The sequence below is a fragment of the Ostrinia furnacalis genome, unplaced genomic scaffold (genome assembly GCF_004193835.3).
Source record: "Ostrinia furnacalis isolate ACB-3 unplaced genomic scaffold, ASM419383v2 OfSCF2576, whole genome shotgun sequence".
Classification (NCBI taxonomy): Eukaryota; Metazoa; Arthropoda; class Insecta; order Lepidoptera; family Crambidae; genus Ostrinia; species Ostrinia furnacalis.
Window position 1 is genome coordinate 193,764 of NW_021132815.1, and position 114,248 is coordinate 308,011.

At 38.4% G+C, this 114,248-nt stretch overlaps 9 protein-coding genes across 10 annotated transcripts; 4 read left to right on the forward strand and 5 right to left on the reverse strand.

Moving 5' to 3' along the window:
• Positions 1-6,503: 6,503 nt before the first annotated feature.
• Positions 6,504-17,494, reverse strand: LOC114355933 (zinc finger protein 836). The gene is made up of 14 exons (XM_028308984.1): positions 17,376-17,494; positions 15,293-15,465; positions 15,096-15,170; positions 14,854-14,925; positions 14,600-14,775; positions 14,342-14,429; positions 12,830-13,043; positions 11,878-11,957; positions 10,242-10,457; positions 9,277-9,424; positions 8,324-8,480; positions 7,527-7,661; positions 6,641-6,714; positions 6,504-6,532 (listed from the first exon to the last, which is right to left on the reverse strand). The coding sequence occupies exons 3-14, from the start codon at positions 15,144-15,146 to the stop codon at positions 6,504-6,506; spliced, it is 1,440 nt and encodes a 479-aa protein (XP_028164785.1). The 5' UTR covers positions 15,147-15,170; positions 15,293-15,465; positions 17,376-17,494.
• Positions 17,495-18,044: 550 nt separating this feature from the next.
• Positions 18,045-21,600, forward strand: Cog8 (conserved oligomeric Golgi complex subunit 8). The gene is made up of 7 exons (XM_028308975.1): positions 18,045-18,200; positions 18,275-18,581; positions 18,774-18,939; positions 19,046-19,141; positions 19,248-19,437; positions 19,776-19,939; positions 20,022-21,600. The coding sequence occupies exons 1-7, from the start codon at positions 18,146-18,148 to the stop codon at positions 20,700-20,702; spliced, it is 1,659 nt and encodes a 552-aa protein (XP_028164776.1). The 5' UTR covers positions 18,045-18,145; the 3' UTR covers positions 20,703-21,600.
• Positions 21,601-21,689: 89 nt separating this feature from the next.
• rad50 (DNA repair protein rad50) lies at positions 21,690-28,077 on the reverse strand. Its single transcript, XM_028308963.1, has 17 exons — positions 27,712-28,077; positions 27,238-27,421; positions 26,945-27,130; positions 26,550-26,763; positions 26,202-26,293; positions 25,084-26,123; positions 24,892-25,005; positions 24,616-24,813; positions 24,389-24,535; positions 23,907-24,122; positions 23,675-23,835; positions 23,353-23,587; positions 23,030-23,236; positions 22,727-22,923; positions 22,495-22,599; positions 22,292-22,408; positions 21,690-22,112 (listed from the first exon to the last, which is right to left on the reverse strand). The coding sequence occupies exons 1-17, from the start codon at positions 27,964-27,966 to the stop codon at positions 21,866-21,868; spliced, it is 3,915 nt and encodes a 1,304-aa protein (XP_028164764.1). The 5' UTR covers positions 27,967-28,077; the 3' UTR covers positions 21,690-21,865.
• Positions 28,078-36,413: 8,336 nt separating this feature from the next.
• Positions 36,414-57,043, forward strand: LOC114355913 (transmembrane protein 47). 2 transcript variants are annotated; one of them, XM_028308959.1, is made up of 8 exons: positions 36,414-36,645; positions 37,374-37,434; positions 48,298-48,494; positions 49,226-49,365; positions 51,534-51,596; positions 52,359-52,489; positions 54,349-54,519; positions 54,954-57,043. In XM_028308959.1, exons 2-7 carry the CDS (start codon positions 37,384-37,386, stop codon positions 54,379-54,381), a joined length of 615 nt encoding a protein of 204 aa, XP_028164760.1. In that variant the 5' UTR covers positions 36,414-36,645; positions 37,374-37,383; the 3' UTR covers positions 54,382-54,519; positions 54,954-57,043. The 2 variants fall into 2 exon arrangements, with proteins under 2 accessions (XP_028164760.1, XP_028164761.1); XM_028308960.1 differs by lacking the exons at positions 36,414-36,645; positions 37,374-37,434 and adding exons at positions 40,051-40,272; positions 43,656-43,946.
• On the forward strand, positions 38,378-39,986 carry LOC114355912 (uncharacterized). The gene has a single exon (XM_028308958.1). The coding sequence runs from the start codon at positions 39,092-39,094 to the stop codon at positions 39,803-39,805; it is 714 nt and encodes a 237-aa protein (XP_028164759.1). The 5' UTR covers positions 38,378-39,091; the 3' UTR covers positions 39,806-39,986.
• A 760-nt stretch (positions 57,044-57,803) lies between the features above and the next one.
• RpA-70 (replication protein A 70) lies at positions 57,804-72,440 on the reverse strand. The gene is made up of 12 exons (XM_028308957.1): positions 72,242-72,440; positions 71,741-71,988; positions 71,400-71,666; positions 71,072-71,234; positions 70,632-70,836; positions 65,175-65,287; positions 65,017-65,088; positions 64,217-64,371; positions 61,648-61,773; positions 58,936-59,068; positions 58,269-58,463; positions 57,804-57,917 (listed from the first exon to the last, which is right to left on the reverse strand). The coding sequence occupies exons 1-12, from the start codon at positions 72,272-72,274 to the stop codon at positions 57,807-57,809; spliced, it is 1,821 nt and encodes a 606-aa protein (XP_028164758.1). The 5' UTR covers positions 72,275-72,440; the 3' UTR covers positions 57,804-57,806.
• Positions 72,441-73,761: 1,321 nt separating this feature from the next.
• LOC114355934 (glutathione hydrolase 1 proenzyme) lies at positions 73,762-86,450 on the reverse strand. Its single transcript, XM_028308985.1, has 10 exons — positions 86,286-86,450; positions 84,152-84,366; positions 82,447-82,639; positions 77,612-77,879; positions 76,827-77,017; positions 76,683-76,785; positions 76,484-76,623; positions 75,678-75,918; positions 75,411-75,524; positions 73,762-74,420 (listed from the first exon to the last, which is right to left on the reverse strand). The coding sequence occupies exons 2-10, from the start codon at positions 84,282-84,284 to the stop codon at positions 74,265-74,267; spliced, it is 1,539 nt and encodes a 512-aa protein (XP_028164786.1). The 5' UTR covers positions 84,285-84,366; positions 86,286-86,450; the 3' UTR covers positions 73,762-74,264.
• A 3,436-nt stretch (positions 86,451-89,886) lies between these two features.
• Positions 89,887-90,765, forward strand: LOC114355935 (uncharacterized). Its single transcript, XM_028308987.1, has one exon. The coding sequence runs from the start codon at positions 89,887-89,889 to the stop codon at positions 90,763-90,765; it is 879 nt and encodes a 292-aa protein (XP_028164788.1).
• Positions 90,766-107,299: 16,534 nt separating this feature from the next.
• LOC114355919 (gastrula zinc finger protein XlCGF26.1-like) lies at positions 107,300-109,841 on the reverse strand. The gene is made up of 2 exons (XM_028308967.1): positions 108,968-109,841; positions 107,300-108,680 (listed from the first exon to the last, which is right to left on the reverse strand). Exons 1-2 carry the CDS (start codon positions 109,738-109,740, stop codon positions 107,783-107,785), a joined length of 1,671 nt encoding a protein of 556 aa, XP_028164768.1. The 5' UTR covers positions 109,741-109,841; the 3' UTR covers positions 107,300-107,782.
• Positions 109,842-114,248: the final 4,407 nt, after the last annotated feature.

A 114,248-nucleotide genomic window follows, 5' to 3' on the forward strand; every position in this document is an offset into this window, starting at 1 on the left:
ACTTTGACACCACATCTTACATTGGTCCTTCGAGAGTTTGATCTATCGCGCGAGGAGTTCAAATTCGGGACATTTCGGCGATAGAATACTTTGCTGAACTTTGCGTTACGGGAGTGACTCGTGTACGTGGCTTAGTAAAGTATACCAGTGACACGTGTACTATACAGTGCATTTGACAATTTGACATTTTGAGTGTGCAATCCTTCGGGAGAGGGGTTGAATACATCGTGACAAGCAGGGTAGCTTCGCCATCAGTTGCGAGGCGCATGACATTGACATCAGAGCGGCATACCACGTCTGCAGTCGTCGAGCACGTCGACACCACGGGACGGAGCGTGCAACCAGCTACGGTAATCAGCATCGCCAAGGTATCAGCAGCCGCAGTGACAGCAGCATACACAAGTAAGACTGTTCCATATTATTATTTTTAACTGATCATTGACTACAATGGAGGCTATTATCGCCAAACAACAGGAACTTATTACGTTAATTGAAAAAGTTAACTCAAACTTCAAAAAAGATTCAGGTGACAGAAAGACAGCAGAATATATCGCTAAGAGGTTAGAGGCATTAGATGTACATTGGAAAGATTTCCAAAATAATCACGAGTATCTTATGACAGCTGTAGATCAATCCCACGATTATTACACAAAAGGGGTGTTTAATCGAGTACGGGAATATTATCATAGCACTAGAAACTTAATTGCTAACTTTGAGCCAAAAGTTGGTACTTCTGACACAAAATGTTTCACTTCTGAGCAAACTGAATCTACATCTTTGTTGAAAAAACTTATGAGTCAACAAAGAACAAATTTTAAGGCATTTATAAGGCAAATCAACTATTGTGTACTAGATGAATTAGAGGAAAAGTGGGAGATAGAGGACGAATTGAGAAGTATTCAAGCCCGTTGGGAAACTATTGATAAATTACATTGGCAGATTGACAACTTGTTAGAGGAGGCGGATCATGGTTATGAGGAGGAGTATAATGAAAATGACATTAGGTACAGAACTATAAAGCGACAATTGAATCAAAAGTTGTCGTCTAATGCTCATCTTAAGGAATCCACACCAAAGATGGAGATTCCTACATTTACTGGCAATTATACTCAATGGCCTACTTTTTATGACCTTTTTAAGGAAGCCATACACTTCAATAACACCTTAAGCAAGTCACAGAAAATGCAGCACCTGAAGAGCAAGGTGAAAGGTGAAGCTGAGCGTCTTATTCAGCATCTGCATATTTCGGCTGACAATTATGACACAGCTTGGGACATTCTTTGCCTACGCTATAACAATAAACAATTGCTTTTCACTAAACAGATCGAGGTATTCCTAAATCAGCCATCGATTCAAAAGCAAACTTCATATGAGATCAGGAAGTTGCATGACATCAGCAAAGAGTGCTTTCATGCCATTGACAACCTTGGGATTGACACGTACACTTGGGGTCCACTTCTTGCTCACCTGCTATGCAAGAAGCTAGATAGTGATACCTATCGAGACTACCAAGAGTCGAGGAAAAAACCGAGAGAATTAGCAGACTTAGGCGAACTAATGACGTTTTTAGAAACTAAATTTACAGCTTTAGAACCTATAGCTAAACCACAACAACAGAATATGACTAACAAAAATGACAAAACTGACTATAATAAATTAAATAAGTCCTTTTCTAACTCTAAAAAACCTACATTTACAAGGGCATATCATACTAATTTCAAATCATTTAAATGTCCTTTATGTAATTTTGATCATGCGCTATACAATTGCAAAAAATTTATTAGTATGACACCGGATGCAAAACTTGACATTGTTGCGAAATATAACGTATGCAATAACTGCTTATTTAAACACGAATTAGGTATTTGTAAATCAGTGAATCGGTGCAGAAATTGCAACGCTGCACATAACACACTGCTGCACGATGCTATTTGTAACACTAATAAGCCATCGACCTCAACAAATAATATTTCATCATCTCGCCCTACAGGGCAACCACAAAAGAATGCAAATCATGTTGACAGTGAGAGTGATGAAATGTTATTAACAACAGTACAGATAGGGGTGAAGGCTTATGACGGTTCCTATATGACATTAAATGCTCTGTTAGACCAAGGGTCACAAATTACCTTGATCACGGAGAATGCAGTACAACGTTTAGGCTTACGCCGTCAACAAATCAACGCATCCATTTGTGGAGTAGGTATTGCGGCTAAAAAAGGCAGAGGGAAAGTGACATTGGATTGTAAATCTATTTATGACAATTATGAGTTCGTTACAGAGGCCCTCATTATGTCTAAGGTCGTCAATAACTTGCCAAATACATCATTATCGAACATAGAATATTCTTATTTACAAAATATTCAATTAGCCGATCCAAAGTATCACATTTCAAAGCCAATAGACATTTTACTTGACGTCAAAGTTTACTCGGAAATAATCATGAGTGGATTGTTACGAGGTAAACCAAATGAACCTATCGCCCAGCAAACCAAGTTGGGATGGATATTGTCTGGAAACGTATCTTCTACGTTCAATTGTCATGTTGTAACTAATAACGTTGAAGATATGTCCAGATTTTGGGAGATAGAGGAAGTGACAGATAACGTAAGTGGGTTGACAGAACGAGAACAGTGGTGTGAGGACTTTTATGTATCCACCACAAGGAGATTACAGAACGGGCAGTACGAAGTACGGCTGCCTATGACAGATAAGTTTGACGAACGTCTTGGTGCTTCCAAACCAAAAGCCATGGCACAGTTCAGGCAATTGGAGTCCAGACTGTTAAAAAATGAACATTTGAATGACAATTATAAACTGTTTATGCAGGAATATGTGTCTTTGGGGCACATGAAACAATGCATAAATAAAACAGAGCCAAGTTGTTTTTTACCACATCATGACATTCATAAACAAGAATCCACAACGACAAAGTTACGTGTGGTATTCAATGCGTCAGCTAAAACTCAATCAGGATACAGTTTAAATGACCTGATGGAGTGCGGACCTAAATTACATAATGACATTCAGAGCCTGCTTTTAAACTGGAGAACATTCAGATTCGTTTATTCAGCAGACTGTGAAAAGATGTACCGCATGATACTGGTCCATGAAAGTGATCAACATCTTCAAAAGATCGTATGGAGAGATCACCAACAGGATCCCATTAAAGAGTATCAGCTATGTACTTTGACATATGGGACTAAGTCAGCCCCATTCTTAGCATTACGAACTATGAAACAGCTTGCAAATGACGAAGCCGAGAGGTACCCGTTAGCATCACAAGTTTTATTGAACAACGTGTATGTAGACGATCTTTTGGCAGGTCATAACCAACTTGACATAGCAAAGCAAACACAGTTGCAATTGATTGACATGTTACAAGGTGCTGGAATCAACTTACGAAAGTGGTCCAGCAACTCATCAGAGCTACTAGAGCACCTATCTGATGAACAACTAAACCCAAGTGTGGTAAACTTTAAACATGCAGAGTCTACAACAACATTAGGGCTTAGATGGGAACCGACTACGGACTCATTTAAGTTCCGAAGTAAACTTGATTATGACATTGACATGAATGTGACAAAGTACACAAAACGCATGATGCTATCCGATATCTCCAAACTATTTGACCCTTTGGGATGGTTGTCGCCAATCACTATCAAGGCGAAATTACTGTTTCAAGGTGCATGGTCGTCGGGGATTGGTTGGGATGACGTCATAGCGGATGACATACAAATCGAGTGGGGAAAATTGAGAGATGACTTAAAAAACATTGACAAGTTCGAAATACCTAGATGGATTGGAAATACGGAAAGGCCTATTCAATTACATGGGTTTTCGGACGCATCAGAAAAGGCTTTAGCATGTTCAGTATATGTTAAGTCTATAGATGACAATGGTCAAGTGATCATTAGGTTACTTGCCGCCAAAACAAAACTTGCACCAATCAAAAAGCCAGTTAGCTTACCACGTCTAGAACTCTGTGCATCCGTATTGTTGACAAAATTAGTACAGAAAATTATGACATCAATACCTACAAATATTCAATTACAAATATACGGATACACAGACAGCATGGTGGTTATTGGGTGGTTGCAAGGTGACATTACGCGTTGGAAGACGTTTGTTGCCAATCGCGTAAAGCAAATAACTGACGTCATGCCAGCATCTTGCTGGAGACACACAAAGTCCGAGGATAATGCGGCGGACTGTGCCACGAGAGGAATAGCACCTTCCCAGCTTACCAACAACTCATTGTGGTGGGAAGGCCCTGCATGGCTTAAAAATGACATCATGCCGGAGATGAAAATATGTGAAACTCCGAAAATTGACATGAAACGTAAGCAAGCGCAGCATTTCAGCGAGGACATCTTACGACTCAAGGCCAAACAAAACCTTAAGCCAAAGAGTTCTATATTGACATTAAACCCATTTCTGGATGACAATGACATTTTGAGAGTTGGGGGAAGACTACAACAGTCAAAGTTATCATATGACAATAAGCATCCTATACTTATGCCCCATGACTCACACTTGACGCGTCTCATCATCAGCGAAGCCCACAAGGCCACGCTGCATGGTGGTGCATCGCTAACATTAGCCCACTGTCGTAACATGTACTGGATTGTAAGTGGCACCAGAGCGGTAAAAAAGCAAATAAGACAATGCACGAAGTGTCAGCGGTTTAACACACAAGGGCAGCATCAGCTGATGGCCGATCTACCCAAGCCGAGAGTGACACCGTCTAAGCCTTTTACCCACACAGGCGTCGATTTTACAGGCTTTGTCGATGTAAAAGCAAATAAAGGGAGGGGTGTAAAAACACTCAAGGGCTACATAGCCGTCTTTGTTTGCTTTTCCACGAAAGCTGTACATTTAGAGCTCGTCGCTGACTTAAGTTCTGCATCATTCCTTGCAGCATTCAAGCGAATGTGTGCCCGTCGCGGAGTACCTAAACATATGTATTCTGACAANTTGAAGCCGTAAGAAACACGGAAAAACATCTGTTCAAAATGTTGAAAAACCAAACTTCGATACTGGAAGCTGAAAACAATATTTTGAAACGAAATGAAGTCGTCATGAATCAACATTTTTCATACATCAATCAGCTTTTGAAGAATCTGTCCCAAGAAGTGAATGACGTCAAATTAGCTAATGCACATCATCTCAAAATGTTCTACACTATAACTACAGCTTTATCTACTGATGTCATCATTTCCAACCTGAGACGTATTCAAGAAACACTTATTGACACCATAACAAACATCTACCATGGGCAACTTGACATACATCTGATATCACCGAGTCAACTGCAGAATCAGCTGAACATCATATCAGGCCAATTACAAGGGGAATTGGTTATACCTACTGANATAGAGGAAGTGACAGATAACGTAAGTGGGTTGACAGAACGAGAACAGTGGTGTGAGGACTTTTATGTATCCACCACAAGGAGATTACAGAACGGGCAGTACGAAGTACGGCTGCCTATGACAGATAAGTTTGACGAACGTCTTGGTGCTTCCAAACCAAAAGCCATGGCACAGTTCAGGCAATTGGAGTCCAGACTGTTAAAAAATGAACATTTGAATGACAATTATAAACTGTTTATGCAGGAATATGTGTCTTTGGGGCACATGAAACAATGCATAAATAAAACAGAGCCAAGTTGTTTTTTACCACATCATGACATTCATAAACAAGAATCCACAACGACAAAGTTACGTGTGGTATTCAATGCGTCAGCTAAAACTCAATCAGGATACAGTTTAAATGACCTGATGGAGTGCGGACCTAAATTACATAATGACATTCAGAGCCTGCTTTTAAACTGGAGAACATTCAGATTCGTTTATTCAGCAGACTGTGAAAAGATGTACCGCATGATACTGGTCCATGAAAGTGATCAACATCTTCAAAAGATCGTATGGAGAGATCACCAACAGGATCCCATTAAAGAGTATCAGCTATGTACTTTGACATATGGGACTAAGTCAGCCCCATTCTTAGCATTACGAACTATGAAACAGCTTGCAAATGACGAAGCCGAGAGGTACCCGTTAGCATCACAAGTTTTATTGAACANCTACAAGCCCGGACACACTGTATATATAAAAGGAAGTCGTGTTAGTTACTCCACTTATAACTCAAGAACGGCTGAACCGATTTAGCTGAAAATTGTCAGGGAGGTAGTTTAGAGCCAGGAGAAGGACATAGGATACTTTTTATCCCGTTCGAAATTAAAAAAAAAAGTCTGCTTATTTATTGCCATTAAGGCGGAACAAAGTTCGCCGGGTCAGCTAGTGTTTTATAAAAAGCATTGGCTTTAGCAAATTATACCATCTGATTGGCGATAAAAAGTAAATCAGTATAATATAGGTTCAAAACAAAATTAATAGTTATAGTCACGTTAGGATTATATTGGTGATCTAAAGCCTAGTTCAGACACGGCGGAATCTGCGCGGTTGCTGGACAGTTTGCATCGAGCCATAACCGCACGGTTACCGCCTCAGTGCCTCGCCAATAAAAACTACCAACAAACCGCGTGTGTATGAACAAGGCTTAAGATCTCTATGAAGCAGAATGTTTCGAAGAGGTTGTATTAAAATATTTCCGTCAAATAAATTATAATACTTACCACATTCTCTACATGGGAATTGTCTTGAACTACTTGAAGACACGTTATTTCGACCTCGAGACTGCTTTTTTAATCTGTAACAATGTTTCTTGGATTAGCAGTTTTCAAATCAATCATCATAATCATCTTGTTAGATTTCGACGAAAGATAGATTTTAAAACATCAACGGCTACGGCAGGCCTCCGTCACTCGCGCGCATGAAGGAGCAATAGCGATCACTGCGTGTGCATAGATCGCCACCAGGCATACAACTAGGCAACGTATTCGTGCAGGAGGATACAAGGAAGAGGGGCAGCCACATTAGGTAACACAGAGTCATTCAGGAGAGTGCCAGGGAGAGGTGCAGCAACCGCAGTTAAGGAACGGCTGGGACGAACAAGGATAAGCGAATCCAACTTGTGAGCCTTGACAGGGATACGCTGGTTAAGGCGACCCTTTACAAGGCTTGGGAGCCTACGGGTGACGAGCTATTGGACGTGGAGACGGTCATTAAATATACACATATTTTCTACTTTGTCGAACATTTGCACGAGAACGGTTTGTCCAAAACATATGAATTTGGTCTTATTTAATGCAGGATTAAATGCCCTTCAATCGTCAGGAAGACCACTTTTCGATAGGGTAAGTCCTTTACGCGGTATAACCGGAAAACCTAAAAAGCGCCCCTTTCGGGGGCCCCCACCACTTAAGCACAACTCCGTCGAAGTCGAAAACCTAGGAGAGTCTTAATGGGCAACCAATGAAGCCATTAAAGCAATAAAATCTTTTGTAGTTTAAAATCTAGTAGATTTAAAATCTAATTCTACTGGACTATTAGTAATCTGTGGTTGGGGGTTATTTTTAGTACAATATTTTTTCTTGACGTCAATGAGCAGCTGAATCTGACCTGGGAGTGGTGTGGTGGCGCTCGGCGTGGCCTTCCGCGTGCGCCAGGAGTTGCAGCGCGTCAGTACAGCTCTCGCCACACACGTCGCACGTGTGCTCGCCCCACGCGCTGCTCGTGCTATCGTGGCGTTTGTAGCTACACAAATGATAATGTTTAGATATTTTGGAAAATTTAAACAATTTCCGATCTGAATCCGTGTGAAAATACGAATCTAGGAAACTACTACAGAAATTGAACGAAGGAAATTTGCTCTAGCGCGTAAAATGCAACATACAAGCTCTAGAACTACTCCGGACCGAGTGCCAGCGCTAAACCTTGCGGATTTTCGCCCCGGTCTTCCATCGCGGGTATATGTGTACGCCTATTTATTGGACACCCGCAACATTAGCTTGCCTATCTTGGCGTCACGCGTGCGCGCGCTTGCGCGAGTTTTAAAGCAGGCCCTTCTTAGGATTGGATTCTGAACGTGTAATGCGAAACCGCTCTAAGCAATCAAAAGACGTTTTCAACATCGACTTAGGCTGATTGCTTGATTTGCGCCATCTAACTTTAACTTTATCAATCGTCAAAAATCTGTCAAACTCCATACAAAAACAGCGGTCATTATTAAAGTTACTGTGAAAGTAAGTTGGTGTAACTCAGCCTTATGCCCGTTTTCTTTGCAAACAAATTTCCTGTTATGTGTTACCATAGGGGTCACTTAAAAATTAGGGATTGATGGTGAAAACTGGTATTAGACTTTTAGATCCGTATCACCCACAATATCACTTCTCCGCCTGCTTTAAACTGTTTCTTACCTGTGCGCGGCGGCCACGTGGCGGCGCAGCAGGTCGGCGCGCTGGAAGGCCACGCCGCAGTCCTGGCAGAACAGCTCGGGCCCGCGCACCGCCTCGTACACGCGCTCGGCGCTGCCGCTGTGCGCCGCCGGCGACAGCTTGAAGTCCATGTCGTCATCTGGACGGGGATTTATTTATTTAATATAAGAAATAGACACTGAATTCAAGTTCTGCAGAAAGCATCAAAGGGACCTATCTTGTGAGCAATTAGCCTGCCAATAATATTTTTCACAAAATCGATTTTTCCTTGTCGCAACAAGATCGGTGTGATAAAATTGCAGAAACAGATGTATGTTGTATTGAATCAAGCATTATGTCACGTTCATATTTCCAAAGATCACACAAGATATGATGGGCAGACTGTTTATAACTGACTTCAACCGGGCTAGGTTGCGCGCCGTGATGTTTTTGTCGACATCAAAATATATGGGCAAAATTGATAAAATGGCGTGATAACCATAGGTCTCGTTCGTTCGTTCGTTTCAGAACGAAAGACGTCCACTGCTGGACAAAGCCCTCCCCCAAGGATTTCCACAAAGACCGGTCCTGCGCCGCTAGCATCCAGGCACCTCCCGCGACCTTCACCAGATCGTCGGTCCACCTAGTGGGAGTAAACCATAGGTCTACAACAGTGGAACAGTCACAAAAAGGAGACTAAGAACTATTTCTCCGTGAAGTTCGTTGCCTCGTTAGAGTGGGGACTGATGGCGTGATAACCATAGGCCTACAAATACAACAGTGGAACAGTCACAAAAAGGAGACGGGAACTATTTTTTCGTGAAGTTCATCGCCTAGCTAGAATGGAGACTGGACACGTACCCTCGGCTTACAACAGTGGAACAGTCAGAAAAAGGAGACATAACTATTTTTTCGTGAAGTTCATCGCCTAGCTAGAATGGAGACTGGACACGTACCCTCGTCGTCCACCTGGTAGGGCGCGGCGTGGCTGGGCCGCGGCGGCAGGTGCGGGTGACGCGCGGCCGCGTGTGTGGCCAGCGCCTCGCGCGACCAGCACAGCTCGCCGCACTCGCCGCACTCCACCGGCGAGTCGCCTCCGTGCACCTGTTATATCATACATAAGGGATATAATGACAAAAAATGCGTACAAAAACCTTCTCCAGAATGTAACAAATACGTTTCTGGAAGCCACTACAAAATCGATTCACCCAAACGCGGGATAATCGCGTACAAATTCAGGCGCGGTTTCCACCAAGGAGGAGCAGAGCTGAGAAGAAAAGAGATGTGCTGGGCGAATTACTTTTCTGTAGAATTTGACAGCGGCAGCGGCGGTGGCTGCGGATCGGAGTGGACATTTGGAAATAATCTGATTGGCTATTCAAAACACTTAAATTCTCCGCTCCGCCTTGGTGGAAACTGGGTCATACAGGTCAAACTGAGAGCGATCCGCGATATTTTACGGCACGAAGGCAAAACGTCTTTAATTCCTGTATTACTTTAAAGAAAGACTCGCTGATTCTTAAAAAAGTAACATTTTGAGAACAATATTGAACAAGCTTATACTTAGGGCTGATTTTTCAATCTACGGATAAATAACTGACGAATAGGGCTGGGTTGCACCATCTTATTTTACTACAAACGTCAAAAATCTGTCAAACTCCATTGAAAAACACCAGTTATCGTTACAGTTACGGTCAGAGTTAGGAGGTGAAACTCAGCCTAAGTTTGGCATATTGACAGTTAATGGCAACAATAAGTTAATTCTTTAGTCAAAAGGTATCTGACGATTGAAAAATCAGCCCTAATCCGCATCATCAAGCACATACCGCATTGGTGGGACAGGAAAGGGTGCATTTAAATCACACTACATAATATTTTTATCACCGAAAAACCCTTTACCGGGTTAGTACTCAGTACTCACCCTCGCATGCGACTGCAGAGCCTTCTCCCTAGCGAAGCCGATGCCACACTGGCGGCAGACGAAAGGTCGCGCGGGGTCGGCGGGCGGCGGCGGCGGCGAGGGCGGCGACGGCGGCGTGGGCGGCGACGGCGGTGTCGGCGGCGGCTTGGGCGGCGTGCGCGCGCGCCGTGACCACTGCTGCGTCCTAGCCGATGTCATGTTCTCCCACAGGCCGTTCTGTTTGATTGTATTTATTATTTTAACTAGCTATCCGGACAGACGTCCTGTATAATAGTGACTGAGATTCTTGCGCTGCTTCTTCTCAGCACTGGCCCATTTATTGTCCCGAAGCAGTGGTAGGGTTAATATTGGGACGTGTAAAAGCGCTTTTTTAAAACCTATTTGCAAAAATAAATGAATTTTATGAATTTTTAATTTTATGAAAAGTTAATCTATATGTTACGGTCAAAGTGATAAATGTGAAAATTATAAATAATCGCCGGTTATTATGAATAATTACCGCATGATTTGGTAAATGTGATTAATATGAGGTCATTTATGTGTGTATAAAACTAAATAGGCGGCTTAGGGGTGGCCCAAGGGCCACCCCCGCCGCACCTTAACCTATTTTTCACTTTAAATGAAAACATTATGTTATAGGCGTCATGAAAAAGTAATATTACGCAAGAAACATTCCAAACTCATTATGCCAAATTATATTAATATATGATATCAAAACGTTCAAAAGTTTGGCTGTACACGAGCACGTACACAAGATGTTGTTCTCTTTTATGAAATTTGTTAGTAGTAAGGTTGAATTATTAAATAATCACTGTTAAATGTGATTAATTTATCACTTTTACCGCGACTGTCGATAATTATTCATAATAACCGGATATTATTAATAATTTTCAATTTATCACATTAACCGTAACATATATACTAATATTATAAAGCTGACTTTTTTTGTTTGTTTGTTTACTTGAACGCGCTAATCTCCGGAACTACTGGTCCGATTTGAAAAATTCTTTCAGTGTTAGATAGCCCATTTATCGAGGAAGGCTATAGGGTATACAACATCACGCTACGATCAATAGGAGCAGAGCAACAATGAAAAATGTTGCGAAAACGGGTTTTCACGCGTACGAAGTCGCGGGCACAGCTAGTATGGTCATATTAATCACACTTATGTGCTTAATTTTTTTACTGAAACTTCTCGTGACAATAACAACCACAACAAAAAAAGAAACAGAGAAACCAATTCAGGCTATCACGCCGATGCCGTGACCAAGGTAAATAGGGAATAGATTTCAATTTTTCAAGCATAATAATTTAACCGAAACAGCTCACAGAATTTTTAATTTAAGTAGCAGTGGACGACACAGCTCGTACAAACTAATAGTTGTTTGAGAAAAATAGTTCTCGAGTGGCGATTACGGACGGGAAATGTAGGCCACTCGCTAGACTAACGCTTTAATGTACGTCGCGGGAAGCACCTGGATCGAGCGGGCAGTGCTGTTGTGGAAATCCTTAGGGAAAGCCTTTGTCCAGCAGTGGACTTCCCTTGGTTGTAAAGAACAATATTTAACTATGTGATAACTAAATCGATTATAAAACCTGTGAAAAAAGATAACAGCGCAAATAATAATAGCTCTACCTCTACTGGTTCTGGATTCTTTTTCCGTCGTCCTTTTTTCTTCTTTGGTTTAGTAGTAACTTGAGTATCTATAATGTCATCTGTAAACAAGAATTCTATTGTTCATTCCAATATTAATTAGCCTAGATCTAACAAAAAAAGCATGACATGATTACAAAATAATCATTTTCGATATGGTTTACAGTTTGTACATTGGATTATGTGTAGGAAAGTAATGGAATAGTTATTGATATTGCCAACTATAATCCTATATTTTTTTTACATTAGCTACCACAAAAAGCAGAATTCATTTGACAAAACAGAAACAATAAATTAAAATAAATTTATGAACAGGAATTAAGTAATTAACTTTATCAGTAGGCTATGCAGTGCTACCAAATTATTTTCAAGGTAGTTGTCATCACCAACTAATTGACATATTAGTTTTTATGAGCATTTCAATCCTATAANACCTATAAATGTTATATGGCAAAAAGAACCTGAATGACATTGCGATTTAATTATTTTAATCTAAATTGTTATGTTATACATAAAAAAAGAAAAGAAAATAAACTGATTTTGTAGCAAATTAAAAATTAAGGCTGAGTTGCACCACCTTATTTTAACCGTGGCAATAACCGGTGCTTTTTGTATGGAGTTTGACGGATTTTTGACGTTTGTCAAAGTTAAAGTAAGATGGTGCAATTCAGCCTAAGATTTTAAGTTGTGTTTTGGAATTATTGATTCATGGTATCAAGTACCCAAATATAATTTTTATTTAATTTCTTCAAATTACAAGTTTAAGCTAACTTCAAGGTCACACACAGTTAAGTGCCACATACTGAAACTCCAGATCTATCTACTGTACAATAATTAAGTGCAAGAAGTTTAAATAAATAAATAAAAAATATCACACCTGTAATATTATTCATATCGCATCAGCGGGACAGTCCATTAAAAATTGCACACTCACCATAGTCCATGACATCCTGGTTGTCCGGCACAAACGCGTGAACCTTCAAGTGGTTGATGAGGTCACACTTGCGTACGTATCGCACGCCGCACAAGTTGCACGCGTGCGGCCTGTCGTTCTGGTGGGCCACCATGTGGTTCATCAGCGCCGCCTTCTTGCGGAACCGCCGCGAGCAGAAGTCGCACGGCCATGGACGCATCGCTGTGTACTCGTCCTGTGTTATAAGCAGCGTTAGTAACTCGTGGTATTTGTATTATCATCATTAACCTTTAACTATGGACGTCGGGTCTCAGAGGCCCACCCCCCTTTTCGATTTCTCGGTTTAAATACCTTCCCGACACGTGCTGCTCTCGACCATCTCAGTAGCTTCAGTTTTAACTGTGTTAGGACCGAGGAGGCATAAAATCGCGTCTTCCGGCACTTATTACGTGAGTAATAACCATCCAAAATTTTATCGGGGTCTGGGAGACCCGATGACTATAATTTCCATACAAACATACTTGTATGGATGTGACTTGTCAACTATAATTTTTTTATAGTATATCATTATAATATGTTGTAAATTGTTTTAGTTTAAGAATATATAATGGTAGAAAGTATCTGAGTATATCAGCTATATTATTAGCCCAACTATCTAAGTAACATTCCAGAAGTAAGGTTTTACTTGTAGACGATCCTTCTTTTGAGTTTAGATGTCTTAGAAGGTACCATTGCTGCCGATTCCGATTCTGAATGGTGTATATTTTGCCTATCAAAGCTCTCAAAGAAAGATGACACATGCCTGTAGAGATAATTTGTCTTTAGTGTTCTAGGCCACTGTTTATAATTTTTGTAAGTTTAACCCTTGTCAAAATTTTTATTTTATGTCTTTCAGAAATTCTGTTTATGTTTTTATGTTACANCGGGGATAATTCAAAAGTCGAAAAATAAGGACCACCCTAATCAGCGGGTCTAGACAAAGTGCACATTATAATCGCAAACCAGTCGAAAAGTGGTCGAAAGGCCTTTTTTTGTATGGAGTTTTGACGAATTCAATTATTGACTCGATCAAAAAGTGCGAATTGTCTAGGGGGGCAGGTCAATTAGTGTCCATCCTCCACTACAGCACGACCCTCTCTTATATTTCCAAAGCACTGGTGGCATTATTAAAAAAAATATCCTTTACCAGATGCAAATTTATAAAATGGCTTGCACTACCCATATGGATCAGGGAAGACTCATGTTCACATAATGGAATCACATAATCTCATGAATGAAAAAAGTATTTTATGAATAGATTGTTTTTTTTTTTTTCATATTGTGCAGGGTTTCTACTTATTCTAGTGTTTAAGTACCCTAACATTGTGAATGCCTGTAATTCAGGCCATATGCACATCACATGTTAGTTTAGTTAAAATGATTTTGAACAATGTGATTATGTGACTGTGCATCATAATCAGGCATTATCATGTTATTTACTGTAATATATTATTAGTAATAACGATCTATTAGAAAACATCCAAAAAGTATTACCTGGTCAGTAGGGAGTGGAACGTCAACATCATTTTCTTCTTTGGCGTCTGAAACTGGATTAGTTAAATGATCCAAAGGAACTTCCACTCTGAAAAAACATAAAAGGTCACTACTAAACATTATGGTTAAGAAACAAACTGACCCTGATTATTTTTGGTGATTTCACTGCAGATACATCCAGCCACAATAATATACCAGTGATAACAGTAAAAACACAGTCTGACTGTATTTTGTTACAAAGATCTGTTAGGAACCTACCTCTCTTGCCCACCAGGTATGACCCAGTCATCAGTGATGACTTCTTCCGTTACACACTCTACATTTGGATCGTCAGCCAGTTCCGCTGTCTCTGTGTAGTTCACTACATCTTGAGATAAATACATCAAGTTCTCTGCAGCCATCTGATCATTTTCTTCTATTATGTCTCCTGGACCCTGTGATAATCAAAAGTTTTAATAGTTATAATTTTTTTCAATTACAAAGTAAACCATTTATAATAAAAAAACATTTACCGCATTTGAATATGATGTGTCATGGCTTGTGAGGCCGCATATCACTTCTTCTTCGACTTCAACAATGCCATGCTATAATTAAAAACAAAACATAATTATACATATTGTTTACAATCTTCTCTTATCACACCAGGTAAGTGAGATAATAAATTAAAGATAATTAATAGAAAAGCTAGTATGAAATACAATGTTTCTAGCTTGAGCTGTAGTAATAAAATTAATTGTAAGATAAATATAATTACCTTAACTTCAACCTCCTCCCAATGGAGGTTGAATTCTTCTCCCTCCATCATTTTATTTCATATTATCATCCATTACTGTAAAGAGATAACATGCTGAAAAATGATACATAATTTCAGACTTCTCATACCATTTATGCACTCAGAAAGTAATTGATAATAAACAAAAATCTGAAATATTGTTGTAGATGTAAACTAACTTATTTAATGGCAAGTACAGTCAAGTCCATCATAATAAATTTTAGCATTGGCTTTGTATAAATCAGTACACTTTGAAAATTAGCATCCTTTGTCTAAAATACCACTATTTGCACAGTATTTGCTGCAATAAATCAATACCATGGCTCACACTTCTGTCATTGATTACAGTTACCTGTAACATATACCACAACCAAAACATCAACATAACCTTATCACATGTCTTAAAAAATTACTTGCAAATACACCTGAGTGTTATATTACAAAGCGAAATTAAACGTGGCTGAAATCTTCAGGCCAATCGAAGATAGTCTAATAATACAAAGATGAAAGGCACATCAAAAATGGTGTCAAGACAAAAAGCTTAGGTTATCACTTATCCCTGTCAAATGAAAAGGTTAAGGTAAACAAGAACTCTCAACCAAAATTACTAAATCTAGTAATGGTGTATGGTATTTTTATTAGAATCGNCAATTAAACACTGAAAAACGTCTATGTTTTTTAAATTTGCCAAAAAATAATTAAATAATGATTAAAAATTGATTAATTTACTACTAAATCCTTTATTAATAGTTATTAGATATATATCAACTCTTTGATAAATTCAAATTGGTTCAGATATGAAATTATGAAGAATTTTAGATAGGGGTCTGTGAGACCCGACGTCCATGGGAGTGTGATTATTTTTTCACGACTATAGTTAAAGGTTAACAGGTCCACTGCAGGAGCATGACCCTCTCATTCTCAATGACACTTCCATCAGTTCATTTAGTGCCTTCCACTGCAGGAGAATGTTAGTTTCAAAGGACACTGCTGGTATAAGTATCATCATTTAATCATTTTTTCAACACTGCACTCTCTAATTTCATCATCAACAGCCCTTTACAGTCCACTGCTGGACTATGAGCCTCCTCCACTATAGTGGAGGGTTTTGCCATAATCTCCACGCTTGGCAGGCGGGTTGGAGATCGCAGTTTAAAAGATTGATGTTTNGCAAAGAGCTCAGTATAAACACTACCCTCAAAAGGGCAGAACACTGATTTTCAGCTTTTGCTAGAGAACGCATGAAGCGTACAGGTACGGAATGAACCCGCTCGCTATATAAAATATTATGATGAGACAAATAATCTTATGGTATAGTGTGCTTACTTTCTGTGAAAGTGTCCTTTCACAGAAAGAAGCAGTGGAAAGGGGGAGCGAGAGGCCTCAGCCGGCACTCCGGTTATCCGCCGCCGACACCCTGGGCGCAAGAGGACAGCTTATATGGTCTCCAACTGTCTCTTCCTAACAGGCCTCGGTCGCTAGACATGGAGGTGTCTGGTGGCGGCTAAGTACGAATGCTAAAGGCAACAGCCAATGGCGATGTCCCGCGTTCCCTCATATCACTCATATGGATCATGGCAGAAACAGTCAGGTTTTTAGTGGGTGTAGGGGCTACCCACCTTCTGGTAGGAAGAACCCCACATATGACATAACCCACTAGCTGCCCCCGCAGCTGGTGGGTATGAAATGTTTAGCATTTTCCGGATAAAAAAAGAATAGTAAACAGGAAAAGTTTGTTTTGAATGGAACCGATTTGAAAAAATCTCTACCCATTAAAATTAAAAAAAATTCTGCTGAACATAGGCTGTATAAAATATTCTCAAAATAGTAAAAAACCTTTGATAATTTACTATTTGATAAAGAATTTCCGTATTTATTATTGATTAGGACTAATATATACCATTATTTATAATTATAGAGTCGGTGTTGGAAGATTTGAAGATTACATAGTTTCCTTGAGCTGTCACTTGACAGCCTGGCACACTTTTACGATGGTGGATCAAAGTATTTTGGTTTGACTATAGAGCGTGAGAACACGCACACAGTCTTAATTATTTTAGTGTGAATAAAACTAGCATCGAAATTACCTAAACTTGACATGCCACGCTAGACGTAAACGCTCTTAACGATTTTTACAATTAGCGCTACAACATACTATATCTATACGTTTACATGACGCAATCATACAACTTATCAGTAGTTCATGATGGATGAAAACAAAAATATAACCAAAGTGTTACAAAAATCTTAGCAAGTACTGACCGTATAACAATACAATGTGATCGCATTACTTCGTTTTAACTAAATAATCACGCACAAATAGAAATTATTTAATTGTTTGGTTATCGCACAAATGGCTAACTTCCATTTTCCAACCAAAATCCATAGACTAAATAGAAGACTTTTTCATTCAATCGAAGAATAGACTGACCCAAAGATAATGTAAAATAGATAATCACATCCCCCAAACGCCAGGGTTTTATGGTGATTTTTATACGCATCGTCGTATCATCAGTAAAAAACAATTAAAATATTTTTTCGTGAATTTATGAAAATATCAAATTAGCCCGTAATCCTGAATCCTGATACATAAAGTTAGCCTAATAATTTAACACAGGTTACACAGGTACGACTGTACTCAGTGTTGCACTATCAAATGCAATTGACGCTTTTTTTTTTTTTTTTTTTTTTTTTNTAATACAATACGTACACCATAAAGATAAATACTTTCAAAATAATGGATTTGAAAAAATTCTACATTGTACATCAAAAAAACAATAATTCTTTGAAGGTTATGAGGGCCTATGTGTGCGTGAACTGTGTGTATGTATGCGTGGACTTTATGTATGTATGTGTGCGTGTACTATGTGTGTATGTGAGCGTTACGTACAGAGTGGGTTCTCTATTTCCTATGTATTACTTTTCTCTATGGTCAAAACGAATGATTACACGCAAACAAAAAGATACGAAAATAATAATTATCTGAAATAACTACTGTATTTCAATTAATAAAGCGTATAATAATTGTAAAAATGGCACAAGAACTGAAAGAACTTAGTAATTTATTGTTTCCCGACAATGCAGCCGGTGAGTGTTGTGACGGCATTGTTTACCTGTAAAAAAAATTTGACCAAACTAACTTTACCCTTATACTTTTGCAGAGAAAGTGGAATACTTCCATGATATTACGGATTATATAAAAAAATTAGGCTCACATAATTGGGAACATGTACGCAAAGAGCCGGAGAGGTTGACAGAAGAGATGAGGCAACTAACTGAACAAACCCAGGAGCTGGCCTTTACCAACTATAAGACATTTGTAGAGACAGCAGATATATCTCGTACTATCATGAAGGACCTGACCAAGTCTAAAGATTCATTATCATCATTTGTGGATACAACACCAATGTTTATACAGGAATGTGAGAAGTTTTCACAAATGGCTGGCAATATTGTCAAGGAGAAAAGGTAATACAAACTATAAGCAAATTATTACGATAAAAAGAGTTTTGGGCTGACACTGTGTAGGTTTGTTGTCGACACGAAAAGAAGAAGACGATAAAAAGAGTCAGTACTGTTCAATCAAATTAAAATGTTATTAAGCAATGTAATCTATAGGTTGATAAAATAAAATAATGATATTTAGAAAATATTTTACAGCCGATACAGCAGTATTCGTAACCAAAGTGACAAACTACTAGAGTTGCTCGAGCTGCCTTCATTGATGAGAGAGGCCCTCAATGCAGAGGACTATGAGAGTGCTCTAGACATATTCACATTTATCCGCAACTTATCTAAAAGATATTCTGAAATTCCAATTGTGCAGGTAACATGTTTTTTTTAATGTGTGATTTGAATTTTATTCATAATGGCTGTATTTATTCAACACATTAAATCTGTTATTTAAACTAAATCACTGTCTTATTTTGCAGAATACAACTTCAGAAATTATCACATTATGGTTTGAGACTCTCTATCATCTCTTCAATCAACTTCGTTATGACCTCCCTTTGCCCCAATGTTTACAAGTAAGTTTGTGCATTGTGTAAAAAGGGGACTGAGATAATAAGCTCAACAATAGTATTGCCCTGTATACTGTATTCAAATTCTTACATAGATGTTTATGCTTTGCAGATACTTGGATATTTAAGAAGAGCAAACACAGTTTACAAATCAACTGATGATGAACAAGATACTTATCAATTTATTTCTGGCAAGACCAGCAGCAATAATATTGTAATATCAGATGGTCTGCATTTACATTTTCTCAAAGCCAGAAATGCATGGTTTGAAAAAGCACTTGAAGATGCCAAGAATAATGAATGTAAGCCCTATACTTTTTATAATATTATGATTATTTAATTATAGGTAATAAAAGAATAGTTTTGGACTATTCAATATTTTACACACCTTTGCATTGTCTACCTACACTTCTACAGCAAAATGTAACATTATAAAGTAACAAATCATAAACTCAATATGTATTATGTACCCCATTCATTATTACTATCACCACTATGTCCAAATCAAACATTTAAAATGAATTGTGTAAATAACAATTCCAGGGTTGCATAGAAAATGTTGTATCTGTAAATGTGGTTCCAACCAGCCGCGTTTTCTTGTACACCTGATATACTAGTAATACTAGTTATATTGTTTCAGCACCAGAAAAGTTATTAAGAAAAATAGTGGAACTGCACAGAATACATTTGTTCAATGTACTGACCCAACATAAATCCATATTTTTGTCTGACACACAAGAGGCCAAAGTGAAAGATGATGAGCTAAGTGGAACTAATGCTCTGTCTTGCTGGTTGAAGTTAAAGGTAATTAATTTATTAACAGCAGATTTGGTTAAGTAGCTGGAAGTTTTGTGTAAATGTTATCATTATTACTTTTTTGTTTCAGGTTGAAATTCTTGCTCAAATGTTAAATCAAGACCTGCCAAGAGAAGATGAGTCCAGTTTCGAGTCTTTGCTTAACCAGTGCATGTATTTATGTTTGTCATTTGGAAGAGTTGGAGCAGACATGAGATGCGTTTTGACACCATTATTCCGTAACAACATCCTCGCACAATTTCATAGTGGTGTAGAAAAAACTGATAGCCATTTTGATAGCCAAATGCGTTCTTATAAGGTGTCTAGTATAAAGAATGTTCCTAGGCCAGTCAATGAAAGTATGGTGCAAGGTCCACCTGAAAACTTGTTGGATTACTATCCACTAGCAGAGTATTGTAATGGGCTATTAACAGTTTTGAACTGTCTAAGAGTCACAGCTCCTTTAAATATTGTGAAAGAAGTATACAATGAGTTTAGAAAGTCATTTGAGAAGGCTGTGCAAGTCCTACTAGCATTTTATCATAGGGAGCAACAAGGCTTCACAGATATTGAAAGGCAGAACTTTGTATTATTTTGTGTATGCTTCAGTGAGGACTTGGTGCCATATCTTACCAAATGCTTATCACAATCATTTCCGTCAACGCAGATTGCTGAATTATTGGGTGTTACATTGACTGTTCTTCAAGAGAGCAAAATGTTACACATAAATCAAGCGACGATATGCGAGCTCCTCAATACCATAATCAGTTAAAATGAAAATAATATTAGTCTAGACTTTTTTTAACTAGGATTCCCATTGATTGGATTTTTTTAATAAATAAATAGCCTTGGACGTTTTACACTGCGCCTCTAGTCCCAAACTAGATTTGTATTATACCATGCTATACCCATAGGTATTCCGCTATTAATAACTTAAATGAGATCAGCCTTTCCAAGTACCTAACTGAATATGAGCACCATGTCTTTACAATTATCATCATTTCAGCCACAGGACGTCCACTGCTAAACATAGGCTTCCCCCAATGACTTCCACATTGCACGGTTGGTAGCGGCCTGCATCCAGCGCCTTCCCACTACCTTTATCAGGTCGTCGGTCCACCTTGTGGGTGGACGTCCCACGCTGCGTTTTCCGGTACGCGGCCTCCATTCCAGAACCTTGCTGCCCCATCGGCCGTCAGTTCTGCGTACTATGTGCCCTGCCCACTGCCACTTCAGCTTGCTAATCCGCCGGGCTATGTCAGCGACTTTAGTTCGTTTACGGATCTCCTCATTTCTGATTCGATAAAGAAACACGGAGCATAGCCCTCTCTATAGCACGCTGTGCAACTTTGAGCTTCTGTATAAGGCCTATAGTACCACTACCACTATAGGCCACGTTTCCGAGCCATAAGTCATCACAGGTAACACACATTGGTTGTAGACTTTCGTCTTCAGGCACTGAGGTATTTTGGACGAAAAGATGTTGCGTAGTTTCCCGAACGCTGCCCAGCCGAGTTGGATTCGACGATTGACCTCCTTCTCGAAATTGGAGAAGTCCAATTACAATATCAAATGTTATTTCAGTTAAATTATTTATTAGGTATTATTAATTCTTCATAGATATAGGTATGTATGTTGTCTTAACTTAATAAATGAACATTACCAAGTTACCTACTTGTTTTCTTTAAATAATATGTAAATTATACCTGGCAGATAAAAAGATATCCCTTGGTTTTATGAAATAAATAAAACAGCTAAGTGAAATACTGTAGAAAAAAAAACTTTATTCTTATTTTTTACATACAAAATGTAATGATCCGAGAAATTAATTTGTAAGGCACAGCCTTCTTACATCTACTTGAAATATTAATGAATCTGTTAAAAAATTATAAGGAATGGCTATTAATAAAGCATTTTTTAATATAAACACACACTCTACGCAAATCTAATTCTCTTAATTCTAGACTTTCCATGTTCGTTTCTGGACACTTCATAGTAATGGGACACTTTGTCGATGTTTCCGAGAGACTCGATAAACTCCTTGTCGTGTGTTATGATGATAAACATGAAGTTCTTCTGAACCATTCGCTCCTTCACAATTTCTCCAAGAGCCGAACAGAGACTCGTTATATTTTCCTGATCCAGGTTCGTAGTTGGTTCATCCAAAGCCAAAATACCAAATCTGAAAAAGAGTTGTATTTTACTATGTTGTCAAAGGTACGCATTAATTTTAGTGAGAACTAAATATCTTGTTTATGGTGAACAAATATCTCGGATTTCGTTCCGCCAATGTCGATATTATTTGTGCAACACTAGTGTTTCAAATAAATCCGGGACTACAGATTTTTGAATATTAATTACCTGGAGCTGAATGTCTCTGCGAGAGCGAGCCTTATGATAAGGCAAGCTAACACTTTCTGACCAGCACTGCATCTTCCGCGCATGTCAATTTCGACACCATTCTTGCACTGTACCACTCTGTAAATTACAAGATTTATAATAGAACACATCCTAAGCGACACTAATCTCTAAGTTCATATTGATAGAGTCGTTTTGTATTTTACCTGTAATCGTATTTGCGACGGTCTGATTCTGCCGTCATGCCTCCTTCAGTTTTAATTTCGATGTAATCAATATCATTGCCCCTGTAAATCTTTCTCCATAACTCTCTGAAATTAATAATAAACACATTGAAATAAATACAGTCACCATAACAGCACATCGGACAACATGTACACCTCACAAACAATACAACACAATAATTAAAGGTATGTATTATTGTTTAAAATTAATTACCTGATAATTAGGTTTATGCTCTCCATCTTCTCTCTATGGAATTCCATGACGCACTTCTCTAGAGCAATAGAATAGTCTTTGATGTCCTTGTCTATGGCTTTAGTGACATGCAGTTCATAGAACTTTTCCCGGAATCTGTTCTCTATGTCTTTGTTCAAAGTTTTCTTCAATTCTAAGCGACATTGTTTTAATCTATCCTGTAAAATAAGATATATTATTTTGAGTATGCTAATACCAAAATAGTGCAAGGAAATTGAATTCTAATAATATTAGACTCGAAGGCTATCATTATTTGCTACTTGCCTTGAGTTCACTCAAAACTCCTTCATTTTGGGCCTTTTCCCTGAACAGTTTAGTTTGCTGCGTGATTAGGGCAGGCTTTTCAGTTAGCATTTCCATATTGGCGCCATTCATTTTTTCGTTGTTCTCAGTTTCCTCTTTCAAAAGGTTTTCGATTTCTGTTTGTGCTTTGCGCAATTTCATGTTGTCTTCCAAGTCCCTCTTGTAGATCTAAAAAAAGAATTTGTTCACATCAAAATTATGAAGCTTTCAAGTAATTGAATTAAGTCAGAACTGTTATTTATAAGTGTTAGGTACATTATGTATTTTTATTACATGACTCTTACCTCTTGTTTAGCCAACTCATCTTTCAAGGTGTCGATTCTTTTAGTAAGAGCATCCCTATCAGCCATAATCTGCTTTTGCTTCTCCATCAGTTTTTCATTAGCTTCCTTGATTTTATCCATTTCCAAAGGAATGTTCTTATCTTTGTGCTGTTTAATCTCCAGATTAATTTGCTTTACTTTGTCAAATGAACTAGTAACTTTAAGTATGTAACTGTTTTTAGTTTCTGTTACACTCCTGTGAAAAAAATAATAAGCAATTTTAATGTAAACTTAAAAAGAAAGTAAAGAGAGGTATTATTGAAACATAATTATATTTTTTTACCTTAACTTGCTCATTTGCTCACTCTTGGCTGCTTCCTTTTCTTTCACCACTTCTTCCAATGCCGGAATGCCGTCTTGCAGCTCCTTAAGCTCTTGGACAAATTTCTCGCCATCTTCTTCCAATTGCTTCTTTTTCTCTTGAAGATTGAATATTTCTTGAACCTGCGTTATAAGAGTGTTATTAGATTTTGTGTTAAATATCAAATGCAAATATTTTATTGTTTTATACATACCTTCTTTTGCAAATTCAACAACTGTTCCTTCAGCTTATTTTTCTTCTCAGTCATTGTTTGCAGCTTCTTGTTGTGGGCATTGAGTTTCCTTTGAGTAGTTTTGATTTTATTTTTGAGGGAGTTGATTTTTTGTTTCAGATCAGTCTGTTTTGCCAACGCACCATCCAAAGTCATGTCCGTCTCGAAGTCGGCGCACTGCGCTTTAACTGCTTCGAGCTAAAATGTGAAATGTTTCTTTTATTAATTAGCTTTTTTTTAAACCTATAATCAACACCCTTAACTATCTTTAATTAAATAAGTTTCNTCCTTCAAGCTCCGCGAATCTAGACACAATAGATAATAAATTGTTATGACATTAATTAATGCCGTCTGGGACTCAATCGGTTAAAGAAGTTTCAAGACTGTCCAGAGAGTAGAGTTTGAATGCCATAAATATCTGCTACAATCTTGTATCTTTATGTTTATTCACTGATTGAACTTACGTTTTTCGTAATGGTAGCGATCTCCTGCGTGGTGCGGTCGAGCAGCGGCATATCACTGTGGATTTGCTTAGCAGTCTGCATCTTTGTTTCGGGCTCGATCAGCGCCATTGACAACTCTTCTGTTTCTTGAGTCAATGTAGCAATTTGCTAAAAAATATATAAATTAAATGTAACTTGTTTTATTTCGACAGTTATAATAATATGCTAAAAGGTAAACTGCGAATTACCTGCTCAATATCAGTCAACCTCTTTTCAAGTTGAGGGATATCTTTTTCTTTCAATGTAGATATCTTTTCGTTTAAAGACTTCATGCTCAGCAACTCGTCTTTCTTAGCTGAGGCTTTCTGCAGATCTTCTGTGACTTTCTCCAACTTTGCTGGCACATTCATGACTTGAGTAGTCAGTTGCGATATTAAATCTGTTACCTAAAATGCACAATTAAATGTTAAGATTGCATAACAATATGTTCTTCTGTAATTTTATGAGTTGATCAATCCACTTACTTCAGATTCATTATCAAATCCGCGACTACACAAGGGACAGCAGTTATTATCTTGAAGTTGACCTTTATATTTTCCAATGATGAAGATGGATGATTGAAGAACATTTTGTTCATCCTGTAATTATTAAAATCTATTATAGTACAACTATCAAATGAAAATTTATGATATTTGTGAGCTAGTTAGTGCTCTTACCTGCAATTTTTCCACATTAGAGGTAACTTTAGCAAGTGTTGACTCATAAGACTGAGTTCCACAAGCTTTGTACATCTGGTCTTCAGCTTTCGTCAGCTCACTGCGTTTGTCAGTTAGCATTTCCCTAACATGTTTCCTCTCAGTCTGCAGAGCAGTCTGTTGTGTGTGTTTCTCCTTCTGTTTCTTTTTCATTGAGTCCACTTCAGCTCGAATCTCACACTCAAACTTGTTTACAGAAAGTGCAAAGTCCTTTTCAGGCATGCTGCCCAAGATATCTGTGAGTGCTGCTTTATGTTTGTTCCTTAACACAGCTGCCTGCTTCTCTTTAGTTTTTAAAGACTCTTCAACCAGATCTCTTTCCTTTAACTTGGCACTTTGCTTTTGGAGCTTAGTTATCTTTTCAGATAGCTCATCGAGTTCAGTTTCATAAGTCTCCATTACTTTTTCATCCTCAGTGATCTCTTGTTGACACTCTTCAGTATTGAGCTCACTCTGAAGCTGTTTGTATTCTTCCTCTGCAGATTCAATCTTTTTTTCCAAGTTCTCCAATTTCACTTTAGATTCATTGGCATCAGTAATTTCTTTATCAACTTTGGCAATATCCTTTTTGTTTTTTTGGATATCTGATTCCTTGTTGGATATTTTTTGTTTGTGTCGCGAAAGCGCATCTCTGCTTTCGTCAACAGTTAACTGTAATTTGCTTTCATCGGCGTCAACAACCTTTTTATGTTCATTGAGGTCTTTCTTTAGAGCATTAACTTTTTCAGTTATTTTTTCAACACCTTTCTCAGCATCTTCATCTGTTGCAACTTCAGTAACACCTTCTATTTCTGCTATTTGAGCTGTTTCAACAACAAGTTTGTTTCTCTTTTCAATCTTTTCTTGATTCTGACTTTCTAGAAGAATTAACTTGCTGACTTTCATTTCATTTTTAGTTTTTTCATCTGCAATTTTCTCTTCTTCTTTGTTGAAGCCGAAGTTCTTCTTGTATGAGTCGTTAAGTTCCTTTTGTTTAGCCTTTGCAGTAGCTCCATAGTTGCCTAGAAATTTAATATCAACTTAGTAATGTACAAGTACATACATGTAAGGAAACATAATTTTGATAAATGAGTTCATACTTATATTTTCCTGCAGCTCAGCTGTTGTTCCTTCAAAGATGTTTTTAATGGCTTTTTTTAATTCCTCTTCTTGAGTTCGGTTGTGCTCAAGCCTGAAAATGATAACACAAATTATATGTTTATGTAAATAAATATCTTTATCTTTTATCTTTATCATTCATAAACAATGTCACATCAAACTAAACTCTGTGACTTCTTATGTAGTTGAAATATTAATGTGTAGTTGTATAAAATTTAAAATAACTAAAAATTTTACTTTACAATTTATGATTATTTGAAATTATAGTTGTTTCATTTGCCTGTTATCATTTTTAAAAGAAATAATAAACATAGTAAAGTAACACATACTTATTTTTGATTTTCTCCTTCTTTGCTTCAAATGCTACAATATTATTCTCAAGAGTAGTGATTGCAGACAGTTTTTCAGAGATGGGTTTCAATTCTTGTGTTAATTCAGCCACCTTTAGCTCAGCTTCAGATATGCGAGTTTCAGTGTTAATGACATCCAACTTTTTCTTATCCAAGTCTTCCTTCTTCTCAGTCAAGTGAGCCACTTCTTGTTCTGTTCATTTAGTGATACATTATCAGAAACCAATCATAATAATTGTTTTTTTTTTAAATTGCTATAACGTTATCAGAGGTATTACCACAATTTTAGTAGTAAACTAGTTGTACTAAATACATTTAAGTAGATATTACATGTTAAAAATTGTGGTGAGAAAAAGAAAAAAGCTATTACTTACCGAGAAGTTTTAAGTTTTGTGTGTATTCCTTTCTTATCTTTTTGAGACGTTCAAAACAGTCACTGTATCTGTCAGCTTCAAAAATCTCATCAAATCGCTCCTTTACTTTTTTACCTTCATCCAAAGGCCAACTTGAGTCTTCTTGGTGACAGAATATAACTGAATTAAGAATAGCCTTGGATACCCCTGACGAATAAGAAGATTTTTAGTATTCTTCAAATTAACTTATTTTATTATTATATCAGTAAAATCAGCTTTAAGATAAATATCAATAATAACAAATTCTAACATACCAAGTTCTTCATACATGACAAAATCTAAATCAGCACATCTCGATGAAATGTCTTTAGTTTTTCCAGCATCATCAAGCACAGACAGAAATGAATCCAAAGTCTGAAACTTTGTCTTCTTCTTCTGTAGTGCGGTGACACGCATAGACCTAGACACCTCTAGCTGCTTGTCCTTTGCATTGACAATCTATGTAAAACAAATTTATTTAATTTACTTAAAAATGTACAAAAATTATAGAGCAATGAGATATAGTTGGCTATTGCTGCACAGGTCGAAGTTCATAATTAATTGCATTTTGTAATTATCTATCAGATGAAAAATGAGACAATGTAGTTTTATTTAATTTAGTAAATACTGTTTTGATAATTAAAAATTTTATATCATTTTTTTTGTCATGGAAGTTGTATTAATTTCATATCTTAATTTTACACAGTTACAGTAGGTAATTGTCGACATGCCACATAATAAATTCATACCTTCAGTCTGACTTGGGCCAATACTTCGTTGGTTCCATTGACTTTAGCGTCATGAACAAAACACTCATTACGGCTTCCCGGCGGCATTTGCCCGGTGATAGCGTATCGTAAACATTCGATGATAGTTGTTTTACCACAACCATTTTGTCCTAGGATTAATGTTAGTGGTTTTTCGAACGTTATCCTTTGTTCATCGCCGTCCTCTGGACCGAAACTTCTTATGCCCCTGACCGCCAAAGATTTCACCCCGGCCATAGCAAAACTAAAAATTTACAGGATTCCTCAGTAGTATTTTATTAATTGCTTTCGCGCCAATGAATAAGGAATTCCAACAAACAACCACACCGCCCGGCATCAATCGCAATTTTTTGACATTTGAGAAAGAAGCCATAGGGAGGTGCGCATAGTGAGTAACAGTTGTGATTTCATCACTGGTGTAAATATCACATTATTTTATCTTAATATTATAAAAAAATAAAAAATCGTTTAAATGAATACAAAAAAAATGGTTCTAATAAAACTTGGAAGTAGAACTTAGAAATTATGTCATTTACATACGATTCTGTCATGTATGTACATTCCGTCTTATTGATTTGTTCCGAATTCTTGAGTATTTGTGTCCGCCTCAACTTTATTGCACTACCAATAACTCGTTTAAGTCCCCAAAATCCAATCTCTAACCTTTATTTTTTCATTGATTGCTGGTCACTAGCCCATGGGCTGGGATGGGACTAGTGTTCCCGAGGCCTATAGGCTTTTAGGCTTTTTTTTTAAGGCTAGCCTATGAATTAGGGGCTACAGCGGGAAAAAAGCCTAAAAAGTCTTTTAGGCCTTTAGGCTAGGCCTTTTTCATAGCCTTTTTTTTTGTCCACCCGATTACTATAGGCTTTTAGCCTTTTTGTAGGCTAGGCGCATATTTAAAAGGCTTGAAAGGCTAAAAAGCCTATAAAGGTTTTTAGTCCTTTAGGCTAGGTCTATTTTATTTATTTTTAACAGACTTCAAAAAAGGAAGAGGTTATATTCGACTGTATGTATTTTTTTTCTATGTATGTTCACCGATTACTCCGTCAATTTTGTGGACCAATTTTCAAAATTATTTTTTTGTTCGATAGGGTACACTTCGGAGGTGGTCCCATTGTTACCAAGTCAGGATCTGATGATGGGATCCTAGAGAAATCGAGGGCAACCCTCAAATTTTATAGGCACGTATATCGTTTTTCAAACTTTTTAAGTTATTCAAGTATTCGCTCCTGGAATTAATCATGATCTCATAATTATTGATGAGCTGATGATAGAAGGTAAAACTACTTAATGCTCAGGAGTTGGAGGATAATTATTTAAATATTATAGGTACAAATAGACTAATAGTTGTATTCTTTCATGTTTTTAAGGTGGGCTGACGGTTTAAGGTCTTTTTAGGTTGCCGATATGGTAACCTGTATTTTGTAGGGAATATTATTTTACACTAGACATGAAGAATATGGTCTCAATGTACTGCCTACCTTCGGTGGTAACATCAAGGTAATAATTAGTTAACTAAAAAGCAAGAAATAAGTTAAATTTTATTAAAAAAAATATATCAAAAAAGAAATTATACAGGGTGTTAGGTAAATGGGTATATGAGCCGACACTAGCCCATGTTAACATGGTCATATAAATGGTATGGTGAAGTCAGATATTTGATATCATCATTTTAATTTTTTTAACTTTCATACAAAATAAATTTTATAAAATCCGATTTGTATGAAAATTAAAATAATTAAAATGAAGATAACGATTTTCTGACTTCACCATACCATTTATATGACCATGTTTACATGGGCTAGTGTCGGCTCATATACCCATTTACCTAACACCCTGTATATTTTGCATAACGTTTTTATTTAATTAGAAAATAAATGCAATACAAAAATACTTTGTTTCATTCATACGAAGTCATAGCCTGAATAATGGCTATAGCCTTATAATAAGCCTACTACTCGAAAAAGACTTTAGTCGGAAATAAAGCCTAAAATGCTATTTCAGGCCTACGGGTTTTTTTAAAACCTATAGGCTTTTTATGAGTAGCCTTTTAAAAGCCTAGTAGTCTATCATGGCCAAAAAAAGAACTAAATAGGCTTAATTTTAGGCCTAAAAGCCTATAGGCCCCGGGAACACTAGATGGGACCCATGGCCTTATTCATCATCAGTCCATTCAGTCCTAATCGGACAAAGGACTAGGCTGTGGAACTGTGACTACTATAAACTTATTAGGTAATGATACCTAGTACAGTTGGATATCACATGAAATTAATTGTAATTATAACCCCCTATGCCGCCTACCATTAGGACATTGTATCTTGTATCGAATCATACCATTTGCATCATAAGTAAAGAATAAACACCTGAATGTCTCNTTAGTTACAACAGGATATTGCAAAATTCCCACGGAAACGGGAGTTAGCGGGAAAAAACATTTGCCGCTAACTCCCGTTTCCGTGGGAATTTTGACAAAATCTGAACCGCGTAAGATAGATGAAGGGGGGGTAAAACGAGATCCACGCGTACGAAGTCGCGGGCGGCCGCTAGTTAAAAATAAATATCACCTTTGCAGAAATAACAGGATTGGTGCTTCCTTCAAACTTTTCTGCTTCAGCTCCCCATAATGTAAGGACAACCTAAAAATAAATAATTTTTAAAGAAAACAATAATTAATAACTTATGAATTTATAATAAAAGTGATAACAAATACATACTGCACCACCAGAGGAATCCACTAAAGTCACTTCTCTCTTCTTCAATAGCTTTCCTGTGCTTTTGGCTGTCAGCTCTTGCAGGTCAGCTACTGATTTGCAGACTCCAATAACATCTGAAAGATGAAGAAATACATAATTATATTTTTGGTTCATCACACCTTATACCAATTTGGCCAGAGAAGGATAAATGAAAATCCTTAATTTGTCTTTTGTTAAATTAGACCGGGTTGTGCTTCTGTAGAAGGCAAAATGAACTGATGATGATGGTTGAGGAATGATCACACTAATAAAGGCGAAAGTTTTGTGAATGTTTGTTACTTCTTCATGTCTAAACAGCTGGAGAGATTTTAATAAAGGACAATGTTCGTTCTCCATACATTGTTCGCCTAAGAACCAACAATTTTGACATATTACTACCCGAAAGCGAAATAATACGATTCTGTGTGTAAGAACAATGATTCCTGATGGACACTTGCCATAAAATTAATGATTAAGAATATTAAATCACAGCGATTTTATAATATGTCGTTTATGACAACATGGCGTCTAATGTATTAAGTGAATGTATGAACACCGATTCGCGAAAAATGTTTTGTATTGTCGTCACGCCGAGTCGCAGCCAAATAGTATAAAATAATAGAACAAGTTTTAGAAATACAACTCGGCATTCCACTTTACCTATTTTAAAATTTTTTGTCACTTTCTAAGTGTTGAATTTTATGGGATTGGGAAAGAAGTACCGAGTTTGAAGCGTTCATGAGCAGACATTGCAGTTGAATATTCAAGTTCTGAATTTGATTATTGATGAATAATAAAATAAATTCTACTAGCTCGATTGATGGTTTCATTTAAATTATTTAAATCAGGTTACCTATAATAATATGTTTTCGTTAATTTATAAAAATATCAAATTAGCCCGTAATCCTGAATCCTGATCCATAAAGTTAGCCTATTAATTTAACACAGGTACGACTGTACTCAGTGTTGCACTATCAAATGCAATTGACGCGCCACTATGCCAGGGTTTTTATGTTCCTGGTCAGGCTATACTTTATAGTTCCAAAATACTGGACTGTCCTGTCGATGACATTGACAGTGGGGCGCCACCGTCAATACCGGATCGCTGGTTCAGATTTTTGCCATGTTGAAAACCATATAGTTGACCGATGGTAGCGCCCCCCTGTCATTGAGTTTGGTGGGACAGTTCAGTGTGGGTCATCTATACTTATTTATAAGTAGGTATGTATATTGATCTGTGATTCTATGTCATAATATAATACTTTTAAGATACAATTGATTAGAGATTCATAAAAAGAAAAATAGAGTTTATCAGTAGGTATGTATGATCTGTGAAAAATTAAGAGAATAAAAAACGATTTCCACAATAGCAAGGTTTTTCAATGTGGTCACAAATTGTATTTTTCACTATAGGGGGTTTGGCGGTCAATGAAGATTCAGATTTCGTGACGTTTCCGCACATAGATTTAAATAATTATACCGCATGTCAAATACCTAAATAGAATAAAAAGTATGAAAACGAGCGTGTCATTCTTCGTCATCCATAAGAGTAGGCGCACACCGTTGATTTTTAGTTGGCCGTTAGTTGTGCCCGATTTCAAATTGTATGATGAATCGGCCAAATCGAATCGGCGTAGTGTGCGCACTCCCATACATGCCCATGCTGATCAACAGCCCGACTAAACTATCGGCCGACGAAAAATCAACGGTGTGCGCCTACTCTAACTCGTGTAACCATAAACCCATCTTTACGGTCGAGGGTACAGCGGTTAAAATTTATTTTCCACTGTACCATCAAGGGAACAGCCAAGGGTACACACAGGAAAATAAGGGTGTCTATCAACGAGCTCGAAACTAAACATCATAAGGCGCCATTCACATTTTTTTCGGAAAGTTAATAGAAATATTAGCGCGGCGACGGTGCGGCGGCGGCGCGGCGACGACGCGGTGGCGGCGTCGTTTTGTCTGAAGAAATGGTGCAAAATTGTATAGTGCGTGGTTGCGGTAGTTCGTGTTGTCCTGGAAGTGATATAAAATTCCACGCGTAAGTGTTTATTTCGTGATTTCTGACAGTGGATCATTGTTAACATATTTCTTTGTATTTTCACAGTAATTACTTCCTAAAACGTTTTACCAGTATTTAAACTTATTATTAAATGTTACATATGTCAAGAAAAAGAAGATTTTACATTGAGTTTCATTGACTTTGAGCAAATTTAAAATTTTTGTTTCTATAAGACATTTTGAAGTAGTATGACCATATTGAGGATATATCTGGGACTTTCTGTGGGACCTTACTTATCTAATTTTGCATAATGTTTTCTACGGCCGTTTACTGTAATCAATCCATATCCAAATCCGTCTGTCAACTGCCAAATTAAAATCTGTTTTCTATCAAATATCCACAGTTTTCGATGCCTTTACACTTTCTTAATGTTGTAATTCATCTTAAAACAAAAACATCGAAAACCTTTTTTCATAATCATATTAAGTGCACTTTATCAAGACACACTGTTTAAACGTAAATCAGTCTTTGTCGTCCTGAGAAAAATAAATAAAAGGTTACCCTACTTAGAAAGAGAGAGCCTGCCCACAGAGAGCGAGATAGTGATACATAGGTTGTGCTTCAAGTAGGTATTCTAAGTCTGGCCTCCATTTTTATCTTTAGCTTCATGGATATCACATGAAATTAATTGTAATTATTATAACCCCCTACCACAGATAATACTACTATGCCGCCTGTATAGATGACCCACGCTGAACTGTCCCACCAAACTCAATGACAGGGGGGCGCTACTATCGTTCAACTATAAGGTTTGCAACATGGCAAAAATCTGAACCAGCGATTCGGTATTGACGGTGGCGCCCTACTGTCAATGTCATCGACAGGACAGTCCAGTATTTTGGAACTATAATATTTATACCATTAGGACATTGTATCTTGTATCGAATCATACCATTGCATCATAAGTAAAGAATAAACACTAAAAGCTATAGGCACGGTAATAATATCATACAGTATTGTAACTTCATATAAACGGATGAAACGCGAGCTTTCCTTCGAAATTCAAATCTCGGTATGCGCTCGACATACAAAAGTCGGGGGTGTCGCGAGTATGCCACAGTAATAAACGGACGATGTGTTGTTTTTGAAACAGTAAGCGCTCTTTTTTTTATAAAAATAATTACAAGTACCTACCTATTTATCAGGGTGTTAGGTAAATGGGTTTATAAACCGACACTTGAGCATGTTAATGTTAACCTATGCATATAAATGGTATGGTGAAGTCGGTGATATCATCGTTTTATTTTTTTTAATTTTCATACAAAATAAAATTTATGAAATCGGATTAGTATGAAAATTTAAATTATTAAAAAGATGATATCAAGTTTCTGACTTCACCATACCATTTATATACCATGGGCTTGTGTCGGCTTATAAACCCATTTACCTAACACCCTGTATAATAAAATCTAAGTTGAGACGCATACGTACATTTTACGGTCGTAAGATTTTTTATTTTACTAAATCTTAACACAAATATATTTTACTAATCACAAAACAACATGCATTTTTATCCTATTTCATTCACAAGGTATTTTGTTTGTCAAAATAAAATGAAAATTACAATCACAAAATACATTCACAATACGTAAAAATTCAAAGTAGGCAGATGTAATGAAAATAGGGTCTGCAAGTGGGCAGCCCTATCGCATGTTGTCATACGGTGACGTTCCACGCGACTGTTGACATTTATTTCAAAAATATGGCCGAGTTGGAATACTGTATAGATAGTATTACCGTGCTATAGGTACCATAGTCCCTTGACTGATTTTAATAGCGTGCGTGTTATTACTCAGATTTTGTAAGGCATTTATGTTATATGAATATGTACACTTTATGCCAAGATCAAGGAACTTATAAGTTCCTTGGCCAAGATAGAGTTAAAATCTTTGTAAGAGAAGATCATGCAGAGATACTATTACGTTTTCATGCTCGAATAGATGTATGGCTTTGCCTTTACATTCGTGAATGGGATGCAGAAATCCTCTAATCCACAGATATGGATAGATGCAGCATGTGTCAAAAATTGTACAGATGACCCACGCTGAACTGTCCCACCAAACTCAATGACAGGGGGGCGCTACCATCGTTCAACTATATGGTTTCCAACATGGCAAAAATCTGAACCAGCGATCCGGTATTGACGGTGGCGCCCCACTGTCAATGTCATCGACAGGACAGTCCAGTATTTTGGAACTATATGAAGCCGAGCGTGCCACTTTTTAAACGTCATTAGTGTCATTTTAGTGATTGCCGCAATGTAAAAATAATCGTATCATCGTACTGCAGTCGCAAAGTCATCGAAATATATCGTGTGACTCGATTCGACAATTAATTAATTCCGATAAAACTGATATTTTGTTATTTATAGCTAGTCTAACTGTGGATTAAAATAAATTCTATATTATAAATTTTCTTATTAATTTGCAAATCATATTTTTATTGTGCGTATATCAAAGTAGTGATCGTTATTCCATTATGTTAAATAGTACTAGTAATTTCATACTTAATTTCATACTTTTAAAAATATCCTAGTACCTGACCTAGTTTCATAAAATAAGGACTAACTCAAACTTTTTATTTTTAATAAATGTAAAAATGCGTAGTTTTGCCAATACGTTTAGTTTCATAAAGCTAAGTCAGGTTATAGCCTGACCAGTGGGTCTAGACAAAGTGCAAATTATAATCGCAAACCAGTCGAAAAGTGGTCGAGAAGCCCCTTTTTTGTATGGAGTTTTGACGGATTCGATTTTCGATTCGATCAAAAAGTGCGTTTTGTCTAGGGGGGCAGGAACATAAAAACCCTCGCCATGTTGCGGAAAACTAATGGTACTAATTTCTTTTAATGGCAACAGTAACTGAAAACTTCATTGATATGTCACCTTGCATGTCAGTCTATTGCTGTCAAAGTGTAAACAAAGTTTATTTTAAATGTGCGCAATTGGTTTTATGAATTAAATTGCTTAAATATTTTTATAGTCGTGAAAGAAAAGTGGTTCACAATGTGTTAAAGTATTTGTCGAAGAGAAATACTAAGGGTTTGGACAATATTTTCATTGAATAATGTTTCCGACAAAGGTTGTCAAATTGACTGACATGTTTATCGTATAGTACAGCCCACTATGAAAATTAGCTGTGGTTTGTTTCAACTACCTATTTTTTTAAAATTTGTCACTTTCTNAGTACTACTAGTAATTCATACTTAATTTCATACTTTTAAATATCCTAGTACCTGACCTAGTTTCATTAAATATAGACTAACTCAAGCTTTTTATTTTTAATAAATGTAAAAATGCGTAGTTTTGCCAATACGTTTAGTTTCATAAAGCTAAGTCAGGTACCTAGTTTTGAAGATATTTCTAAATGATTTTCTGTGGGCGGTTGATCAAACTGATGTTTTTTTTAAAGGAATTAAAAATATTGCTATTAATAAAATAATGCAAAACCTTATTGATAATGTGACATTTGGTTAGTGAAGGATTGGTGTTAAAATTTTGTGATTTTATCATTATTTCTCTGATAACTAATTCCGATATTTTTTATTTCCTGTATTAGAAAACAATGCTACTTTATACTTCTTCTACTGCTAATTTAATTATTTGTTACTTGTGCTGTTAATTACAATTCTCAATCCGTTTATAATTTCTTCTTTCTACCGTGTTCGTACTACTGTCCTCGTAAAATCATCGTAACCGATTGTTGTAATCGGATTACAATTAACAACGAGAACATCACTCGACCATGTATGTCCATTTGGACATATCGGAATGGCACGCTTTGACGAGCAACTTGCTGTATCTACTCTAATCCATATCTGTGATCCATATCTGTGCAGAAATCATTCACTCGGTCTGTGTCAAAAAAATCAAGCAAGCTGTCATTCATTTCAATTTTCATTCATTCATTCATTTCTGGGATTGTGATTTTGTGAGAGTGCGAGATGTTTATTTTCTCAAGTGAACGTTTATCAGGCATTTTAATATGTTAAATGAATTGTAATACTCACATCGATAAGATGCGAAGACTACAAAATTAAACTCATGTTGTTATTTTGACTTTAATACGGACTACTTTCCTTTGTTTGTTCTTTGCTTTAGAACCTCACGAGTAGTGTTCGTAAGTATTACAAAAATATATACTATAAAATATATACTATAAAATATATCATGTTTTTATTTGTTTAAATATTATTTATTTGCATTTCAATCAAACAAAGTCTTACAATTTTGTCTCTTTCGTTTTAGTCGATTTAAACTTGTCATAGATTCTGCATTTATTTACAAATTGTGTAAAGGACGCGTGAATCATTGAAACTCGGTCATGACGAGACGAGATGTATTTACTTGGATAATTAATTAATAATTTCCATTCGATTGTAGTGACTAACGTAATTTTACTTATCCTATAGTAAGAACACGCGTTTCTGTCTGGATAATGAAATTTTTGTTTACCCATGGATATTGATAAGTCACCTCACCTTGATCAATACAATGAGGTGAATTGAATGAAATATAATTTTTTGCATGTATTTGTAACAACCTTGTGTACAAGGAAGGAGCATTAAGCAAACATAAAATACCTACTCCCATGCATTTTCTACATTTTGTATGTTTCATTCTAAACTTTATTCTTTGATGGTAAAAGTGATTAATAAATTATGTAACTAAATTAACAATTTTCTCCTCTTTGTTTCAATAAGACATCAGATTATNAATATTTACATAAAATGTCACAATTTTTAGCTTGATATACTGTCGGCTGTAGTTGTACAATAAAGATAATACATTGCTGTTTGATACTATTTTTGGCACTATAGCAATATTAATATGTATTTAATATTTTAGGAAACCAACAATGGCATCAACTACAATGATAGAAACAATCAGCATTGTTCGACCGTTGAAGGTAAGTTATTTTACATAAATTCTGCTAATCAGCTAAGTTGTTAAAGTCAATACCTACTTTCATTTAATATTATAAAACATGAAAGTTTGTGAACAAGGAAATTCTAAAAAGTAACCTACATAAAAAAATATTAATATTAATCAGAGGTGGAATTGTGTAAAGCAATCGTAATCATTTGACAGTTCATAACATATAATAAAATCTGTTAAACAAAGCATTTGACAGAATAATCATACGTTATGAACTGTCAAATGATAACAGCTATTGCTTTACACAATTCCACCTCTTAATATCAGAATAATCGAAAAAGATGAATAAAGTTTTGAGAGATTAGAGTTTTTCTACTTGACTTAAATGAACTATTGAACAATACACTATGTAGTTTATCATACATTCTACAATTATTATTGATATGAAATATCTTAGTATGTTGGTGAATTAAAATAACTTGAAAATATGGAACTGCCTGTTATGATGGTCAGCTTTTCAAGTTCATCATCATCATCATGTCAGCCATAGGATGTCCACTGCTGAACATAGGCCTCCCCTAATGCTTTCCACATTGATCGATTGGTAGCGGCCTGCATCCAGCGCTTCCCTGCTACCTTCACGATGTCGTCGGTCCACCTTGTAGGTGGACGTCACACGCTGCGCCTTCCGGTACGCGGCCTCCATTCCAGAACCTTGCTGCCCCATCGGCCGTCAGTTCTGCGCACTACGTGCCCTGCCCATTGCCACTTCAGCTTGCTAATCCGTCGGGCTATGTCAGCGACTTTAGTTCGTTTACGGATTTCCTCATTTCTGATTCGATCTCGCAAAGAAACACCAAGCATAGCCCTCTCCATAGCACGCTGTGCAACTTTGAGCTTCTGTATAAGGCCTATAGTGGCCTTTCAAGTTATTTGAAAAATATTTAGATAATAACTATTTATGGATAACCAAATTGACACCCTTTCTATAAAGATTACATCTACCTACAGTTAAAGAGAGATGTATGATCATGTATGAATGGATGCTTTCATTAAGGTAAATAAGCACAGAATCGCGATGATAGGAGATCACTGATCAAGTAATCGTTTAAATTAGAGTTGCCATGAGTACATAATGTTAGCATCTAGTCAACATAGAGTTATGTCACTAAGGGTGGCCACAAATAAAATTCTTTCCAATGTGGCCTTGGCCTAAACTTTTTCGGGCTCCTTTGACGCCGGTGGCCGTCACACGAAAAATTAAAATGTATGTACGTAAATATGCCGGTATGGCATTTAGCGGTTGTGTTGTGGCCGGTGGCCCGTGTACTGCGACCCTTATGGTTTCGCCTTACGCGTTTATAATCACACTCACCAAATTTTACCATGATGCACTTTGGGGTAGAGTTTATTTCCTCAGTCATAGATGTTGATAATGACGGTATCGTATGTAACGCAAACGTAATATAATACCTATATGCAACTGAAAGACTGGCCTACATAAGACGAAAGAACAAAAAGGATTAAATTACTTGCATGCATGGTTTATTACATGTCTCCCATTCTTGATCTAATTTAAAAGCCTTTACTCAACGCATTACGTGAAAACCGACAAGTGCGCGAAGCCTAGTATTAGATTAGCGTAGCCAGTTTGCGTGTTGTCACTGTCAGTGAAGATTCGTATCGTGATGCAAACGCACGGGAACTTGACGGCGAGCTACCTCTGGCAGCCAGGGGAGTTCGCCCGTCGGATGCTGGGCGAGCGCCCGTCGCCGGTGCCGCCCACCAGGGACCTCTGGCCGCCGCCGCAGCAGCCGCTGAGCATCAGCACCCTCCACGTAGCCTACATGCAAGATGAACTGCCGCCCAGGAGATCTGCTACGTTGCCGCTTCAACCTTACGCACCCATTACCACACCAGTTGACCAAGATCATCCCAGACCCCGAGTATGCACAGTTGGAACGAACACAGATCCACCTTCTACTATACTCTCCAGACTGAACAGTCTGTTTAAAAAGCAGGAAGAAGTACCCATTGGCCATCCGCCTCCCGGTCGACTCAAAGCCATTCCAAGAGAAACGGTGCTCGACGTGAAAGAAGATGAGAATGCAGCTAAGAAAGCATTCAACGGACTGAAGAAAGCTATATCAGGGGCAAAGTATCGTATCGCTCCCGGTACGGAGACGGTGGAGAGCCCAAAGATTGTGTATGATATGCCGAAACCAGGCGATAGGATGACGACGACTTTCGGAGCTAGAGAACCCAGACGATGGTGGAAGTTGCCTTCGAAGGAAGCTTGCGCTCGGCGTCTCCGCGGCATGGGCAGCTGGTGCAAGCGGCGCCCGCGACGGCCGTCCCGGCGGCAGTCGCAGCCGCCTCGGCTGCAAATCACTCAGGTGTGACGACCCACAAGACTAGAGGACTTTAACGCCCTAAGTAAGAATATTGCTAGCCCTAATCTATCTGTGAAAATATCATTGTACTAAAGATATAAGTGCTAACATTTTTGTGATTTTTTCATTAGTGTGATCGAAGTTTAAGTAGTGTTTCGGCTAATAAATGTGTTTCTGTAATCTGTGTTTTGATGGGCGCGGGCGGGCGGGAAGTCGGGTGTCGTTGCGAGGGGTCGGGGGCGTCCAGGGCGGGCGGCGGCAGTCCCGCGTTAGGCGCCGAGTCGCCCGGTCCGCCCACCTTTATTCCGAAACCCGCCCTACGAGCGCAATCCGCACGCACTCATTTATTTTCCATACCCAACCATCCTTTTGCCTTTCATCCCCAAACTCTATCTGCTATATTGGTTCTACCACTGCAACAGTCTCGCCTGTGCTATCATTATCTGGACGCAACGTTCCTTTGTGTTGAAAACTCGGTAAAGGTGATTTTTGTGTAGAAGCACAAAACCGGCGCGACCCAATGCGCAATTCGCGCAAATGAGACCAAAAAAATTGGGGCGAAAATATTTTGTTTTATTATTTGCACGTCCCAATTTGTGATTGTGTCCTAAATTCCGAAATTAGTGAAACGAAGATGCCTACTTTTTGTTTTTTGAACTAAACGGTGGTTAATAATATTCATGAATAGCAAACTTCAAACAGTTAATTATTAGGTATTATAAATGGTCGATTGACTTTAAGTTTTTTACATGATATATTTCGCCATAGACATGTTGTTTCTTAAAAATAAAATGATGTGTGAATGCGAAAGAATTTTAGTCATCTCTGTTTTTAAATCATCATGGGTTAAATATGTGGGTTTTGATATAAAAAGTCCAATCCAACGTATAGCTAGGTTCAACCCTCACAGATTTAAAATTGTAAAAAGTAATTACTTAAAATAGCAGTATCCCAACTACGATAAAAGCCAATATTATAAATGCGAAAGTAACTCTGTCTGTCTGTCTGTCTGTCTGTCTGTCTGTCTGTCTGTCTGTCTGTCTGTTACGCTTTCCCGCTTAAACCTCGCTACCGATTTTGATGAAATTTGGCATAGAGATAGTTTAAGTCCCGGGAAAGAACATAGGATAGTTTTTATCCCGGTTTTTGAAACAGGGACGCGCGCGATAAAGTTTTTCTGTGACAGACAAAATTCCACGCGGGCGAAGCCGCGGGCGGAAAGCTAGTAAGTAATAACTGTGTACTTAACGCACCGTAGGTACTGTAAAAGGGCTTATTGGATATTCTGATATCTGCACTTATGTACTAATGCAATCAAGTGGTTGAATTTAAGGTTTAGTACCCACCATACTGTTTTATTATAACAGCAGTAGTACAGAATATACCAAAGTTAATCTTCTCAAACTTGCTTATTTTTAACATTCAAGAAAACTTGGTCTCATTTTTATACCTGCGAAGCGCAGCATGGTTTTCCACAACACATTAGTTCGCTCACAACAATACACTAGTTTTTAAACATAACAGACCCTAGTCAAAATTTTAGATGCCTCGTATGGATTTCAGATGCTTATGGTCGTTTATTACCTCAGGCAACGCGTTTGTGGCCTAAGTTTGTTATTGTTTTAACGCATCGTACTATGTAGATAGAAATTGAATAGTGAGATTGCATAAGAATGCACATACCTAGTTAGGTACATTTTTTTGTTAACGACAGGGGAGAATACCTCCAAAAATAAGTCTGCTGTACAACATTTTGAAAAAAATAAATAAAATTAAGTATGGAATTGTACGAGGGGTGTTCAAAAAGGTATGAGAATGGGATATTTCTAGTCATCACAAAATTCGAAAAAAAAAAAAACATGAGCAGGTAGTTTAATTCTTCACTAGAAACTGGTAAAAATTCATTTAAGTTCACCATTGCGTTTAAGAATTACATTCAACTGAACGCGACCAGTCGGAAAGACCTTGTTTTCTGTGGCCAACGCACCCGTTCACAGCCCTGAACGTAGCGGTGGAAACAAAAAAAAAATTGCGTTCCAAAATGCTCAAAAACCCATCATATTCTATAGCTACGTTAATAGCTCTTTTCCCGATTTAAAAAGTAGTTCAGGGACCTGATATTTGAGGAATTGTCGAGGCAATATCTTTTTCAGCCCTTTTTGGAGAGTCAAGAAAATCATCCGACTGGTCGTGGTCAAGTGAATGTAATTTATAAACACAATGGTGAACTTAAATGAATTTTTTAGCAGTTTCTAGTGAAGAATTAAGCTACCTGCCCAATTTTTTTCAGATTTTTGTGATGGCTAGAAATATCCCATTCTCACTTTCTGAACACCCCTCGTATATTCCTGAATTTGAATGTTTTCAAGAAAACATTTCTGATTCAAGAAACAATTTACTTTTCTCACAATCACCGAATTATGCAAGTTTGCATTCTCACTCGTAAAGTAATTTCACTTTTAATATCAATAAAGTTTACACAGTTCAGACCAGATTTCTCCTCATAAAGATTGTGTATATTTGATCTGTATCGAAACAAGGCTTGCATGCATGCGAGCTTTCATTCACATGTTCATGGAAAATGTGAATGCAGCCGGCCGTCTATGTAATGTTTGTGTTTCTATTTAAATCTAACTCAACAAAGAAATAGAAAATGAAAGTTTGTTTCTGTTAAGCCTTAACTTTCAACAAAGGAGAATGTATGTTTACTAGGATGTTCAGCTCTGTAATCTAATTGATCTATTAATAGCACGATTCCGTGTATTTTCTTCCAATGACCCGGGATAGGTAGCTCGAAATAATCCCGTTATCTCCCGTTATATTTAGGTACATTTACACGAAATTAACGGAAATGTTTAGTTTCGTCTGACTGAACCTACTGTTTCAAGACTGGACCTAAACTGGGAACAACCTCACAAAGTGCATTTTGTCTCTACTTTGCGTGACCCTTATTCGAATTCTACGAATCGAAAGAGTCCAACACCTACCCGAAAGTAAGGCGTTTATTTATTAGCAGAATCAATGCAACATTTGGTTTAGTTTAGTTGGTCGACCTCGTATTTTTAAAGCTATTCTTGGATGTTGTCACGACAACTGAAGCATTTTTATTATTTGCCTCACTATTATGATGTAGAGAGCACACCTAATTTTTGTCCGGCGCTATGACGCCAACATGCGACCTCATTCGGCAGTAAGTTCTCCCCTACAACGCACGAGTTATACTGCTCTGACCCAAATTCGACGAAAGTCACGCGGAAGGGGTAACCAACGTCACTAATCTTCCTCATATATTTGATGGATGATAGTTAACAGATAGCAGTGACATTGATTTGATCTATTCGCTAACCATTAAGGCCAGGATTTTTGTTAAGTCAATTAGTTTCCCAGTTTTCCGAATTTGTGGGCTCCTTTGCGGTCCCGGCCCTTTCTGACATTTGATATTATCAATCACCTTTCATTCAATCAGTTCCGGGTTCAAGCCCGTTTTTCTCTGGAACAGCAGGGCTAAATTGACGTTGACGAATTATGCCATTCACTGAACCTCTGTTGTCAGGCTCAGCGTTAATATACGAAAAATTGGGTTTTTATTTTGTAAAGGGTAGAGGAGAGTGTAATCCTTTAAACATGAAAATGTGTTGTTGTTAGTTATCACAAAATGGTATCAGACGTTATTATATTATAATTAATCAATAGCATAACAAATTAATGAATAAAAAAGAAAATACTGTGATACTAAGAAAAATAAATAAGCCTTATTGGGATAGGAAAACAAAATTTCTCACATCATTCATTATAGCACAGTCCTGACGCTGTTACACGAATTAACCTTGAAATCCTCATCCCCAACCGTTTATTACAGGTCTAAGGCAAACGTGAATTGAACCCCGGATTAACCCCAAAACACTAGAGCCCTCGCGAATTGTGTGTGCGCATCGAGTTAATACCGAGTCGTTGGTTTGAATTCTTCGAGTGTTAACGTGTGCGGGTGTCGTGGCGGGTCTGGCGGGACGGTAGTCGCATGCAGGGGCGCGCGGGCGCCGGCCCGGGCGGGCAACGCTCTCACCCGCGCGCCCTCCCGCCCCCCGTGCTCCCACCGCCACCGCAGTTCGCCACAGAGCAAGACGAGATGCCTGCCAACCAGATCGCACAGGTGATTGGACTTATCATCATCATTTCAGCCACAGGACGTCCACTGGTGAACATAGGCCTCCCCCAATGGTTTCCTCCACATCACCCGGTTGATTGATAGCGGTCTGCATTCAGCGCCTTCCTGTTACCGTTTTCCGGTACGTTTCCTCCAGTCCAGAACCTTGCTGCCCCATCGGCCATCAGTTCTGCGTACTATGTGCCCTGCCTATTGCCACTTCAGCTTGCTAATCCGTTGGGTTATTTATGGCAGTGACATTAGTTCGTTTACGAATCTCTTCATTTCTGATACGAGATTGGACTCAGGCTCTAGAAAATCGGCTAAGAACGGCCTAGACGTGACTATGAATTCTGGAACATCGTGTAATGTAGAGCATAAACTTGGGTCAGAATAGGGATATTCTATTAATTTAGGCACTGGTTTTATGCAATGATAGAAGTATATTCCTAAAAGTGGTTCATAAATTTGTATTTTGAGTGTATGGCCTCGCACAAAACCAGTATCTGAATCATTTTGAAGATCAGGGACTTATGGAAAGTTTATTTATTGGTTTTGTTAAAAGATAATTGCTTCTTGTTGGCCTTCGGCTTGTAATTACCCTTGTGACAAAAAAACAAAATTAATATTCATGAAATCGTCGCGTACCTATAAGGGTAAACACCTTGTTGTTTCAATTTTGTTTAAATAAATAGTGGTAAAATTTAGGCCACGTGGCGTGGGTAATGTTATCATGTTTTCAGTTTCACTACGTTTCTGAGTCACTATGATGTAAGTTTCTCTAGCAAAATAAAAAATCATTATAAGGCATTGCCTAACTCGCGTGATCCAAGAGGAGATCCCCTCCAACTTGGTAGGACTCGAAACAATTGAACCATTACAAAGCACTTTGACCATAAATGGTTCCCGCAGACGTGAGGGAAGTCGGGGCTGGACCGTATGCGGTCATTGCATGTCAGAAATTCATTTTTAACTTCCGTTTGTCTGGGAGTGACGAAATGGGATTGTTAACGACTAGTCGGTGTATATTTTTGCATCTTAGTTCCTATCTGTACCTACCTACTACCTTGGTAGAGCATTTAATGAAGGAAGTTTTATCTGTCTAATTTGCTGTAACATTTTAAGCCGGATTGTAATTTTTTTTTTTTTTAATTAATTAGTAATTGAGTAAGAAGAAAATGAATGAGGAATTAAAATCAACATAATAATGTTCGACGAAAGTTTCAATCCGGAATCGCATCTGTTTCGAATGGCCAATCGATTTTGATAATTCTATGTCGCTGACTTAATTAGGTTTAGGTTTGGATAAAAGTGAGCGTGGGAATCGGGCCCCAGTATTAATTTATTCCTGCCCAAGCACATCAGACGGGTCAGTAGTTGCGATACTGGAGGTCCATTCAAACCCTAAACACCTACGTTGTATTATGATAATGACAAATAAATAATAATGTTCATTCTTCTAAAGGAGACTGCAATAAAATGTATGTGATGTGAAAATTTTGATATTGGTTACGTATTTCGACCATCATCAGACATGAATCGAAGTGATGACTTATTCCACGTAGAACAATTTCAAGAGCTCCTGGCGTATTCCACACAGAATACTTACCTATACCTATGCAGTCAGAACATTGTAGATAGACGCAAGTGAGAGCGAAGCCAAGAAAGTAGGTATACCGAAAACTCTTATATTAAAAGTTTTATGTTCCAGTTCCAGATTGATTCAAATAATTGAGTACACAGCATTTTACCATTTTATGTTCAATCGACATGCACATAATGAACGAAGGTACGATAAAATCCTCTTTGAAAATGAATGCTCGTAGCGAACGAAGCGTGCGCCAGTATTTAGAGCAACTAAACCAGATTGTCAGCATTGTATGAAACGGAAATTGGATCCGCGTTCTCCTATTTTACTTTATATACCCTACTTTGAAACCTTTTTATGCTGTTATTCATCCAGACTTTATTGGATTTATTGTTACTTTTGTTACCTTATGCTTTGTCTCCGGAATAGCAATCTTTTCGTTGCTTCTTAGAGTTCTATTTAGATAAATCCGTATAAAAGGGAACGTTTTAATAGTAGGATCGATCAATTTAACAACTGACTAATCTTACAAAATTTTAACCCCTTTTCTTATTTGATCAAATATGTTTAATGAGTCACATATTGTTTTGATAGTGTTTAATAAAATCAAGGGCTCGATTTGCCCTAGTTGGGTGACGCGGACTGGCCGCACGTGAGCCCGTTTTACATTCAATGAATGGAATCCCTCTTGATGACAGACGCTTCCGCCCGCGGACAATTGATTATGCATAGCCCCTTTTATGCGACTACTTTTCAATGATTGTCAATAGAACTAATGTGTATGAGAATATTTTAGAGATTATTTAATGTTGATTCTATGGAATGGAATATTTCATGAATTTCATCTCTTTGAAGTCGCGAATGAGAAGGTGTGAAGGACCTACAACAAAGTTGTCAGAGATCAAGCAACTCAAAGGTAGACTTATTTGTATTTCATAAGTAAAGAAATATTTTAGAAATATAATCTCAAACACGTGTGAGAAGACGCGAACGTGATCTCAAGCAAATACGGAAAGATAAACAATCCGATATTCCCGATATCGCTTTACACTGGGCACAAACGTGACTGTCGCAATCGCAAGTTGTGTACTCGGGGTGTCACTTTCGATGGCTCGAGACGGCGAGAGGTCCTGACGAGTGGCTGTCGAGGGCTCGCAGTGTCCGAGAGGCGGGTCGCTTAACAGCTGATGGCGGTCCCCGCGGCCCGAGCGACGGCGGGGCCCGCGATCGATGCCCGCACCCCCCGCCCCTCACCTCGAGACGCCCGCTGGGTGTCTCATTTTCCCGCTTTTCTTTACCTCATATACACACGCATACATAAAGCTATAGCTTCTGACTTCGCGTCATGTTTTGATTCAAGTCCCACTTTGCGTCTTGTACGCGTGATGGATTACAGCCTTTACATACGAGTTGCGCTTCGTCGCGATCCCCTTTGTATGCCATGCTGCCCATTGTTTGCTACGGGAAAGCTTTATTTTAGACTTTTATATACCATAACAAAAAGAAAATCCCTATATGTTTACATTCCAGTTCCTTCATTGCTGTGTTACGACTAGGCGATTGTTTGTTTGTATTATTGAATCATGATTGCTGTTTATTTTCATTTTACAAGTTTATTGTTTTTAGGCGTAATCGTCTTTCATCGACAGATGTTTGCCTGCAGCAGTATTTCTTATTGTGTTGTTGTTACCCCTCGATTTCGGATCAAAATTCAATAAAACAATGCCCTCCGGCTCTCAATATTCACAGGACAGACGTAATTGAATTTGACTGCATCGTCGACACTTGAATAAATTAGATCCAGTCGCAAAATGCGACAAATTCTATTTTCGTTCGGTTGACTGAGATCTGGAATGCGTATGTTGTCTGACAAGGATTTTCGACATGGAAAACAGTATCATAAGGAATTTTGGTAGGTACCTATATACTAGGTATACGTTATTGTTTTAATTTGGTTACAGTAAAATTAATATCTTTCTGTATCACATAGAATGAGAAAAATACTAATTGATGATTGACATATTATATTACTGCATTACCTTTTTTCACATTCTAAAAAGTAAAAAGTATTTGAGCAAAAGATAGGTAATAATATTCAAATTGTGCTTTTGCAGACTTACAATTATTTTTTATTTCTATTCGTTTTCTTTCTCTGAAATCAAGGGAGCCCTCCATCGTCGGTGCTTCGTGCCCTTCAAACACTTTGAGTTAAGTTATATTATCATTCCTTTCCCTTCGCTCGTTTGTTGAGTACCTTCTACTGCACGACGAAATTACATCTCGCGTTGATTCCCTTTCCTCGTTCGCTCCTTAATTCTTCTTTGAAGACTTGCATAAAGTTCTATATTGTTCTTTATTATCATTCCTGGTCCGTAATTTGTTTCGGTGAAGTTTTGCGTAGCCATTCCTAAGCTTTTAAGATAACTGGAATGCATTAGTAGCAAAATAATGAATGTGCAAGAAGGAAATACGAGATTTTGATGGAGAGTCGTTACGTAGCTTTGAAAAGGGGAAATCTTTCCACATTTACCTGCCACCAATTCTCAGTATTTTTTTCTGGTAAATATGTAGTTAATTAATAAATAACTGGTAGCAGCATAGTATAGATACTCGGATATATCGGATGAGGTTCTCTCAAACTTAAATAACCTGCCTGCATCTAACGATGCAGTTGGGATAATTCCCCAGAACTAAACCAACTGAGGCAAAATAAAGGGTGGTTTGACATTTACCTGTCAATAACTTATTATAACTTCCACTTGATTCCAGGTGATTGCTCTGATATGCGGCCTGCTGGTCGTGATCCTGATGGTGTTGGGCCTGGCGTCGGCGGACTGGCTGATGGCTGCCGGCTGGAGGCAGGGCCTCTTCATGCACTGCATAGACCCCGAGGCGCCCACGCCGCTGCCCTTTGACATTACTGCACAGCCCGGCTGCTATGCGGCTAGACCGGCGCCTTATATTAAGTAAGTGGAATATAAGCTTATGAATGACCATAGCGATTGGCGATTAAGATACGAATATAAGACTAGCCGAAAACCGTCCGGTCTTTTGTGAGTAGCCCCTGCTCTTCTGGCGTGAAAAGCTCTCAAGTAACCCACCTGCCGCCACCCAGCTTGTGAGTGAATCGTATTTTCAGCCACAGGACCAATGATTTCGAGACGGTTGGACCGTGCGGTTGGCCTGTATCCTTTTAGATTTCTTTAGACATGAAGTCGGTTAAAAACAGATTAGGAGTACGTCAACTCAATTGACTTGGGTACTACGAGTATTTTTTATTTCAAAATAACTCTGGTTAATTGAAAACGAATTATCATTGATTTGTCGGCCGTTTGGTGTAGTGGTTCGAAACGGACTACTATTCCGGATGTTGCGGGTTCGATTACCGCACAGTACAAACATTTGTGTGCATGAACATATTTGTTTGTATTGGACTGGGTGTTTCCTATGTATAATTGTATGTATTTACAAAAAAAAAGTATTTAAGTGTGTTTATATCCGTTGTCTAGCACCCATAGTACAAGCTTTGCTTACTTTGGGACGAGAAGTGCAGTGTAAAATGTCCAAGGATATTTATTTATTATTTTCCAGGGCTAGGATTAAGAAAGTTATTTTTGTGCGCATTCTAATTATTATTATTGGTTAACGGTGTCAATTGCCTTGAACTGCGCTCTCACGCTATTATCACTTGTTGCAGGGCGGCAGCCGGGCTGTGCGTGGCGACCCTGGCGGCTGATGTCTGCGGCGCGCTCCTCACAGGCCTAGGGCTCCGCTCCACGGAGAACCGCACAAAGTTCCGCTACTACCGATTCGCAGTGCTAGCCATGGCGCTTGCACGTGAGTGTACTTTCATTTCGATTAATTAGTTTCTGAGTTTGTTGCGGCTAATGTTGAGTGATATTTTGACACGAAATTTCACAATCTATACCAGGGGTCTCCAAACTTTGAAAACTTGGGGCATAATATTTTTTTCGGTATGTTGCAAGGGCCATAACAATTTTAATTTTTATGCCCACCGATGCAAACTTACGCTTATTAGTCTTAAGCTGTCGCGGGCCGGATAGATGCCAGTGGCCGGCCGGATATGGCCCGCGGGCCGTAGTTTGGAGACCCCTGATCTATACTATATTCTTAAGGATCAGAGGTGAGAGTGCTTTTTTAAAAGTAATGTACGGCACCAGCAGATATCGATTTATTACATAACCGAAACCAATAATTCCACAAATCAAATTAACGTAATAAAGAAATATGCCTATGGCAGAAATAATGATCTAGGTCACAAATATCACAGTCCCTGAACCGAGAGAACGTCCGTCACAGCCAAGCGCCCGAGCAAAGTGTGGCGGCACGCGGGGCGGCCGGTTTCTCGTGCCTTCCCTCTCTAAGACAGAGACAACAGGATCGAACGATATGACGTCACGCTGACGTAGCGGGTGTTATTTCTAAGACGGCCGTTCCTGATCGTGCGGCGTCCTCGACCGCTGCCTGCTCCCCATCAGCCACGGCTTCTTCAGCGCGCAGCATAACCTCGCCGACGTTTGAAAACTGGTCTGCGCAGCTCGAACCCGCCAAAGGCTGGTCATCGCAGCCCTGGTCCGCAGGAAGCTGATGCTCGGAGTCCTGAGGTGCAGCTTGAGGCTGACCCTCACCAGGTTGGTTCACCCATGTTCGGTTCCATGGTTATCATCTGGAATGTCAGTGGTGTATGTTCAATGTATGACAGTTACAAGGAACCGAAGTGAAACCGTCGTTTCTTGAAGTTAAAATTCACAAATATTAGGAAGATCACAGCCTTTTAGCACAATCCCATGCGTGCACTCATGTGATTGCGATAAGAGATCCAAAATTGATGTTAAAAATAACTAAACTGCAAGTGTAGTTATGGTGCGTTGAAGTTCCGCACGACGTCACAACGTGCGGCACTTTTATGCAAGCATTGACGTCACGGGCCTCTTCTTATGAACTTTGGCGCGCTTTATCTCTTTAAATTTTCATTAGTTTGAAAAAGTGAAAAATACGTGTAGAGTATTTTTTGATAAGTTAACTGACGGACTAATTAAAACTCTTGCTTTTTGACCCAGGAAATATCCCTATTATTGGGTAATTAATAGTGTCAATTACCTTGGACTGCGCTCTCACGTTGTTATCACTCGTTACAGGGCGGCAGCCGGGCTGTGCGTGGCGACCCTGGCGGCTGATGTCTGCGGCGCGCTCCTCACAGGCCTAGGGCTCCGCTCAACGGAGAACCGCACCAAGTTCCGCTACTACCGATTCGCAGTGCTAGCCATGGCGCTTGCACGTGAGTGTACTTTCATTGCGATTAATCAGTTTCGTAAAAATTTGTTGCGCTAATTTTGAGTGATATTTTGACACGAAATTGCACAATTTATACCAGGGGTCTCCAAACTTTGAACCCTTGGGGCCATACTATTTTTTTCGGCATGTTGCAAGGGCCATAACAATTTAAATTTTTCTGCCAACCTATGCAAACATAGGCTTAATCTTAAGCTGTCGCGGGCCGGATTGATGGCAGTGGCGGGCCGGATATGACCCGGGGGTAATAATAGAGATATAGAATGTAGATAGATTTTCTGTGTCAGGTGGAATTTTACGCGGTCGAAACCACCGGCAAAGGCTAGTAAAATATACGTATTTTAGTTATTTGGCTCTTTCGTGGATTTGTTTTAATTTCCCGCAATATCAGGCTTCAAGATGTCATCGAGTCCAAAGCTAAATTATATTGTCTACCCAATAACTTTAATCTATCCCACGTTTTCTCATATCTTACGATTCTGCGCGAATAATTCGGCGCAGATATCGTCTGAATATCACCTGTTGTTCGTCATAACATGACCAAAGTCCAATAAACAAGCATTAAAATTTCTTAGCTCTTTTGTATAATACCTATGTATTTATCTCCACGATAGACAGGTCATGACATGGCCTCATTTTCTGATGATAAACTACTAATGAATGCATTAACAAAACATTGTCTGTTGTTTCAGTGATGTGCATATTAATAGCGCTAGTGATCTACCCGGTTTGTTTTGCCGCAGAGTTAAATTTGGGTATGTATTTGAGTGCTTTTTATCGGAACATTGGCCAGCGTCGGCTGATCGAACTTTGGTCGGGTTTCTTCTTTACATTAAGTTAAATTGTATCTACTAGAGTTTTGCCAATCAAAGTGACAAGGCATTTCTTTATTGAAATGTGGAATTCAACCTACTGCATGTATTACTTTTCAACTTTCGTATTAACGCCGGTAGCACACTTCCTTAGTTAATAAAGCCTAGATGGATAGTCTTCATACAAGCGCTTCGTCTAAAGTGATGCAAAAATCTTGTAGATAATTCACTGTTAATCATTACGTTGTGAAAAATATACAACAAAGGCGGTTTTGCCGAAAGTGGAAGAGTTTTATCGTTATAAATTATTATTTGTTATTTAATAATAATTTAATAAGGCATTTAAAAAAAAACGAATTTTGTACTGGATGTGCCGTTTCAAGTGAGCCATAACGGTTCACTCGAGTTGCCTAACTTTTTTGCGCGGACTATCTATCTAGGCCATTGGTTTCCAAACTTATTTGAGACACGCCCCCTTTCGACCATACAAAAAATTCCCCCCCTCCAGTCAAGATTATTTATTGGTCGTATCGAGCAGTCTGGAATGCATTCTCTCAGCGGTCGCAGGTTTCTTACAAATGGCCCGCGCCCCCTCTGGGGGGCGTGCCCCCCGCTTTGGGAACCAATGATCTAGCCTTTATTAATCTATGGGTACATCACATGCTCTATGAAGGTTTGATACTGACCGCTTGTTTTTGCGGGCAGGTAACCGGTCGGTGTGGGAGTTTGGCTGGGCATACGGCGTGGGCTGGGGCGCCGCCATCTTCCTCTTCGGCGCCGTCGTGCTGCTGCTGTGCGACAAGGAGAGCGAGGAGGTCTACTTCAAGCAGCGGAAAGTGAGTCACTTCATTATGTTGCAATTACTTATAAGTATGTTGCTAGCAAGTTTGTTTTCTAAAATGACGAATCTTAAAACGATGATCTCTCAAATTAATATTTAACTGTTCAAACTCAGATCATAGAAAGAGAATAGATATGAAGTCGCGCGTAACTACAACGAGAACCAGTGTCCCCACATTTCCCCCACCACAGCTCCCACACACACATTCAACTGTGTAAAAACAAAGCGACTGAGAGTCTACGACAACATGTGCAACCGGCTTAAAAGTGCTGTGATTGGCCAGAAGGCGTGCCTTATGGCCAATCAATGGCCGCGTGACGTGACGCACACTTTGAAAAAAGCAATTAGAGAGAAGAAAGATAAAATGGAGTCGATAAGATATCGATACTTTAAATCCTGGGGGCAAGGCTCGAAATTGGTTTAAAAAATGCTTGTATGAAAACCTTTTTATTATTATACGTTATGTTTATGTTCTTTAACGATTTTTGCATAAAGGAGTCAGTTCCATTTTGTATGGAAGAAAAACTCAGAATCAATTATTGGGACTAAATGAAGTTACCTTACATTAATTTACCCCAACCAAAGCTCAATGTCGTTATCGATGGAGTATAGAAGTTATAGACTGACAAAGTTTGTATGAAAAGTCATGGGTTAAGTAGGTACTTGCGATTTTTACCAGTATTTACAATATTGGTAATATATTATTATTTACTTTAATAATAATAACAGGATCACTGTAATTATTATTAACTACTATCGCGCATTAACTTTTTAATTATGGCGAAATTCGTACCGCCTATGTTTATCAAAAATAATGCCTATATTAGGCTTTCAACTAGCTCTTATAGTAATTACATAGTTGACAGTTACTAATCCCTTCTACTATTGTTATTGTTTTTGTAAAAACTTAAAAATCGCAAGCAACTCATGATTTTTTCATTCAAAATTAGAAAATAGAAAATAATAATTTACTTCTATTTATCGATAATAGGAAACCGTATTAGAACACGAGCCCTGCACTATGTTACGACCGGCACATGCGGCCGTACTGTGTATTTTCACGCGTCAGTGGATATCGGAAGAAATAAAATACATTGCGCAGTAGTTACGCATGACATAAAGTGGTTGCTAACTAAATCGTCAATGTACAACGTGTTTGAATTTTTATCACCACTAATTTCGATATCGCAGTAAATGTCACGGCACTGAATTCGTTCGTAAAAATGTTTAGTTTTTTTTATTTATAAGCAAAATACCAATGGATTTGCAATACTTACATGTGGTAAATGACTTCATTGTTCCTGTAGTTCTTCGTTTCACTTATGTTATTGCACGTTACGACGCATTATCCAACAATATCGGAGAACATTTCCTCAGTACGACTGAATCGCGACTAACCTGGCGTCGCGGCCGATGTTCGTTTCTGGGCATATCGCGGAGACACGCGCCACGCCCCCGTTTCACATCTATTCCCTTCTATGATCTGAGTGTTCAAACCACAATTGAATGGACTAGGATGCGCGCCGTGACAATATCTTATCGATGATTAAGACGTTAAAATGTATGGGCTTATCGCGTAAAATCGGTGAAATGCGCGATAAAAGCTTGTCGCGGCGCGCATCCTAGTATTCTTAGGCCTACAGGCTTAGCTAGTTTATCATTGGCACCAAATGTAAGTGGGATGTTTTTCTTATTACTACCTCAACGAATTGCATGCTCGTCGGCCATTAAAGGGCCCGGTATAGCCAGAATAGACTCTAAGCTGTCTATCTTGAGGCAACGGTCCAGAGTCAAGTCTTCTTCCTGTTGTGTTTTTATCGGAGGCAAGTGATGTAAGAGTGTTCTGTCCCGCAGGTGGTGCAGGCGGACGGGGGCGCGCGCCCCTAGGGCCGCGGGCGCCTGCCCGACCTGGTGCCGTGAGGCGCGCCCCGGGGCTAGGCCCGCAGCCAGCGCCACGCAGCGGCCCCTTCAGTGCTCCCAACCCGACGTCCGACTAGTGTAGCGGGCGGGCGGGTTCGCTCAGCAGATTCTCTCAGTGTTGCCAGTCGGGTCTAGTCAGAAATTACCAGAAATATAAAAAAGTAACATTTTTGAATCAAAAGTAACCTTCATACGATGATTGTGTAAGGTTGTTCATGGATGGAAAATGAATACAATTGATCATCTAAATTCGAAAAGTATAAAAACGTTTCATGGATTTGCGTTTTATTATCGAAAAAAATTCGCTAAAACTCATCTTTTTTAACAAATAATAAATCAAATTCAAGTTTAAATGCACTTTATGACATTATTTTTAAATTGTCACTATTAATATTTTTTACTGAATAACCTGTAAAGTTAATTCTACAATTTCTGAAAAATCACCTAAAAGTAACCTTTTCATTAGTGTAACCTAAAAGTAACCACAGCAGTTCAAAAGTAACCTAAAAGGTTACAAAAGTAACCTTCTGGCAACACTGGATTCTCTGTTAGATAAGTACAATGAAACGGAGCACTGAACACGGGTCCGTACAGGTGTGTGAATGCGATCGTCATCGGACCCCGGCAGCCTCGTCCGCCCCCCGAAATCCGCGCAGGGCGGGCGCGGGGGCGGCGGCTGCCGGCGGTCGAAACATCTTCAACGGTGAACCGCACGGATAGCGTTATCTTTTGTTATCGAAAAATTCATAGTGCTTTGACTGAATCGAATCCCCGAATCTCATTTTAACAGCGTTACGAGTTAAATCCAGACGGACTATGATTAAATTCGGCCATATTCAGCGCGAGTGCTATGATTTATGTCGGTTTATTTCGCGTAGTGCGTTTTGTTAATTTGGAAGTCGAAGCCCGGCGGTGGCGACTGCGTCGGCGCATCGACCGAGCTTTAAGTTTCAGTGAGAGCTAGCCTCTCGGGGCCATATTTTCGTTTAGCTTGTAGAGTTAAGTTCGTTTTACGGTATTATCTTTAGCGAAGGAACGGAGCGGCAGGCGGAGGTCGGCCGCGTCCCGCGCACCTCTGTAATCGTTCCAAAGAGCGTCGCTTGTATTTATTCGCCTTAATTTATTATTCCGTAGTGGTAGTGCGGTCGCGTTGCGGCACGAGCGTGGCGGCGGGCGGGGGCGCCGGTCGGGCGGGCGGCTCGCGAGGCGAGCGCGTCTGGACTCTAGTGTAGTGCATAGTGCGCGAATGAGTGGCCGGGACCACGGTGACGTCACGGACGCGCGTCCGTGTGCGAACGTTATACACGTCAGTTTCGATTGAAGTTACCTTAGTGCGGTTCTCTCGCCACTGTGTGAAATCTATTTTATTAATGTTTATACTAACGTCGTATAAATGTATCTATTCGTGTATTTTTTTTTTACTTCTCAGTGATATTATAGAATCTCTTTCAGTATTATTTATGATGAAGTTGCAGAATTTACGATAAATCACCTAATTTGGAATTGAATTATTTAAGAATAAACATTATATTTTCTTAATATTTACCTAAAGTAAAGGTATATCTCTTAACAAAAACGATAATTATTTATCATTGTAATAAATTGTTATGACAGTAATATTTATTGTAAGTGTAATATTAATGTTGCGATCATCACGAATGTATAGACAGAAACTGTTAGTAACGAAAATCCGGTAATTTCATTTGAAAGTTCCGCCGATGGATTTTGTAGAAATAGTGAAATATCTCGTCTATTCGTAATCTCTATGTGTAATTGTATTTAAATCTCTTGGTTATGGCTTTAATTTTATAAGTTGTGTAACAGAGACACACATTTTGTGATAGTTCGGTAGCTAACATCAAGGCCTTTTTGAATGAATCGGAATTAATTTTGAATGAAGGCTTTATTTATTGTAACTATTTTAGAATTTAATGTTTTGAAAATTAAATTTAGTCATTAATCGTACACTAATCTTGTCACATAATTGTTAATGTTAGGCCTCGGGATCGTATGGCACTCGCTAAGAAGTTGTCAATTGAACCGGTTTGTAACTCTTGACTGTTTTACACTAATATAATTTGTATGCACTAGGCCAACTATTTATTTAACTTATTCTAACTGGTTGTTAAGAATGTTGTAGAATACGTCTTGTTTAAAGATGACCATACATACAGTTAGCATTTTTATTATTATGATGATTCTAAAGCCCAAACTTATAGGTGATACACTCATGTCTGTCTGTAAGTTATGGTTTTAGCTGTAGGATATAACTCACACTGCCATTGTATGTTACTGATTGATCCTTTATTGATAGTTTGTCATTTATTTACTTACGTTGGAACAATCACGGGAAATGTGTAAATGGACATTCTTTTGTATTTATTATAAGTGTACATTTAACATAGTAATTATGACCCCTTATAATGTAATTATCGAAAGACATTAGCTACTTAATTTTATGCACAGTCATACTGCATTTGTACACGGGCAATTATCAGGAATTGCACAATGTAACTCATGTAAATAAAATATAGGTAATTTTGTTGTGACATTTAAAAAAGTTTAAATTCATCATGCATGAATAATTATCTAAAAATAAATAAAATACCCTATACAGTAAGTAACTTTCTCAGATACAATCAAACAGTAAGTAACCTTCTCAAATCTCAGATACAATCTGTAGGCAGTTTTAAAAATATTCGTATTTCCCGAATTACATTGCATTGCATTTATGTGTACAAATGTCCGTGTGAAAACCCAGTGTCATACCTACTTTTTACTTTGATATATATACAAATGTTTTTGTAATTGCCCGGTATATCCACATAATGTCCATTTTATTAGCCAAATTAAAAGTCATATCAATGAGATTCAATAAAGTACCTAGTGAAAATTCGATGGTTTAATTTTCCTCCTAACTCTTTACAAAGCTGTCCCATTTGAACATTATTATAAAATATCCTTATCAAAGTCGAAACCAATCATTCTACATATTTTGCCGTATAGATAGTGGGTTAATATTTTTAAGTAGTTCCTGCAATAATATATCGAGATTATTCAAAAAACTATTTATTATTCAGTTTCAACATTTCCTGCTTTCTGTAGAAAGAAGATGAAAATAACATTAGATCAACATTATTATTACATAGGTACCTATTACTATTATCACTGTTCAATAAGTCGGTGAAAGTGAATGTTTTTAACCAGATTTTAAATCTGCAAAATAATTGTAATTCCTTAACATAATTTAAACAATAAAAACTGAACTGACAATCAATTTAAAGGCTGATTCTCAATCACCAGAGAAAATTATTTCATTACGCTGTAAAATTCGTATGGCGAAAGAGAAAAGTAGAACAAAATTTCTTGAGTATTCTTCAAAGTGTGTCGTGTTAAACTTCAACGCCAGTAACTTCTTTTATGCTTTTTATAAGTCGAGTGTTGCCATCCTTGTAATCGACCGGTTGTGCGTTCATAACTGTAGTCTTCAATCGGGTCTCATCCTGTAATTAAATAATACAATGTATTTTTCTTCTTTTCAGAATAACAGGTTTAAAATTTGAGAATCGCTGTAAGCAGGCCTGAAATTCCTGTTGCCTTTGCCCCTACCATTTGTCCTCCAATGGCGGACGAAAAGTTGCGATATCCATCACTCAAAGACAAAGCAAGACATTTTTTCCCAGTTGCCACTGATAAGGTCTAACGGGAAGATTTTAGTAGTGCACATCTCGACATTTTCCCCATAGTCCACCAGTGGGGGATAGTGAGAATCTAATAGACATGAAATCCTAGCTCATTCAACATACATATGATGGAAATAAGAAATATTTTCATCAAACAGTCAGTCAACTTACGCTATAAGTCTCCATTTTGGTGCGGAACTTGAAGACGAAGGTGCGGAATTTGACCTCCTCGAAGAGCTGCGCATAGGCCGTCTTGTCGTGATCGAACATCTGGCCTATTTCAGCGGCACTGCGGCCCAACATGGCTTCGGCTGCCTCGTTGAACGCCGTGATACGCTGGTCGCCGGTCGGGTCTGACACGTTTGCCTGAGTAGAACAACGCGGAATTTTATTTACTCATACAACAGGGTACTTTTAGGTAGGCACTATCAAAATAATGCAAAAGACTTGTATGGCTATAGGAACTGATCACACACCTCTAAATAGTCTAATTCAATGGTGTAATTTATTTATATGTGATAAAGGAAACTAAAATATTAATTAAACTGGAGTCCACTTTGATCACCCAGGGCATCTTATCCGTGGGTGATCAAAGAACACTAAATTGTCGCTAGACGTCCACTTTGATCACCTAGGGGATCAAAGCGGAATAGACCAAACATTCCTCATAGTACGCTAGAGCGAAAGGCTACCAAAGCGAAACACATGCGGTCGAATGACGCTGCAGTGAAAGACGTGCCAAAATCTTGGATTTTAGACTAGTGGTTTTTTCAAATTCTGTCTTGAAATATTGGTTATCAATTAAGATTTATCACTATAGTTCCCATAGTACACATACCCCCAAGAGCAGCCGGTGCTTATAGTTGGGGTACTCGCGGTTGCACTTCTCGCAGCGGAACAGGCCGTTCTCCTGGTCCACCAGCTTCTTGTTGCACGCCTCCTGCGGGCACGCCTTGTATACGGCGTTGTCGCTGCAAAGGGACCAGATATTAGAGAATTTACTAGTCAACCTTTTGAAGAGTCGGGCCAAACGGTGGATTCAGTCAGTCACAGAGAGAGATGAAGAGTGCCAAATCCTCCATTACATTGTAGAGGATCATGTTTTTGCAGTGCAGTGGAGATTTAATGACCTGATGAATTATGATGATGTTGAGTGATGAAATTTTACACCAAAACACTTGTTGAATCGAACTTCAAACCATCATGTGTGAAGTGAGACAGCGATTCTCGATGTTGTGCTATAATAAGGCTGAGTTGCTCAAGCTTATCTAACCGTAACTATAACCACAACCGGTGTTTTTGTATGGAGTTAGATAGATTTTTAACGTTTGTTATAGTTAAAGACTAAGCCTCAGTTATACCACCGATATAAAGCCTGGTGTCCGAGCACGTAGAATTTTGTCCAATGACCCCAAGCTACCCATCCTTATCGCTCGCGCGTAATTATATTGCTGTTGCGCTCGCACACTCACTGCTGCCGCCAGTCGCACAGTCGCGACAGCAATATAATTACGCGCGAGCCATAAGGATAGGTAGCTTGGGGTCATTGGACAAAATTCTACGTGCTCCGCGACCAGACTTTAGTTGTTAGTTAGAGCAATCGAATGTATGTTAGTTAGAGCATTTAGGAAATAAACAAACTTTCCTCCTTATTAGGGTGTAATTCCCTAGTTGAACACTGTTTTACAGTGATATTTCCATACTTAACGTCACTTTAAAACAGGGATCAACTATGGTGTAACTTTTATTATTAAGGGGCTTTGTTTACTTATACGCACAAGTAGGATTCATTAAATGACAGATAGCACCACAAGCGTATCCTATTCATATTAATTTGTTATTTATTGTGGTACATAAATGCAAATCTAATAAATCGCTATGTCCAGCATCCGCGTTTTGTATGCCGCGCGTTTTTTTTCAATGCTTACTCGGGGAGATGAACAGTGGGTCTAGACAAAGTGCAAATTATCCTTTAACTGGTGACCTGCCCGTCTCTCAGACACCGCGTTTCGTTTTTTTGATTTATCTCCCCGTCTTTTTTGTCGCTTCTCCCCGTGCGTTTTGGTACCTTCCGCGTTTGCCATACACTTTCGTTCAGTAGGGGGCGCACCAGCTCAGGGTCTCCTGTGTTGCCTGTGTGGAGCTTTCGCCGTCTCACAGACGTCAGGTCAGTGCTAATGTGTATTTTACCTATGTGTCTGTTGTTCGTCACCTCACAGTTAGTTTACACAACTTCATAGTGTTCGAGGAACGTCACAGCGGTGGTAATGTATTGTTATTATCTTTTATAGAATTTCTCACGATAAATAAACGAGGTCTGCCAAAAGAAGAAGGGTTCTTAGTCAGCGAGGTATAAATACAGGAGCTTCTAACAGAGAGCGACGACGAGTGTAGTAGTTTTGACGACGATATAGGCGATCCTGACTTCGTTTTAGAAAGTCTGCATGTTACCAAATCTGAGCAATCTGGAGATGAAATCAACACCTCCACCATTGAATAACAGTGTCCTGACGAAATAGGAGGAGTTGATGGATGAGGTGGAACAAAGTGTTTCAACTATTTAACATCCTTATTGGCCTATGTATAATCATATTCTATAGCTTAGCTCAGTCGATATTTTTCAGGAATAAATTCTTACGTCTTAAACAGTAATTGCGACAATACTAACAAGGTATCTAGGGGCAGCTTCTTATTATCATTGGATAGCTCTTTAGTTATACCTCAATCGAAACTCGTGGTTTATAATGACTACCCTACCCCGGGAGCTGCGTTCAGTTGGTGTTGATGAATTACCACCTAGACCGACTTCTGCCTCGTCCCAAAACCATTCTGGGGTTAAAAGAACATGTGCCATTTGTCTTAGCCATGTAATAAAATGAACTAGGTTCACTAGAACTTATTATGATAAACCTATGTGCCTAAATTTCTGCAGCAAAATTGTGATGTTTATAGACGTGAACGTTTCTAGTAAGTGATGTTTGATGATTGTAGTTTTTTTAATTTCTTATCTTAGGATATCTTTACCTGCTGAGTTTTGTTGATTAGTATCTAAACTATCTAAAAATGATGATTAGGAAGGTCCCAAAGTGTATTTCTGGGGGCTAGTATGCCCATTTTAGGTGACTAACTTTTTTTTTAATGAAAAGTACCTTGCTCAAATAAAGACTGATTTTGTACCAAAAACTAATGTTTTTTTAATCCATGTTTTTATATTATTTGGACAACTATATAAGTTACGAAATTCTTGGCCTCAAACTTATTTTACGTTAGCCAATTTTTTTGTACATTAGTTTTTCTTTGACGTCTCTTAAACGTCACCTCACCAAATACGCACTGTTGACTTCAGGTCACCAGTTAAAGGTTATAATCGCAAACCAGTCGAAAAGTGATCGAAACGCCCCTTTTTTGTATGGAGTTTTGACGGATTCGATTTTCGATTCGATCAAAAAGTGCGTTTTGTCTAGGGGGGCTGGCCTGTTTCGAACTTCAAATGGTGGAGTTCAAAGTGCGGTTCGAAGTTTAAAGACAGCGAATTATAGTACATAGCTACCTGAACGTGAAGGTGAGCACGCCCAACAGGCTGTAGTAGTCGCCCTTGTCGCCGGCGCCGAGCTGGCGCGCCTCGGCCTCCGCGAACGACAGCCACTCGTTGCTGCCGCCGCTGTACATGCCCGACCTGCAATCATTCACTTTTGTTAACCTGCAATGATTTACTTGTATTAACCTGAAATCATTTAATTGTATTAGCTTCATATCCGCAGGTCGCTGGTTTGTATCCGGCTCGAAGGACCATGTAGCTGATTATAGTGTTTGCGCTGGTGAGAGCTTATTTGGGGGTGCAGAGACGCAGATTTTGTAGTTTTAACAAATTACGGCATACTACTTACGTTAGTAGATAAAATTAAAGAGGCAGTGTTATTGCGCCCGTTATAAGAATTTCGTTCCAAAGGACGGCCAGTCGCCCACTGCTGCATCAATTGGACAAACGCCTTCCCCAAGGATTTCTACGACAACCAGTCTTGCAATGCCAGGTGCATTTCGCAACCTTAGCTAGATGACGGCTGTTTCGTGTAGTGAGTCGCGTATCGGACGACGCAGTGTATAATGTCCAAGAACATTTATTTATTTACTAGCGGCCGCCCGCGACTCCCTTAGGGGTGGAGTTTCGTAAAATCCGTTCTTAGTGAGCACCTACGTTCTAAAAGGAACCCCCATGAAAAATTTGAGAGTCCTAGCACAGTAGCACTTGTAGTTTCTGAGATTTCGTGATGAGTGAGTGGGTCAGTCAGTCAGTCAGTGATCATAGTACTCACTTGGCGGAGATGTTGACGATCTCCATATCGTTTTATTTTGATTACTTTGTGTGTGTGAGTTTCGAATGCGGTTTCGAACTCAGCGCATTAGTTGGCATCTCTCTAGATCAGCGGTTCCCAAACTTATTTAGTTTACTGCCCACTTTGAGAATAAATTATTTTTTAACGCCCCCCATTTTTGTAGTCAAGAGTCGAGCTCAGTCGGTGTCTAAGAGTCCTCCTAGTAGATGACGCCTCCCAAGCCTCTCCACAACGTCCCGATTTTTATTCTGGGTCTCTTACCGCCCCCCTTTAAGCCTGCAGCGCCCACAAGGGGGCGTTATTGCTCTAGATCTCTAAGGGACTCACTTGGCGGAGATGTTGACGATCTCCATGTCGGCGCCGCCGTTGTCGTACCAGCCGCGCAGGCGGTGCGCCTCGGGCAGGTCGGGGTTGAGCCGCAGCATGGTGCTCGCCAGGCACGACAGCGACTTGCTGCCGTTGAACTCGGCAGGCGCCTAGTATCCAGCTGCATCCCGCGACCTCAGCTAGACGATGGGGACTCACTTGGCGGAGATGTTGACGATCTCTCCATCGTTTTATTTTGATTACTTTGTGTGTGCGAGTTTCTAATTAGACACTGGGTTTCGAACTCAGCGCATTAGTTGGCATCTCTATAGATATCTAGACGATAGGGACTCACTTGGCGGAGATGTTGACGATTTCTCCATCGTTTTATTTTGATTACTTTGTGTGTGTTTCTAATGAGACACTGGGTTTCGAACTCAGCGCATTATTTGGCATCTCTCTAGATCTCTAGGGGAGGGACTCACTTGGAGGAGATGTTGACGATCTCCATATCGGCGCCGTTGTTGTGTTTCCCTTTCAGCAGCCAGAATAAGCCTATCCTTTTATTCTCTAGATATTAAACCTCCTGGGTTCACTAGACTGGAGTTTAATACATCTCTAGTGACTAGGGAGACTCCCTTGGCGGAGATGTTGACGATGTCCATATCGTTTTATTTTGATTACTTTGTGTGTGTGGGTTTCGAACTCAGCGCATTAGTTGGCATCTCTCTAGATCTCTAAGGGACTCACTTGGCGGAGATGTTGACGATCTCCATGTCGGCGCCGCCGTTGTCGTACCAGCCGCGCAGGCGGTGCGCCTCGGGCAGGTCGGGGTTGAGCCGCAGCATGGTGCTCGCCAGGCACGACAGCGACTTGCTGCCGTTGAACTCGGCAGGCGCCTAGTATCCAGCTGCATCCCGCGACCTCAGCTAGACGATGGGGACTCACTTGGCGGAGATGTTGACGATCTCTCCATCGTTTTATTTTGATTACTTTGTGTGTGCGAGTTTCTAATTAGACACTGGGTTTCGAACTCAGCGCATTAGTTGGCATCTCTATAGATATCTAGACGATAGGGACTCACTTGGCGGAGATGTTGACGATCTCTCCATCGTTTTATTTTGATTACTTTGTGTGTGTTTCTAATGAGACACTGGGTTTCGAACTCAGCGCATTATTTGGCATCTCTCTAGATCTCTAGGGGAGGGACTCACTTGGAGGAGATGTTGACGATCTCCATATCGGCGCCGTTGTTGTGTTTCCCTTTCAGCAGCCAGAATAAGCCTATCCTTTTATTCTCTAGATATTAAACCTCCTGGGTTCACTAGACTGGAGTTCAATACATCTCTAGTGACTAGGGAGACTCCCTTGGCGGAGATGTTGACGATGTCCATATCGTTTTATTTTGATTACTTTGTGTGTGTGGGTTTCGAACTCAGCGCATTAGTTGGCATCTCTCTAGATCTCTAAGGGACTCACTTGGCGGAGATGTTGACGATCTCCATGTCGGCGCCGCCGTTGTCGTACCAGCCGCGCAGGCGGTGCGCCTCGGGCAGGTCGGGGTTGAGCCGCAGCATGGTGCTCGCCAGGCACGACAGCGACTTGCTGCCGTTGAACTCGGCCAAGCGCGCGCCCTGAACAAGATCATTGATTTTGGGCCTTAATGCGAGGTGACAAAGTTCAATTTATTAAGCTCAAGACTAGTTGAATAGCATTGAATTACAGCTTTTATCTTTAACTAGCTGACCCGGCGAACTTTGTTCCGCCTTAATGGCAATAAATAAGCAGCATTTTTTTTTATTTCGAACGGGATAAAAATTATCCTATGTCCTTCTCCTGGCTCTAAACTACCTCCCTGACAATTTTCTGCTAAATCGGTTCAGCCGTTCTTGAGTTATAAGTGGAGTAACTAACACGACTTTCTTTTATATATATAGATTTTAATATTTAGCAGGAATCAATTTAATGATAACTCTGGACGTCCTCCGCGGTCATTCAGCCCTACACTACACGGTGGCGACCTATACCTCCTCCCCGCTCCAACTTATAAGGGGGTTTGAAAGAGGCTTGACAAGGGTTATTCTACTTGTCCGCATTGACTCGCCCCATAAATCACTTGCACTTTTCTTCCACAACTATTCAGTGCTATGAACTGTCAGACAAAATGAAGAGAAGAGGATAAGTGTCTCCAGAGTGAATGTTAAGTCTGCTTTAGTCACGAGAGACTTCTTTGATGGCTCATAGTTCATAGTGCCTTTGTTATTAAAAATAAATATCACCTTTGCAGAAATAACAGGATTGGTGCTTCCTTCAAACTTCTCTGCTTCAGCTCCCCATAATGTAAGGACAACCTAAAAATTAATTAATTGTTATGATTAAAGAAAACAATGATTAATAGCTTATGAATTTTATAATAAAAGTGATATCAAATACATACTGCACCACCAGAAGAATCCACTAAAGTCACTTCTCTCTTTTTCAATAGTTTTCCTGTGCTTTTTGCTGTCAGCTCTTGAAGGTCAGCCACTGATTTGCAGACTCCAATAACATCTAAAAGATGAAGAAATACATAATTAAACTAGTTTTTGCCCGCAGCTTCACCCGCGTGAAATTTAGTGTTACAGATCAGCATAAATTATCAGGGTTCGAAAATATCCGATATTTATTATAAATATCAAAATATCGGATATTTATGATATATATCCGATATACAGGGTGACTTTTGTATCAGTATCCAAATTTTTTCCTGACATTAGGTATCGTTTATAAATGACATTTTTAATAAAAAATAGGTAGGTCAAATTTTAACATCAACGATGTTTTTCCTAACCAATTAATCACGTAGTGTGGTTACCGCGCTTAGCGCGTAAACATTTTGCGGGAGAGCTGGTCGAGCGGAGAGCTGGCAACGTGTGGCAACGCTCGACCGGCCGGCCTGGCCGCGCGGCGCTTCTATCAGTCGCCCGCGCAACCCATTACGAGACGCGCGTATAGGGGTGTCCACTTTGAAAAAACATCGATGTTTTTTTCGATTCGATATATCGAAACTGTACATCGATTTCTTTCGATGTATTTTAAGAAAACATCGATGTTTTGTATAAATCGAGTACTTTTTTAAGATTTTTTATAATCCACTAATTTAAGCATTGTATTATTAAAAAAACCGGCCAAGTGCGAGTCGAACTCGCGCACCGAGGGTTCCGTACCATTGATTTATGAAATTAAAATTATTTTTTATTTAAGTTATTAGTATGAAAGATTACGCGGTAATAAGCGGTTTACGATTTACGAGGTATTAAAAAAAACTACTTTCTAGATCTCGTTCAAAACAATTTTCGTTGGTAGTTTTTATAGTAATGTACATCATATGTTTATTTTAGATTTTTCAACTTTTTTCCACTTTGGAAGCGTCTGTCACGCAAAATATTCGGTTTAGAAAAAAAGTATTTTAAAAACCTCGATATCATTTTTGAAGACCTATCCATAGATACCCCACACGTATGTGTTTGATGAAAAAAAATTTTTTGCTCTTATAGTTTCGGAAAAAAATGGCTGTGACATACGGACGGACAGACGGACGGACGGACGGACAGACAGACAGACAGACAGACAGACATAACGAATCTATAAGGGTTCCGTTTTTTCCATTTGGCTACGGAACCCTAAAAACAGTAAAAGCTATACATGAGAAAAATCTTCAGTATTATTATTGCATTTTCTTCCCTAAACTTTGAATTTTTGACGAATTTCAATATCTAATTACTACATGTGATGATGTGATGTATCATTGCAAAGAAGAGAAACTAGAGATGTTTTTAAGATCATTGGCAATCCATTATCACCTTTAATTTTTTTTTATCGAATTCTAAGTAGAATTTTTTATCGTGGTTTGTACTTTTGTTAAACTTTGGCGGTTCTTAACTACCTATTCAATCATTATCTGGATTTGAAATTTATTTTATTTGACTAAAGACATATTCGATATTAATATCAAATAAAAAAAGCGGTTGAAAACATGCGAGAAAAAAAAAGAAACAGGTTTTAGGTCACATTTTGGAAAAAAATAAATAAAAACAAAAACATCAATTAAAAAAGAAGTAGCTCACTTAGGGTAAAATGGGCGAACCTGTATTCTTAAAATGACCTTATCTATACACCCACGAAGTTTGTCTAACCTTCCGCCAAACACCCTATATTAAAGTAAGAACAAAAAAAAACATCCGCATTTAGTTTTATAAGTTTGTTATATCCTAAGTATTTCCAGTGTTCTTTTGGAAGACTTTACAAAAACAACAGTTTATTTAAACGTTTGCCTTTCAGCCTATTTCTTTGTTGATTGACACAAACAAACTCGCCAACCGACACGCGTGGCGCGACATTGACATAACAGTTTTTTTTTATTGTCACTAGAGACACTACTCACTGCACTNATAGTTCCAAAATACTGGACTGTCCTATCGATGACATTGACAGTGGGGCGCCACCGTCAATACCGGATCGCTGGTTCCGATTTTTGCCATGTTGGAAACCATATAGTTGAACGATGGTAGCGCCGCCCTGTCATTGAGTTTGGCGGGACAGTTCAGCGTGGGTCATCTATACCTAGTTTTGAAGATATTTCTAAACGACTTAATTTAAATGATTTTCTGTGGTCGGTTGATCAAACTTATGTTTTTTAAAGGAATTAAAAATATTGCTATTAATAAAATAATTCAAAACCTTATTGATAATGTGACATTTGGTTAGTTAAGGATTGGTGTTAAAATGTTGTGATTTTATCATTATTTCTCTGATAACTATTTCCGATATTTATTATTTCCTGTATTAAAAACAATGCTATTTTATACTTCTTCTACTGCTACTTTATTCTAATTATATTATAACAAATTTGTACTAACAAATTTGTTACTTGTGCTGTTAATTACAATTCTCAATCCGTTAATAATTTCTTCTTTCTACCGTGTTCGTACTACTGTCCTCGTAAAATCATCGTAACCGATTGTTGTAATCGGATTACAATTAATTTAACAACGTGAACATCACTCGACCATGTATGTCCATTTGGACATATCGGAATGGCACGCCGCACGGCTTTGACGAGCAACTTGCTGTATCTACTCTAATCCATATCTGTGCTCTAATCCATGTCTGTACAGAAAAGCAGAAATCCATATCCACAGATATGGATAGATGCAGCATGTGTCAAAAATTGTATGAAGCCGAGCGTGCCACTTTTTAAACGTCATTAGTGTCATTTTAGCGAATTTTAGTGATTGCCGCAACGTAAAAGTAATCGTATCATCGTACTGCATTCGCATAGTCATCGAAAGATATCGTGTGACTCGATACGAAAATTTATTAATTCCGATAATACTGATATTTTGTTAAATTTATAGCTAGTCTGACTGTGGATTAAAATAATTTTGTAGCGGTAAACGTTATTCTATATTATTAATTTTCTTATTATTTGCAAATAATATTTTTGTTGTACCTAATGTTTATGAAAGTAATGATCGTTATTCCATTATGTTAAATAGTCCTACTAGTAATTCATACTTAATTCCATACTTTTAAATATCCTAGTAAGTACCTGACCTAGAAATAAAGACTATTAACTCAAGCTTTTTATTTTTAATAAATGTAAAAATGCGTAGTTTTGCCAATACGTTTTGTTTCATAAAGCTAAGTCAGGTACCTAGTTTTGAAGTTATTTCTAAACGACAAAATTCAGTGTGGTAAAAAACGTTCGAAGTATTAAAAGTGCAAAGAATAAGTATTGTGCTTTAGATGAGCCCTATAAAATAATCAAAACAATTAAAAAGGTTTGAATAAAATTGTTCTCTCCGCCGTCATTTATAAAAAAGGTAATGGCAAAATTATAGAACTTCCTTAGGCAGATACCTCTACTCTGTCTATTTGAAAAGTCTGGCACTAGGGGTTTCCCGGGGGCCCGATACAAAACCAAAAACATCTTTATTTTCCTCTTCAAATAAATTAATTCTTACAAATCGTCAAATCTCATTATTTTTTTCACCCTGTCTGGTGTTTGAATACACGGATCAGTGTGTGTCATAATGTTATGAGTAAGTACGGTTCCTTGGGATCGGTATGAGTGCACCACATACAGGGACCATGGTTTTAACTCTTAAGAGTACATCGCAGGATATGTATTAAAAACAATGCTACTTTATACTTCTTCTACTGCTACTTTATTCTAATTAATTATACTTGTGCTGTTAATTACAATTCTCTATCAGTAAATCATTTCTTCTTTCTACCGTGTTCGTACTACTGTCCTCGTAAAATCATCGTAACCGATTGTTGTAATCGGATTACATGAACATCACTCGACCATGTATGTCCATTTGGACATATCGGAATGGCACGCTTTGACGATCAACTTGCTGTATCTACTCTAATCCNTATTTGTGTTGTCTCAATTTGTGATGTCTTTTTTGTTTAAGGTACTCACACAAATAATTTAGCTTAACATTTTAAACTTAAACATTTTTGAATTTTATAAACCCTGTAAACTTTGTCAAAGCTGATTACGTGACATTGGCGAAATCGTGGTTCTCAAAACCAAGTTGTGGCCAAAATAAAAGAAGAAGAAGAAGAAGAAGAGAAAATGTTGTTATAGTTCCAAAATACTGGACTGTCCTGTCGATGACATTGACAGTGGGGCGCCACCGTCAATACCGGATCGCTGGTTCAGATTTTTGCCATGTTGGAAACCATATAGTTGAACGATGGTAGCGCCCCCCTGTCATTGAGTTTGGCGGGACAGTTCAGCGTGGGTCATCTATAGGTAACTATTTTTCGATGTACATCGTACATCATAATATTATTATTAACCTTTTCAGCGCCACTGTCTTGTATATTTTAGAAGACAAAGTGACAAACATTTTCGTGCCCTCCACGCTACGTCTTCTATAAATGATCGATAAATTGCGTGATCTTATCTCAACATTTCTTTAATAAAAATATTTTATTTTGTGCGTATTTTTAACAATCTTGAGGTTCGTGTTCAACGTTCAGCCTAACTCAATGACAGGGGGGCGCTACCATCGTTCAACTATATGGTTTCCAGTGGGTCTAGACAAAGTGCCATTATAATCGCAAACCAGTCGAAAAGTGGTCGAAAAGCCCCTTTTTTGTATGGAATTTGACGGATTCGATTTTCGATTCGATCAAAAAGTGCGTTTTGTCTAGGGGGGCTGGGTTTCCAACAGAGAGCAGATTATTTCTGCTCTCTGGTTTCCAACATGGCAAAAATCAGAATCAGCGATCCGGTATTGACGGTGGCGCCCCTCTGTCAATGTCATGGATTGGGTCTAGACAAAGTGCAAATTATAATCGCAAACCAGTCAAAAAGTGGTCGAGCCTCTTTTTTGTATGGAGTTTTGACGGATTCGATTTTAGATTCGATCAAAAAGTGCGTTTTGTCTAGGGGGTTTACTTACAGTTCCAAAATACTGCTATAGTTCCAAAATACTGGACTGTCCTGTCGATGACATTGACAGTGGGGCGCCACTGTCAATACCGGATCGCTGGTTCAGATTTTTGCCATGTTGGAAACCATATAGTTGAACGATGGTAGCGCCCCCCTGTCATTGAGTTTGGCGGGACAGTTCAGCGTGGGTCATCTATATTTTGGAACTGTAAGTCTAACGATGACCTNTATTAAAAAAAATAGAAAATAATTATGATGGGTTAATGTTTTTTGGCGGTTTTTTAGGCGGTTTCTGACAATGTCCTTTGGTATGGAGTTAGCTGATACCCTGGATTAACACATAGGCTACGTTTAAACCGCGGGTAACACCGCGGGGCACAGCTAGTTGCATATAAAATCATTGTGATTGGGTTTAGTGTTACCAATTATAAAAAGCCTTACCAATGATAGTGTCTGGGCTCTTCTCTGCGATCATGTTAATTGGCACAAAATCATACTTGACAGTGGGGAGAGATGAGGAGTCTTCCGTACATTCAGCAACAACCGTATCAGAATTGAACGTCATTTCATAGTCGTTCTTTAGACTCGTAAACTGTTTGTTTGCTGTTTTGAGCTGGCATCTGCTAATGTAGTATACTTTATCAACCTGAAAATATCATTAAGAATAATAAGGAAGGACTTCCTATTTAATAAAAAAAAGTAAGAAAATGAAAAAATCTATTCAGTATCTTAAAAGATTACATTTTGTTTCAAGTGGCTGGGGTATCTTTTGAAGTATAATACCTGTATTAATAGGGTGGGAACTTTTCCTTAAAGTTACAAAGATACTTGTATGAGTAAGTTATATAGTTTTTTCCAAGTAAAGAAGATATTACAATTACCTGTATCATATCATAAAACTTATCACACTCATTTTTGAAAGCAGTGGCCCTGATTTCGCCACTGTCATCACAAAGGTCCATGCTAAACAGCTTGCCTTCTCCTCGGGCGTTGCTCCATGTCCGAATTGGGGATTTGTTCATGACTCGTGCTTTTATTACCCATCTAGAAAACATTATTACATTAGTTAGCTTTCTTTACTTTATTATTACTTCAAAGGTTTAAACTGCAAACAAAATCAAAAGGAGATTATTTTTTTAAATAATTATATTCACAAGGTAAATTGATTTCTGCCAAGAATCTAATCCAAATATTTAAAAATTGCCTTACTTATTTTGATATGGACTCAAACTGGCAATAGGATGGGTCATTTGTGATGACAACATGCTGCTGTTCATTGACACATTGTTGTTGGCCATCGGAGCTGGCTTGGAGAAGGGTTGTGGGGACGATGCAGGCTTAGGAACTGGCTGCATAGCCGGCTGAGCAGGGGCCGATCCAGCCGATTCCTCCGTCCATGTCTGTGGGTTGCCAATCTTCTTCCCCACATCGGTTCCTGGCTTTAGGATTGTGATGTCTAGAATTATCATTACTCTCCTGCAAGTGTTAGCATGATTAAACTTATGTTCTATTACTGCAATAGATGAATCTTTTATCAGTTGATTACTCACTTTTCGCCTTTGCCTGTGTTTTTCAATAGTGATGTCACAAAGCGATCAATTTGTACAACTGAATAATCGGACAATTCTCCTGTGATCAGTTTATCGTTGAGCTGTGTGGCGAGCATCGCGAAGCTGTGTGAATGCTTCCCATCTGACACCAGCAGCCTAAATCTTTCGTTGGCACCACTACCCTGGATTTTCTTACTACCAAGCACTTGCATGATTGGTTTGTCATAATGCCCCCCATTCATTATAATCTGAAATATATAATTCTTACATTATCTAAAGGTAGACTAGGTAGGTACCCTATATAATGCGCAGTTGACAAATAATGTTACAAATCTTAGCAAATAGGTTACCAACTTAATGGGTTACACACACTACAGCTTTAATATAGTTTCAATTACATTACTTGCAATATCATTACATTCTTCTCTAATGGATAAGATAAATGAGAATGTTTTTTAGAAATAAACAATTAATGAAACTTGTTGAAACTCGCTTACATACCTCCAACGAACCTTCTGACAAATTATGAGTCATTTTGAATTTGTCAGCGCAAACTTAAGATATAAATATTCTAAACACGATTTCTAATTTAGTTAAAGTGTAAATTCAGTGTATTAGATGTTATTTAAACATAAAAACAATGATTTAGCGGTCAGCGCAATCAATTTTTACCGCGAAGTACATGACATAATTGACAACTAACCTATAGATGACCCACGCTGAACTGTCCCACCAAACTCAATGACAGGGGGGCGCTACCATCGTTCAACTATATGGTTTCCAACATGGCAAAAATCTGAACCAGCGATCCGGTATTGACGGTGGCGCCCCACTGTCAATGTCATCGACAGGACAGTCCAGTATTTTGGAACTATACCTCACGATCATGACTTTGACGTTTCGAACTTTTTTATATTACTGCCCTAAGTTGAAACACTTTGGCTATATTGAAAATGTTGTTAACTATTTTTGGATATACATCATAATATTATTATTAACCTTTTCAGCGCCACTGTCTTCTATATTTTAGAAGACAAACATTTTCGTGCCCTCCACGCTACGTCTTCTATAAAGAAAACAATATCTTGATATTTTTTTATTTTTTTTTGAAGGGACGCGCGCTGGTAGCTTGAGGAGCTTTTCCAGTTTCACCGGGCAGAGTGGCGCTGGCGAGTACAGAAGGTACTCTAGCCGTTTGGCGATCGTCGGTGCGCGTGCCGAAGAGGCCGAGTGTGGGCTTCGCGAAGCGAAGCCCAGGCTCGTCCGCGTCGGTCGCAGAAAGACGTTCGCGATCGGGCCGTATCGAGCGCATAAGGCGCCCGATCAGTGGCGAACCCAATTAGAGGGTTGCCCACCGCGGTGTTGGACCAAAGTCCAGCCTACGCCAGGACTACGGACGCGGCCTGAGGGCGCCACGGTAGGCTCGGACCTCGGCTCAGGCCGTGTCCGGGGGACGGATAGGGGAGAACCGGCCCGGTACATGTCTGTACCGTCCGAAATGGAAAGCAGGGCCTCGTACTCGCCGGCGAGTACGGTGTAACAAGCTACTGTGTTGTGGAGTAGTTGGCGTGCTTAAGGCAGTGATGTCTGTGTATCTTGATCTTATCTCAACATTCCTTTAATATGGCTTGCCCCCCCCCTCCCTAAGCCAGAAGCCGGGTATGACCTTGACCTCTCCCCCCTATAAATCAAGCTGGGTACGTCCGTGGCCCCGTTCCTTGCTGAACTATTGAGGTACCTAACTGCCATTCTTATCACAGGCATTATTTTTAATTTAGCTGAAGGGATAAACGAGGAATTATCCTTTTTTATGAAATAAAAAAAATGTTACTTTACATTCAAAATTTATATTTGACACTTGTAACAATAAAGGCATAATACAAACAATACTGTAACTTAAAATCTATAATTAGTTTAATATTATTTACAACCGAAACAAAACTAGATTCTAAAGTAGCTGAATTAAAGTAAAAATATCACTGTTGATTTCTCTTATGACATACGCTTACGAAATTAGGAGATTTATAGTACTTCACATTTCTGTGACTATAGGAAGTTCATTAAAATAAATAAAATAAAAAACTGTTAGTAAGTTGTTGAATTAAAAAAAAATGTAAGTACACAGTACCCACAAGCACGAAGTGCATAATTTAATCCTAAAAATTACCTACGTTTTGAGCACAAATACGTCGGGTCCTTGAAATAATCGCCATTAATTACTTCGATAATAACACAAGAAAAGTACTTTATTGACGATTACATTAACAAAAAATACTTTTTTATGGGGACAAGACAGCCGATTTAAAGAAGCACTGAATTTATGAGGACGTTAAACTATTGTTTATCTATGTCTTGCTAACTTATTGCTGGTAGTGCGACCCCTTAAGTTAAACTAAACCGTTTCATTTGAAACATTCGTCACAATTTGAACTCAAACTTCTCCCGTGTCGCATTTCAATGCAACTTTCACCTATCATGTCAAATGGACCCTTTATCCAGAGATTTTCTAATACGTTTTATGTCATTAAAATCCGTCCATGCTGCCTATTCGGCGGCGGTCGGTTTGCGGGCTGAGGTATCCATCGGGGTCCCTCACAGCGCCTATGACGGCCGCGAAGCCAGCCGTGGAGCCCAGCTCTGTGGTAGCGTGACCTCGCGCGCGGAGGGCCGATATTATTGACTGCAAAGAATTAAAACAAAAATACTATTATCTCATAACTTCACTTCGAACTCCTATGTTCTTCTGAGGGCTTAGTGTGAGTTTACATCAAACGTTTTCATGAAGNGTCACTAGAGAGCGCGTTTAAAAAAATCTATGAAGATTTTAGTTCTTGAAAGTATCGCTAGGGGCGCTGTACAATCCGTCATAAATTTAATGTAAATTTTCTAAGCAGTCAAAAGTGAAGACGTTTGTTGTAAACTAAGGCCCAGAACAGACGGTGAAACGCAACTGCAACGAAACTGCAACTTTCTGATGATTCTGATGAATGAAACTGAAACTGAAAGTTTCAAACTGGTCGCGTCATGTGTAGGTCTCTGAACGGACGCTATGGCAGAAACTTATGTGCAACTCAAAAGTAACTAGCAGTTGCAGTTTCGTTGCAGTTGCGTTTCACCGTCTGTTCTGGGCCTAAGCCCACTGATTAATTTCGTTGCGGGTCCAATGACAGTTTAACTTTCTCCCGATCCCGGGACAAACTTGACCTTCACTGGTTGGGTTTCAAGCTGTAGATCCTGGCTACACAGAAGTTGCAGCGGTGGGAATAGTCCCGAAATTATCTCATAAGAAATACGGTGAATTTTGCCATAAAGAATGACTCAACAGATAATTTAAATTGATGATCATAAAAACGATCATCATGACATTATGGGACATTGTCCCTATAATTATGTAGAAAATGCCATCACGACAACAATCCATGTCAAGGCTGTATTCAGCTATTGTGAAAGATAAAAGTGGCTGCCCATGGTCAGAATCGTGACGTGATTGTACGACACACGCGGCATAATAAATGGCACATTTTGTTTGTTATTGGTGAGTTGATCTGTATTTAGGCAGGCACACCTGCTTCAAGAATTACTCATAGTTTATCATTTTCCTTGAGTTATGGTGTGAATTTTCCACACCTACTTGTTTGGATCATAATAGCTTAAGAATTTAAATACAAACCGCATCGAAATCAGCTTCGTATTCCACTTCCATAGGAATCAACTGGTGGTGAAGTCGTGGACGCATTACGGCATGTTTGAAGGATCCGCCTTCGTTGATCACATGTCTCACTATCTGTAATAATAACAGTCAAATGAGAGTTGAAAAGTGTGGCAAATGATGTAATCGATCAACATGGAGAACATTGGGGGAGGCATAGGCAAGCAGTGGACGTCATATGGCTGAAATGATGAGAGGACCTAAGTATAGTTAATATTCTTGACTTACCAGCGACACTTGAGTAGTTATTTTAGTTCCACCGGCGGCTCCAACAACCAATGCCAATGTGCGGTTGTTCTTGAGAACGATACTGGGCGTCATGGAGCTGAGCGGTTGTAGGCCAGGAGCCAGGAGGTTGGCGGGCGACGGCGGCAGACCGTACGCTGACTCGCGATTGGGGATAGCGAAGTCATCCATCTCGTTGTTCAGCATGATGCCGAGGGAGCGGGACCGCCGTTGAGAACCCCAACTGAAATAGTTTATAGGTATTATTGTAGAAGATAGTCGTAGAATGATTTTCGTAAGGTCTTTTGTATAGCAACTGTTTCCGCAAAAAAACATGTTTGCATAGTAAAAGGTCGCGCCGCACTTAGGTAAGTGGCGCTGCGCGTTACGGCATACTTAAAGCGCCAAATATTTTTTTTACATTTTGTTTTATGCGTGTCGCATTAGGGAGGCGTTGTAGCGTATGTATGACGCTCTGTACCTACCTCCGTACCATTGTAGATAGTAAGGTAGTAAAGTGAAGTGCAGTGCATATTCAAATGTGGCTTGATTTTATTTAACCCATCATACCCTAAGCCAGGGTTTCCCAATTTTTTTTTGCCAAGGAACCCTAATTGATTATATTTTTCCTAGCGGAACCCCCTTACTACTCCGCCTGCACGCCCTGCCCCTCCCTTGTGCGTAAACAAGTCGGTGCGAGCGAACAACGTCGGTCACGCCGGTTCGCCGCCGGTACGCGTTTCGATATCAGTAGGGTGTCTAATTTCACAGCACACCAAGATTTCCAGGGCGTTTATACTCGTACTTACATGTAGTTGATAGTGCTGGTAGCGGACACGACGCTGCCGTCGGGCGCGACGACGACGATGTGCGCTGTGCCGTGGTCGTCGGCGCCCTCGAACGACGCGTCGTAGTGCTGCCAGTCGGGGAACATGCAAGTGCCGTGCACCTAATTTCACATTCAAGGGCGTATTCTTACATGTAGTGGATAGTGCTGGTAGCGGACACGACGCTGCCGTCGGGCGCGACGACGACGATGTGCGCCGTGGTCGTCGGCGCCTTCAAACGACGCGCCGTAGTGCTGCCAGTCGGGAAATACGCAACCGTGCACCTAATTTCACAGCACCCCAAGTATTAAAGGTGTATTCTTACATGTAGTTGATAGTGCTGGTAGCAGACACGACGCTGCCATCGGGCGCGACGACGACGATGTGAGCTGTGCCGTGGTCGTCGGCGCCCTCGAACGACGCGCCGTAGTGCTGCCAGTCGGGGAATGTGCGCGCATCGTCCACTAGGTCGCGGTAGCTGCGCGCCCACGCCGGGTCTGATAGGTTGCGCTCCAACTGCAAGAAATAAATATTTTACTTTGGCACCGGCTAATAGAATGAACATAATACGCTGTCAACACCATAAGCCGCCCGCTAATTCTTGTCCACATCGGTATTTTGAATTAAAATAATGTAATCTCAGTTCGTTAGTTTCAACTAAATGACGTCCACTGCTGGACATAAGTACCTATGTACACGATTTTAAAACTTTATTACTTAGGGTAAATAATTTACGAAAATATTTTTTTATTTTCTTCAACATTTTTGTCTTGAGTGAGAGACTCATCACCAATGAGGGTTTTCGCGAATGAAAGATCCGCTAGATGGCGGGACGTGGATGTGGGGTCTGACTGCTGCGTGATTGGTGAATTTTGACATATCTGTCAATGTCATGTCAAAAATAACCAATCATGCAGCATTTGGACCTCGCGTATTGCCATCTGGCGGGTTTTTCATTCGCGAAAAACCTCATTGCAGGAAAATTTAGTCTCTGGGTAGAGACCCCATTTTTGAACGTAGTAGATAATAGGGAAGTAAACTACTTATTATTTTCTTTAAATCTAAATAAACAACGAGAGTATTAAAGTGTGATTAAAGCATGGGACTCACCTGCGTGATCCTCTTAGCCAAATCAGAGCGTGAAGCGTCGCCGAGGCCGGTTCGCTTTGCGTACGCGTACTTGAAGGTTTCGATGATGCGGTGCCAGTAGAGGGTGGAGCCCTCGGGCGCGGCGGTGCCGGCGCCCACCCAGTCGCGCAGCATGTTGAGGATGAAGGCCAGCACCGACCCCGAGCCGGGCAGCGGGACGGAGTATAGCGTGTGCTCGCTCGACACCGGCACCGCGATTGGCTCTTGCCATTCGACCCTAGAAAGTAATGCAACAGTTTAATAGTTTTTCCGAAAAGTTCCAAACCGGTTCCGAAGGGCATACCGGAAAAAGTAGCGTGGAACGTCCACCCACAAGGTGGACCGACGACATCGTAAAGGTAGCAGGAAGGCGCTGGACGCAGGCCGCTACCAACCCGGCAACGTTGTATGTTCATCATGTTATGATGATGATGATGAAGAAGATTTTTTTATTCCCCGCAAAATTAGGATGTGTTGCTGTTTTTTTTTCAGAAGTGTGGCAAAGGAATCTAACAGCACCGAATCAAAGTTACCGGTTGATGACTAAGTATTACGAATACCAATGCTGGTACGCTTGCTGGGACTCTTAACCCTTCATTTGATTTTGTTCACTGGGATGAACATTAAATTGAAAAAAATAATATGCCGAGTGCATACGTCTTAATTACTGGTAACTTTTTTTTTCACTAGAAAGTATTCTTAAGTTTTGGTAGAAAAATATTTTTATGTGCTAGCCACAGTCTGAAAGTGTTAATTTTAGCCAAAATGCCGACATAGCGAAGACCAGGCTTTAGTGTCAAGGTGTTTAATCAAGCTTTGCATGTTTTTTATTATAATTGAGTAATGACAGTGGTTTTAACGTATTGCATAGTGTTCATGCTCAATAACTTGATTGATTTATAATGCTCATTTAATAAATAAGCCATGTTATACCAGGTCAAAGTCGAGTGTTCATCCCAGTGAACATTGCCAAATTACTATCAATGTTTGATTGTTCATCCCAGTGAACGTTGTCAAATAGGCTATCAAACGTTTATTTTTGTTTAATTTTATTTCAGTGGACCAATTTCTTTATTTATAGTTAGTTTTTATTTTGTTTGGGTTGTTGGCAGCCTAATACTGTATATTGCATGAAATGTAATATCAGAATAATGTTTTGTTACTTGTAAAAGTGGACATAATTGCTTTCTAAAGGATGATGGGCACAAATGTATGGAAAGTGGTACCCGCTCCAATAGCCATAACCAATATATATTTTAAAAGGCCTTTAGATGTAGGAAAATGTCTGCTATGGGGCCAGTTCTAATTCACGTTTTGAAAGCAGTAATTCCACTAAGTATTATAATGAAAGTATAACACAATCATCCATGTATACGAGTATGTATTATGACTACAATATATTAATATAACTAAAAGAAGCATTGAAAAGGAAAGGATTATACCTACGATGAACTACCCAAGCTATTAGCCCTTTATTCGCTTTCATCATAATCATCATGATCATTTTAGCCATAGGACGTCCAGTTGAACATAGGCGGCGGCCTGCATCCAGCGCCTTCCCGCTACCTTTATGAGGTCGTCGGTCCATCTTGTAGGTGGACTTATTGGGTCTTGTGGGTTTATTCGCTTTAGCAACTCATAATAAAACCCTTAAGAAGTAATAAAACTTTAACCCCTTTATTAATAAAAGTTACGCCCTAGTTGAACTCTAGCTTAAATTGTCATTTGGTATGGAAATGTCATTTTAATCCAAGGTTCTTCCTNAAGGTTCTTACTAGACTTAAGGCGCCTTTAAATTAGACCCGCGAGGAAGCGCCGCGCTGCAATGTGGCGAGCTTACTGCGCTATGTCATACAATTTTAGATGCGCAGTTGCAGCGTCACTACTTAAGTGACAGTACGGCAAAGACGCCCTGGAAAGGGCCTAAGTAAGTATGGAATAAAAGCTTTGTCTTTAGTAAACGTACAACAACACGGCAAACCGATTCCTTTCTGATGCATCGCGATAACTTAGACAAATATAAATCCAGCTTTATGATGCTGAAGACATTTATTATGAGATGCATATTTTCCAGTAGTTTTCAGATGAACTACCTTACTCATAAGAAAAGATAAAATAATTATCATGCCCTTCATAAGTACCTACCTAATTATTTTTCTTACTTAAATACTAAAGTACCTTACTTACATACTCGTAGCGAACTGTACCTACTAGCTAGATAATATTTTATGCTAGATAGTCATTAGGTACTTAGGTATTGCTTATGCCGTACAAGTTTGACTACGTTTAATTCTGAATGCCCTTAGTAGCATTTTAGGCATGTCATGGCGTATGTTATAATATTGTATTATCTAAATTACAGTTATACATATACAGTGTGTCCGGGCTTGTAGTGATCAAACTTTAAGGGCGTAATATATGGACAATTTTATCGATGAAAATACTTCAAATTTGGGGCCTGACCCATTTCTAGAAAAATTACATCGCTTTAAGTTTTTAATTTTTAGTTTACACCTCTTCTTTAAAAAACAAGTGAAAGCGTGGGTAGCTTAACATTAATAGGCAAATATTTTGTATCATGCGATAGCCAATAAAATTATCTATTAGTAGAAGAAGAAAGCAGACACAAATTTCATACATTTTATGGGAGTAAGAATGTATTTAATTAGAAAAATACATTACTTTTTTCACTTCTTTTTCAGTTATTTTCCAACACAAGAAAAACCAGGTCGTGAAGGTATGTTTTATTTGCATTGTATTATTAGTATTTGAGCTATTCTACAAAACGAATGTAAATTTATTAGTCTACATCTATTAGTTTCGACATAATTGTTGAACAAAGATACCCCTTCCCACCGGTTCCCAAAGCGCTCGCGACATTCGAAAATGCACTGCCTGAAAGAATCACACAACCTATTCCGATTACTATGGAAACCGCTGGGAAGGGGTATCTTTGTTTAACAATTACGTCGAAACTAATAAACGTAGACTAATAAATTTACATTCGTTTTGTAGAATAGCTCAAATACTAAAAATACAATGCAAATAAAACATACCTTATCGACCAGGTTTTTCTTGTGTTGGAAAATAACTGAAAAAGAAGTGAAAAAAGTAATGTATTTTTCTAATTAAATACATTCTTACTCCCATAAAATGTATGAAACTTGTGTCTGTTTTTTTCTTCTACTAATAGATAATTTTATTGGCTATCGCATGATATAAAATATTTGCCTATTAATGTTAAACTACCCACGCTTTCACTTGTTTTTTAAAGTAGAGGTGTAAACTAAAAATTAAAAACTTAAATCGATGTAATTTTTCGAGAAATGGGTCAGGCCCCAAATTTGAAGTATTTTCATCGATAAAAATGTCCATAGATTACGCCCATAAAGTTTGATCACTACATGCCCGGACACACTGTATAGGTACTTATTGCAGCAATTACAAAGCAATTTAAAGGCTTAATATTATCAGTGCTATTAAGATTAACAACCAACTGACAAAACATTTTATCTTTTTTTATTAAAATTTTAATTTATTTTACGTACCTACCTACAGATAATAAGGTAGGAACTAAGTATGACTATTCAAAATAAGGTATAGTAGAGCAGTCGACGTCACCGCGAAGTACTACCAAACCAAGTGGAGAATTTTATTGTACCTAGATTGTGTTTGGCCTTGGGAATGCAAATGGTGCCGTTGCAGACATTAGATACGGTAAATCAGCACGATTAAATTGCAATGGCTATGTAAATACCTATGCAGTAAAGCCAGATTAGGTTCAGATATAATTTTATAGGGCTAATGTGCACAATGCACATCGGTAGTTTGTTAATGTGCGAAAAAGAACTACGGCTTCTTCACAAACTTACAATTACTTACGGCTTGTCAGCTTCGTTAAGAGCTTGCAATGTGAGATTCGAGTAGGTACCTATGTGTCATCACTTATGATCATGATCCTCACCGAGTAAGTAGACCATAGGAAATGTACAGAATTAAGAAATAACGTTGATAACAACCATAGCTGGGCACCGTNTATGATAACAACAATTAATTATTGTTTTGGCTGTTTATCCTGCGATCTCAGAAATACATGGTATGAGATTGGAGAATTTATCTCTCAAACTCTTTCCTCTCATGAACTATTGTCATGTAAGTAATTCTGATTTTAGTTAGAACTCTCGCGTAGACATTCTGAATGGATGAAGTGTTTGCGACAGTGCGATCCTCTGTCATCCCGCCAATAGCAGCCTGAGGGAAAACGTGGAGGTTTTAGTGAGTAAACTGGAGCAACTGATTCATATTAGCCAAAGAGTTCCACATTAACCTCTGTAGTGCCTACGGTAGTTGGTAGCAATTCCTCCGTGTAAAAAAGATTCGTAACAAGCAATAATAGGTATAGTTGCAGTCGTTGATTCTCTTTCCAACAAAAAGATCATCCTGCATACATACCTAGATAGGTATGTATGCAGGGTGGAAACGATAAGCGATCTTAAGCTGAAGCTGGAAACATTGCGTTTTCGGATAGCTCCTGCATTTATTCTGTAAAGGGAGGCGCTGGACGCAGGCCGCTACCGATCGATCAACGTGGAAAGCATTAGGGGAGGCCTATGTTCAGCAGTGGACGTCCTTTGGCTGAAATGATGATGATGATGATGATTCTGTAACCTACGTGTATTATTGATACCGTTTGATAGAGCTCGTGAAGCACTTTCAAGATTAGGTAGTAACCAGATTTTCGATATCTTTTAGTTTAAAAATAATCAAGTGAGATAACCTTATCGTTTCATCTGTGTAGAGTATCAAAACAAACAAACCTCATGGACGGTTCGGCCTTGATTCTGTCGCTGTAGGAGTGCAGCACGCGGCCCATGTAGGAGTTGACGCGGTGGCCGCGCCGGCACAGGTCGGCGGTAGGCCGCACCAGCTCCGCCCACGGCAGGCGTCCGTACGCCCGATACAGCTCCCCGTAACCCCGGAGTTCGCCCGGTACGGCGATGGCTAACCCGCCTATAGGAATGATTAAGGGTAAATACAAGCACATCTGGACCTTGGTCCCCGAACACAGCACTTTCTGCTCAGGTGTCAGTGGCCAGGCCTCCCCAACCCGTCTGGCCAGCGCGGCGTAGGGAGTGTAGGCAAAATCCTCCATTTGCCTCTAGTGTTAGAGAGGGTTCCGGTCGTGCTTCTGTAGTGCACACTAAATGACCTGATGATGAGGAATGACAAGCACATCTCGATACTTTTCTTCGATATTAAGTACTTTTAATATCGATACCTTGCGAAAGGGTGTATTACAAAGTTCGCCTACGGAACGCCAGGTATAGCTCCCCGTAGCCCCGAAGCTCGATTGGCACGGCGATGGCTAACCCGCCTATGGAAATGATTAAGAGTAAAAACAAGCACATCTGGACCTTGGTCCCCGAACACAGCACTCGCATGGAAGGAAGCATTACACCTTAGCTTTCTTATTGTGGTATCCTCAAAATCTCACGGATTTATTCCGTGGTCAGGCCTTTCCAACCCGTCCGGCCAGCGTGGGGAGTGTAGGCAAAATCCTCCATTTGCCTCTAGTGTTAGAGAGGGTTCCGGTCGTGCTTCTGTAGTGCACACTAAATGACCTGATGATGAGGAATGACAAGCACATCTCGATACTTTTCTTCGATATCAAGTACTTTTAATATCGATACCTTGCGAAAGGGTGTATTACAAAGTTCGCCTACGGAACGCCCGGTATAGCTCCCCGTAGCCCCGGAGCTCGCCCGGCACGGCGATGGCTAACCCGCCTATGGGAATTATTAACAGTAAATATAAACACATCTAGAGTTTGGTTCCCGAACACAGCACTCGCATGGAAGGAAGCAATACACCTTAGCTTCCTTATAGTGGTATCCTCAAAATCCCACGGCCTCCTCTACCCGTCTGGCCAGCATGGGGAGTGTACGCCAAATCCTCCATTTTCCACTGGTATTAGAAAGGGCAGTGCTCCTGCAGTGGAGACTAAATGACCTGATGATGAGGATGACAAGTACATTTCGATACTTTTCTCCGATACCAAGTATTTTTAGTCCTACCTACTTTACCCGCCTACGGGTACGAAATGTTACTAAAACAAGTAGGTACATACTCGATAATCTCCGATATCTTAGTATCGACACTTTGAAGTCAAGTATAGGGTAGGTATCGGTCAACAAGTCATATCAGTGCATGGACGTAAAGTAAATTAGTTCCGCGTGCCGCCTATGTTTATTTGTTATTAGTCGGTGTGTTTAAAGAGTTTTAATTTTTTGAGCAATTGATAGACCTGCGGAAGCCATAGCAACAGTCGCTGCTGTCAGAAATCGCCTAACAGGCAAACATTTGAAAAAAAGAAGTATATATTTTTGGAAGGCACTACAAAAACAGACTTCAGTTATGTTCATGTCAATAAAAATACCAAAAACGATTCGATACGAATACTAAGTATCGCCATTTGACGACCGATACTGCATCGATACCTCAGTGGTATCGTTTCATCCTTACCTACGGTAGACGATGCGTTCGCGAACTGATCCTCGTGGGTGGCCGCCGGCGCGCGCTCGCGAGCGTTCACGACGCGCACCCGGCCCGTCGGCGCGTCGTACACCGTCGCCAGGAACCCGCCGCCGAGCCCCATACATTGTGCGCACGCGACGCCCTCGCAGAACAATGTCGCTATCGCCGCGTCTACCGCGGAACCATCCTTTTCCAGGATTTGGCTGAAAAGTTAAAAGAAATAAAATCAATCTTGGTACCAGGAAGGAGCTGGTTGCAGGCCGCTACCAAACGGTCAATCTGGAAATCATTGGGGAAGACCTATGTTCAGGAGAGGACGTCCTGTGACAAAAATCAATCAATAAAAATAAGAAGAAATGAAATTGCGAATATAGAGGTCTCGGGCTACTTTGTCTTTGATGCAGGTAGCAAAGGCTGACGTGACATCGTCTGCTGACTTTCTTACGAATAAGAGGTCATAAATACGCCTGCGCAGACGAAGTACTTATACAGGACACTTACTTTTGTACGAGGTAATTTATTCCCATGTGTGCGATTCGATAGTTTGTAAGAAGGGGTCAAAGGACTAATGGACAAAAAAGATTTTTGTGCAAAACTAAATAAATTGCAACGACAACCTAGTACTTAAGTACTTATGTTATACCACACGGTCCACACGTGAGGACAGTCAGTTGATAAGTAGCACCTAATCAACGTTGCACATCATTATGTCTACGTTGATAATGGTCAAAATAATAAACATTTTTAATCTAAAATGAGTTTCATTTCGCAATCGGCAGAAAGTAGGTACCTACCTTACCAAATTATGCAGCAGCAACATATTAGATAACAAGTAACAACACAGATAACATAAATCAAAATATTGATGATATGCAAATGATGCAGTTAGGTAGCGGAGTGTTGTTGAGGTGACCCAGAAGATATCATGAATTATTTTGGACAATATTTTTTGAGCATTAAGATAATGATCGTATTCAAGGGTACCTACTTAAACGTTATCGCTTTTCAAAACAATTTCTGATTAATGCGGTAATTTGGGTTTTAAGTTCCAAGTTCTAAAGCAACAGGATTTTTAGCTGTCCTTTTAGTCCTAAAAGGCTATTGCTCTTTTGCGAGTTTTACTTATCGTCCGCAGACTCAAACAAAACCTTCTCATTTCGAATACACATAACACAGTCAGGATATTTAAGAATTTGGCATAACTGGCCTTAAGATGCCGATTTGGCAGATTAAGAAAGAAAGAAATCCCACCGCAACAAATCCCAGCATTCTTAGAACATAGACCGCTGCTAATTTGTTAACTGATTTAACAGTGGTTATTGTGTTCTTGTTTTGATTGTTTTGAGTATTTTGTCCGGCTTTAAAATGCTGAGATTCGTAAAGACAGGTTTTGTAAGGTTAATAAGACACGCATGCCCAACAAAGGATTTAGCCGGCGCGACGCCGCGGCGTATGTTTAATGCCAGAATATTTTCCCAGGTAAAAAAGTGTTGTTACCATGGCACGCCTCAAATTATGTTTAACAACACTGTTTTTTCGGCAGTTGGACCTACGATAGCCAGTTCCTCTGTACTCGAGGATTCCGGGTGAACGGTGAAGCAAGCTTCCTTTGGCCTGAGCATCATTCTCCGTCAGGTGAGGAGATACAGACCAAAAAGCTCCGTAGTGAGTAAAATAAACTTCGGACAATGTGCGACGGAATTACCTACATGATCTAATTGTACCCTTTTCCATCACCGCGGAACCAGACGCAGGTTAGCGTACCATTCCGTACATTGTCGACATTCCACCAGCTCACACTAATCTTTTCGATAACTCTTTTATAATGTGAACAGCTAGCGACTGCAGGTATTTGCTGTTGTCTTTCCCAAACACTATAATCCGGGCCTTTGCAAGGCGAGAGTGAATAGGTGATGCGATTGCGGTCAAATACCTGCCTTGTTCTGTTTAAAAAGGAAGAAGTAAAGAATTCCACTGACCGTCCAATAGAAGCGCACTCGTATCCATTGGCGGCGACGGTGGCGCGCGGGTAGCGCGGGTGGTTGTCGCTGGCCCACAGCTGTAGCTCCAGCAAGCCACCAGCGCGCTTAGTGGATTAACTAAAGTATAATACTGCACTGACCGTCCAATAGAAGCGCACTCGTATCCATTGGCGGCGACGGTGGCGCGCGGGTAGCGCGGGTGGTCGTCGCTGGCCCACGGCTGCAGCACCAGCACAGCCACCAGCGCGCCTACGATCAGCGCCGATAACACGCTGCCCACCAAATAAAGACGCGACTTGCAAATCCTGCGGGAAAAAACATCATTTTAAAGTCCATATTATACTTCCATTATTATCTATACTTACCTTATTTATCCATACTTACCTACTCCATAGAGTATAAATTAGAAGCGTGTAAGTAATTCAGATTTACTAGAGATAGGGCCTCTTTTATGATCTCCGAGTAAAGTTCTGAGTAGTTAGGTAATTCCTGATTAACACTTTTTGGCAAGTAAAAGTAAGAAGTATTTTAGCGTCAAAGTCTTGTCTTGTCAGTGTTATTGGTTTCGTTGCTACTCGTGACTTTAAGCAACGGGTAGCCTGCTTGCCACTTTACTCAGAGTTGGTTAACGAGGTCCTTAGAATTACAGACAGAGAACCTGTCTGATCCTTTCCCGCTCCAATCACTAAACCGATTTGATTCGAGTTTGGGACCCAGGAAAAATAAATCTTTTTTTTTCCATGCGCTCGTTGATGTCTTTTTGTGTCAGGCCGAAAATACACGCGGGAATTTATGCAGTTACCTAACACTTTTATAACCTGTTTTGGGTTTTTATCCCAAGCCCCGCCTGTCCGTGGCGTAATTCGTTGCCACAAGCCTTAATACTTTTAACGGAATTTGGTTCGTAAGAGGAAAAATAATAAACTAAGTAGTTTAAACTCCTAGGCAATTAATAGGGAATACCCCTAATTACTTACGTGACATGGCGATAAAGAAGGATGACTATATTGTGGTAACACACCACAAATGCTATGATAAGTAAATAATACGTAACATCGTTAATCGCTTTTTGAGCCGAACGCAAGTTAGGTAATTTGGCGACACATTCCAAAACCGAATAACTACGTTGAACGATCTTGTAACTATAGGGGTATTCCCATCTTCCCCGACATCAGGCTTCCCCGAATACCTACAATAAAGTAACTTGGACTTACTTATAAATTTTCCTACAAAATATTCAAACATAATTTGTTGCGGTTTCTCATATAAAATAAAATAAGCAGCTAATTCGTGCTGCTAGAGTCTTTAACAGAGTTATTTACAACAATGATTATCCTCTATCCAGCACAAGAGGTTGGTTTAGTTATAGCTCTACAGTCTACATCTTTGCAGTGAGTCTAGCAGAGCACCCATACAAAAAACTTAGTTCAAATATTTGCTTTATAATAAGTATGATCTCATAGTCAAATACATATTTTGTTTCGAGTTCTATACCAGTCGGACAACACAGATTTTTTGTGGGGCATCTTCCAGCGTTCCTAATCGTGAGAGAGCTATAAGTTTAGGCAACATTACTTTGAAGTAAAACTATACCAGGAAAAAATGAAATTTTAGGTGTGGCTGGTGTTGGTTGCATGCCACGAAGATTCTTAGTTTACTTCAGAAAAAAGTAATTCTTATAGTAGAAGTAGCGGCCGCCCGCGACTTCGTACGCGTGAATCCCGTAGATCCCTTAGGGGTTGAATTTTGCAAAGTCCCGTCTAAGTGAGCACTTACGTTCTAAGAGGAACCCCCATGGAAAATTTGACTCCTAGCACTTGTAGTTTCTGAGATTTCGTGATGAGTGAGTCAGTCAGTGACCTTTCGCTATTATAGTTAAAGAAGATAGATGTTTTAAACCTGACTGAAGAAAATAGGAAAGAAGATTAAAACATGTTACATTGAAGTTAAAAGAAACTTACGAATGTTGATGTGAGCGAAGTCGCGTCGGCTAGCTATTTATCAGTAAAAACATTATTTTTTGAGACATTGATACGACTTAATTTAATTTTTTGCACATGAAAAACACAATTTTGATTTTGAAAAGTTAAATGTCAGAACCGCCATATTGATTATTAATTAAAAACTTTCAAAAAGGTTTTTACGTTTCTAAGAAAAAAGTTTATAATTAAAACGGTACGTTAATTATTATACTCATAATATAATATACCCGAGCCTTTTATTTAGGTAATAAAGTACTTGTGAATTCTTAATTGTTTTTCAGACAGATGTAGGTACTTTATTATACCCAATTAAATAACTACCTACAGAGATAGTGCCTATCTGAAGACTGATTTGATTGCTTTAAAATAATTCGTGTGTATTTTCAACCGACTTCAAAAAAGGAGGAGGTTCTCAATTCGACCCGTATGTTTTTTTTTTCTATGTTTGTTACGCGATAACTCCGCCAATTATGAACCGATTTGAACAAATCTTTTTTCGGCGTATAGGTAATACCTCAAGGGTGGTCCCATTTAAATTTAATAATTGAAAAAACTACCCCCAAGGGTGGAAAATTGGGGATGAACTTTTTTATACGCAATATCTCCGCCGATTATAAATCAATTTGAACGATTATTTTTTTGTTGAATAGGTATTATCAAAAGGGTGGTTTCATGCGAATTTGAAGAAAATATTTCACCCCCAAGGGTGGAAAATTGGGGATGAACTTTTTTATACGCAATATTTTTAATTTTTNTATACTTTAATTTAGTAGTAGCATTAATTATAATATAGCTTGTCTCGAATCAAATAAAATAAGGAAGAGATGTGGTGTACTACTACACAAATAAAGAGTGTGCGCTATGGCAACACTGACTAGTACGGCGCGGTGGGGGCTCAGTCGTAGTCGGGCCGCCACACGGGACGGACGTCAGTGCTTGCACTAGCTTACACAGTGAACATATATCAGTGAGGAGGGCGCTGCTGCGCGCAAGTAAACAATGATCTGAGTGAAAATATTTTATTTACATAGTTTAAAGTAATTATTAGTGTCAATAGTGATATATCCGGGAACATAGTGCTTCAAATTCATCTCACAAGTGTAGGCACGAAACAATTCATCAAACTTACAGTGAAATTTTGATAAAATAGCGCCGGACATGAACTGTCATTTGTGTTGTTTTTCTCAAACTGAATCGTGAAATAACCGTAACAAATTGAAAAGTGACTTCTAAAAAACTGTTGGGACTATTAATTTGCTATGTGCAAAGATTCTCTTGGAAATGGAAAAATGTATAACCTCATTTGTTTTTCTGCAATGACTTACAATGACTCAGTTGAAGTGGCGCTTCCTACCGGGTGTTTTTTGAACTAAGTACGGGAGCCGAGATCTGCTTAATTAAGCACTGCATAGTCCTTGATAGTTCGTGAGCGTGACGATATTGATTCCACGAAATCTCAACAGAGGGCATCTTGCGCTTCTGCATTTGTTTACTTTTTTGGAGGGACGATTTAGTGTCGAAAATGAGTACGATACCCAATAAATTATGCGCTGGCTGCCAGAAAGTACTGCATAGGAGAGAGTACCTACAATGCATGGCTTGTAAATCCAGTTATGACCTTGAATGCGCCAACGTCACTTATAAATTTTTCAGTATCATGAAAAAAAAAGATAAGTGGACCTGCCCTGAGTGCATAAGCAAAAAACCAAAGACAGGTAATTTAAATACTCCAGCTCGATCTACTGCCACTTCAGACGACATGAATGAACTCGTCCTGTCACCCACCGACGAAGACAATGTCACCCTTCGCCACAGGTCTCCGCGATCTGTCAACCTGACCTCACTTTGCGACCTGGGTACATCGAGTCCAGAAACACAGACTCATCACGTTAACACTCTTCAAAATGATACAGTGGCCGATCTGAAAGAGTACTTCAGCAAACTTATACATAGCCAGACAGAAAGTCTGCGCTCGACAATATCTGAGCTTACTGACACAATCAAAAAGCAGAATAACCGGATAGAACAACTTGAGAGTAGAGTACACGAGCTAGAAAGCGGAAGGAACGATATCTCAGCAATTACATCCCTAGAAAAAAGGATTGAGGATCTTCAAACGGAAATTGGTGACCGGGACCAGGCGCTTCTATCAAACGACGTGGAAATTTCTGGCTGTCCCGAACAAGCTGGCGAGAACAGTACTCACATCGTCATCGCCCTCGCAAGGAAAATTGGAGTGGAGCTCGACGAGAAAGATCTAGTCGCAGTGGAGAGGGCGGGGCCCCCGCGGCTCGCGCCGCGAGACGGCGCGCCCGCCCGCCCACGGCCTCTGGCGGTGCGACTCACTCGCCGTGCTACGCGGGACGCCTTACTCCGGGCGGCGCGCGTGCGTCGCGCTGTCACCACCGAGGGCCTGTCGCTGGCGGGCCCGCCGCGCCCCTTCTATATCAACGAGAGGCTCACCAAACACCACCGCCAACTGTTTCAAAAGGCGCGCGAACTTGCGCGCAATCACAACTTTAAATACGTCTGGACCCGGGAGGGAAGCATTTTCACTCGCCAAGCGGAGGGTAAACCGCGCCATAGACTTCGATCTGATGCTGACCTGAGTAGGGTTTTTGGTTTATCGGAAGTTTGATCTATTGCTAAAAATGTGTTTAATCGCTGATATCTTTGATCTCATGTATTGTTTATTTTGTGTACGTTGTCCACTGTTATAATATGTTTCCTTCTTTTTTCTATTCTACGCCAATACACACCTTTTCGAATGTTGCTCAACACATTATTACTATAACCACGCACTTTTGCAGACACAATTCTTGCCACGTTCTCTTACACACACTTTTACAATCACTCAACACACAACACTACTAATACGGAATTGTTTTTATTGTGACTATTAACAATTTTTCTTTTCTCGATGGATAACCATTATTAGGGAAAACGTTTGAGACTGGGGCTGTTGAATGTAAGGTCCTTGAATACAGGACAAGATGAACTCATCGCCACTATAATAAGATACAGTATAGNCATGGAGTATTTTTGCCGGTCAACATTGTTTTTATTAAATCCAATTAAATCTCAAACAGTCATGTTACCCGTGATCACACGATACGTCGTACTCGTAACTACATACTCGTATGTCAAATGCTTCCTTTCAGTGGTTCTTGAAATTTAACTTGAATTACATTAAAGTTTAAAATCCTAATCCACCATTCATAGCTGAAGCAGGCCTGTTCATCTCCGCGAGTTTACATCGAAACACGCACGATGGCCCACCTACAGGATACTATTCGACAAGGCCTCACATACGAGCGAACATTGACTCACGCACGCGTATTCTTGTGTATGATGGAAGAAAATAAAGAAAATGGTTTACTAAATACTGTGCAGTAATTAACTGCCTAAATAATAATAAAACACACACAAACAGTTTGACACCTCACGTCACATCATTTTACCGAAGTCAGCCCTATAGCTTCGGCGCAGTGCCGATCACTGACGTTTGTCAACAAAATGGTGCTTGACTCTTGAGACAGGCTAAATTACACCATATTGTTAATGACATTGAGCATACATTTTTTTAAATACCTTCGCGAAGTAAAACTTCTGTACGTGGTACTTATTATTATTCTGTGGCTGAAGTGGGTAAAAAGACATCAACGCGTTAGAACTTTATTTTCATTGACCGTCTTAGAACTTTTCGTTGACGAATTCTAAGAATTTTGTTTTTAATCCAATTTTTTTATTATAATTAATTTAAAATAAATAGTCAATATCGTGATTTTAACATTTCAATAAAAATTAAAGCCTTTTCGATCTGCTCAGCACCTTTCATAAGCAGTGGCTTTTCTACGACAGAAAAAAATATTCACACACATCGTATTAGCACGTAGTCCCATTTTGACATTTGACCCGTTCTGATTTCCCATAATACCGATGCTTAGGGCACGTAAGCGACCCCATAAAAGGTTCGGCTATTGTCTTGTCTTAGCCTACTAGTATTTTGTGCTACTAGTCGCATTAATTTTTGCCCACTAACCCATATACGAGGCAAATGCAAAACACGTAAGTCAGGAGTGCGAGAAATTTGTGACAGAGTAAATACAAATGAGTAGGTCATCTTCATAGGAACGCACGGGCGCGGTTTGTATGTGAGCGCGCCAATACGTATGCGGCGCGCACGCAAACACTGGCAAAATTTAGTCGTGGCACAGAATAAGTAATAGTACAGGTACAGAAGGATTACTCCGCAAGACGATTTAAATAATGCGAGTCTTGCTACGACGCGATACAGTGGAATTCAGCTCGCACAGCACTACGTACCCACAATTTTATTAACCTACAAGTTTTGTCTCTTTCTATCGCGTGCCTCTGAACTCTTCTTACGCTGTTAGGGTTGCTGTCTAGTAGTGTCTAGTAAAAAAATAATTAATCTACTTATTTGTAATGAGGTACGTATGTAGGTAAGTACGCATTTATTATGGAAAACCTTGGGAGAGGCCTTTGTCCAGCAGTGGACGTCATTTTTGGCTGAAACGAACGAACGCATTCTGAGCAGTAGTCATGGTAGGTTAGGTTCCTATAATATCCTCAGAATTATTGATTACCTACATGGCCAACATACCTTTAAGCATCTTTGGGAAGCGAAAAAAAAAGATAAATCCGGTAGATTACTTTTCAAATTTAAACACCCGAACGCCGCACAATATTTCTTTCTCTTTATGTCCATTTTTAAATAATACTTTGATCATAGAATTATAATCATACTACAACGCACGCCAGCGTCCTGACGAGCGCGCGGTGACACTCGACTGATATAATACCCGCCGGCGGGGCGCTTCGCTGTAGGTAATTATCGGATGTACCGCGTGGAGTGAGCCAGGCCTGGTCGTGGTTGCGCCGAATTTTGTCAGTGTGTGCGTGCGCGCCGCATACGTATATTGGCGCGCTCACATACAAACCGCGCTCGGTGCGTTTCTATGAAGATGACCTACTAATTTGTATTTACTCTGTTTGTGATTCGGTCGCGGTGCGGGGACGATGCGCCAGCGCACCTGTCACCGCCAGTCGCCCGCCGACCGCCGCGAGACACGCACGCGCCATGCCGCACAGTGTAACTGCTTCGCGAGTGTCGTAAACGTTTTGTGAACTTTACAATGGATGTGCTATATTTTTGTGCTTTCTTCCTCCTTTTCCAAGGTACGAGTAAGTCTTTTTATTGTAATTTTTTTCGTTTTTATTTACAATTTTTAGCAATTGTTTTCGTTTATTTTAACGGCTTTTTGGTTGCTCGTATGTTGTAACAAAAATCGAGAGAAGAAAGTGTTCGTGAAATAAGATGATAACAAATGCGAAAGTCAAACAATTTCTTACACACATTGCTTTTCCCAGTGAGTCTATATCTAGGTCAACGAAGACGGGGCTTCTTTTTGTTTAAGCCGCTACAACAATCGACTGGCGACCCATTTTCATAGATTTCTTCTTTTTTACGCTGTTATTTGCTGAATGACGAGCAAATAATGGGCAATAACTTGTTTCATTAGTCAAGTGAGATTCTTATTTTGAAGTAATGGTTAGAAAAAGTTAAACATCATGATTAGGTCATCCGTTAGTTTTTGTGAAACTGTCAATATTTCAAAATGTTTAGCGCTCTAATGATATTTATTACACATAAAACTAAAATTTTACGTTTAAAATTATATCGTAAAACCAGTTGACAAAACAAAAACCGTAAATGTATGAAAGTGGCATTATAGAGGCCCGCGTTGGAATTGAACTGGAAGCTATGTCATAAATTTCTCTAAAACTTTCTCGGCGTTATCAACTCGTACGCAGCCTCGGAAGTGACGACTGTTCTCAGAAACCGCAATATTGATTGTGGAATAATGTTTTGATGGCATTTCGAATATTGTAGGCATTATATATCTATATAAATAAAAATGAATTGCTGTTCGTTAGTCTGATTAAAACTCGAGAACGGCTGGGCCGATTGAGCTGATTTTGGTTTTAAAATGTTTGTTGTAGTCCAGGGTAGGTCTAAACGGTCAAAACTTGCTTATTTATTGCCTTAAAGGCAGAACAGAGTTCGCGGGGTCAGCTAGTTAGGTATAAAAAATTAATAAAACATCATTTTCACTTCCTTTTAAATCTGTACTAATATTGGTGTTAGTATTGATGGAATTTAATATAAATATTAATCCAAGAGAATAAGAAAATCAAAGTAGATCTTAGTATTTCAATAGAGATATGAAAACAAGTAAAAATATTGTATCTTACATGTCTTTTCTTTCATCGCTCTCTTTCTAATAATGCGTCTAAACAAAACTCACATTAGATCATCTTATTTCTTTATAGTTGTTTCTTATAGCAGTGAATAAATCTAATTTATCATAATTAGAATCTAATATTGTTTGTTTAATGTTAAACTGCTTATTTTATATATGAAAGATTTTCACACGATGTTCTTTCTCTGCATCTTTTCAATTGAAAAATAATATCGATTTAAAAAATGTAAGATGCAATCTTAATAAATTGTAAGGCTGAGTTGCACCACCTAACTTTGATCGTAACTTTAACGATAACCGGTGTTTTTTGTACGGAGTTTGACAGATTTTTGACGTTTGTCATAGTTAAAGTAAGATGGTGCAACCCAGCCTAAGTAAATTGTCAGATTCTTTTATTATATTTCATCACTAACTCGCGATTCTAAGACATAAATTATGTTTCATTCATGTAGTCTAAATTATCGTTTAAGACAGTAAAATACCTGAAACCGCCTGAAAAGTATAATTCAGAAATAAACGTTTCTAAACTCCTAAAATTACTAGTGTTTATAGTTATGAAGATATTGAAAACTAAGATGATTTCTGACTCTCCCTTCAAAAGTAAATTTTAAAACCTAGGAGTTAAAGTCTCAGAAATGTTACAACTCACAAACACTAAAATAAAGTTACTCGTATATCCGGCACTAGCCCGATTCTGATCTGAAATAAATGTGCGAGTGGACGGTAGTCACACAATAAATGATGCGTTATGAATTATTATGTGTTTCTTTTTATCATAATGAGATAATTGTTAAATGAAGCGTGGTGGCGAATGTTTGCACAGTCACGCGATTCAGAATAATCATTACGAAAATTGAACAATGGTTTCATTATTATTTTCTTTCCAAGACACCTTGGGATATGTGAGAAGACAATTAAATTATTCACTCCAGTATCTTTGGAAAGATAGGCACTTACTTGCACAAATACTTTTTTGTTGGTAACTATCATTCTTACTTGGAACACTTTCGCATACTTAATTCACCATCAAATTTTCGCTCAATTCAAGTTATTTTATAAGATCTTAAGGCTATTGGGTCCAAAATTTCCGCTCTTTTTTTTTCAATAATTAAATTTTGTGACCCTACAAGTGTTCGTACTGCAAAAAAAATGTAACATTAATTTACATTAATACTATTCTCCAAAAATAAAATATTAGATTTTTTAACATATTAATTTCTGTAATTTGTTGTTTTTAGTGTGCCAAATAAATGTATTTTCTTTCTTTCTTTCTATATGACAATTTCATGATTTAGTATAACGTAAAGAATAGCTTCATTTTTCAGACGCACGTAACATACCAAACTCATATGATAAGTCATTTTTATGTATCCAATAAGCAACGTAAGTATCCATTAATGAACCGGCAAAAACAAAAAGTATTACCTTTCATAACGTATTGCATAAGGTTCATTCATCGAATAGGAAGTCATCCGAGGCTTCCTTCCTGCTCGTCGCAGGACTTGTTGCTTGTTTTTACAATGGATAGTCGCTGTCTGGCGTTGGTGACTCATTAGGTGTGATACTTTAATATTAACAGGTGGGATTACATAAATATATTCGTTCAGGAAGGTTATTTCTAGCCTCATCATCATCAACCTTTCATCAGTTCACCACATCATAAGGCCACAGGCTTTACATATTATTCCATCATGCCTTTCCTCATTATCATCATGCTTTGGCATTTGTAACCCTATAAAAACTTACTTTTTAAATAAAATAATCTGTCTTCCATTGGTCAGACTGTAAAATCGCTACATAAGTGACATACCATACATTATGAAGCGCTAAAAGTGTACTAAACACAAAAATTCCTCTGACCACGCATCCTATGGTAGGTTTCTCCATAGATAAAAAAAACTACACAAAAAAGGCACCCTCGGCTGCCATAGCGACGATTATCACCGTCCGTTGCTTACCCATGGAATGCGTTTTAGAGATCCGTTAGAGGAAGATACAATGTAAAAACCTAAAAATCAGGGAAGTAATGTTGATTTGACAGAAAGAAATGAAGTGTATTGTAAATACATTGTTATTGCACGAGAGGAAGATAAAATGAAGTCCCTGTGATATTGACAGGGGGGTGCTACTGTCAACGCTGGATTGTTGGTTCCGATTTTTGCCACGTTAGACTGAAATGTCATTTTCAGGAGGGCGCTGCTATCGATGCTGGGTTACTATTTCCGATTTTTGCTATTTGACGTTTCAAAATCTTTCAACGATATAGATGACCCACGCTGAAGTGTCCCACCAAACTCAATGACAGGGGGGCGCTACCATCGTTCAACTATATGGTTTTCAACATGGCAAAAATCAGAACCAGCGTTCCGGTATTGACGGTGGCGCCCCACTGTCAATGTCATGCATAATAGGACAGTTCAGTATTTTAGAACTATACCAGTGGGTCTAGACAAAGTGCAAATTATATTTGTCTAGGGGGGTCAGCCCCCCTTGACAAAACGCACTTTTTGATCGAATCGAAAATCGAATCCGTCAAAACTCCATACAAAAAAGGGGCTTTTCGACTGGTTTTCGATTATAATTTGCACTTTGTCTAGACCCACAGGTATTTTGATCCATAAAGTCTAATCAATTCGAAATAGTTTCTATGCATCCTCAATCACGCGCGTATTCAGGCATCATGTGTTGTGAAAAACATATTATTTCCGGATGCGTCATTGCATATTCTGGTTTCCATTTACTTTTGTCCGCATTTCTCGTTATCACAACATTTCCACGAGTCACCTGTCATTAGACTCCTATAAACCATAATTTTAACGGGAAAAATATCTCCAGTGCGTTCTCCATTCAAAATGACAGCGTATGTACCGTCGTAACAGTGATACCTACTTTTCAACCGACTTCAAAAAAGGAGGAGGTTCTCAATTCGACCCGTATGTTTTTTTTTTCTATGTTTGTTACGCGATAACTCCGCCAATTATGAACCGATTTTAACAAATCTTTTTTCTGCGTATAGGTAATACCTCAAGGGTGGTCCCATTTAAATTTAATAATAGAAAAACCAACCCCCAAGGGTGGAAAATTGGGAATGAACTTTTTATACGCAATATCTCCGCCGATTATAAATCAATTTGAACGATTATTTTTTTGTTGAATAGGCATTATCAAAAGGGTGGTTTCATGCGAATTTGAAGAAAATATTTCACCCCCAAGGGTGGAAAATTGGGGATGAACTTTTTATGCCCAATATTTTCAATTTTTAGTTTTTTTTTTGTGTTCACGCATTTGAAGTCGGTTTTATTTTTTTAAAAAGTTATAAATAACGTGATATCTCCACTGACACTGACTACAGATGACTCATCCGTGCACTTATCTAACACTCGAAAGCTACGGGACCCGCATTCCACGTGCACACTCGTCCGTTTTTTGTCGGGGTTCACGGATACACCGGTCAACAAAGTTGCCGAGAAATGCCGAAGATACCCGAAGACATCCGATGCGGTGGATCAAAGAAGAATGTGGATGGGTAGATCACCGTGACGTATAGAAGAATTGTGTCGCCATGTTCCGCATTGAAAGAAGTATCCTTTGGGGATCTACTTTAATAACAAAGACAATCGTAATGTTTGCTGCGTTACAAATAAACTAATACACATCGCAGAGGAACGGAGAGTACTCATAATAATATATAATACGAGTAGGTATATCAAAGTTATCTTCTACAAACATTATCAAACAACATTTTTGTTATTTTATTCGATCAATACACACAATAATTAAATTGTGACAACAAAAACAATTAAGTAGAACAACGTAAATATGAATGGTCCAATAAATTCAATTATGATAATGTTAATATTAATAGTCCAATAAATTTAATTAATATAATGTCAACAAATACTAAATAAAATGATGCAATTAATTTTGAAAATGAAATCATTTGAAGTTTAGATTCAGACTCACATTCATTGAACCAATAAACTTATAAAATTCTGATTAGCGATATTATGTTTGTTGGTTAAACTAAACAAATTATTCACTGACATGGTGCGGTTGAAGCCAGGTACGAGTAAATGTCGGAAGGGCGATATCATTCCAGACCGCAGTAGGTAAAAAAACGGTCAAGTGCGAGTTAGACTCGCGCACTAAGGGTTCCGTATCATCATTTATCTCCCTACACCTCTTTAGTATCAGTTTTCGTCACCCGCACAGTTTACAAAATCATCATAATCGTCTTGATACTTGTATTTATTTGACAGATTACAGCTTAATTAAAAACAAGATAAAAGGGTCATAAGACAGGGAAAAATTAACATGAGACTTAATTTTTATAAAATTGCGAGTCGATATTTTATTCATCGTCATTTATTTTTCATCCTGATTCTGAAAAGAACCTCAAAACCTGTTTAAACCTAACTAAAAAAGATACCGTAAGTAAATGTGATGTATGAATAAAAATCATACAAAAGTTTACATGTGTTAAGTGATATGTACATTGTACACTGTTATTAATACAATGTCGTTGACCCCGGTCTTCGCTAAGTTTGAGTTAGGTTGAGCACACACATACGTTGTTTCCATTCCACTGATTTGACGAGCAATTTGAATCCGTGAGTCATCTTTATTCTAAAGGCAAAACATTTCAGCCGAAACCAAAAACGAAAAGAATATAAATAATAGATGCTGAAATGTTCACATAACGTAATCAAGGATGAATAATGTAATAAACATACTTTCTAAACAAATATGTACACAGATACAAGCAAAGGGGTTTTTCCATACATTTGTTTTAGGAAGGTTTCGAAAATCTTTGAATGCAATTCTCTTGTAAAATTTTCTATCTACAGTATTAAGAGTATTTTCCCTCCAGGTGGCATTACAAAATTTCACCCTGTATACTTACTTCCAGTGGGAAATAAGCTTTCACGGGACTCGAACAATACATTTCTCCATATAATTATTATAAATTTCATAGAATCAGTCCATAGCCCACTAAAACATTGTCTTATTACTACTGTGCAGCAACTACGATCCTCTCGGTGGTCTTATGAAAGGCTTTCATGCAGAAATATGGATACAACTCGAAGACGCCTTCGAGGATATTACCGCATACTGTGTCAAAATGCATTCGTACTTGGCAGTCTTATGTTTGCTGCAATACGGGACTATTCCCACCTCTCGTTCCCACCACTGCAACTCCTGTGTAACCAGGATCTACAGCTTGACCGCCATAAAAACCCAACCAATGAAGTTCAAGTTTGTACCGGGAGAAAGGTAAACTGAACATAGGAGTAGTTCGAAATTAAGGTTCGACTTCTCTCCATTACATATTTGCTGCAATAGTGCACTACTCGATTTAGCCAAAGAGAACTTGTAGAAATAAAATTGCTGGATCGTTATTGTGACAAAATAAATGATGATATCAATATCATCCAAAGGTCTTTTCTGTCGGTCTGTATCGCTTTCACGCCCTAACCACTTAACCGATTTTGATTAAATTTGGAATAGAGATAGTGTGAGTCCCGGGAAAGGACATAGGATTAGAGTTTTTATCCCGGTTTGGAAACAGGGGCGCGCGCAATAAAATTTTCTGTCACTGTCTGTGACAGACAAAATTCCACGCTGGCGAAGCCGCGGTTTTAAATCCAGTAAGAAAAAAAGTACAATCTTCTCTGTAAAATAACTAATCGCATCGCTAAAAAACCCTTTGGTACAAACTCTATAGCGAAAGAGGAAAATGATAATTTTTACGTCGACGGCCGAGAAGTAAAAGTAAAACGTAGCTCGTGGGTGAAAGTGGCACATAATTCGCACTAAAACTAATTAACTGTTATTTGTAATTTTGTAATACGTTTATGTGAAATTCCGAGCCATCGGGGCACGTTACATCTAATTGTTCAATCTTATAATGAATCCTAAACAACAAACATTTTTCTCTGTTATTTATTTAAATATTTGACGTTTATAGCTGTAACATCGCGTTAAGGCTAATTTACACGTATTTTAAGTAGGTAGGTAACTAAATTTTAACTTTATATTTCTGTCAAGTTGATGGGCGGGGCAACACTTGACACGTTTGGCCAACAGTAGTAAATAAGAGCTTGTCGTTTGGAATTAAGTTAAAATTTACATAATAGGTACTTAACACGTGTAAATCAGCCTTTAGGGCAAATCCAGTTTTAAGAGCTCCAGCAAAACTGGATCGTCATGCGAATACTGTAAACTGGATGTTTGTGTGAACATAAAATATACTGAAACACGTGTATTCTGTTAAAGTGGAATACTTCCTCAATCTTTCTGCAAAAATCGGGGCGTCGCCGTGGAAACAAGCCCTCGTGCGTGCGTAAATCGTTGTGGTAAGGAGTAGGTATATTTCTAATTCACTCACACTTTTGGATACAATGTATAAGTATTATAAACATACATCGTGACAGGAAACTCGACCAATTCCTTGAAAGGGATGAAATCGAATAACTTCACCCACCCATCTACCCACAAGGTGGACCAACGACCTGATTTAAAGGTAGCAGGAAGGCGCTGGATATAGGCCGCTACCAACCGTGCGATGTGGAAGTCATTGGGGGAGGCCTATGTTCAGCAGTGGACGTCCTGTGGCTGAAATGATGATGATGATGATAAGCCTTTTCAAAAAATAGGTCGAGTTTCTCTTTCACTCATGAGAAAAAATTGTGTTTACTGAAATTAAGGTTTACAGAATACCTGAAAGGTATTTAGTGCTGTAGTTGCGTTAGTAATCAAACACTTTATCGATTTTCACGCGTCGCCACCAGCTAGGGCTGTCACGCATTCATACACCTGGCCTTAACTGCATCACCTTAACTTTAACCGTAACTATAACCAGAACCGGTGTTTTTTGTATGGAATTTGACATATTTTTGACGTTTGTTAAATTAAAGCAAGATGGTGCAACTCAGCCTTAGTTTGCAGCACCTTAACTTGAAACTTTAGCCGGCATTTTTGTATGGAGTTTGACTTTTATTTATTTATTTATTTAAAATCTTTATTGCACACAAAAAATAGTGGTACAACAGGCGAGCTTAATGCCATTAACAACTTTTGACGTTTGTTTATAGTTAAATATGATAGTGCAAGTCCAGGACAAAAGTCACGCTGTAAAAGTATGTTTGTGGCAGTCTAGAAGACAATAAGCAACACTATATAAAGATAAAATATTATTATCTCCATTTAAACTTAATTTCTCCAGTTTTCAAAGATTTTCTATGACTACGAGTATATGCCTATCAAAATACATCATCATGAAAACTAACCAGCAGCATGCTAACCAATGGAAAAGTTACTGAAAACGTAGGTAGGTATATCTTTTTTTGAGACAATGAATTTCTTTTTGGATTAGGTACGTTTTTGATTTATAACCATTTTGAAAATATCTTTATTAACAACAAAATAAGTTACATCCTATATTACACACAATCGCCAACCCTTCAACCTAAATACATGCTTTGGCAACGTCCCTTAGAAAACACGGCTGTGAAGAAACCGATCGCGTAGATAATTCTAATTGCCCGCGCCTGCGCCGGCCAAGGACTCAGGATGTACCGCGGACAAGGCTTACCGACCAATGTAGACTAGTTTAAGGCAGTTCACAAACATTACTATGAGGTCTCACAGTGCGCGTGGACGCACAGGGTCACACACGAACCAATCACAGAGCTCTATTCAAAGCTGTGAATTCGTTTTGCTGCTTCACTTAAGCAAGCATCGTTTGTGAATACGGGTGTACTTAAGAATTCACGATGGTCTACAAAATAGGAGGGCCTTATTTGGAAACCTCCGTGAAATGGCCGGTTATTATTGTGGTGTCGTATAGGAATAAATTGTGAATAGGATATTAGAAAGATAAGCTTTCGTTTTTATTGTGTAATAAGTAAAAATGAATGAACAAACATGTGATTGGTTCGTGTGTGACCCTGTGCGTCCACGCGCACTGTGAGACCTCACAGTCATGTTTGTGAACATGGTCGTTAGTATACGAAAAAGGTGGTGCGTTGCGAACGCGCAAACCCAGCACGAAATTCGCAGTGAAAGTAATAAGGTCACGGGCCTGGGGTCAGCGTATGGGCTGAGAAAGTCTCGCCACTTTGTGTTCAAACTTACAAATAGCACACCCATAGTGAGATTCCCTGGATGTTTTATATCTAAAAGAGTAGCTACAAGCCAATGCAATTTATAGAAACCAGAAACTCATAAGATAATTATTTTAACAGCCTAACTTTTGGAAAATATCAAACATCGTTTTCAGGGATCCGACCGTTAGACAACTGAAATTTTAAAAGATGATGACATTGTATTTCTATTGCCGCTACAACAACAAATACTAAAAATGGGATGTTTTTGCCTTTTTTTGCTCGATATTGATAACGGTTATTAAAATGAAATAATTTAATTAAAATTAATTGAATAACAAAGGGATGTTATACATAGATAAAAAAAAATTACGTACGGAACATTATTACGTATTTATCCAACCAAATTGTTTCAAAAGGCTTTTATTTCTCGCTCACAAATCATTAAAAAAAATAGTGGAACTGTTCCTGATAATCAGGGTCTATTTCATTATTTTTTACCAATATTTACCATATTATGGTAAATATTTTAAGAAGAATAAGAATGCATGTTATTTGTAGACAATATTAGTAGCAAACTAAGTTAGGTAGATAACCCTTTCTGTAATCGGATCCGAAAAACAAGTCCATTATTTACCGAGGGCCTGCAATATTGTTTACAAGTCAAGGGCTCATTACGCACCCCTTATCTATTGACGAGGGATAAACAAACATTCTTTCAGATTATCGCTAAAAGCTTTAAAAGCTTACCTATCTTCCTAAAGATAAAAACTGATGGACGGAGTTAGAATGCGTTTGTTGTTTAGGTGCTACTAGGGTTGACATTGTTTCAGTTAGACCCAGAACAGACGGTGAAACGCAACTGCAACTTTCTGATGATTCTGATGAATGAAACTGAAACTGAAAGTTTCAAACTGGTCGCGTCATGTGTGGTCTCTCAACGGACGCTATGGCAGAAACTTAGATGTAACTCAAAAGTAACTAGCAGTTGCAGTTTCGTTGCAGTTGCGTTTCACCGTCTGTTCTGGGCCTTATTTACTAAATTATACTTAGGCTGGGTTGCACCATCGTACTTTAACTTTGACAATCGTCAAAAAGCTGTCAAAATCCATACAAAAAGCACCGATTATCGTCAAGCTACGGTCAACCCAGCCTTATTAGTTTCTTCTTTGCTAAACTATCGCACAACTTTGATGGTGAAGCATAATCTCAGTAGATTACATCAGTATGAATAGTAATATTAATGTTAAATCGGTATAAATAAGTAATGTAGCGGGTAATGTTGTAATAATAAGTACTATTAGTAGTATGCGATTACTAGTTCTCAAAGGGGTCGATTCGCACCCGTTTTTATTACTTTTGATACATCCGGGCGAAACGCCTACGAAAAAAAAATTATTGAAAGGGGACGTTTCGCACATTCGTGCGAAGGAAAATCGTGTGAAACTACTACTAACCCTTCAAAAAGATATTAAAGTTCTACATCCTGAAAATTTCGCATGTCTGATGGCAAGTGATCGCCTTCTACACTTGAGTCAAAAAGTGATACATGGATAAACCTTCCATGAAAGTTGTTACAATTAGTTGCCGATAGATGTCACTGCACTTTGAGATGCGAAAAACTGTACCGCGGTGGCCAGATTTTTACCCTAAAATGCATTAAATTGTCACCTACATATTGACGTCTTATTTATAGCTAGATAAGAGTCCCTTAAGTGCGCCGAGAGTATCCGTGGTTTATTCAATACATATAACAATAACAAGGATAATATGTCTTGTTTTTCCACGTGTACAGACGAGTGTTTTGTTTTTAGTGAACAATTTGATAAGTACGCCCTTGGCTTGAGATCTACCTACGTTTATTTTATAAGTGAAATACCTTGTTTCTCATTTTATTTATTTATGTGGAAACTCAACAGGTTTGTCGAAAATACATATTACAGAGTAGTACATTATAAAACTCTAGCTAATTACAGAGTCTCAAAGCTAATTTAAGTGTGTAGGAACAACAGTTAATAAATGTAGTAGTTTGTTATTTTAAGTTTCAAAAATAAACAATAATCCAAATAATCCGTGAGCACGTAGAATTTTGGCCAATGACCTCAAGCTACCCATCCTTATCGCTCGCGCGTAATTATGTTGCTGTCGCGCTCGCACACTCACTGCGGGCGCCCGTCGCACAGTCGCGACAGCAATATAATTACGCGCGAGCGATAAGGATGGGTAGCTTGGAGTCATTGGACAAAATTCTACGTGCTCACGGACCAGGCTTTAGCTGGCGCTTGGCTTAGATAGCTTCTAGATAACGGGGAATAATTTATACGATAACGACGAAGGTGTGATGTTTGGATTTCAGAATAAAAAAAAATATCTGTTCAATAGTGTCATAATAAGTCATATCCAACTCATACAATGGTAATGATTAGGCTTCATCCAAATGCATATTATTATATCTGAACTATTTGTTGTTTTAATGAGCGCTTTGAGAGATTAAATAAATCTATTTCACCATGATTATGGTGGTTAAGTGAAATGTTCAATTTCTTTTGAGAAACATATTCTTAAATTAGATGTATCTGATTCTGGTATCATAGTTGCATTCGCCACAGCCATGAATAGGTACGAGTAAAATTCCAGTGTTAATGACAATCATGAAAGTTTATAAATTCTGCTTATTGCGTATTTATATGCTAGGAAGTCTAAGCCAATTGTAAATTTCCTCGACAACCCAAAGATTTGAGGGCAGCGGATTAGCAGTAACCCGCACACGGTTTGCCTCATAAATATGCTGGCAACTAGCGGGCTACATTCCTTCACCGTTACGCATGCATTGCGGCGCAACCTGCCCCCCAAGCGGGTCACGCCGAACCTGCTCCTCGATGGATGTGGGTCACGCGATGCATCCGCATGGTGATCTCGGTTGGAATTTGGCGGCAAACGGAGCGAGACGATCTGATGACTGGCACACCTGGATATGGCTGGCTATTTTGTTGAGAAAAACCTAGGCTAGACTAGTTTGACACGTCATAATAAGATATCAGTGACTTAACCGACTTCAAAGAGGAGGTTATTGTTTGGTTTTGAAGTCTACGAAGTCTTAGGTTGAGTTGCACCACCTTACCTTGACTGTAACACACGGTAAAATTATGTTAACGTTCAAGTTACGGCCAAAGTAGTGCAATGCAACTCAGCTTTAAAAGATGGATGACCCATTTCATTGGTCGTTGTATAAATTGTTTTTACTTGTAAATTTAAAGTAAATTACTTTAAACATAAAGTAATTCCATTCCTTTTATATTGAAATAGCTTCTGCCCGCGTTTCACCCGCGTAAAAGATCGTCATAAATTATAGCCTATATGTTATTCTGGGTTATAAACCATAATACTGTAAAGTTTCATCAAAATCTGTTCAGTAGTTTTTGCGTGAAAGAGTAACAAACATCCAGACATCCAAACTTCCGCATTTATAATGTTAGTAGGATATGATTAGTAGGATTATTAATAAAACCTCAGTAACATTTCTTCAAATTCTAGGGCAGTCCTCTTAACCTTTCGAATGGCATTCATAAACTTAAACATCCTTATGTTTATTTAATTGCAATGATTTAAAATCAGCGATCTCCACCGCTAACAGGTTAAGTAGGTTACTGACCTCCTGAACTTGAACCCGCGGTTGAGGTCAAAGGAAAGAGTAGGATTATATTTCCTGTTTTTTAAGCTTCAGCCAAACCACCGCGTGCAGATCGCGTTGGCGATGGCGATCACTGACAAAATACAATACAAACAAAATATATTTTTTTACAAAACAGTTGCCATTTTAGGGCCAGTGAAGTTTAAAATTATGGAATGTTACAAAAATACAGGGCGATTTTGTTATCAGTATCCAATTTTTTTTAATAAGCTCTATAGAAAAACTTTACAATACAACTCAGCACAACCTGGTGCAGATGGTAAATGAGCCTNTAGTATTGACATTTTAGCTGTTAATGAGACTTGGATCCGAGAAGGCGAGGAAGCGCTGGCTCCATGTATTCCTCAATTTACTTTTATTCATAGAGCTCGCAAGGGTAGGAGAGGTGGAGGGGTAGGTTTTTACGTAAAAAAGGGTATTATTACTAAAACTCTGCGACACCCCCCTTCGTCGCTGGAACAATTATGGCTGGAAGTCCGTATGCCCGGAGGAACCCTGGCGCTTGGCACAGCCTATAGACCTGAAAAAGTTGGTGTCCGAGAAGCTTTGGATTCGCTTAGCGAATCGGTCAATGTTATGTCTCCTTTTGACTATACCTGTGTACTTGGTGATTTTAATATAAACGTCAGTAGAGTTGACTCAACACCGGTTAAGGATCTGTTTGCCTTCTGCTCTCAGCACAACCTGGTGCAGATGGTAAATGAGCCGACTAGAGTAACAGATAATACTGAATCAACTATCGATATTGTTCTCACTGATGACTCATCCCGCTGTAAAAATTTAAAAGTAATTCACAATCCATGTCTGAGCGATCACGCAACCGTAATGATAGACTTTAATCTAAAAAAACAGAAGGCCCCGAAGAGATCGGGAATTTTTCGCGCCTTAAATAATATAGATTCTGATTTTTTTGAAACCCATTTAGATTCTATTCCTTGGCAATCCATTTCAGAGATAGAGAGTGTTGATGAAATGGTTGCCACGTTTAATAAGTATGTCTTAGGACTTTTTGATACACACGCCCCAAAGAAAAAAATTATTCTAAAAGACAAACCTAAANTTGTACTTTTGGGCCAAATGAAAGAGAAATGCTTGTGATAGGTATATTATTTAAAAAAAACGTGCTTAACATAAACAAGTTTATCAATAAACCAATATTGCAATTCATTAATTTCATAAAAATAAATCCTGGCACATATTTTATTTCCTATATTATTTTAAGCGTTATTGCATCGGGAATCACATTTTCTACAAAAAACCTTGAAGTGTATTCAATCATAAAGCTTTGATCATGACATGATCGTCCTGATATGCTGGATTTTCGAAACTAGTAAATAGAAGCTATTTACAAATTAATTTAAGACCAAAGCGAAAATAAAAATAATCTCTAATAACAGTTACAAGTAAATACAATAGTAACATTAAATAAATGTGAGTCACATTTGACCCAGTCACAGGGCAGGGAAGTTGTCCTTCTCTATAAAAATATTCTAGACTTATACCTAAAACTATTTTTGTATTTACAATATAATATGGGTGTGGCTTATAATCTAATATTTTGTAAGGCCTTTCTTAATTAGTGTGACTATCAACTTTAATATTTTTCTTTTTCTTCCCCCTTTTAGCTGGGATCATGATCTTTGACTTCCATTCTTCTGTCCCTATTGGGTCTTGAACTTGCATGATTTGACCTGTCTCCGGATTTATTGGAAATACTCCTTCAGGAGTAATTTTCTTCTTTGACGTATCCATTCCATGTCTTCTTTTCATGTGCTTGTTGTAATTTGACCAGTTCGTAAACTCCATATGGCATTGAGAGCACGAGTAAGGCTTAGCACCAGTATGCAGTCGCTCATGATTCTTTAAAATTTGTTTAAAACGGAATGCTTTATTACAATACGTACATACATGAGGCATGGCGTCGGTATGGATTATTTTGTGAGCATTCAATTGATACTGCAAACGGAAACATCTGCCACACATTTCGCATGGAAATGGTTTCACGCCCGAATGCATTTCAACATGCCTCCGTAACATGTTTGGGAATAGGAAGGATTTGTTGCATATTTTGCAGACATGAGGACGAACTTTATCGTGAGACATGATGTGTGACGTAAGAGTCCCTTTGTTGTAGAACATCTTTCCGCATCGGTCACACGTGTAGTTTCTTTTTCGGTCCACTGTGTGTAATTTCATATGATCTCTTAAGCTATTCGGTGTCTTATATATTTTCTTGCATAAATGGCAGGTGACTTCTTCTAGAGTGATCGGTGTGCCTTTTTTCCTTCTCGGTCTTCTCTTGTGCTTGGTTTGGCTGAATTCCTGACGGTGGAATTTTAGCTCTTCCTCATCTTTTTGAATCTCACCACAACCAGGACATGCCACTTGAGGTTTCACAAAATGTTTTTTCATATGTTTGTTTTTGGTTTCTCCTGGATTAATTATTTCATCACAGTAATGGCAATAGTCTCTGAAAAATGCAGAGGATTTTCATTAGTTTTAATAAGATGGAAACAGCATAATAATTTAAGTATATTTTTTTAATATTCCACCATACTCTTGAAGAATATGGGTGCTGTGAGTTTTGCTTTAATCAAAATATTTTCCAAGTAAACTAGATATAATGTCTATTAACATGTCTTTATAATTAAATTAAGTTTATAGCCTGATTTACATACAAGTGCTTACACAGTTGGCTAAAACATTCACCTTTTCGCTGTTTATCTACTTAATTTAAATAATTAATTGGTAAAATACCTTAGACTCTTTCTGTGTTTCCGTACATGTTTTATGAAGGAGGTGAAGTTATCTTTTTTAACAACCTTGCAGTCCACACACATGAACGCTGAGCATTTGCCATGGACGACCTTGGCGTGGGAACGTAAGGTGTCCATGTCCAGGAACTCAATGTTACAATAGGCACAGAGCCACGGGTAGTCCTTCCATGTTTTGACCACTTTCTTGCTCACCTCCGACACATCTTTCTCATACAAAGTAATATTAGAAGTAGACATCGCAGCGTCAATAATATCCTGCACATTTAGCGAGTCTGTATTAAAGTTTTCTTGGCTAGGACTTCCTGGCTGCTTCATATCCTCACCCATATTACTCTCAGAGAACTCGAAAGGCTCTATTTTAACATTCACACCTCCGCTAATACCGCAACCTATCTTATATTCATGATCGGAGTCGTCGTTGGCCAGGAAATCGTCGAAACCAGTTGCTTTATCGTCGTCCGATGTCCCATATTTAAAGCCTTCATTTCCAGAAAACAGGCTCGATAACACATCTTGAGACCGTCTCACCTTGTCCAGGAACTCGTAAGCCTTGTTCAAAGAGTCGTAACAAACGAAACAAACAGTTTTCGGCAGAATATTGTCACTGTTCACGTTTACATACAACGCATTCAGAAAGGCAAGCTTCAAGTGTATTTCATCACATTTTCTGTCGTCAAGCTGCAAGTTTAACACTTTGTCCGTGCTCTTAAGCTCTGCGCAAAAGCGACAGTACGTATTTTTTACATTTTCCATGTTGAATAAGAAATTAAACCATTTTCATTTTACACAAAATAAATCGACAAGAAACCCAAACATACTCGATGACGGACGGATGAAGACAACAGATTAAAAAATAAAAGCAATAAAAAAAACACAAGCTAGAGATGCACGCACGATCACAAAGTATTCGATTCGATTGTACACTAAAACCGGTTTTTTTCGAGTGTATTGCTCTTCCTTCATGGACACGGTACAACCAAAATAATGTGCGTTATAATTTTTTGGGGGTAGGCATAGAGGAATTAGGAAAGTAATACATTCCATTTTTGGCAATCCATTTCAGAGATAGAGAGTGTTGATGAAATGGTTGCCACGTTTAATAAGTATGTCTTAGGACTATTTGATACACACGCCCCAAAGAAAAAAATTATCCTAAAAGACAAACCTAAACCGTGGATAACGGAAACAATTAAATTTATTATGTCATTAAGAGATAAAGCCTTGGCAAAATCTCTCAAAGTCAAAACAGATTCAGCTAAAAAATATTACCGCTCTCTTAAAAATGTCGTAACAACAGCTATTAAAAACGAGAAAAAGGCTTATTTTAACTTTCATATTAATAGAAATATAAAGAAACCTAAACTTTTGTGGAAAAACTTAAAAAATACCATAATTACTAATAGTACTCAGGCATGTCCTCTTCCGATCCATTTAAATGATCCTAATAGTATTAGTGATCACTTTCTTGCTTTGCCATCGTGTGGGGATGTGGATGTAGAAAGCGTCTTAAATAGCATTAAAAAACCCAAATTGTTAAATAGTTTTGATTTGAAACGCACCTCGGAAACAGAAGTCTTTAAGATAATTAATAACATTAGCACTAACTCTACAGGGCTGGACGGGATAAACTGTAAAATGATTAAGCTTACTCTAGATAAAACACTCCCTATTATTACAACAATTATAAACAAATCAATCGAGACACACACTTTCCCCACACAATGGACAAAGGCACTAATAAGACCTATACCTAAAAAGAGCACGGTCAATGAGCTTAAAGATCTACGACCCATCTCAATCCTTCCAATACTATCTAAGATACTAGAGCGGGTGGTGCTAACCCAAATAATGGATTACTTAGATAAAAATGATATAATCCCTAAATTCCAGTCTGGTTTCCGACGGGGACACGGTACTGAAACCGCGTTACTCCATGTTACTGACGACCTTACTGAGGCTTCGGACTTGGGACTGAGCAGACACACACACACACACACACACACACAAACACACAGACACCCACACACACAAACACACACACACACACGGTTATAGTGTATTGGGTAATGGCACAGAAGGCGTACATTTTCGTTTTTTTATAGGTATGCTTATGTATAAATAGGTAATTTAGATTGCAAACATTTTTTTTTCCTTTAAAGTTTATAATTGTTTCAAAGTTTATAATTATTTCTTAAGCCCTCATAACTTTATTCTCGCTCAACATCCTAGAGAAGGCATGGCTGAAAACCAGTGTTGCAAGGATCTGTCCTTACAACGTATACTGAGCCAGGTCCAATTGCCTTCAGTGTACTTATTAGTTGTAAGTCTAACTACCTGTACCTACCTATGTCTAATGGTTCGAAGGCAATAAATACATTTTTTATTTATTTTATTTTATTTTATTACATTGGGGGTAGGTCAGAGCTACCACCCATAGCAGCACATAGCAGTTTGATTTACGCTTTCTGGGACACCTGTGTACTCGTAGTAGAAAAAACGTGATCGTTAAAATGTGTCAAAATTTTAACTATTTTGATTAATGAAACGAAGATTCTATGTGAGTATTTAAATAAATATTAATGTCCTCTACATTTTGTCTTAGCCTTTTCGAACACTTTGATAAGTTTGTAGTTGGGAATTTCTTGTAAAACTTGTTGGTACACACACAATTTAAACGACAATAATTTCTAAATACATTTATTTAATACAACATTGACAACAACACAGCAAAGCACAAAAATAATTCAATGTGAAAAACTAATTATTTTATTGTTTTTTCTACTCAGCGCTAGATGGCGTTGTAAGTCAGTTTCGTATTTATTTTGCCTAGAATTAAAAGTTTACTTACAATTTTTACTTTGTTTTCGAAATATACACACCAATTCAGACGTTTAACATCATGTAACCGGATATTTAAAAGATATTTATTTATGACAATAAATAATTACGCATATAAAAAAAAATAAGAAACAGTCAGTCAGTAGGTAGATGCTTAATTATTTATGAATTAATTGTGACATTTGTGATGTTTAATAGGTTTATTAAAATTTTAGAATAAAAACAAGCAACGCACTTAGATATATATTATTTTTTCAATTAAAACAATATTTTTATAAGTACACGAGTACACCGACATAAAAAAAATACTATAGCGACGTAAAATATTTAAAGTTTCTACACAGGAAGATGAGTTAAAGAAGAAAGTTTGATAAAATGACTTTTAATATTTACAATAACATATCATTGCTACCTACACGTTTTTAGGCGACTCGATACGGTCCGCATTTAATATTTAAGTACCTATCACTAATCTATTATTATTACATATTATAATTTGATTATAGTTAAGTACGTAACAACATCCATGGAAGACTTGGAGAAATATTTTTATATATTAACAATAACATTTAATTATTTTAGTGAAATTTTGACGAATGTATAAAACGCATAACAAAATAAAAGTATAATACATTATACAAAAAATCTTGTTCTTTTCTGAAAATTACACACAGTATGGTGATATTCTCACAATCACGAATGTATAAAACGTATAAATAAATTAAAAGTATAATGTATAAAAACAAAAATAATTTTCCGAAAATTATACACAGCTACACGTATTTTAAATCACAAACGAAGTTTAAAGGGGTAATATTAATACACTAATTTGACAATGAATTGTTCATATTTCCCCTGATCATTTTTCCCCTAGTACTTTTGAGTGTTCTCTTCAAAAAGTATGCGTTAACCTTTGACCATCTTTGCTTTACATTAACGGTTAATGTAAAGCAAAGATGGTCAAAGGTATCTAATTTTTAATTTAAAAAGGTCCTATGCTCCTTTTACTGTAGTGATTGCTTAGTATAAACCATAGAAATATGTTTTTTTAATATTTTACCATTTTACCCGTTTCTAGGGGAAATTATGATCACTATGACTTGTCAGATACCCCTTGCAAGCCTTCAGTGATAACAAAAAATCATTTTTACGAAAATGAGAAGTTAAGTTATCTAATAAAAATATTTTGATTTTGCAATGATCATTGATCATTTCATTAGTTTAAAGTTGTGTAATTCACTACTACCTTATATAAGTAATGTGCATATCGTAAATAATTTGGAATTTTAATTACTATTATCGTATTTTTTATCTTATTCTGACGATAATATTAAATGTTACTTAAAAAATATAACTTAGGTACCTAGGTACCTACTAGATATTTGAATATCCTAATTTGATATGGTGTTGATAAACGCAATGTAGATTTATCAATATACTTTATCCAACTATACTTACCACATAACATTCCATAATCCATAATCAACAGACAACACCAACATTTTTTAATTTAATCCTACAATAAGTAATCTAATACTACATTTATAAAATAGATCCATAGAAAGATATAATAAGTAGGTAATCTCAAAAAATATGACTTGAAATTGATTAATCCAAAGAAATATCGAAATAAGTTTTCGAATAAAATTAAATATATTATAGAACCTTTCAAGTGTGGCCGAGTTAAGTGCCTTGGAAAGGCCTTAGATACTGAATTATCTTGATTTGATTTTAAATATGACGTTAAATTCTAAGGACTGCGAAATTCTTACCTAGTACCTAAGTTGGAAATGAGATTTCTTTTTGTAGTAAAAATATTTACCATTATTATTGCATCGATAATTATGTGAAATTCACCCCCATTTGTTATGTAATAAATTGTATGAAACTTAGCTTCTGTTCGGTGTCGTTCAAGAATGTTTAGTAAGAGTGGGTTAGTAAGACTGCCACAATGGACTGCTGTTGACGTCAAAATGCTGTTAAAATTGAAGCTTATTAACAAAACGTATTAAATACTAACGTAGTACTTGAATAAAATGACATTGTGCGTTACATTTCACATCTTAGGTAAAGCGCGCATCAATTGTTGAAAGATAAGTATTAACAATCTATTTATTTACAAACTTACCTACGATATAAGTACCTACTATAAATTTAAGTAAGTTTTAATTTTTTTTAAAGAAGCCTAAGGTGAAAAGAATTTTATTTATAATCAAAGGATTTTGAAAAGCAACACTAACTATTTTTCGCTTCAAAATACAAGAATTTGATAAAGATAGTCAAAAGATTTTCAACAATTAAATAGGTATTTAGAATTTAAAGAATGAATTTTTACACGATTTTATAACGTTATTTAGTTGAACTAACATATTTATACTTATTAAACTTACCTAAATTTATATTATTTATACATACGAAACCTT

Excerpts from the sequence above, each read along its gene's own strand:
- LOC114355919 (XM_028308967.1), bottom strand. The coding sequence starts at position 109,740 with ATGGAAAATGTAAAAAATACGTACTGTCGCTTTTGCGCAGAGCTTAAG. Across the intron at positions 108,681-108,967 it reads AAACACAGAAAGAGTCTAAG|AGACTATTGCCATTACTGTG; the intron begins GTATTTTACCAA and ends TGCATTTTTCAG.
- LOC114355935 (XM_028308987.1), top strand. The coding sequence starts at position 89,887 with ATGAATGAACTCGTCCTGTCACCCACCGACGAAGACAATGTCACCCTT.
- RpA-70 (XM_028308957.1), bottom strand. The coding sequence starts at position 72,274 with ATGACTCATAATTTGTCAGAAGGTTCGTTGGAG. Across the intron at positions 61,774-64,216 it reads ATCGTCAACATCTCCGCCAA|GTCGGGCATGTACAGCGGCG; the intron begins GTGAGTCCCTTA and ends GAATGATTGCAG. Across the intron at positions 57,918-58,268 it reads CCAAAATGGAGACTTATAGC|GATGAGACCCGATTGAAGAC; the intron begins GTAAGTTGACTG and ends ATTTAATTACAG.
- LOC114355934 (XM_028308985.1), bottom strand. The coding sequence starts at position 84,284 with ATGGGGCTCGGCGGCGGGTTCCTGGCGACGGTGTACGACGCGCCGACG. Across the intron at positions 76,786-76,826 it reads ACCAGCACTATCAACTACAT|GTGCACGGTTGCGTATTTCC; the intron begins GTAAGAATACAC and ends CTGTGAAATTAG. Across the intron at positions 75,525-75,677 it reads TAACTACTCAAGTGTCGCTG|ATAGTGAGACATGTGATCAA; the intron begins GTAAGTCAAGAA and ends TTATTATTACAG.
- Cog8 (XM_028308975.1), top strand. The coding sequence starts at position 18,146 with ATGGCACAAGAACTGAAAGAACTTAGTAATTTATTGTTTCCCGACAAT. Across the intron at positions 18,940-19,045 it reads CTGAAATTCCAATTGTGCAG|AATACAACTTCAGAAATTAT; the intron begins GTAACATGTTTT and ends CTTATTTTGCAG. Across the intron at positions 19,940-20,021 it reads CTTGCTGGTTGAAGTTAAAG|GTTGAAATTCTTGCTCAAAT; the intron begins GTAATTAATTTA and ends TTTTTGTTTCAG.
- LOC114355912 (XM_028308958.1), top strand. The coding sequence starts at position 39,092 with ATGCAAACGCACGGGAACTTGACGGCGAGCTACCTCTGGCAGCCAGGG.
- LOC114355913 (XM_028308960.1), top strand. The coding sequence starts at position 43,815 with ATGCAGGGGCGCGCGGGCGCCGGCCCGGGCGGGCAACGCTCTCACCCG. Across the intron at positions 43,947-48,297 it reads CTGCCAACCAGATCGCACAG|GTGATTGCTCTGATATGCGG; the intron begins GTGATTGGACTT and ends ACTTGATTCCAG. Across the intron at positions 51,597-52,358 it reads TGCCGCAGAGTTAAATTTGG|GTAACCGGTCGGTGTGGGAG; the intron begins GTATGTATTTGA and ends TTTTGCGGGCAG.
- rad50 (XM_028308963.1), bottom strand. The coding sequence starts at position 27,966 with ATGGCCGGGGTGAAATCTTTGGCGGTCAGGGGCATAAGAAGTTTCGGT. Across the intron at positions 26,124-26,201 it reads TGAGCTGCAGGAAAATATAA|GCAACTATGGAGCTACTGCA; the intron begins GTATGAACTCAT and ends TTAAATTTCTAG. Across the intron at positions 23,836-23,906 it reads TGTTGAATTTGCAAAAGAAG|GTTCAAGAAATATTCAATCT; the intron begins GTATGTATAAAA and ends CTTATAACGCAG.
- LOC114355933 (XM_028308984.1), bottom strand. The coding sequence starts at position 15,146 with ATGATGGAGGGAGAAGAATTCAACCTCCATTGGGAGGAGGTTGAAGTT. Across the intron at positions 14,776-14,853 it reads ACACATCATATTCAAATGCG|GGTCCAGGAGACATAATAGA; the intron begins GTAAATGTTTTT and ends TGATTATCACAG. Across the intron at positions 8,481-9,276 it reads CTACCAGGTGGACGACGAGG|ATGACGACATGGACTTCAAG; the intron begins GTACGTGTCCAG and ends ATCCCCGTCCAG.